A 115159-nucleotide genomic window follows, 5' to 3' on the forward strand; every position below is an offset into this window, starting at 1 on the left:
AAAGTCAGCCTGGGTGGATACTTAATATCAAGAAGAGTAGCCCTGATCACTTGCTTAAAAGCATGAGGTGGTAAGGGAGACCTATATCCTCGTTGTATTTGTTTGGAACAAATAAATGTCATTTTTGTCAACAGTTCGATGACTTACAAGTGCCTCGTTTTGTCCCCTGAACAGAACCTGAACTAAGAGAGTGTGACCATTAGACCCTCGAATCCTACATTAAAAAAAAAATCGGGAGACGAGGGTTAGGAAATCTAAGGGCTCCCTTGTCTGCAAGTTGCTTCATCAGCTTCGCCAAGGCCACCCGTCACACTGTTTGATTGCCCTGACTCTTAGCAGTTTTTCCCTTATGTCAAGCCTTGTTGCTGCCTCATAGAATTTACTTCCTTTGAGACTCTGTTTAAATACCACCTTCCACCTGAAACTTTTCCTGATCTCCTGAACAGTTTGTTTTTCCTCCCGAACTTGTATTTAACTACAATATATTTGTTTAACTACTATATATTTATTTTATATTTACTTTGTATAAACATATATTTACATAGTCTTCCATTCTGACCTGTCAGTTGTATTTCCAGTAGCTAGTGGTGTGTCTGACCCTTAACAAGTACTTAACAAATTTGTATTAATTGATTAATTGATTCACTTTTCTTTGCCTCCGTTTAATTATCTGTAAAATCAGATGGTTTCTAGATAGCCTCTGAGCCACTTTGCAACTGCAGAATCTCTTCTGTTCTCCTAATGGAAAAGTGGAAAAACTCAAATAGTTTATGAAAAATGGAGCAGTAAAGAGCTCTGCTAGTCGTAATATCTACAATTTGGGAATGGTAGGAGTCCCCTTAAAGAGAGCTATAAATTTTAGTGCCCAGGACAAATATCACAAAATTCTCCTGGGGCAAGCAGCAAGAAACATGTCTTCAAACCAACTTTTAAAAACAAAGCCAGTTGGGAGAGTAGGAGGAAAGATCCTTCAATTGGCCAGAGGCCACCCTCAGGAGGCTGCAAGGAATTAGGGGGGAGCCAAGAAACAACTGGTAGTCTCCCATTTTATGTATAGCCCCTCCCCCCAGGAGGGCTAGGAGTGTCCCCTGAAGAACAGTACTATGACAGTTATGAGCATACAGAGAAGATGGGAGTCCTGGTTGGCTGAGAGAGCAACAGAGATGAAGAAAAAGGGAAGGCATAGAAAAGTGTAAAAGTTGGGGTTGAAGCTACCTCCTTTGGCTCTGGTGCCTTGACTAGGTGCAAACATTTTTTTTATTAAATCAGTCAAAACTGACTGTGAACTGGGCCTGTCTGAATTACTCAAAAAGTATTTGTACCAGAGCCAAATGGGGTGGTTTCCATCCCACCCTTACAAAAGACATAGACTTTGAAGACCCCAGAGGCATAGGCGTGTAGGGAGGAGCCAACACAACCCCTGATTCCCAGCATCTGCATCCCCAGAGACTGCTAGGAATGGACTTCTCAGGTGAGACCATTCTCTCCCCTGTGAAGGTGAGATTTCATTTTGCTTCTGGGTCACAGGATCCCTGCCCCATATTCTTGTATTCTGTTGTATTGCTTCCCTGAGTATTGTTTTATTGTTTGATTTGGTAAATATATTTCTCAATTTTCATGATTGTCTTTTGAGTAATAAGCATGTGTTGGTAAGATTATGGTTTATGAAAAATGGAGTAGTAAAGAATTCTGCTAGTCATAATATCTACAATTTGGGGATGGTAGGAGTCCCCTTAAAGGGAGCTATAAATTTTGGTGCCCAGGACAAATATCACAAAATGCTCCTGGGGCAAGCAGCAAAAAACATGTCTTCAAATAAACTATTAAAAATAAAGCCAGCTGTGAGAGTAGGAGGAGAGATCCTTTAATTGGCCAGAGGCCACTCTCAGGAGGCTGCAAGGAGTTGGGGAGAGCCGAGATTAAGCTTGTTACCCTCTAGGTTACCCTACCACCTACTCTGAGACACCAGGGAAAGTGGCTTTTATCCTGAACTCTCCCAAAAGAAACATATCCTTATACTTTAAACATCTGAGGCTGTAATAGACAGATGTAATTCCAAGGTCCACAATCCTCCTTGAAGACAGCAGACCAAGGGTGTGATCTCTCGGCTATGGCTATCTTAATCTCCAGGAAGTTAGAACTCCGAGTACAGTCTAGCACTGCAGACCTCTCCATATGGCTCCATTACATAGTGCCCCAGGATCTCTGTAACAAAAGTAATCATTTTTACTAAGTGGGTACTAACCTCAGTGGTTTTAAAGCTCCTGAAGTGGTGTCGTTGTCAGTGCCTTCTAAATCATGGTGCTCTGAGGCAGAGGATTTTGCTCTTTTACTGTGATTTGAAATTACTGAAAGTATGAAATTCTCCAGTTTGTTCCCTGCTTTCTTCAAGTAAGTTCCTACTGAACAGAACCCTGGACCTAAAGACAAATCCTGCCACTTCCCTTCTCTCAGGCTCAGTTTCCTCCACTGTAAAATTAGGATAATGAAAGCATCTACTTTAAAAGGTTGTCATTAGGATCAAATGTGATAATGTATGTAAAACACTCTGCAAACCTTGAAGCTGTATATAAACAAGAGTTACTCTTTTTTTAAATGTCATCAAGATTTCTTTTAGAAATTTTAAATTCCATTCCTCACCAATTTCAAGATACCCTTAGCTCCCTCCAGCTGTTGCTAATAATCTCTACAAGAAATTTTTCTCATTCCTTTCTTACACATGCTGCCCTGTCGTAAAATCATTTCAGAATAGGCAGCAAGTCAGCACAATATGTGACAATATTATAGGAATAAAAAAGCTCATAAAGCAAGGAACAAATCAGAATATCTTCAAAAAGAGAGATTCTGTATTGCTTGAAGTGTTGGGAGGGAAAGGCCCAAATGTGTTAGTCTCTAATATTCCCCATACTCTAAAACCTGAAACTATTTTCTTCTTAAAAAAAATCAAAAAGGTGTCAAAAAATAATGTTGCCACCTATAAGAAACACTTCAGTCACCCAGGGGATCTGAAAATGGAGCTGGCAAAAGTATAACTTCTTATATTTGTCTAGCACTTTAAGTATTGCAATGAACTTTCCAAATATGATCTCACCAAAAAGAACTCTGTGAGGCAAGTATCATTTATTCCCATTTTTCAGATGAGGAAACTTAAGTTTCAAGAATTGAAGAGACTTGCTCATGGTCACAGTAAGTGTCATCAGTGAGATGTGAATCCAGGTATTATTGATTCCCAGGCTAGCATTTTATGTACTATTGCAGATAGATGCTGCCAGAAGTAGAATGGCTGGTTATTCACCAGAAATTAAAAATGGGTACATTCTTAAATTTTGATTTTCAAGAAAACTGTATATTAGAAAATTAAAATATGTTGTTAATGTGGCATAAGAATCAAGTTGCAGATATCATAAAAGTATGTTACATGCAATTGCAAACTACATAGCAAAAGGTTAAAATAATCTATCAAATTGGGGTTTCAGATGAGAAATTTCTCCACTAAAATAGAGAATATCATATGCTGGCACCTACTAGTGAAATGTGGTACTACAATTAAGTACTAATTTATACAATGAAAATTCCTAAGCAAAGGAAATGAGTTGTTTTCACAGATTCACAAAGTTGGGAAAGAAGTTATCTAATCCAATCCCCGTGTTTTATAGATGAGAAAACCAAGACTCAGAATGATAAAGTGACTTCCCCAAGATCGCACATGTGATAAGTAGCTGAATAATGATTATGAACCCAGGTTCCCTGACTATAAAGCAGTCTTTATCTCTCTGCACTATGTATGGGTGGAGAGAACTCTTTCTAGTCAAATTCAACCACCATGGCTAATTCTAGCTATTAATTAATCAAATACAAACATCAAATCTACATCAAGTAGAAATCAAAACTAGAGTCTCTCCTTGTCTTCATAATTCTATGGGTTCCTCTGACAGACTCAAGTCAACTTTCTTTTACACTTGGTTATTAGAATTCAATACTTGGGACCGAAGGCCACTACAAAACTTTCAGAACAAAGGTTAGAGAGAGCGTGTTCTTCTGAAGAGGTTCCAAAGTTGAGATCAGAAAAAAAGGAGTCTGTAAAGGTATATGTAGAATCTATATTGGATTACTTGCCATCTTGGGTGGGAGGAGGGAAAAGAAGGAGGGGGAGAAAATTTGGAACTCAAAAACTTGTGGAACTAAGTGTTGTAAACTAAAAATAAATTTAAAAGAAAAAGAAAAAAAGGAGTCTGAATAAAGTATGAAAATATGGAGCATTTAAGAGTTGATTTAATGAGAATAGTGAAACCAATGCAACACTTTGTCAAATTTAACTCCTGAATCTTTTTTTTTAAAAGAAAGAAAAAAGAACAACTTTCCACTCTGATTTCTGAAGTGCCCAGTACTAAAGCTGACATTTTAAAAATTAAAAAGTTTCAGTAATTTACCTTTTCTAGAATTTTTTTTGAACATATATGCACATCAGAACTATACCAGTCAATGTCTAGCATGGTTATTGATACAAAATGAAAAATGAAAAACAAATGTGTAACCCTGCTCCACTCAAACCTGGGGTAGTTTCCTGAAGAAATATCCTGTAGTACTTAGTAGTGGACCAAGGCCATTGGGCTGCCCCTCAGGAACGGCCCCAGGCTTGGAGAGAGTGGTACAACTTTTAACTTGAGAAGAGATCCAAGACAGCATTTATTAAGTGCCTACTATGAGAAAGGCGCCAGGGATACAAAGATGAAAAACAATAGTAAGTTTCTGCCCTGTATCACCCAACAATTTACAGATGCTCAACATATACTAGAGATAGCATCTTTAATCATAGCAGTGGATGGGTACAGTCTGAAAGCAGTTAGCTAGCACCCTTTATAATTAAAAACAAAACAAAATCACAACTTCTCCCCAAATAGCTAATGAGGTAATCTTTCTTTCCTTTCTTTCTTCCTCTTTCTTGCTTTCCTTCCTTCCTCCCTCTCCCCTTCCTTCCTTCCTTCTTTCTTTCTTTCTTTCTTTCTTTCTTTCTTTCTTTCTTTCTTCTTTCCTTCCTTCTGTAGCCATAATGGCTTTTGTTTTCTTTGAATGGCTCAGCTTGCCTCATTGAGCCTCTGGACACTGTGGCTTGCTCTTCCGGGGCAGGAGGCCCGGGGAGCATGCCGGGAGGCAGACGGCTTCCTGTGTGGGGAGTCATGGGGCTGGCTGAGGGGAGGTGTTAGCTCCAGAACCTGGTCTACCCTAGGGGGAGGAGCCAACTCAGGAACCAATCGGCCCTGGTCATTTGGGCGGAGCTTGATGATGTCAGAGACCCTATAAGAGGGGAGAGGACAGCTCGGAGAGTTCTCTTCCTCTCTTTCCTTTTCCGGTTGGAGCCAGAGGCAGTTACAACGACCGTTACAGAGGCAGTTACGACCGTTACATCGTCAGTTTCAGTTGCAGCTTCAGTTTCAGAAACAGACACAGCTGAGGCAGGAGCTGCCAGCAGCAGAGCTGATCTACGGGAGGAAGCTGAACAAAGACTTCAGTCCAGTGGGTAATCTTATTACCATCAAGGGGGAAACATGATTTTGCTTTACGCAATCATGTTTCTCTGTAGCCTCCTGGTTACTCTTTCAAGGCGTACCTATTGGGCCTGGAAGATTATGACCAACATATCAAAATGGGGTTGCTGGTTCATGGGTTGGTTACTGTTGAGCCTAAATAAATGTTTTGATTCTTCTGCCTTCTACTTTGAGAGTTTCTTATATCCGGCGGTTCCGAACCTTTCAGACATGTTTATGATCTTCTTTGAGATTATAAACTCTGCCCTCCTGATACATTTGGCGTCACGAACAGGATCGCTAGGTATAAGATCTCTATTTAGAAGCAGAACAATTCCAGAGGAAGAGATAAATATCCCAGGATGGGAGGATCCATTTTATTCCTCCCTAGCAAAAGAATTGGCTAAAAAAGCTGGACCCTGTGAAAACTGGGAACCAAGGCTACGGAGAGGAGATCCTAGGGATTTAGAAAAGTGTTTACGAGAAGTTGGGATTCAGTCAGGGGCATCACTATCTAGGCAAAGCTGGATAGTGTTATCAGCCTACCGGCTAGTATACGAAAGATTGAGATTAAGTGAAAGACATGGGGGCACTCCTACCCCACAGGAAGAAGGGAAATCTCAGATAGCAGAAGACCAAACTGACTCAAATGAGAACTTTTCTATTAATGTGGCTAAGAGCAACAGGAGACCAAAAAGGCCCAGAGTGCATTTCAACCCAGCCCAGAAAGAGCCGGCTGAGGCACAAAACACTACTGGGGTTCAGGATGTGCCTCACACAGAGAATAGGAGATGGTTAAATGATCAGACAAGGGCTCGACCCATACAAAGGAGGAAGACAGAAACCCGAGGTGAAGATTCAGTTACAAGGGAAATTCAGGAAGATTTCTCACCGCAAGAGGTCACAGATATTTTGAGTAGATTCAGCCAAAGAATAGGAGAACCATTGATATCTTGGATGGTAAGACTCAGTGATCAAGGGGCCGGTGGAATATCAGTAGATGGGACAGACTGCATGAGATTCATAGGTATCAGCCATGATCCTCTAGTTCAACAAGCTTTTAGGGAACATCATCAGCAAGGAGATGGTGATAGCAAGACTACTCTGTTGGCATTAGCCGCTGTGGGATGCAATAAGAGATATGATACTGATTCTATGTGGCCCACTGAGCACAGACCCTGGTATTCACTTAGAGATTGTATCATGAGACTAAAGGAGGAGGTAATGAAGACTGCCATTATGGTAGGAACTGCAGACAAATATTACAATGATTCAATGGAACTGCCTCATAGGAATTTAATAATTAGGACAGCTCCCCCTGCTTATAAACAACTAATTTTGAATTTATTACTTGGAGAAGTAGGGAGCCGTCTTACAACAGTGATAAATAAGATTTTACAGTTATATGACTTAGGTGACTGGGGAAGGGATAGATCTCCTCGAGAGAGAAGGGTGAATAACCAGCAAACTTGGCGCCAAAGGAGAGTAACAAGGAAAGAAATGTTTACTGCTTTATTGAGAGCAGGAGTAGGTTTTGAAATGATAGATGGAATTCCAACCAATGAATTATACAGAATGTATAGAGGACTTGATAACACGAGAAATAGGGAAATAAGAACTGCTCCTGCAAGCCTACAAGCCACTCAGACTGAAGGTGACCTTGTGTGATTAACGGATGAAAACTTGTACATTTGGGGAAAGGCTGGGAGGACAATCTTAGTCTATATCTAGGGTGGGATCCTCTTGGCTTCCTCATTATGTTCCTTTTGAAAAGAAACATTTCCCACCTGAGTTTGGCTCTGATGTTGGATCTTTGCATAACTGAAATCTCAACCAAACTTGAGATGATTTTATTTGAAGAATTATAGTCCATACTTGTCTATTCTTTTTGTCCTTTGTTTTGGCTAACCTTGTTGCTAGTTTTGTTTCCTTCAGGCTTAAGCACCCTGCACTTTCCGGTGACTGCCTAAGCATGTAGCATTCTTGGAATTCCTGCCAGCTTGTTAAAGAAATGACCTCTGGAATGGGACTTTTTGGGGGCAGGGCCATCTCTACATCCAATTTCAGCATGAAGAAGCTATGGAAAATGAGACCTTCACCCCTCACCCCAAGATTTTGAGCCCCAATCGTTCAAGGGGGGGGGGGGAAATGATGATAGTGTTCTGTTTACTTATTTTGTATTATCCTTGCTGTGTTGTTTTATTGTTATGATATTATTGATCCTATGTAATGGATACAAGGATTTAGGGGTGGACATTTGAATTATTAATAATTATTTTGGGGATGATTGATTGAAGAGATTATCTTGCTGGGACCTAGGGGTGGATCGCATTTGAATCGTTAAACCAATGTTTAGGAATGTCACCAAATGATATGTTTTGCTTTATAATGAATGATATGTTTTAGTTTCCTTTGTAATTGAATCACAATGTATGTTCTAGGATACATGGCTGATTAGATTATGTATCCTATAACAAGGGGTGGAATGTAGCCATAATGGCTTTTGTTTTCTTTGAATGGCTCAGCTTGCCTCATTGAGCCTCTGGACACTGTGGCTTGCTCTTCCGGGGCAGGAGGCCCGGGGAGCATGCCGGGAGGCAGACGGCTTCCTGTGTGGGGAGTCATGGGGCTGGCTGAGGGGAGGTGTTAGCTCCAGAACCTGGTCTACCCTAGGGGGAGGAGCCAACTCAGGAACCAATCGGCCCTGGTCATTTGGGCGGAGCTTGATGATGTCAGAGACCCTATAAGAGGGGAGAGGACAGCTCGGAGAGTTCTCTTCCTCTCTTTCCTTTTCCGGTTGGAGCCAGAGGCAGTTACAACGACCGTTACAGAGGCAGTTACGACCGTTACATCGTCAGTTTCAGTTGCAGCTTCAGTTTCAGAAACAGACACAGCTGAGGCAGGAGCTGCCAGCAGCAGAGCTGATCTACGGGAGGAAGCTGAACAAAGACTTCAGTCCAGTGGGTAATCTTATTACCATCAAGGGGGAAACATGATTTTGCTTTACGCAATCATGTTTCTCTGTAGCCTCCTGGTTACTCTTTCAAGGCGTACCTATTGGGCCTGGAAGATTATGACCAACATATCAAAATGGGGTTGCTGGTTCATGGGTTGGTTACTGTTGAGCCTAAATAAATGTTTTGATTCTTCTGCCTTCTACTTTGAGAGTTTCTTATATCCGGCGGTTCCGAACCTTTCAGACATGTTTATGATCTTCTTTGAGATTATAAACTCTGCCCTCCTGATACACCTTCCTTTCTTTTTAGGGGTGAGGAGAGTGGGTATTCTAGCAATAAATTAAAACTAGCAAGAACTAGCTTGAATTCTTTGATGTCTTTTTTATTTTCTGGTATGGAAGAAAACAAACTTCTCTGACACTTATCTCTTTGCTATGTTGTAATTTAGATCTCTTTCCTGAAGCATACCTATGACATTATATTCTCATCGCTATGTTGGCTAAAATCACAAATCCTCCTAATTTAGAAAATCTATTTATACCTGCAAAAAAAAGCATTAAAATATATGTCCATTCTTACATGGCAGAGGAAATATATAAAGTACAAAATAATCCTCAGCCAATTTTCTATCTCATTTCCTGGGAGATTACTTTGTATACAATGACTATTGCTTAAAATGCAAATTTCCTGACATCTATTATCCTCTAATATATTCCTCTATAGTGTTGTATTGATGCTTATAATATTCTTTAGCTGGTTTTTTGAAAAGACTTGCCTTCCAGATTGATCCAACTATCAGATATCTAAAATTAAAGACCCAATGACCTATAAAAAATTATTTTCTGAATTCACTTAAGAATTAGATGCACCCTGCCCAATTTTAACAAATGAACCAGTCAATCTCTAATTTATCATGATGTAACTTATCATAAGAGTTAACTACAGAAGGATTGTGCAATCGTTGCTATGCTTGTAGTATTTCCCGTAGTGTTGATGTCTTGGCATTTAATATTTAACCCTTGGGTGTGTTGAAATCACTCTTTTGTGAGACTGATTCTGATGATTAAAATACATTTGAAAAACATAACCTAGTTCTCTGAACTGTAGTTTTGAATTTGGTACTTTGAATTGCTCCTTCTTCATAAATAATTATACACACTAGGATGTTAGGTGCCCAGAAATGAACAATTGCTACTATTAATATAGTCATGTTGAAATTTTCACCTTTAAAGTTTCATTTATCTTATTTGCTATTAATAATCCATGTTACTTATTCATATAAATATCTTAACTTTATTGATGCAATGAAAATCTTTCTGAATATTGTATTTCAAAGATTATGCATAGGGCTAACCTTAGACAAAAAGGTAAGTAGGCAAAGTTTCTCTTTGGGACCTACCCTCTCCTTTAATTCACTATTCTCCTGACACCTAGAGTTTTCTCTCTGGCCTGGCTTATCCTCCCCTTCATTTAATGACTCATACTTCTACTTCTGAATGTAATGGGGGTTTGTAAAACACATGCATGGATATTTTCTGCCTGCCTTCAGTCCACCCTGTGAAAGCTTGAGGGAAGGGGTGGGAGTGCCACTTCTGGCCCTGAATATGGTCTTGCAAGAATTCCCTAATGGGCTGCTAAGCCAGAAATCAGTTTAAAAAAAAGAGGTGGCATGTCCCTCTACCTCTCTCATTTCCTTTCTGGATTCAAAACATGAGGACTATTTTGAACTGCATCCAGAGAATCTAGTGGAGGAAGGACAGCTGCCCTACCTCCCATCTGGCCCCATCTGACAGTATACACATCTCCTGCTTAGGCAAGCCTATGTCTAGGATAGGGTGGGATTCTCTTTTTCCTTTCCTTAAGTAGATAGCCTTGTGAATTTCAAAAAATCTGAAAAATAGTAGTTGCAGCTATAGTACTGTCTTCCCCTGGTATGATAACGGAAGCACACAGACACAATGGCAAGCCATAGTGTCCACCAGAGTGGTAGTGACTGATAGTAGGGGAAATATCTGCTTTGCCAGCAGTCTTCATCACTGGAATATTAGGACATTTCAAGGGAAAAGTGAAATATAAAAATATCTAATTAGCAGTCCTGGATATTTTATTATCTTCCAGTGAGGCTTAAATATTAGCCTCCTAGGAGGGGTTCTAATTACTGAATTCTAGCCTAGGGGTGGTGGCTCAAACCTACAGTCCCTGCTGCTGGGGAGGCTGAGGCTAATGGATCTCCTGGGCTCAGGGGTTCTGAGTTACAGGAGGGTGAGCTGATTGGAGACCTATTAAGCTCTGCATTAACATGGGGCGGCCCTCTGGGAGCAGGGGAGGAGAGGCAAGACAGTCCAGGAGAGACGTAGAGCAAGTCAGAGCTCTCCTGCTGATCACAGTGGAACTGGGCAGTGAATGGCCCCTGCACTTCTATCCTGGGCAAGATAGGAAGACCCAATCTTTTAAATAGAAAAAAAGTTACTGCATTTTATAAAATGGTTCTGTTCATACATGTTATTTTTTTTAATGGTTATCAATTCTTTCCACATAGGAATAAATTCTTTTGCCCAATTCTTATCGTGCACTGAGCACCTCTTTTCCTAGTCTTCTTTTTGGGGAGTCCCTAGAAATGAGACAAAAAAGTAACATGATTTCCTGGATGCTGGGATGGGACTTTATTCAGCCAATGAGTGTGAGAATAGAAAGTTGAATCCCCCTAATTAGAGGTAAGGTTTCACCAGAGTTGAACCCCAGCAAACATCAATGACTAGATACAGAACAGGGAGTGGTGCAGGTCCCCAGTCCCTGTTCTCCCAGCTGCAGCAACTTCTCTATGCTAGATGAGGTTTCCTAGGCCTGCCTACCAGGGCTCTTTCTTTTGTTTCAAAATTATGCTTTGTCTTACCCACACCATCATTCAGTCAGTGGTTAGTACGGAAACATCAGTTGAACTTATATTCACATTAAAGTATGAATTATTGCAATTTAAGGTACTTAGATTGCAAAAAGGGTCCCTTATTATCCAAAAGAAATAACACTCTAATGCTGGAATTTCAGCAGAGATGTTTAAGGCATAAGAGGCCTCCCTGATGGCCTTCAAATTATACCAGGTGAGCCTTTTCACCCACAATGATGCCAATGGCAAAAAAGGAGGTGGTTGTCTCTCCAAGACAGAAGCCACATGTCAAAGGCCTCAAATGCCAAGAAGGTAGTGTTTTAGGATGTCCAAAACCTCAACAAAAGAAAAATCTACCTTTTGACGCTGTGGCTTCAAAGACAGCCCAAGACCCTTCAGAAAAGTCCCCCTTGGAGTAAAAAGCTTGACCACTATGAAGCTCCCTTGATCACTGAGTCTTCAATGGAGAAGAATGAGGACAATACTCCAATGTTCATTGCGGATATCAAGGCCAATAAACATCAGATCAAAGAGGCTGTCAAAGAGCTGAATGATATCGATTTGGCTAAGATCAAGAAAATGACCCAGTTTGATGGAGAAAAGAAGGCTCTCGTTGCCCAACTATGGTGCTCTGGATATTGCCAATAAAATTGGAATCATCTAAACCAGGCCTTCTTAAACTTTTTCTATCATGCCCCCTTTACGCCTGAGAAATTTTTATGTGACCCTAGGTATGTAGGTTCATAAAATAGGTATACAAATCAAACATTTACTGATAATAAATCATAAATCTATTTTAAAACAATTCTTTGGTACACATATAATTTTAGCATTTATTAAAGATGAAAGCAAATGTACATACTAATGAGATGATTGTGTTTGTTTATTTTTAGATAAAGAATTAAATCTTGGCAGAATATTTGATGCTGCAGGATGTAGAGCATCTTCAATATTTTTCATAGTTGACTGATATTTTCATTTTATAATCGTCAATGCTGAGAATGCTGCTTCAAATAAATATGTAGTACAAAATGGCGGAAGTATGTTTGGCAGAAGTATGTTTAGGGCTATTTCAGAAATTATTGGGAATTCTGTCCTAATTCCAGGCCAAAATTCATTTAATGATTTTTTAGGAAACTCAAGTTTTAAACCCTGTGTTGCTTGATAACTTGGCAAATTCTTCTTGAACTTTTAATGGCAGATGACTGACATTTTTTATCTCAATTGAGCATACTTTATGAAGCCAACTTGGTTTTTTAGAATCAAAATTCGAAGGGAAGAATTTCTGAGACTGAGTCTCCAAACACTTCAGATGATCAATTATAACTCTTACAATTAAATCTCTGGGAAGGTTATTTTTAATTATGAAATCATCTGTGCTGTAAACGTTTCTAAAGAAATATTTTCCACCCTATACTTCCATATGTTAACTTTTTAAGCAAAACTTTCAATTTTATCTTTTAATATAAATATGTTACAATTCTTTCCTTGAAGCAACATGTTTAAATCATTGAGTTTTTAAAAATATCTGATAAATAACACAGTTTTGAAAGCTATAACTCATTATGAAAAAAATTAACAAAATAGGATTTCTGCTCAATCAAAAATATAACAAAGTCTATCTTTCAATTCAATAATCTGTTTAAACTTCACCCTCTTGAGAGCCGCCTCACCTCTGCACGTAGTAATAAACTTTTGTAATTGGAGTCCATGTCTTTTCAAAGGTTTGAAAACAAATGACTATTATAGGTGTAACATCTAATGAAGTTAATGATTTTAATAGTATCTGCAAAGCACATCTAACTCTGGTGGTATTTTTTTGGCTACAAGTGCATCCCAATGGATCATGCAGTGAGTAAAAGTGATATGTTCATTGCAAGCAGCTTTAATTTTTGCTACAACTCCAACATTCTTGCCCATCATTTCTCTAGCACTGTCTGTACAGACTCTAATGCAATTTTTCCACTGTAAATCTTCATTTGTGGGGGTGGAGCCAAGATGGCGGCTGGGAAGCAGGAACTCATGTGAGCTCCGTACCGAGTCCCTCCAAAAACCTATAAAAAATGGCTCTGAACCAATTCTAGAATGGCAGAACCCACAAAACAGCAGAGGGAAGCAGGGCTCCAGCTCAGGACAGCCTGGATGGTCTCTGGGTGAGGTCTATCCCACACGGAGCTGGGAGCTGGGAGCTGGGAACAGAGTGGAGCAGAACCCAGCCTGAACTGCATGGACCATCCAGACCAGAAGCCGGGCGGAGGGGGCCCTAGCGCCCGGAATCAGTGAGCTGCGGCAGTTACCAGACTCCTTAGCCCACAAACACCAAAGACTGCGGAGAAGGTTAGTGGGAAAAGCTGCGGGAGTAGAAGGAGTTTGCGGTTCGGCTTCCAGCCCCGGGGGCATCGGAGGTGGGGCAGCTACAGCTGTTGTTACTTCCGGCTCCAGGCCCACCTGGTGGGAGGAATTAAGTGGCGGATCAGAGCAGGAGTGCACAGCCTGCTGAAGATCTAAGCCCAGGCCGGGTTGGGGGTTGGGGAAGGAGCAGTGCTGGTGTGGCAGAGCTGGCACCTCCCCCCCCCCCCAAACGTGGAACATAGAACTCTCTAGTCTACAAGCAGTCATACCCCACTGAAAAACTCAAAGGTCAAGTTAGTTGTCTGGGAATATGGCCAGGCAGCGAAAACGCACCGAGATTCAGTCTCAGACTTTGCATTCTTTCTTTGCTGACAAGGAAGACCAAAACATACAGCCTAAAGAAGTCAATAAAGTGCAAGAGCCTACACCAAAAGCCTCCAAGAAAAACATGAACTGGTCCCAGGCCATGGAAGAGCTCAAAAAGGATTTGGAAAAGCAAGTTAGAGAAGTAGAGGAAAAATTGGGAAGAGAAATGAGAAGGATGCGAGAAAACCATGAAAAACAAGTCAAGGACTTGCTAAAGGAGACCCAAAAAAATACTGAAAAATACACTGAAGAAAACAACACCTTAAAAAACAGACTAACTCAAATGGCAAAAGAGCTCCAAAAAGCCAATGAGGAGAAGAATGCCTTGAAAGGCAGAATTAGCCAAATGGAAAAGGAGGTCCAAAAGACCACTGAAGAAAATACTAATTTAAAAATTAGATTGGAGCAAGTGGAAGCTAGTGATTTTATGAGAAATCAAGATATTATAAATCTTCATTTGTGAAAAATTCATCGACTTTAAGATATATATCTTCCCCTCCTATGTGCCCTTCCAAAGGGTAACAAAACAGTAATTCTTCATGTATGTTTCCTTCATAAACATATCTTACATAAAGTAACAACTGTGCCATGTTAGAAATTATCAGTTGTTTCATCTAACTGAATTGCAAACTTTGGGCTGCCCTTAAGCCTGGTAACAAGATGCTGGAATTGGTCATTACTAATTTCAGAAATTCTTTTGAAAACAGTATCTTTCAATAAAGGAATTTTACAAATTTCATTCCCATAATTTTTCCCATGAACTATTTCTGACATTTTAATAGCAGCAGGTAACACAAGATCTTCTCCTATTGTGTAGGGCTTTTTAGTTTTTGCAATGAAATAAGTTTTGTAAGATGCAAGTCAATACTTTTTATTGACAATAACAAATTTCTCAAAACATCGTTTTTCTTTACTTAAAGATTTTAAATTGCTCAAAATATTCCTTTGGTTTATTGAAATATGCTGCATGCCTACTATTAAGATGTCATTTTAGTTTGGCTGGTTTCATGCTCCCAGCAGCCAAAACTTCATTACAAATTAAGCAAAGAGGTTTTGCCATACCATTATCATTAATAGAAGTAAATCTATATTGCAAAAATGATTCAACACATTTTCTTTTTCTTCTCAATTTAGGTGTGCTACAACTTGGTAGTGAAGAGTCTGCTGCATTGTCATCAGTATTTTTATCTCTTCTGTCTAAATTTTGCCACTTATCCATAATCAAAAAATATTTTTGTCCCAAAATATAAATAATTTCTCAAATAAAAACTAGCTTTAGTGAATGAAATTACATTTGTTTGTGCTTAATTTAAAAATTTGATGTTCACCCTTACATACTACAGTGGTGATGGTAGAGAAATATTATTAAAGGGCTTTTGTCTTTACTTACTACAATTAAACACTTATGTTTCTGTAAAAGAAGGAGATAACAGCAATTTTTTTAAATCAAACATTCTAAAACAATGCAATCCAAAGGTATATTAATTTGATACTTATATGCTGAGGAATGCTAGTAAGAAAATATTAAAGTCTTTATTTTCCATAATTAAACTATTATGTTTTTGTAATTGCAGAAAACTTTGTATGTACAGTAAAAACACTGCAATTCATAACATACAATAGTCCAAATCTGAGCTGAGGTATTCTTGGCAGCATTTGTTGGCATTGTGTGGCGTGATGGCATGCAGCAGATTAAAGTGCACATGTTGTATGTTCAGAACAAAGGCTTCAGTGAAGTTGCACAATGCAACACATGGGCAAACACTGCTGGAAACACCTCAAATTCATTACATGTTTGATTTTGAATTAATATTTGGTTGTTGTGCATTCAGAAACCTTTTACTGTTGCCAAATTTTTCATGATCCCCACACTCAGTTATACAACCTCATATGTGGTCATGACCTACAGTTTAAGAAGCACTGATCTAAACTATAACCAATTAACCTGGTTTGTAAATAATAAAGGTTTCCAGTATATGTATTAAAAATAAATAAACCAGGGCAGTCACCTTCTCCACTTGGATATAAGACCCATCCTTCGACATATATGGTTGATTTACTGTTTCCTTACAAATGTGAGGTATTATTCTGATCACCACCGATTTTCATGCTACCTTATTTTGCACATTCTAATTCAAACTCTTGGGCAGCTAGGTGGCTCAATAGATACAGCAAAGGGCCTAGAGTCAGTAAGACCTGAGTTCAAAGCTAGTCATATACTTGCTAGCTGTGTGACCCTAGGCAAGTCACTTAACCCTTTTTGCCTCAGTTTTCTTATCTGTAAAATGAGTATCTTTGCCAAGAAAACCTCAAATGGGGTCACAAAGAATTGGACACAACTGAAACAATCTAAAATATGGGCTATTTAAAAGTTCCCATTTTTGTGTCATGTTGCTTTATGTTTTATTTTTAACTGTATATAGCTCTTTGATAATTTTTTAGAAATGGATGAAAACAAATACATTGAAACAGAAAGACTAGGTGTCTCAAGCCATGCCCCCTTTATGGACACTGAACACTCAAAGCATCATAGTTTCCATGCTCGAATTCAAACCCCTCATTCCTGCAGCTCCAAGGAATAGAAGGCTTCAGCCACTAACATAGTCCTTCTGCTATGCTAGAGGTTCTTACTTGATTGTGCAGAACTGTTATTACTTAACTGTCTTCACTTGGGTACCCTACCTATACTCTCCACTCTGTTAGCTGTAATGGCTGCTGATTGCCCAGATCTGGACATGCCTCTCACTTCTCACTGGGCTCACTAGGCATTCACTCCTGGGCCAATGGATGCCACTAACATCAAGGTTAAGTAATGTCTGGCCTCAAATTCCTCTTTCTGTGATTATTGCCATTTTGTCTATTAACCTTAACTAAAGTTAGTACCTACTGACATCCAGGTCATTTTCTTGGCACCTCTCCACCTAGATGACTATCCTACTGGCCCCATTTTTCACTCATCACCTGCTCCAGGTCTGGAACATATGAATGTATATGTAACTCAGGGTCATACTTGGCATATTTGCATAAGACTGTCATCATTAGTAGAGAGAATCATTAATCCATTGGTCAGAAATCCATGTCTATGTTGAGTGACAGAGTTGGTAGAGCTTGGGAGAGGAGAGATTTATTTCTTTTTAAAAAATGTTTATGATATCTTTTGTTTTAATATCAATTATATTTCTTCCAGTATCTTTTCCCTTTACCCCTCTTCCAGACAGCTACCCTTTATAAAATTATTTTAAAGGAAAAAAAAAAAGAAAAAGAGGAAGAAAAAAATAAGCAAAACTAATCAATGCATTAAAGAGGTCTGAAAATCTATGCAATGATCCATACTCATGGACCTGTTACCTCTTCAAAGAAGAGGAAGGAGATATCTTCTATCTCTTCCTTGGGGCCATGCTTATTCTTTGTAATTTTCTAACATACTTTTGCTTTTTCTGTGGTCATCCTTCTTTCAATTTACATTGTTGTAGGAGAGATGTCTTCTGGCTTCTAGCTTCAAGTGAAGAAACAAGGCCTCTTCAAGGAAAGATCCCTGAAAGGAAAGAAAAACTGGGAAGAAGCAAACATGTAGAAGAGATGATGCCTCAACATGTCCCTGATTTACAGCTTGCTACATTAGAGATTTTAGGAAATGTTGCATAGGGTAGATTGAGGTATCTCTGTTACTCCCCAAAAGAGAACTCACTTACTTTCTATACTGTCTATTACATTCTAATCTTTGTAACTTCTGTGATTTGTTGCTCTCAGCTTGGATAAAGGAATTTATTTGATATTCACTAGTTGTGATGGTCTCTATGTAACTGGGATTTGATGGGAAGGGAATCAAATCTTTGAATTTGGAGTACTTGGAGTACTACTCCCCCATTAAGGGCTGGTGACCAGGAAAGTGCCTTGAACTTAAAAATCATTTCCTGTCATAATACTGGGTGGGGGAGGCAAGAAGATAAAATTCTAGTTTGACATCCCTTCTTTCAGGAAGGAAGGAAGGAAAGAAGGAAAGAAGGAAGGAAACAAGCATTTATTAAGAGCTTACAATGTGCCAGGCATTGTAGTACGTGCTTTACAAATATTATCTCATTTGATCCTCACAACAAACCTATGAAGTAGACCCTATTATTATCCTTATTTGCAGTTGAGGTAAATGAGGTAAAAGTTAAATGACTTGCCCAGCAACACACAGCTAGTAAGTGTTAGAGGTCAAATATGAACTCAGGTTCTAAGTTTTCTATAAGTAATTAATCTATAATGGTGGCATTTAAGACATCAGAAAAGGGCTGTGAGACATTTGGGATAATAAAAATAATAGCTGGCATTTACACAGTACTTTAAAGTTTGCTATACACTTTACAAATATTAACTCATTTTATCCTCCAACAAACCTGAGAAGTAGGTGCTATTTTCATCCTCATTTTACAAGTGAGGAAAATGAGGCAAACAAGTTAAAGGACTTGGCCAAAGTCACATAGCTATAAAGTGTCTGTGGCAAGTTTGGTTTTAACTCAAGCCTGACTCCGGGTCCAGCACTTATCCATTGCCTCACCTCACTGCCTCCAATTTTAGGTTAGAAAGGCCTTTCCTGTGATCCTCAAATCACACACACAATCAATTTAGATCTGGAAGAGGTCCTACTGGTCTAGGGTCATTCTTATTAGTGAATATGTCCTTAGAGGCCATCTAGTTCAAGGCCTTCATTATACAGATATGGAAGGTTAGCCCCAGATAACTTACTGTGACTTTTCCAATGTCACACAGGTGGTAAAGCGGCAGAACTAGGTTTCAGGCCATCTGGCTCCAAATCCAGCACCCTTTCTTCATGCCAGGTTCAGCTCAGATGCCATCTTTGCTGGGAAGACTTGATTCCCCTGCTGCCACCCAGTTAAATATAAGTTTGTTGAAGGAAAGAATTGTTTAATTTTGTCTGCCTATCTACACCACCTGCTTACACAGTGCTTTTGGCTTAAGGAACATTTCTTAAATGAAAAATGATAGCTTCTATATAGAGAGCGTTAAGGCTTGCAAATCATTTTACATATATTATCTCATATATTACTCCCATTTTACAGATAAGGAAACTGAAAGAGGTTAAGTAACTCACTAGGAATCATACAATTACAAAGTGTCTGAGGTCTTCTAGAGTTCTACCCACTCAGCCACTTAGCAACTGAACTCTGTTAAAAGTTTAATTTAAAAAAAAAAAAAGACAAAAAAACCAGCTCTTCCCCTGTCCCTCCCCAGCAACCTAATAGAATAGAAGCCGGCTTCAGGATTGGTTTTCCTCTGAGAGCTGGAAAAGGATCTCTACGCCGCCACATGTAAGTGAAGATAATCGGGTCCAGTCTCCAAAAACACTACAAGGAGCCCCAGACCACTCTGCGCCAACTGCATGGGTGGAAGGCATTCCTCATCTTAAAGCTCCCTAATAAATTCTAGATTCTGTCCTTATCCCTATAGAACCTTCAGACTCGAGGCCACAAGTGGCCCTTTTAGGTCCTCAAATGCGGGCCTTTGACCCAATCCAATTTGTTCTGTGAAGTTTGGATTCAGTCAAAAAGGCCGATCCCAAGGAGCACAAGTGGCCTCGAGGCCGCAGGCTCCCCACCCCTGCTATAGGCAGACTTGGAGCGCAAAAAAAAAAACAAACTAGGGAAAGATCACAGAGCCGCGGCGCAGGCGGTGAGAACAGGGGCGAAGGCTGAGGCGCGCTAAGCGAGGCGAAGCTCCCATCAGTTACTTTGCCCAGTTTCGGCCCGTCGCTCTCCTCCACGCGGGAGCGCTGAGCCGCTTAGATCTCGGCGTTCGTCCAGGGGGCGGGGCCGATGAGCGCCTCGCCCCTCCCTCCTCCCGCCCCCTCAGGATCCCGCGGCCCCGCAGGGTGGTCTCTCGAGGCCCCGCCCCCTCCCCACCTGGGCGCCGATGTCCCGGGGCGGGGACCACTCCCTCAGCTCTCTCGGGACCGTAGGATCGCACCCCCCACCCGCCTCTTCCGCGCCAACTCAGCGTGCTGACGTTCTACGCTCCAGGTACTTTCCCGGCCGCAAGCAGCTGGTGTTCGGCGTTGTCGCTGGGGGTTGAAAGAGGGGGGAGCGGGAAGGAGGAGAAAGCAGGGAAAGCGGATCGCGCATGCGTTAGGCGGCCGCCGCCGGGGAGACGAGTGCGACTCGCACTCGGCTGTTACAGCGCGGACGGGGCATGTGCCTCTCCGGCCGCGGTGGCTATACTCGCCCCAGGTCTCGCCCGCCACCATGTCCGTCACCATCGAGCGGGAGTTTGAGGAGGTGGATGCTGAGAACCGGTGGCAGCCCATGTACTTGGTGAGTCTTAGGGGTTAATGTGGCGGCCGACGCCGCCTACTCTGAAGGGTCAGGGCTCGGGCTGTCCCTCAAGCCTCCCGTTCCCTCCCTCTTTTCTCCCCTCGCTAGGCGGAAGTGACCGAGCCGAGGCGCGCGGGCGGTCCGGGCACTGGTGTTCAGGTGCGCGCTCCGAGTGCGGGGCGGCGGCGAAGCGCGCCTGCGCCCACGATTTCTTTTCTCTCAATAAATAAATAAATTTAAAGTAGTATACTCTCTTGTGCGCAGGCGCAGAGGTGGTTCGTGAGGCCGAGGCGGGGCCTACAGCGGCCCCTAGTGGTGGGTTGGAACTAGCTTGCTTTGGTTCGGCCTGGCACTAAACCCTTGGGAGGCGCTTTGGGGCGGGAAGGCTGGCATTGCCCGTGCCAGAGCTACGCCGCATGCACATGGTCACAGAGGTCCAAATGATGTAGCTTCTCGCTCTTGCCCCCCGCATACTATTAAATTACATCTCTCCACACCCTGCCTTCTGAGTGGGAGCAGCAAAGAGGGCCTGTGGAATCGGACTTTATTCCATAGCCCCGTAGTTTAGCAGAACAAGTCAGGAGATGAAGTTGGGTGGTTTTTTGGCTTTGTTTTTATGTCGCATCCCGTGTGGGTATCAGGTGGGTGAGATGTGACCTCCATATGGCACTTGAAAAGGTTATGAAAAACCAAGTTAGTCGCAGTGCTTCCTTCACTTGTGAGTGTATCTGCAGTGTGTATGATTCCCAGAGAGGCCACTTGACCCTCAGGCTGTAAACACGGTAGCCATTTCTAAAATGAACTCTGGTCCAAATGGAATTGACTTCACTTCCGTTTGTTTTGCATTAACTATAATGCATTTAGTGTAGTTACAGTTTTCCAAACTTGGAGCGATTGGTGGATGTTGCTGGAGGGACGAAACAAACTTTATCTGAGTTCGAGGGGGGCGGGGTGTGTGTGTATGTTTGTGTTTTAATGCAATGAATGAATGAAGAAGCATTTTTCATTCAGTAAGCACTGGGCTAAGCATTAGGGATACCAGTAGAAAAGTGCACATATTCTAATGTGGGAGAGGACATATATAGGAAGTTGTAGCTGGTAAGTAAGGTGGAGAGGTACCATAGTCCTTAGGGTTCAGTGGCAAAGTAGATAATGTTTTATTTTGAATGTCATTTTCACTAACAAATACCAGCTTATGATATTGAACCATTCCATAGTTTCAGGGACTATGGTGGTAAGAACTGTCTTTTCAGAGTCTTTGGTAGCTGTGGCTGCAGTACCCACCAAAGCAATTGACAGGCCACGTCTCTGAAGGGGGGGGAGATGGGGTTGCTTCTCAGAAAGATGTCTTAGGGCCTGGACTGGAAACAGGACCTATGATCTGGGAGCTGTTTTTGAGGCATTTTGTATATATGGGGGGTTAACTTAAATGATGCACAGTACCTCTTAAGTAAAACTACAGTTCATCTTTATCCAAGTTTCTATTCTCAACTGAACAAAGATTTGTAATATACTTAGTATATGCAAGGCTCTGAGGAATACAAAGATAAGAAATAAAGCAGTTCCTGCCCTCCCTGCAGTGACTGATGGAGGGATGCACACAAATCATATACATTAGAAAATAACTAAGTACTCCAAAGGGTGAACAATGGCCAAAAGATTCAAGGTAGAGAGGAGAGATCTTTTAAAATGTTTAGTTTTAACCCAACATATGACTTAATCAGACATGAGACAAGGAACATGAGACAAATTTTATGAATTTACTCTCTGCCATAATATATCATCATCATAGATTTATAGAACTTGTATAGGAGAATTCCATTTTAAAAAATTTCCTGTGTGACTAGTTGATTTTTCTTCATTCCTATTCTGTTAGAAGTAATGATACATAATAGCTCATTTCCATATGTCGCTGTAAGATTTACAGGCGTGTTATAGTAGTAGGAAGGCAGCTAGGTGGCACAGTGGATGAGTCCCTGGTCTGGAGTCAGGAAGACTCATCTGGCCTCAAGCATCTAGTAGGTATGTGACCCTGGGCAAATCACTTAATCCTGTTTACCTCAGTTTTCTCTTCTGTAAAATGAGGCAAAGAAGGAAATGGCAAACTGTTTGCTCCACTATCTTTACCAAGAAAACCCCAGATTCAGTCACATGGAGTCAGACAATTGAAAAAACAATAGAACATAGTAGTAAGTGCCGGTTTGGAGTCAGAGGACTTGCATTCAGATTCTGTCTGTATTACTGGCTACCTCTGTAACCTTAGGCAAATCACTTTACCTCTGGGTCTCATTTTTTCATCCACAAAATGAGATTGGTCTAGATGACTTCTGAGGTCCCTTTCAGTACTAAATCCATGAGCTTAAATGAAAGCAAGACTCAGAAGAAAGACTTGCCGGTAGTCAGGCCAGAGCTAGAACTTGAACCCTTCTTTCCACTATACCGATTTTTAACGCCCTACTTCACATAAGTGTAGTGTGTTTGATTGGAAATAATGACTTTTAAAAAATGCTTCTGATGATAAGAAATTCTTTAATGATGGAAAGCCTTAAGTAAACTTAGGTGGATTCCACTGAGAATTCTAGTATGAGTTGCCTGCTGATTTTGTTTTCTTAAGTTATGTTCAGTTCAGCAGAGGTAACTGTTTCCAATATGCTTCTTGACACCAGCATGCAAATTTGAGATAGTTATGTATGGGTAATGCTCAAGAGTTTATCTAATTCTATTGAGAATTAACTTGGTTGATACAAAACAGTAGATAGTCTTTAATTTTATGAATTTACTCTTAATGTATCATCGTCATAGACCTATAGAAAAAGCATATAAGAACTTAGGATTTAGTAGGGGAAGATAAAACATGTTCATGAGTATAATCCAAGTTGTAATATAACTCATGAGAGAGGTCCATGACCCCAGAATGTCATGAGAATTTTGGTGATTGAGGTAAATGTTTTAGCTGAGGTGAAACTAGGGTTCATGGAGGAGTTGGTACCTGAATTGGTTCTTGAAGGAGGGAAAGAATTTTAACAGGTAGAAATTGGAAGTAAGTGGGATACATTGTAGGAATGTAAAAGGAGGTGGTGAGTTTAGATTTTCTAAATCAGTTTGTCCTTGAAATACGTTTGGGCTTCTACTGTATTGATGGTATGGATACATGACTGGTTTGAGGAGCTTAATTAATTAATACCTCCAGAATTAAGGGAGTTGAAAAAATATTGAAACTCAGTAGAGGAATCTTGGTCTACTGTCATGCTGAAAAAGTATGATTTTGGGGGGCATAATTTCACATTTTTGAAGGAATCAAGGAATTGAATCAGCAGAATTGAAGTTTCTCAATATCTATTAGCATAATTTGCATTAACAGGGTTATAAAGAGTACAGTTTAAAAACATTGGACATTAGCTTTAAGGCTTCTTTTAGGTCTGAGTTTATGACTTTGCTCTGAATCTTTTAACCTTTTGTGTGTCATGCACCCGTTTGTCAGTCTAGTAAACCTGTTGGTTCCCTCCTCAGAGTGATGTTTTTAAGTAATCGAAGGGAGTGCTAAATTTCAGTTACAGAGTGCTGAAAATAAAGATTTTTTTTTTTTACCATCCAAGTTCATGGACCCCTTGAGTTAATAACTTTTTTCATCAATCCCATTTCAATTCCTTTTCTTCTTCCATTCCATGTTAGGTAACAGTTCAATAGCTTGTTGATTCTGGTTTAGTTAGCTTGACAAACATTTGGTTGAAAGTACTACCATTAGTCTTTTGAAGGCATCAGAAGAGTACTTTTGAAACAGTATTCAGAGTCATTTCCTCTCTAACCCTTTCCAGAAACAGCTAACTGTACTATGTTAGGCTGGGGTATTAGAAGGAATAAGAATACATATGAGGTTTTGTGAGACTGGAGAAGAGAAGCGAGAAAAGGGAAATGAGAAAAACTCGGTGATTTAAGGTATAGAAAAATGAGTAGCTTTATCTAAAAAAACCCATTCAACTATTAATTGATTAAGTCTAGTCAGCAGGTGTTAAGGGTTTACCGTATGCCAGGCATGGGCATACAAAGAAGGTCAAAAACAGTTCCTGCCCTCAAAGAGGTCATATTTTAATGGGGAAGACAACATGTAAATAATTATGTACATGTAAGATATATACAGTGCAAATTGGAGGTAATCTCCAAGGAAAAGCTCTATCATTGAGAGAGAACAGAGGGGTTTCTTGAAGAAGGTAGGGTTTTATCTGAAACTTGAAGGAAGCTAGGGAAACCTGGGTGGAGATTAGAGAGTGTTTCCCACAGGGGGAATGGCCAATGAAAGTGCCCAGAAACAGGAGATTAGAGTGTTATATGCAAAGAACAGCAAGGAGGCTAGTGTCACTGGATGGAAGAGGAGGTAGGGTGAGTAGTGCAGAGGGCAGAGATGAAGGCCTTTATATTAGATCCTGGAAGTAACAGGGAACAAGTGAAATTGAATCACTTGGGAAAGGGAGTGTGTGTAGCGGGTGAGAGAGAGAAATGGAAACATAAACTTGTGCTTTAGGAATATCATTCTGACAGCAGAGTGGAGGATGGATTGGAGAGACTTGAGGGCAGGGAGACCAGACAGCAGACCACTGCAACAGTCAAGATGTGAGGTGATTAGGGTCTGTTTCAGTATCACAAGATAGAATTGCTGGGATTTGGTAACAGATTGATTAGGTGGGATTAAGAAGAGTAAAGACTACAGAATGAGGTTGTGAGCCTGGGTGACCAGGAGGATGGTGGTGTCCTCCACAGTAATGGGGAAGTTAGTAAAAGGAGAGGGTTTGGGGGGAGGAGAAAGATGAATTCAGTGATTATACACATTTTTATTCAATAGTATATCTTAGTATTTGTCCCCACAGGTCCATAAAGATTTGTTGAATTAATATGAAAGTAGAGTTGACAAGTTCTTCCTTCCCTGCCAAAAGCATCTTCTGCACACATTATGACAATTAGAGATACATTTAAAGATATAACAAATTCTGTGTTTAAATATACCACTACCCTCCCCTGTCCCCATTCCTCTCCCCGCCTCCCCAATTAAGCCTATTAATTATTCTCAGTTTAGGGTCAATTACTTTTGTAAGATTGCTTTCCTTCTATAAATAACTACTCATTGAGGTCAGTAGCACTGAAGGGATTGGAATTTTGATTGGGAGGCATAGTTTTGGAGTTTGGGGTGGCCTAGTCAGAAATTTGCCTTTGCCTTGTGTTTTCTAGGTTGCTGTGGTACACAGGTACAAATCTTAATTCTAGTGTAAGGAAGAGAGTGGGGGTGCAGGTGACATGGTTTGCATGCAGATAATCTGAAAGTGCTTGTTTTCTATTAGACACTATCGTCTTTAGTTCCTCCTATGTCCATTTAGCTCTCCTCTCAGCCCTAGCCTCCCCAGTGGAATCCCTGACAATAATAATGATAGCTGACTTTTGTATAAGTGCTTTAAATTTTGCAAAGTATTTTGCATACATTAACTTACTTAAAAAAGTAAACATGTTAAGTGACTTCTATGTGCCTGGTTCCTCGCTAGCAACTGAGGATACAGATACAAAGAATGAAACAGTTCTCCCTTACAATAAGCTTATATCTAATGTGGGAAAAAAGTACACATAAAAATATACAGTGTAAATAGAAAGTTAACAAATACAAATATATACAAAGTAGTTAAATGCAAGGTAGTTTGGGAGGGAGGACACTAGCATTTGGAGGTATGGGGAGTGGCTTCATGCAGAAAATGGTATCTGAGCTTCATCCTAAAGCAGGAGAGCATCTCTGAAACTGAGAGGAGGAGGAGGACGGCATTCCCAGCTTGGGGGTTGGCTAGTGCAAGGCCCAGAGACAGATGGAGTGAGAGCAACAGAGAGGCCAGATCAGTGAGAGTGCAGTGTGGGAAGGGGAAGTAATGTTGACTGGGGTGGGAAACACAGGTTGGGGTCAGTTTGTAAAAGGTTTTAAAAGCTAAATAAGAGAGTTTATATTTTGTCTTAGAGGCAATAGGAAGCCAGTGGAGTTGGTTGAGTTAGAGGAGTCATACATATATCGTATCTGCACTTAAAAAAATGGTGTTGGCTGTCTTTGGAGGGTGACTTGGAGGGGATAGAGACTTGAGGCAGGGAGTCCAATTAGGAGGCTTGTTGGAAGAATCTAGGCGAGAGATAAGGAAGGCTTCAATGGTAGCTGTGTGAGTGGAGAAAAAAGGGGCTGGATGCTAGAAATGTTATTTAAACTTTACAACAACCTATTGAAGTAAATGCTACAGATATGACTTAGTCACATAGCAAGTAAGTGTCAACAGCAGGAAGCAAGCCTAGGTCCATACCCACACTGTGATCACTAGATACCACCACTTAATCTAACTTTTTTATTACCTCAGTGGAATCCCCATTTTTCTTTGATTTGAATGAAGCAGTAGTTAAAATGTTTAGGCATAATATACCTTTGGGGTCAAAATAATCTAGTCCTCAGATTTTTAGGTTCAGAAATTTATTTTCTCAATAACCCTAGGAAATTGATTCACACTCAACAAATACAGCATACTACTCATAGTCGTTTTATTAATTTAAGTGCTTAAAAGATCTGATTTTTGTGGGATTTCATTGATAAAGATTTAAACCCCTCTACAACTTAGATTAGATGGCCTTGTTCACAGCTACTATGATCAAAAAAATTTAGCACCTTGCATCCTTGTACTAAGACTTGTAATTTTTTAAGAGAAGTATTGCAAAGAGAACCAGACATTTGTATAGTATGAACTAGTGGGTGCATCCTTTTCTTTATAGGGAACCTAATTGGTGAACTAAATCAATATCAGAAGACTGCTTGGCAAATGTAGAATCAGAGCAAAGGGAATTGAAAAGTGTAAAGAATACTTTCATCAAGAAATGGTAACTGGATTGAGTGGCTCTTCTTCCTGGCATCCTTGCTGTTTTTGTAGACTGGTCAGGACGCTCGTTAGCCCAGGCAGTGCTGGGGGAACACTGACTTATTTAATCCAACTTTTTCTTTTTTACAATCCATCACAATTATCATTCTTGTTTTTGTTGTCATTGCAACATCTCTTTACTTTTCATTTGTGCATACAGATAATATATTTCTCCCAAATTAATAGGTAGTTTTTTACTGGCAGCATTTTAATTTAGTTGTTTCTTGGTGACACCTAGATTGTTAGCTCAATTTTATCAGAAATGAGAATCTCCAAATCATCCACATTACTTCTTGATATATCCCCTGAAAATAGCCAGGCTTCTTGAATTTTTGACATGGGTTTGGGAAGATGTGAACTTGAATCCTGCCTTTGACAGGACAAGTTACTAAACCTCTAGAAAGCCCAGTTTTCTCATCGGTAAAATGAGGATAATGATACCTGTGGTCCTTGCCTCATAGGGTTGTGAATTTCAAATGAGATAGGGTATGTAAAGCTATTTGCAAACTTTCTACTGTCATGTCACCTGCCATTGTTGTTGAGTCATGTCTAACTCTTCCGGACCCCATATGGATTTTTCTTGGCAAAAGTAAATTATTTTTACTGCCATAGTAAATTATTATTATTGGAAGTTGAACTTCAGGAAATATTGATTAAGTATGTGTGCGAGCCACCATTCAGGATGTTGGAATAGATAAAAGATTAAATTAGAAATGGTCCCTGCCCTTACGGAGCAAATGGTATTTCTTGAGAACATTTTGTCCTTTTGTTAAACTTGAGCCCTGATTTCAGAGTCCATCTTAGGGAATTGTAATCTTCTGCCTATTGACTGAATGAAAGCAAGGAAGGGAAAACTTTTCTACTTACTGCAGAAATTACCTGAATAGTGAAGTCATGCATGACCAGCACCTGGAAGACTTGGGAAATTTGTAGACATGAGAAGAAAGAGCGTGTCAAAGAGAAGAGAGTAGAAATTAGCAGAGTATGACGATCTAGGAGAGGTATCAAAGGTACTGCTATTCTTCTAGTCTCCCAGGTTTGTAACCTTAGCATTATCCTTGACTCCTCACTCTACCCTACCCCATATTTCAACTCAGATGACTTGACATTTCTACCTTTACAATGTCTCATATACAGTTTGGGCTACCACCTTAGTTCAGATCTTCCTCACTTGCCTAGTCTATTGCAGTATTATCTGGATAGCTCTCCCTGCATCGAATCTCTGTACTCCAATCCATCTTCCACATTGCTGCTAAAGTGATTTTTCTTAAGTACAGTTCTAACAATACCACTTCCCTACTCAGTAAACTAGAGTGCAATATCCCCATTCAAAAAAGAAGTCACATTCAAAATAATTAGAAAATGTATAAAAACAATTAAGAGTTAATCAGTGAAGGCACACTTAAGACATACACACATATAAAATATTCTTTCAGGAAATTAAGATTGATTTAATGGGGCAGCTAGGTGGCACAGTGAGTAGAGCATCGGCCCTGGAGTCAGGAGGACCTGAGTTCAAATTTGATCTCAGACACTTGACACACTTACTAGCTGTGTGACCTTGGGCAAGTCACTTAACCCCCATTGCCCTGGCCAAAACAAACAAAAAAAAGATTGATTTAAATAATTGGAGGGATTTTCATTGCTCATAATTGGGCCACATCAGTATAATACAAATGCAGCCTATATTGTTACAGTTTTAGTACCATACTATTCATGTTGCCAAGGGGTTACTTTAAAGTTCAAGTTAGAACAATAGAATTCATTTGAAAGAATAAAAGTTTTAGAGCCAAGGGTTCTTAACCTGTGGCCTATAAACTGTCTTTAAAAAAATGGTAACTGATAATTTGATAAGCAGAAGGCAAGAGCCTTCACCAGTTTTAAAGGGGTCCATAACAAAAATAAATTTCTGGTTTAGAATCTCAAGGTAAATAATTTTTAAAAGTAGGACTGAAGGGAAAACAGCTTTTCTAGACTTCAAATTATACTATAAAGTCATGGTCATCAAAGCTTTTTGCAATGCATTAAAAACCAGTTTAAATTAGGATGAATCAGAAAAGAATTCAGTAATCCCTTGTTCAATAATCACGAGAAGATATATTAACTTGGAAGAAATCTGTATTTGGTAAAAACTCCTAGGAATTGGATAGTTTGTTGGAAATGAGATTTAGAAAAACATCCTGTTACAGTTTAATATTTAACAATCAATAAGCACTTACTACTACTACTGCTACTACCACTACCACCACTACACACTAAACACGCTTGTGTTAGCTGCTTTGAATCCAAAGTCAAAACCGAAATCGTCCCTGCCCTCAAGGATCATACATTTTATAGGGAGAGACATACACACATGTAAATATTTGTATCTATATCTGTCTATCTAATAAGGTAATTTTTAAGAGGAGAGGCATTAGCTGGGTGAATCACGACATGCCTCGTGTAGGTGATACTTGAGCAAATCTTTGAAGGAAGTTAGAGATCCTGAGGTAGAGGTGAAAGAATGTGGGACAGCCTTTGCAAAGTCATGAAGATAGGAAATGGAATGTCATATGTGCTAGATAGCATGGGTGGTTCATAAAGTATATAAAGAGAAATAATGTATAATAAACCTGAAAACATAGGTTAGAGCCATATTGTGAAAGACTTTAAATGTTAAACAGGAGTTTCTACTTGATTTTAGAAGCAATGGGGAGCCATTGGATCTTTTTGAGTAGGAGAATAACATGAGCAAACCTTTGTTTTAGAATTAGCAACTTCTTGATGGTACTCAGGATAGATTACAGGAGGAAGTGACTGAAGGCAATGGATAGGACTTGAGTCTATTAGAGTAGCCCAGGTGAGAGATAAAGGCCTAAACTAGGGTGGTGGAGGTGTAATCAGGGTAGTTAACGTGGGCCATGGATAACACGAAGATTGCACAACTGGTTGATTGGAAAAGGCGTAGATTTTGAGGGAAAATAATGATTTCTGATTTGTTGAATTTGAGGTGCCAATGGCGCATCCAGTAAGGAAGGGTCCAGTAGGCAGTTAATGATTCAGAACTGGAGCTCAGGAAAGGCCTGGGTATATGGATTGTAGATGTGAGAGTCATCTGCATAGAGATGATAATTGAATCCATTGATGAGGTCACCAAGAGATAGTGTTATAGACTGGATCCATTACACATTTGTTACATAACCTTAACTGGGTCCTCACTGCTGCAAGGCCATCCTTTTAAATCTCCCTAATTATCTCACTCTCCCACTCAGCACAGCACCTCTTCAAAACTCCCTCAAACCTCTCATGGCTCACCCTCTCCCCACACTCTCAGCCGGGAACCTTGCCTTACATTTTACTGAAAAAGTTGAGGAAATTTGCCAAGAGCTCCTCTTCTCCATTCTTCATCTTACATCACTCAGATGCCTTCTGCCAGTCTCCTCGTTCACCCCTTCTCAGATGAAGAGGTGGCCCTTGTCAAAGCTAATCCTCCTCCTTTACTTATACAAGTGATCCCATTCCATCCCTTCTTCTCCATGAGATTGCCTCCTCTACTATCCTCATTCCCTCACTTATCTTCAGTCTCTTCCTGTCCACTGACTGTTTCCTTACTGCCTATATGTCAGTGTCACCCTCCATCTTCAAAAAATTCTGACTTGATCCATCCATCCCTATTAACTTCCTATAACTCTTCCTACATTTTGTGGCTAAACTCTTTAAGAAGGCTATCTACAATAGGTGCCCCTGCTACCTCTCTTCACTCTCTTAACTTTACTGCCCTGCTTCCAACCTCATTCAACCAAAACTGATCTCTTAAGGCCTTTTCTCAGTCCTCAGCCTTTTTGACCTTACTGTATAGCCTTTGACACTGTGAATCACCCTTTTCTCATCTTTATAGGTTTTCCAAACACTACTCTTTCCTGGTTTTCCTCCTCAGCTTTCTTTGCTTTTTGTCCAGATTGTGCCTGCTAACCTGGGTGTCCCCCAGGGCTCTGTCCTGAACCCTCTTTCTTCTCCTTCTATACTGTTTTACTTAGTGGTCTCATCAGCCATCATGATTCTCAAACCTATTTCTCCACCCTAAACTTTCTGCTGACCTCCAGTCTCACATCTCCAAATGCCTATTAAACATTATAAATTGGTTGTCTCATAAGCTCCTTAAACTCATTATGTCCACAGTTGAACTCAATATCTTGACTGTCAAGCCCTCCCCAAACGTCACTATTATGTTGAGGGTACCACCAGTCTCCTGGGCTTGACACCTAGGTGTCACCTTCAGTTCTTCACTCTCTCCCTCCCCATAATCTAAACTGTTAACAAGGCCTGTCAATTTTACTTAAATGACATTTCTCAAATATGCTCCCCTTCTCTCCTCTGACATTGTCATCACCCTGGTACAGGTTTTCATCACCTCATGCCTGGACAATTGCAGTAGCCTTCTGGTTGGTCTGCCTGCCACAAGTCTCCTCCCCACTCCACTCATGCTACACTTGGCTGTCAGATTGATCATCCTAAAGTGCCTCTCCTGTTACCAGGAGCTGTTCAGTGAACTCAGTGGCTCCTGTCACCTCCAGGACCAAATGCAAAATCCTTTGGCCTTCAAAGCCTGCCCCTTCCCTGCCTCCCCTCCACCTTTCCAGTCTTCTTATACCCTATACCGTACCATATTCTTTGCAATCCAGTGACACTGGCCTTCTTGCTGTTCTTGAAAAAGACACTGCATGTACTGACAGGAGGTATTTTCACTGGCTGTACCTCATGCCTGGAACTCTGCCTCCTGCTTCCCTCACTTTCCTTCAAATCCCAGCTAAAATCTTACCTTCTATAGGAAGCTGTTCCTGATCCCTCTTTAAAATTCTAGTGCCTTTTCTCTGTTCATTATTTCCAATTTATTCTGTATATAGTTGTCTGTATGTTATTAGAATGTGAACTCCTTGAGGGTAGGGACTATCCTTTGCTTTTTCTTTGTATCCCCAGTGCTTAGCACAGTGCCCAGCACATAGTAGATGCTTAATGTTTATTGGCTGATTGAGAAGAGAGCCTAGAACAGAGCTTTGGGAGTACACTCATAGTTGGGGGGTGCAGTGTAGATAATAATCCAGCAAAGGAGGCTGAAAACAGCTTTATAGGTAGGAGGGAAACAAGAAAAAATAATGTCATAAAAACTCAGAGGAGAGTGTAGCAAGGGAAAGTGTCACATGCTGCAGGGAGGTCAAGAAGGATGAGGTTTGAGAAAAGATCTTCAGGTTCAGCAATTAAAAGATCATGGGTAACTTTGGAGAGAATGATTTCTCTTGAGTAATCAACCAGATTGTAAGATTAAAGAAATGAGTGAGAGAAGTGGAGGAAGTCAGTATACAGCTTTTTTTTTCTACCAGGGTTCCTACATTCTTGTGTTGGTAATTTTTTTTTTTTGAGCTGACTCTACATTTATCCCCATTTAATTTCTTATTGTTAATTTCCAAGCCTATCATTTCATCTTGCTGATTTTCTGAATCCCAATTCTCATACAGTATTTGCCTCTTCCCAGTCACGTGACAACCCAGAAGTATAAACATGTCATCCATCTCTCTGTCTAAGCTGTAGATAAAAATATTGGAAAAAAACAAGGCCGGTGACAACCTGGTAGTTCTGTACTTGTTGAAATCTTTATTGAATTAAGGTAAGCAGAGTCTCTTTTTCCAGATGAGGAAATTGAGATTCAAGTGAAGTGATTTGTCCAAGGTCACACAGCTGCTGTTTGGTCAGTGCTTTTCTGAGAGCAGATCTAGGGGTATTTTCATTGACCTCAAAGATTTACAGTGAGAAGCAGCATGGAGTGGTAAATAGCTGGCTTAGAATTAGAAAGACCTGAGTTCAAATCAGCCGTGTGACTCTAAGCAAATCATATAACCTATTGTTTTTCAGATTCCTCATACCTAAAATTAGGGGCTTGGACTTGATGGGCTTTGTGGTTCTTTTTAGCTCAAAATCTCTTTCCTCTGGGCTTTCTATAGGTGGAAAGGACCTTAGAGGTAATCTAATCCAATCTTTCAATTTGCAGATAAGGAACCTGGGAAACAGATTAAATGATTTGCCCAACTGAGCAGGTGTTTAAATACTGGGCCTTAACTCCATATCCAATATTCTTTCCACTGTATTATGCTGCCTTTCACCACACTCCACGTATGTTTATGGTGTCCGTAAACATTTTTTTGGTCTACTAGTTTAATAAATGTTGGACTGGTTAAAATAATAAATGAGACCACATTTATTCAAGCAAGCTCAAAGGACATTTATTTGAATCAAAACTGAAACAAATTGATAGATGACTCACCAATAAGAGCCAAGGACATGAATAAATAAGTAAAATATTTTAAAATTACATTGTATACAGTTTGGTGCAGTGATCTTTTTGGTAGGAATAAGTCTTAAGAGGCCTTTGAAAGAAGGAAATTTTGGCCAGATTGCTAATACAGTTAATCTTTGAATGTAGGACTGGTTGATTCTTGAAAAGATGCTGTTAAGTTGAAAAATGATTTTCTCCTTGGGACAATGACATCATAGGGAGTTATATTGCTGATTTGGGGTCTGATCAACTTTTAGTAGAAATAATTATAAATATATTTGATCAGCTCTGAATTATAGTATTGCATCATATAAATCTGTCTGAAGTACACACAGTTTAGGGCAGCACTGTAACCAATTATAAAAAAACAGTCAAATGTTATGATTCAGTACAATTAACAGAATATGCTATAGTAGTATAACATAGTAAGTTCTTATTTTAATTCCTGCTTAATTTTTCTTGAAACCTATCAAGTTTAGAGAAGTGAGTGAAATAAGCATTAAAGGCAATTGATATAGAAAGCTTTTTTTTTTCAAGTGGTTTTCCATATTCTATACTTGATGCAGCATGCTCTGGTGGAAATAACATTAGACTAATAGTCAGAAGACCTGGATTCATAGCCCAGCTTGGAGACTTAATAGATTTGTAGCTTGGGCATTAGTTCTGTGATTTTGAGCCAGTTTGCTCCTTTGTAAAATGGAATTTGAAAATGGATGATGACACTTGCACTACCCACCTCATTAGATGGTTGTAAGAATGAAATAACATAAGAAAATGCTTCATGTATATTCAGTTATACCATATTAAATATTTCCTGGATGCCAGGCACTGTGCTAGGTCCTGGGAATACAAAGATTTTTTTAAAAAATACACCCTATTCCAACAAAGGAGAAATATACATCTATGAGAATATGTGAGATATATATATAAATAAAGCCAAATGATTGAAGGAGCTCTAGGATCTGAGGAGATTAGAAAAACATATAAGAGGTGAAACTTGAGCTAAGCTTTGATTTTTTTTTTTTTCCCCTTCCAAGATTTAGAGATGAAGAGGGAGTGTATTCCAGGCATAGGGGACAGTCTGGAGACAGGAAAGGGAAATGAAATGTCAGGAAGGCCATTTTGGCTCATTTTGTAAGTGCAATAAGGGGGGTAATGTGAGGCAGCTAGGTGGCATGGTAGTTAGAGAGCTGGAGCTGGAGTCAGGAAGAACTGAGTTCAGATGCTATCTCAGACTTCTTAGATATGGGACCCTGAGCAAGTTTAATAATTTTCTAATAACCTTCGCCTTCCTCAGTTTACTCGTTTATAAAATGGAGATTACAATAACACCTATCCTCCAAGGTTATTGTGAGGATTAAAATGAAATATTCATGAAGAGCATTGCAAACTTAAAAGTGCTATATAATAAGACTGGAAAGGTAGGTAAATGGGGGGATTATCTATTTTGTTGCTTTTTTATTAATGAAATTTCTCTGTAGCCATCATAAGCATTAGAAATCAAAGTATTTTTTTCTTGTTAAGTCAAACAATACTCTGTGCCAGTCACTGTGCTGGGTGTTGAGCATAAATAAACAAAAATATGAAGCATTCTCTGTCCCTGAAGAACTTAAACTCCTTTGGGATGAAACAACATGTACACAGATAAGTAAATTGAAAACAAGTCTACATTGACCATTTATTGTTTGCCTGATTCATTTCTTGCTGTAGGGTGGTGGGATACTAAATATGCTTGATCATAGTTAGGTTGGGCTACAGCTGAGACTTTGCTTATAACATGACATCCAGGTGTTGGAGGTTCCTGAAAGATACAGTAAAAGTTAAGATCTAGCAAGGATCACATCTTAACTAAAACTATTTCCCCCAGTGCCTAGCACAGTATTGTGTGTATAACTAGTAAGGCAACTAGGTAGTACGGTGGATAGAGTGCTGGATCTGGAGTCAGGAAGACTAGAGTTCAAATGCTGTCTCAGGCATGTGACCTTGGGCAAATCTCTTAACTTTTGTCTGCCTCAGTTTCCTCATCTGGAAAATGGGGAAGATAAGGGGACCTATATCCCAGGGTTGACGTGAAATGAAATTTTGTAAAGAACTTTGCAAACCTTAAAGCACTATATAAATAACTAGTACTGAATATATAATTGCTTAATTGTTGAAATATACAATCCTTATTTCTGTACAGAGCATGCTGTTCTCCCAGAAGAAAATAAGAAACTCCTTTTTTCCTTCTTTTGAGCCTAGAATGATCCCTAAGCTTCATCATTTCTAGGTGCTCAAGCAAAAGGCAACTTTCCAGCAAAGACCTAAAAACCTCCGTTCCTTTCCCCTTTTTCCAATTCCACTGCCCTTGCTTATTCATTGTTTGACCTTTTCATCCTCAAATCTCAATTTAACTACCCTTTTCTTAATTTTACAGTCACTTCATTCTTCCTACCAGAGTCGCATTCGTCGGGCTTGTTGTTCATCCTTCCTCTTCCAGAAGGACCAGTGACATTACAGGGTATTGTCTTGACTTGCGTGTGAATTGGAGTTAAGTGAGGCAGAGTTGTACAAAATAGTCAGCTTCACTCTCTCTTCTGGTCACAAGACAAAGTCAAGATGACTGGCAATGGCCTGGGATGCAATGGATGACCTTGGTGTCTTCTTCAGTGTCTGACCAAGCTCTAAGCACTCCTTAGAGCCTACGCCAGTTGCCTTCATGGCCATGGCCATTTGAACAAATTGTTCTCATAACCCATTCTGCCTGGGAATTCTTCATATGCTTGGGGTAGTCATTCACCTGCCTCACTGATGGGTTTAAGGCCTGTTGGTTTGTTACCCTCAACCTGGTTCAGTCTGTCTGTTGAGATGGTTTTACCAGGGTGTGGCCACTGGGCAAGCTGCAGCTTCTTGGAGCCCCAGCTGAGAGTTGGGCAAAGTTGGACACTAAAAGTGGATGAGCAGCCCTGAAGAGGGCTCAGCAAGCCCTCACACTAGGTGTTCTAGTTGTGTGTGTGTCTGTGTCTGTGTATTTGTAAGTAAAAATAAACCCTGCTTGGGGTTGGTATGGATTCATATGACTGACTACCTAAGGAAGGAGGAAGGAAGAAAAGTCTGTTTCTGTGAGCTAATCTTTTTTTTTCCCTAATGGGCTTATCTTTTTGGCCAGTTTTCATTCTGATAGAATTTCTGGTTTTTTTTTTTAATTACTCAACAAACATTAGGCTTTACTTTGTGACTTCTTGTCCCAAGATAGGGATGATAATAATAATAGTCTACATTTATGTAACTTACATTTAGAAATGCTTTGCTCACACCAACTCCAGGTTAGGTAGTACAAGTATTATGTTCATTTTAGAGGTGAGGGAACTGAGGGTCTAAATTTCTCTTAAGTTTAGTATTTACCCAAAATTAATAAGTGACAAAGCTGGGACTTAAGTCAATCAGCAGGCATTTATTAGCTATCAGCTACATTCCAGGGGCTATGCTAGGTGATAGGGGCACAAATACGCAAGTAAGACATCTCCTGTCCTCAAGCAGCTTAAATTATACTAACAGGGAGTTAGTTGTGATCAGGGAAAAGGACTTTGATCTAAGCAATTAAAGGGATTGTGAGTGCTACAGTAGTGGCAGTAAATTGTCAAAATCTTTCCAGTAGCATTGAAAATATTTTATTATTGTCCTTGAACAAAAAGAGAGGTCAAGGTTTTGGCATTGTGGCAGAGCTTGTTCTGGCTAGGTCCTGGTGGATGACTGGAAGAGATAAAGCATGGTCCTCAGGTCTGAGGCTGGCTGTAAATATAGGAATGAGGTGAATATTGACTCAGTGACTATCATCTGGGCAGCTCTATTCCAAGGCTGTTCAAAATGAGTGGTTTAACTTTCCTGGTGTATAGAGAGGAGAAGGCAGAGAGGAGGCCTAGAATTTGAACCTATATATGTGTTCTCTAAACTTTAAAAAAACAAAGCAGGCAGCATAGAATAAGGTAAAGAACACTAGATTTGAAATCAAAGGATGTCAGTTCATATTCCAGTGTTCCACATACTGCCTGTGTAACCATAGGCAAGTAACCTCACTGGGTCTTAGTTTCTTCACCGCACCCTTTTACCTGAATTTGTAGCTGAAAGTCCCAATTATGATACCTGACTACTTTCAAGTCTCAGCTAAAATCACATCTGCAAGAAGCCTTTCCTCTATGACTGTCTCATTTTTCATATAGATATCTATATGGATGTAGATAGATATATACATCTTGTTTGTACATAGTTTGCCTGTTGTCTTTCCCATTAGACCATGACCATTAGTTCCTTGAGAGTGGGGACTGCTTTTTGCTTTTCTTTCTATCCCCAGCACTTAGTACAGTACCTATAGTTGGTGCTTAATAAATGCTTGTTGATTCACTATGTAGCCTTCCATGAAGTCTCTCTACCCCTAGACTTTTTCCCCCTTGGATTTCACATAGCACTGAGGAGAAGGAAAAAATGCAAATTATTCAGGGAATGATTAGTAGTCAGTCTACATGGAGTACAGAATATGAGAATAAGGAAGTAGTATGAAATAAGGTAGAAATGTAGGTTGGTGCCATGTTGTTAGATACCTTCCTTCTCAAATGAAGTTTCAGTGGAGGGTCACTAATGTCAAACTGAGGACTCAAGGACTTCAGATTTTATCCTGTAGATATTGGGGCCAATGAAGGTTTTAGTGCTCTGGGATTATGGTTGGTCATGGATGAGAATTCTTAAGTCTTACAATAGAATATTGATATTCTTATAGTTCTGCTCACTTTACTCTGCATACAGACAAGTTCATACTTGGCGTCATACATGTCTATATCCCCAAGGCAATATTCACAGTGGTTGCTATTATTATGAACATGCTGGCATGGTTCTGAATCGCAGAATATAACGGACTCTCCTTATAAAAGTCAGAAGCAAAATTCAAGTACCAGAAAGCCAAATCCCAACACCAGTAAGCTGAATCCATCATAGTAACAAAGAAGTTAATATACATTATCACTACAGAGATCAACATCATTAGCCATCCCCTCCCCCCTCACAAACACTCACAGCAAGCTGCCTGCTCTCCCTCAGTTCTAACTGCTCTGAGCATTTCCTGCTCCACCCTTCCCTGTTCCACTTGTTCAGCAAGCTCCTCCCACCATATGTGACTTGGGCTTCCTGTGACATAAGCAGGTCAAATGGGCCTATTAATGAATGGGGAGGATCTTTGAGTTTACATTACCATTGCAAAATCTTCCTAGGTTTCCCTGAATTAGTCCATTTCTACAAATAGTAGAGATACCAATCTATTAATAGTCCATTATGTTCATATACCATAATTTGTCTTGTTTAGTGATTTCAGCCTCAAATAGAAGCAGGGACCACAGTCCATACATCAGGATCCCTGATGGCCATATATTGACTTATTTTTAAAAATATAATATTATCTATGTTTTATCATGTTTATTTTTATTAAATGTTTCCTAATTACATTTTAATCTGGTTTGGACCACACTAGAGTATTGTGGGCCACGTGCCCTGCAGGCCATGTGTTTGACATTAGCCTGCATTCCCTTAATTTCTAGTCTCTAATAAAGAGAGCAACATTTTGTACCTATGTGTCTTTTTCCTTTTTCTTTTATCTCTTTGGGGGTATTGATTTTGCCTGATTCATGCCTGTGTTCTTCCAAAGATCCTCCACAGAGGAACCATTCGATCTGCTGGAGGCCTTCCTCTAAATCTTTTTTTATGTCACAGGTACAAGTGGAGTACCCAGGGTGTCCATCTGTTAATCCTTGTTCTTGTCACCTGATTAGGCCACCTTCTTTTCTTACCATATGTTTTTTCATAGTATTTCTTATGTGACTTCTTGCATCTAGATCATTCTTAGAAATAGCTCTGGCCTATTTCTACCCATCTTGCATTTCCACGTTGCCCTTTGGGTCACCCTCAACTTTGATTTCTTGTATTTTATATAGCTGCAGGATTTACAGTCATAAAGAATCACCAGGGATGATTTTAAAGGTGTTTTTAAAGTTGAGTCATTGTCTTAGGAAGCAGTTTTATTAAAAGCCCTACTCTCTTTGCCCCATTCAATTCTAGGACCAATATAATGTCCATTTCCAGTGTCCACATCAGATTGTACTGATACACTAATTTAAAAGACTATCCATCTGTGTATCAGAGTCCAGATCGGTGGTCTTCAAACTTTTTGATGCATCATCAGGTTAAAAAATTAGGCATAGGGCCTGGACCTGTGATTTTACTGGTTAAGAGGAACTCCTTAGTAAGGAAACTCCCTTTTGGCACCTTCTCTGCATTTTAAGAGTCTTAGAGTATCTGAGATTGAGCACTTGGAGATTAAATGACTTGCCCAGGGTCACTCAGCCACACTTGAACTCGAGGGTCTTCCTGACTCTGAGGCCAGCATTCTCTTTACTGTGCTATGTTTCGTTTGTTTCCCATAAACATACATAAATAAGCAAATGAAGTTCTAACATGTATGTCATAAAACGTACAAAATAGAAATGAAAAAGGGTGAGATGCAGATAAATAATATAAGCATTTTATTTTATATCTTAATGTTATAAAAAATCATATTTTTAGTGAAAGAAATGTGATCAAATCTTTCATTACTTGGGGAAAATACCTTTATATGTCCTAGGAGATAAGGCAGATTTATACATGTTTGATAGTAATTAATTATTCTGTTAATTTGATTGGTATAACTAGCCAAATAGGTGAATTTCTTTATATGCTTCTTATTGAAATATGCAATACAATAATCAAATAGTATATCAGAGCAGTCATTGAACTTGACAGTTTTTCAGCAAGAGTCATGTTTTTTCTGTGTGTAGTAGTAATTAATCATACAAAATGCAAAACCGAACAAAAATTGTTTCTAATTTGAACTCAGCATAAAGTTTACACTATCAATTCATTCTTCATTCTTTATGTGGTTTTGCTTATTCACGTTTGAATATTTTTTGCTCTATTTTTGTGTGATGTGAGGAACCCCTAGAAGGCCTGCTTGTGAAGGAGATCATGTCTGATCCTCATGTCAGTGGGAAGTTGCTGGAGTTTATTGAGTTGGGATATGTCGTGGTCAGATTTGTATTTTTAAAAAATCAAGTTTAGTTGCTCTCTGGAAGAATAAGTGGATTGGGCAGAGATTTGAGACAGGCTAGGAAACAATTTCAATAGTGCAAGTGAGACACTATGAAGGCCTGTATTATGCAAGAACTTGTACAAGTGCAAAGAATGGGGCCATAAGAGAGATGATATGAAGGCAGAAATGATACAGTTTGGCAGTTAATTGACTATATGGGATGAGAGTGAGGCATTGAGGAAGATATTCAAGTTGGAATCTTAAAGTGGTGATGATGTCATACAAATAATATACATATAATAATAAGGAAATTAGGAAGAGAGGCTGATTTTCAGGGAAAGATGAGTTCTGCTTTGGACACGTTGAGTTTGAGATGCTACACATAAATCCAGTGTGGAAATCCAGATCATGCCCTCTAACTGTAGGTGTTCCACAAGGTTCTGTCCAGGGACCTCATCTCTTCTCCCTCTATACTACCTCACTTAGTGATCTTATCAGCTCCTGTGGATTCAGTTACCATCTTTATATTGAAAATTCTCGAATTTTAACTATCCTCCCTAACCTGTCGCCTGACCTCCAGTCCCACATCTCTTGTCTGCCTTTCAGCATCTTGAGCTGGATGCCCAGTAGACATCTTAAACTCAACATGTCCAAAATGGAACTCATTTTCTTCCCTCCTAATCTCTGCCTTCCACCCCTAATTTCCTGTTGCTGTACTCCTCCCAGTCCCTCAGGGTTACAACCTAGTTGTCATCCTTTTTATCCTTGACTACTCACTTTTTCACTCTCCCTGTCCAAAATACGACCTTTCTCTTCTCTGACTTTGTCACCACTCTGGTGCAAGGTCCACCTACTTCAAGTGTTTCTCCGCTCCAGTCTATCCTCCGTTCAGACACCAAAGGGAGCAGATCCAATCATGTCGCCACTACTAAGTAATCTCCAGTGATTCCCTGTCTTTTCTAGAATCAAATAGAGTCCTCTGTTTGGTGTTCAGAGTCCTTCAGAAACTAGCCTTCTCCTGCCTTTCCTGTCTTCTTGGGCCTTACACTCCCCTCCTCCCATACTCTTTGATCCAGTGACATTGGCCTCTTTGCTCCTCCTGTAACACTATATCTCTTGGCTCTGGGCATTTTCTCTGGCTGTCCCCCATCCCTTGATGGATTGCTCCTTTTCCTCATCTTTCTTGTCTTCCCTCAAGTCCCAACAAAAATCCCATCTTCTACAGGAAGTCTTTCCCAACCTCTTGATTCTAGTGCTTTCCTTCTTTATTTTCTGTTTATCCTGTATAGAGCTTGCTAAGTGGTGAAGTAGATAGAGTGCCAGGCCTGGAGGCAAGATTTATCTTCCTGAGTTCAGATCTGGCTTTAGATACTAGCTGTGCACCCCTAAACAAGTCACTTAACCCTATTTGCCTCAGTTTCCTCATCTGTAAAATGAGCTGGATAAGGAAATAGCAAACCACTCCAGTATCTTTGCATTGAAAACCCAAATGGGGTCACAAAGAGTTGGACACAACTGAAATGACTGAACAACAACCCCATTAGATTGTAAGCTTCTTGAGGGCAGGGACTGTCTTTTGTCTCTTTATATCTCCAGCACGTAGTTAAATGCCTGGCACATTGTAGTCACTTAATAAATGTTTATTGACTGAGTAGAGACCATTGGTCTAGACAATAAGAATTTTTATCCACTTTATCTTATGTGGATTTTTAGGCTAATTTCTTTTGAATAGTCTTGAAGAAATTCTGTATTGTATCTCAGCTTTGGAATTACCGAATTTTTTTATCTGGAAGGGACCTTAGAAATTGTCTAGTCCAACTCCCTCATTTTACAGATTAAATTAGTGACAGATGACAGAGTTTAAGCAATTTGCCAAATAAGAAATTGTGGATGGCAGAGCTGAGATTGAGATCCTGAGATCCAGGTCCTGTGACTCCATATCCAGCATTCTTTCCATTGTGTTAACTGCCTTCATTCAGCTCAGTATCATACGTAAAGAGGGGAAATTGGACAAGCATCAAGCAGCCATACTGCTCAACCATAGTACAGGGCATTCCCTGAGATTTTGGAAAATGCTTTTGGTGAACTTCTCTTCCTTTTTTTATGCTTCTCTTAAGCATTAAATAATGAGGATCTTTGAACAGATTTGTATTTGCAGTTACAGGGAATTTTGTATAATTGTTCTTCTAGTGAGCTTTTTTGTCTTTTTGTAATCAGCAAATGGTAAACACAATGAGGTGTGGTAGTTTCTCCCTCTTTCAGTCAGTTCGGTGACACTAAAATTGTAATGTGCTGTGGAGAATATCTGAGAGCCTACCTGTTCCCTTCTCATTTTCATCAACGATAGCCTCATTGCACATGTCCATCATTTCACAAAATTTTTGTAAAGATGAAAAAGGTGGCATGAGTTTAGGTAGCATAATATTCTCTTTATTATCTTTGAGGATATTAATATTTGTGATTTTTTTACATTTCTTTTTTTTATCTTTATTTCCCTGAGATCTTATAAAGTAATCCTTTAGTGCTTTCAAAATTGTGTTGCCTCCAGCATTGTTTACCTTGCTGTATACTTGGTTCAACTGTTTTTCTCAATTTCTTAAGTATTATTTCTACTGCTTTGTATAGCATATTAGATACTGTTTCTTCTCTCTGTAACTTAAATTCCAGTAGGCCTATAATTTCATCAGTATGGTTATTATATCAATCAAATTGTAACTTTTTTATGTATTCCTTCATATTTTTCCTTGTTCATGCTTATGTTGAAGATAGTTTATTTAATGACTGGGAAAGTATTTTGTTGTATACAATGTGAGAAGTTTGATTATTAAATTATATTTTTATTATTTTAAGGAAATTCGAAATCAGTCCCATGACTACCCTCATAAAGTGGCGAAATCTCTAGAAAATAGAAATCGAAACAGATACAGAGATGTCAGCCCATGTAAGTATTTAGGGATTTGGTGGGGGGAGGGGTCTAAAAGGTATAATTGGACTTGGAGTGGTGGTTGGGGAGTGGAGTTAGGACTTCTAATAGTTAATGTAATGTAAATTTAAATATAAAACTAAAACAAGTGTTAACTGTGTGTATGATTGGAAAAACTACCTGAAGTGGATCAGTGGAATAGATTGGGTACATGATATACAGGTAATGATCATAAACGTAAAGATCCCAACTTTTGGTACAAGAACTCACCATTTGAAAAAACTGCTGGGAAAATTGGAAAGTAGTTGACAAAAACTAGGTATAAACCAACATCTTATACTATATACCAAGATATGGTCGAAACGTGTATGTGATTTAGACAGTAAGGGTGATACCATAAGCAAATTATGGGAACATGGAATATTTTACTTGTCAGATCTATGGATAAGGGAAGAATTTATGACCAAACAAGAGATAGAGAGCATTACAGGATGTAGAATGTATAATTTTGATTGCATGAAATTAAAAAGGTTTTGTACAAATAAGACCAGTATATCCAAGATTAGAAGGAAAGCAGAAAAATGGGAGGAAATTTTTTACAGCAACTCTTACTGATAAAGGCCTAATTTGTCGAATATTTAGAGAGCCTTGAGTCAATTTTATAAGAATACAATCCATTCCCCAATTGATAAATGGTCAAAGGATATGAACAGTCAGTTTTCAGATGAAGAAATCAAAGCTATTTATAATCATGTGAAAAAATGCTCTAAATCACTGTTGATTAGAGAAATGCACATTAAAACAACTCTGAGGTAGTACCTCATACCTGTCAGATTGGCTAATATGACAGAAAAGGAAAATGATAAATGTTGGAGGGGATGTAGAAAAATTTGGACAGTAATACATTGTTGAGGAAGTTGTGAACTGATCCAATCATTGTGGAGAGCAGTTTGGAGCTATGCCACAGGGCTGTAAAACCATGCACATTCTTTGATCCAGCAATGTCACTACTAGGTCTGTATGCCAGAAAAACAAAAAAGGAAAAGGACCTATTTATACAAAATATTTATAGCAGCTCTTTGTGTGCGACAAAGAATTGAATATTGAAGGGATGTCCATAAATTGGGGAATGGCTGAACAAGTTGTGGTATATGATTGTAATGGAATACTGTTATGCTGTAAGAACTGATGAGCATGATACTTTCAGAAAAAACTAGAAATACATACAAACTGATAAAAAGTGAAGTGAGCAGAACCAGAAGAACATTGTACAAAGTGATAAGAATGTTGTTCTATGATCAACTGTGAATGACTTGGTTATTCTCAGCAATACGGTGATGCAAGATATATGGAAATGTTTTGCATGTTGAACATGTATAACCTATACATGTATGACCATAACATATACATATTGAATGACTGCAGATGTATAACCTATATCAAATTGTTGGTCTTCTCGATGAGAGTAGCAGGGAGGGAGGGAAGGAGAGAATTTGGAACTCAAAAATTTTAAAAATTAAAGTAAAATTGTTTTTACATGTAATTGGGAAAAATTTTAAAAGAGAAGAAAAAGAAAAACTACCTGAAGTAACAGCCAGGTAATTTTGAAGTGATTTTGGCAGATATCCAGTCCACTTGTTCCTGAAACACACAGTGTAGTTTAGTCTGATTGAGACTGCTTCTTTTAATAGATATATTAGGGCTTGTTATCTGCTCCTGATTGTTGTTTAAAGTTTGCAGGGATGAATCTGGTCACATTTTCAAATTAGTTTGTTTATAGTAGCATTTTTGTTTTTTATTTCTCTGTGTCATTGTGAGCATTGTGCTTGTGAACATGAGCCAGTCAGTTTACATACTGTTCCATGACCACAGACAATATATAAAAAGAACAGACTGAGAAGAATGTGTTATGAAACCGTGAATATTTAATATGTACGTCTTGCTTTTTTGTTTCAGTTATCAAGCATTTCTCTCCCCTCCCCCAAAAGAAAAAAAATGTTGTAACAAGTATGAGTAATCAAGCAAAACAAACTCCTCCCCATTGATCCTTTCCAAAACTGAATGTCATCTATCATCTCTCCTAGGATATCAGGTAGCATTTTTAATCATTGGTCCTTTGGAATCATGGTAGTTAGTTATTTTGATCAGACTTAAGTCTTTCAAAATTGTTTATTTTTAAAGTAGAAATTGTTTTCCTGGTTCTGCTCCTTCATTTTGCATTAGTCCATTAAGTCTTCCCAGGTTTCTCTGAAACCATCTCTTTCATTATTTCTTTCAGCAGAATAGAATTGCATTATAGTTTGATAGCATGATTTTTTCAAACACTTCCCGAATTGATCAACTGCCCCATAGTTTCCAGTTCTTTGATACTATAAAAAGATTTGCGATAAATATTTTGTACCTACAAGAACTTTTAATAAAATCTATTTGGGACTATAGGCTACTATGGTTATCCCTAGGTCAAAGGCTATGCGTGGTTTAGTGACTTTGGGAGGTTAGTTTCAAATTACTTCATAGCATAACCCACAGCACTTTCCTTCCAACATGTCATTTTCTTTTTTTGCCAACTTTGCCTCTCTCTTTGGTATAAGGTTGAACTTCAGAGTTACTATATTTTGCATTTCTATAATTACTAATCATTGGGAGCATTTTTCTTTTTAAAAATATATTTTATTATCTTTTTTTACATCATCAAAATTTCCTCCAGTATCCCTCTTCTTCCCAGTCATCCAATAAAACAGTAATATTTTGAAGAGGAAAAAGAAGAAAAAAATCAGCAGAACTTATCAGTACCTCAAATCTGAAAATATGTGTAGTATGTCATTAGATACCTTTGTAAAAGGGTGAGAGTATCTTCTTACATCTTTTCTTTGAAGCCATGCTTTTTCATTGTAATGTTTCAACATTGATTTTTGATTGTGTTAAACTTCTTTCAATTTACATTGTTGTAGTCATTGCGCATATTATTTTCTTGACTCTGCTTACTTTACTCTGCATCAGTTTGTGTTAATCTTTCCATGCTTATATGTATTGATGATATTCATCATCTCCTATAGCACAATAATATGGGAGTGTTTTTTCCTGTGTCAAGAGAGAACTTCCTGTTCATATCCTTTCACCACCTATCAATTGGTAAATGGCTCTTTTTCTTATAAATTTGAATCAGTTCCTTATGTATCTTGGAAATGAGACTTTTATCAAAGAAAATTGCTGAAAAGATTTTTTCGCTTCTAATATTAGCTGCATTGTATTTGCAGTTTTCCTTTTAAAAAAATTCATAATGCATTCAGCATATTAATGCAAAGCTATTTTGCTTGTCTTTTCCCTCTCAATATCCTTTTCTTTTGTGCATTTTTTACATTCTCTAATGACAGCTTTTTCTTTCTTGCTTCTTTTTTGAGGGACATCACTGTATTTCCACCCATTCTCCCCCCTTGCCCACCTTAACCTTCCTTCCTTTAAAAAAAAAAAAACCAAGAACAAAAATCTTCCTCTGTAGCAAATAAGCAGTCAAGCAAAACAAATTAGCACATTGGCCATGTCAGAAAACATATCTTATTCTGCATCTTTAGGTCACTATCAGGAAGTGGATAATATGCTTCATCATAGGTTCTCTGGAGTTGTGATTGGTCCCTTGCATCTATCACAGTTCTTTCAAAGTTATTTTTCTTCACAGTGTTAGAGTCATTGTATAAATTGTTCTGGTTCTGCTTGCTTCACTCTGCATCAATTTGTTAAGTTTTTTCACAGGATTCTCTAAACTTGTCTAGTTTAACATATCTTATGGCTCATTAGTCTTTATTACATTTATATATGATTTTAAATTTTGGTACACAGTGACTTTTAGATATAGTTCCATATTATTTTCCAGAATGGCTGACCGATTCCTACATAGCTCCAGCAACAATGCATTCAGGTGCCCGTCCTGCCATGTCTCCCTCCAACCATAGTCATTTTCCTTTTTGTCATCTTTGCCAATCTGGTGGGTGTGATATAGAACCTTAAAGTGATGTCATTTTGAATTTTTGTTACTATTAGTGATTTGCAGCATTTTTTCTTATGATCATTGATATCTTAGATATCTTCTCTTGAACACTGTCAGTTAATATCTTTTGACCATTTAGCTATTGGATAATGGCTCTTATTTCTAATATATTAAATCAGTTCCCTATATGTCTTGTATATTATCAGAGAAAACTGCTGTAGCCGTTTCCTTCTTTGGATAACTTACCCTTTTATTTTAACTGCATTTATTTTGTTTGTGCAAAAAAGCTCTTCAATTTCATGCAGTCACATTGTCCATTTTTTTTCTCCTGTTGTTCTCTGTATCCTTATATTTTGTCAGGAACTCTTCCCATGAAGGTATATACTGTCTTAGTCTTCTAATGTTTATTTGGAGCTTATTGTGATGTATGTAGGGTGAAATGTTAGTCAAACCTCAGTTTCTGTCACACTTCTTTTTAGTTTTCCCAGCCATTTTTGTCACATGAGTCCTTACCCCGGTAGTTGGGAATCCTGGAGTTTTCAGATTCTGTGCTGGTACTGTGTTCATTTACTTCAGCATTTATTAAGTGCTTATTATTTGCCAAGCACTGTGGTAAGCTCTGGAGACACCAAAATCGAAAAACACTCCTTACCCTCAAAGAGCTTACATTCTGGTGGAGGAGATCACTGTAAATAACCAGATATGCAAAAGATAGATGGAAAGTGGAAGGTATTAGTAGCTGGGTGGATCAGGAAAGGCCATTCTAAGGATGAGGGACAGCTAGTGCAGAGGTTAAGAGATAGAGACAGAGAGGCCTGTTCAAGGAATAATATGTAGACCACAATAGCTGGGTTGCAGATTTGTGGGCGCAAGTAAGGTAAAAGAAACCCAGAAAGTTAGGAAGGGACTAGGTTATAAAGAGCTTTAAATGCCAGGTAAAGAACTTTAAATTTGATCATGGAGATAATAGGGAACCACACTGGACATCATTGGCCCATTATGTAAGGTGAGGTTTGAGGACGTAGTCAAATCTAAGCTTTAGAAATATCACCTTGGCCACTGGGTGGAGAATGTATTAGAGTGTGGAGAGACTTCAGTTAGGGAGATGTATTGTTAATGTTTTGAATGTATTGTTACTGCCATGGGAAGATCTTTCCCTTCCATTAATAGGCCCATGTGGCCTGCTTAGTTACATGGAAGCCTAAGTCACATGAGTTTGAGTCACATGAAGCCTGTGGTGGGAGGAGCTTGTTGAACTGGGATGGAACAGGAAGAGGTGGAGCAGTGCTGAGAGGAGGCAGTCGAAGCAGTTGTCATGAGTGAGAGCCAGGGAGTGATTTTGCCTGAGGATGTTTGTGGGAAGGCCCTAACAGAGGGAAAGCTTGGGGATGGTGGTGTCCACTGCATTGTTCATGTGTAGAGATCTCTTTATTGCTGTGATGGATTTGGCTTTCTGGTGTTGCAATTCGGCTTTCAAGTGTTCTAATAAATGTTTTGGTTCTGTCTTCCATGTACAGAGTCTGTTAGATTTTGCTATTCATAACTACACCAGCATATTCTTAGCCGCCATAGGTGCTGTGAGTATTGCATTGGCGCTAAAGGAGATCAGTTAGGAAGTTATTCCATTAGACCAGGTGAAAGGTGAGGATTCGAACTAAGGTGGGGACATATATAGAGATGTGGTTGTAGGAACAAGATTTGGTAATAGTTTTGGACATGGGGTGAGTGAGTGATGAACTGTGGTGATAGGGAGATTACCACATAGGGTGATTGGGAGGATGGTGGTTTCCTTGATAGTAATAGAGAAGATCAAAAAGGAAATTTTTTGCTTGGGGAGGTAGAAAAGAATGAATTCTTTTTTTGTACACATTGAATTTAAGATATCTTTAGGACATCCAGTTTGAGATGTCCAGGAAGCAGTTGGAGATGCATAACTGTAGCTCAGGAGAGAGATTAGGGCCTCATATATAGATTTGGAAATTATCTGCATAGAAATGATTGAACTGATAAGCAGGTGGATTTCAGAAAAACTCAGACATGAATTGATACTGAGCGAAGTGAGTGGAACCAGGAGAATATGTGTACAGTAACAGCAACATTGTGAGATGACCAACTTTGATAGACTTAACTCTTCTCAGCAAGGCAATGATCAAAAGACAATTCCAAGGAACTTGTGATGGAAAATACTGCCCGCATACAGAGAAAGAACTGTGGAGTCTGAATGCAGATGGAAACATACTATTTTTTCTCTTTTTTTTCCTTTCTCATGGTTGTTTCCCTTTGTTCTGATTCTTCCCTCACAAAATGACTAATGTGGAAATATGTTTAATATAATTGCACATGTATAGTCTATATTAGATTGCGTGCCATCTTGGGGAGGAGGGAGAAAATTTAGAACTCAAAATCTTATAAAAGTGAATGTTGAAAACCAAAAATAAATAAGTAAATGAAAGAAAAATAATAAGTACATGAAAAAAGACAGAGAGAAAGAGGAGAGAGCCAGGACAGCACCTGAAGGAGCATCCACTATTATTGGGTGTGATCTGGATGAAGAACCAGGAAAGGAAGACTGAGTCGGAATGGTTGGATAGATGGGAGTAGAACCAAGAGAGAGCAGTGTCCCAGAAGCCTAGAAAGGAGAGAGTATCCAGCGATTTGCCTTATAGTTCTAAATTCAATTTATTTCAAAATTTAGTTTTAATGGTTGTCCTAGCTGAAAAAGATGCCTCAGCAAAGGTATTGTAAGTGTTAGCATTTTTATATTCTTAATTAAAGTGTTCAGGCCCACTGAACATTTTGAGGATTTTAAACAGGTTAGAAAATTGTTTCCAAGTTTAAAGTGTATGGATAAAAGAGTTATATAGGTGATACATAAATTTTGGCAATGAAAATTTAGTTTTTAAATATCTTCCCTTTTTTCGTTGTAACGTTTTATTTATTTTCAGTTTTCAACATTCATTTCCATAAGTTTTAAATTTTCCCCCCCCTTTCCTCTCCCTCTCCCTCCATGAGATGGCATGCAATCTGCTATGTGCTCTTCACATACATTCCTATTAAACACATTTAAACACATTTATAACAAATGGGAGAAACCATGAGAAAATAAAACAAAAGAGAAAAAAGAGTGTGCTTCACTCTGCATTCTGACTCCTAAATATCTTCTAATAAGCATGTCTTTATAATATCATTAGCTAATATCTCATATCACAATATACACAAGTTAAGGTTCTTTATTAATTGTAGTAAATGTAAATTTGTATTTCAAAAAAATCTTTACTATTTCAATTTGGGGAGCCAAGTTCCTGTCAGATCTTAATTAGATTGCCATTGTTTTAATCTTTTAATATGGCAGGTACTACTGGGAACAGAAATGTCAGCTCTGCAACATTTTTTTCTTGGAATGACATTATTTATGCTATCTCCAAACTTCATTTTCTTTACAGGAGCCCTTTTAAGCCACTTTCCTTTTTTGTGGGTTAGTTTAGTTTAAAAGTAAATAGTATAATCCATAATTCCTCCTAAGAAGGCATACATAAATAAGTAGCAGTAGAAATTTGATTTATTTTGTCATGAATCTTAGTGCATAAAATGATGCATTCTTTTGTACACCCTATTTTGGAGACTACTGACCTAGACCAGCAGACCCAAATTCTTGTATCACAGGCCTCAGGTAGACCCTGCTTCCTCCTGTACATTGCTACATGAACATTTCCTCAATTTCTAATCTCAGTACTTTTTATGTATTGGTTCCTGTCCCTGCTGCCTACAGACATCCCCAGGACTCCCCTCAGTTTGGGCCACTTCCTACAGCAATTAGAATGAAGGCTGTTTGAGTTTTTAAAACAAGGAGACCTAACTATTTCCCCCTGTTTCACTTCCTTACATTTGACTGCAAAGACCTCTCCAAAATAATTGATTTTTTGGCAATTCAGCACCTACATTAGGTATAGAAAACCAGTTAATCAACAAGCATTATTAAGTACTTGCTGTATGCCAGGTATTGTGCTAAGTGCCGGAGATACACAGTTTCAAGCAGTCCCTGACCTCTAGGACCTGAAATTGTATCAAGGAGACAAAGCGTGGCTGGGGGGGCGGGGGGAAGCCCAAGCACTAGATTTATATGTCCAAATGAGATTAAAGTATTATCTAGCAGTGGCCTTAGGAGGTCTTGGGAAAGAAGGGTTGTTGCCATCTTCAGTCTGTGTCCGTGTTAGAGTAGTGGTGTGGCAGCTCCTTGAATGGCTTCTTAGCTTTTTTCCTTTGCATAGGAGTCATCCCATATCTGTGTTATGGATGGTCCTCACGTTACAGGTTCCAGGATAGCGATTGTTGAAGAAGTAAGTTGTTTTCAGTGATCTAGGCTTTAGGGTCTTTGAGGATTTTAATCAGTTGAAGGGTAGGAGTAATTGGAGTTTCCAGTTCCAAGTAATTGGAATCATTCCCATCCCTCCTCTTTTGCCTCTCAGATCCTGTGGGGCTGTTTGGGCCCAGGTGTACACTTAACTGTGATGTTATAATTTGGAAGAGAGGAGGAAACCTTCTTGTTTGGCTTTCGAAGGAAAAGCAAAAAAAGAACATTCATCATTACAAACTACATGTGTCTATAGCAGGAGATTTCTGAATTTAGGTGGGCGAAAAAATTACATCTTATTTCAATATAAGATATACATCTTAATTTCATTTCTAATACATATGTGTATATATAGCTTTATGCTTTTAAAAACATACTGAAATGGGGTCTATGACACAAAAAAAAAGTTAAGAGCCTTAGTCTTTCCAGGAAGTTCTTTCTCCAAACTGCTTGACCATGTCTTTGGGCTATTTTTCTGAAGTGAGTCATGAAATGGCCTTTAATGGAGGTGCTGTATAACTTTTTTCTTTTTTAAATAAGAACTTAATCAAGAAATAAAAATATTCTAAGTACACCAAAGGAGAAAGAATATGAAACAAAGACTAGCAACATTTGTTTTTCCAATACAAAAAGATCCCAATATGGAGGGTGAAAGAATTCCTATTCTTAATATAACAGTAAATGTACATATGCCTGTATTTATTCTCTAGCAAACACATAGCAATGCCTTTTGCATTGCTCAGAGGAAGGAGGCACAATTTTTTAAACATTCTAAGAAGCAGCTATATATATAATTGTATTACAAGAAGGGTCGTGGCAACGATAGACAATGCACTATGAAATGAATCATGGAAGCCATAGTTTAAAAAAAACTTACAATGTCCCATTCCTTTTTTTTTTTTTTTTTTTTTAAGCCTTTCCTGAACGTCTCATTCTCTATACTCTTGCCCTCTATCTTGAATAAGCATTTATTTTGGGGCTTGAGCTAGAAACCTAGCTGAAGATAAAAGGGGAAAAAATAGTCCTTGCCCTTGAGGAGCTGTAGATTTTATTGGGGGAAACACTTGTACACTTGTAAGTAAACACAAAATGCCAGAGTAATGCCCAGGAGATGAAGCCATCTGTTAACAGTCCAAACAGGGGCTCTAGAAATACAATGAAAAAAGTAGAGAAGGAATAGGAAAGTAGCAGTGGGTGGGAAGGAACTGATACAGATTTGACATTGAAAAAAGTGGTCCAAAACCAGATTGGACAGCATTTTATCTTTGTACTGACAGACATTGAAAGTAAAGATTTGGATTCTGGCATTTAACATCAGGAAGCAAATTTGCTTGTGCATCCTTAGCTCTTTTTTGTGATCCTGGTGCTCCTCGGCTGCTGCTGCTACTACTACTCATCACCAAAAGAATTTATTAAAGCACAGTGTGCCAGGCACTGAGCTTATCACTATGGATACAAAGAAAGGAAAAATACAATATTTGTCCTCATTCTAATTGGGGAGGTAACATGTGAACAAGTATCTATAATACAAGGTATATGCAGTATAAATAGGAGATGATTTAAAAGGCCTCCTGTAGAAGGTAGGATTGAGTCACTATAACAACAGTGTTGCCAGCAGCTGTTGTGGGGTGAACGACCGATAATACCAGCATTCAGAAGTGCTGCTAGCACAGGTCCTTTGATCTGCTTTTCTAAGGAAAGCAACTTTAAGGGTTAACAGTCTTACTATAATTAAACATACATATACCGTTCACTTAGTTCAGGGGGAAAGTCAGCACCCTGAACTTCAGAGCAAATACAAACAGAATCAACAGACAGGCTTTTATCTGTCTGACCAAATCACAATACATACATAGTTACCACAGGGAAGAACCAACATCTTGCGTTTTTTTTCAAAGCGGGGGGGGCGGGGGGGGGGCGGCAGAGAGCTGCTTCCAATGGCTACCCGGAGTCGTCGTGCACTCACACTCTTTTCAGTGAGTGTGCCCCAAAAGGCAAAACACTAAACCTCTGAGTTTATAATACACTTCTTCAGGCCAAAGGACATCACAGCCATTCGATTTGAAATCCCTGTGACTAGGCTGATCATCAAAGACTCCCCATTCAATCAAAGATTCCTTAGTGCCTGAGAAGCACTCTAAAACAAAGACAACAAAAAGTCCACTTGCTTTGAAAGGCAAAACCTCATCAAAAGGTACTCTATTATCTCAGCATTCCAAAGAGAAAACAGGTAAAAAAAAAGTCCCACCCTAATTACTATAACAGTCAGGAAGGAAATTAGAGAAGGCAGGAGATACAGATGAAGAGGGAAGGCATGTAAGCTATAGGGAGTAGCCAGTGCACAGACATAGAGTCAAGAGGTGGGCCCGAGTTACCAGAGAATAGAATGTATAAAGGACAGTCAAGTGTACAAGACTAGAAAAATAGGAAGAAGAAAGTAATACTGGGGAGCCAGTGCAGTGTATTGAATAAGAGGGGGTGACGTGGTCAGGCCTCCCCTTTAGGAAAAATCACTTCGACAGCTGAGTGGAGGATGAATTGAAATGAGGAGAGACTTGAGGCAGGAAGAGCACCTATCAGCCTGTTGTATTAGTGGAAGCATGAGGTCATGAGGGTCTTTATCAGGGTTGTGGCTGTATGAGCAGAAGGTAGAGAGAAGGGGACATATATAAGAGAAGTTGTGAAGGTAGAAATGAAGGGTATTATGTGGAGTGAATGTGAGAAGAGTTGAGGGTGGCACCAAGGTTGTGAGTATGGGTGACTGGGAGAATATGGGTGCCCTTACTGTAATAGGAAGTCAGAAGAGGGAAGGGTTTGAGGAGAAAGATAATGTGTTCTGTGTTTGACATATCTAAGGACATACACTTTCATATGCTCAAAAGGTGATTGGTGAGAAAGATTGGAGCTCAGGAGAGAAGTTACATCTGGATATTCACATCTGTAAATCAGCTGTGTAGAAATAATTTAATCCTTGAGAACTAATGAGATCACCAAGTCAGATAGTATGGAGGGAGAAGAGAAAAGGGCCTAGCCTCGAGGAACACCTGCCATGAGTGAGTGTATTCCACATGAAGAGCTAGCAAAGGAAACCTGAGGAGTGGTCAGATAGGTATAAGGAGAGCAATGTCAAAAACCCTAGGGAGAAGAGAATGTCCAGAAAATGGTGTTCAGCAGTGCTAAAGACTGCAGAGATCAAGAGGTATGAGGATTTCGAAAAAGCTGCTAGATTTGACAAATAAGAGATTATTGACTTTAAGCAGTTGAATGAAGAAGTCAGTAGCCAGATTGCTAAATGTTTAGAAGCAAGTCAGAGAAGAGTGAAGGTACCAATTTTAGACAACTTTTTCAAGGAATTTAGCTGAGAAGGTAAGAAGGGAAAGATTGAAGACTAGAGAGAGAGAGCAGTGTGACCTTGGGAAGTCACAAATTTGGGCCTCAGTTTCACCTGTTTGTAAAACAAGGTGCTTGAATTGGATTACTTTTAAGGCCTAATGTAGCTCTAATACTTTTTGATTGTGTCAGAGGTGTTTGATGTAAGGACAAATAGTTGTACTTGGTAACAAGAGAAGGATAGCAGTGAAATGAAGTGGGCAGCAGAGGATTTAGTAGAAGACCCAGGAGGGAAAGCTACTTAGCAATGTCTGGGCAGGTCACTGAAAAATTCATTTGTAAAAAGAGAACATTTTAACTAGTTATTTCATAGGGTTGTATACTCCAGAGGAGTACAGCCAGGTTGAAAATAAAGAGATGGCTGTCCTAATTATGCTAAAAGTGACTAAAATGACCAAACCCTTGATCCAGAGATTCCCCTGATGGATACATCCAAAGTAGTCATAGTAGCCTAAGCAAAAATGTCTGTCAGTTGGGAGATGGCAAGATAACTTGTGGTTGTATGTTATATAATATTAATTATTGATGTAATTGTATATAATTATATACAACTGGGCTGTCCAACCTTAGGTTTTTATTGAAACGATAGACAATATGTTTTGATTTGCCATTTTAGTGAGAGCTCTGTGGTAGCTAGGCTTTCATTTACTAAAGTATTTATGTAAATTTCTATGCTTGTAGGAGGGCCTGCATAAATCACACTGTAGGCCACATGCAGCCTGCAGCCACATTTTGGACAGCCCTGATATACAATATAAAATAAATATATTAAATATTTATTAATATTACACTATGACTGCAATGTAAAAATATTTAAATATAAAGAATTCAATAAAGCATAGGAAGACTTATACAGACTGATGCACAATTAATTAGGCACAACAAGTAACTGCTGTGTGATTGTAGACATGAATGAAAAGACTAGAAAATTACACTGGTTGCTGTGTAATTATAAATGCCAAGCTAGAACAGCTGAAAAAATGCACCTTCTTGCTCTTTGTAGATTTACATAACTGGATGTAGAAAACTTGGATGATGTGCTAGTTAGTTTTGCTATATTTTTTTTTTCCCCTTTGTTATAAGAAATGGTTCACTGTATAGGGAAGCAGGGACAGATGTATTCAGAAATGAAGGTGTTATTAAAACAAAAGATTAGAATGTCTTTTAAAAAATAATATGTATATAGCACTTTAAGGTTTACAAAGTACTTTACATACACTGTCTCATTTGATCTTCATAACATCCCTGTGAGGTAGGTGTTTTCATCTCCATTTGCAAATGATCCCTTCCAGCTCTAAATCTATGATCCTATGAGGAAACTGAGCTACGGAGAGATAAGATGACTTGTCCATGGAAACACAGCTAGTTGAGTTTGAACCCATGTCTTCTTGACTTACATCAAATATCCTTCTCCTTCCTCTCCACATTATGTACTTAAATTCTTTAAAGATCAAGACTTATTTCAGTTTTGTCTTTGTACCCTAGGTTATACAGTGAAGGCACTTAATAAATGCTTGTTGAATGATTCATTTATGTATGTTTATGTGCTGTCTCTCCACTGTAGAATATAAGGTCCTGGAGGGAGGGACTGTTCTTTATCTTGGACTCTTCTGAGTTTAGCATAGTTGCTTAGTACATGCTTGATGGGTTGTATTACATTGGGTGAGAGGAAAGAGAAAAACTAATTCTAAGGTTATTAACCTGGTGACAAGCACGATGGTAGCAGCCTTGAAAGAAGCAGGTAAGTTTGGAAGATGGGCAGATTTAGACTTAAATGATTTAGGAGAGATTGACTATAGGCACACAGATTTAGGAATCAACCACAAAGATGATAACTGAAACCTCAAGAGCAAATTAGGAGAAAGTATATATAGAGATGAACTTCTCAGGACAGAGTCTTGGGAAACATCTACATTAAAGGGTGGGCAGTGGACAGTAATCCATCCATGGAGATTGAGAAGAAACAGACAGGTAGGAAGAGAACTTGAAGAAAGTAATCAAACAATAAGCATTTAATGTGAGTAATGTCATAGGAACCAAGAGAAGCTTCCAGAAGTATCCAGATAGAGAAGGTAGTATATGGTATATATTTTATCATTATTGGGTCTTGAGGTAAAATGAAATTTCTTTAAAATACTTTGAATTCCTTAGAGGAAATATCTTGCACAGTCATTTAGAATAGTTGAATCAAAAAAAGAAAAAAAATAGATTCAAAAGCTATATCAAAAACTCAACTTTTTTGGCCCGGTGAAACAACCGTAAAATGAGTATTTATTTGATCTTTATTTCTAGTTATGAGTATAAATCCTATTTTCAACTTCTAAAAGTAGGTAGAAGAATAATGGGATCAAACTGAGTAAAATTGTCAAAGGAAGCAAAGACTTGAATTATGACAATATTGAAAGAGGAAACTAATCTGTCTTGTCAGCTGAGTTCAGGTCTAAAACTAGTCATTTCTTGACAGAAGAAACCATTTCTCAGAAAACACTGCTGTGGGGGAGGGGCTTCAGAAGTTTGTTTTATTTTTAAATAATCTTTGACTTGAAAGTTAGTAATATGTTTCCTTATGATATTTATTATTAGTATGTTTAAAAACCTCAGTGATAAGAGTTTAAAGCAGATGTCATTTAGAAAAACTGTTACTTCTGTGACTGATGTTACTCGATGTTGAAATGAGACTTCCTGTGGAAGTGTGGTTTTCGTTGTTTTTGTGATATGTCAAGCAATAGAGTTTGAACCACCATTTCTATTGATTGCATTTTTTGCTGTTCACAATATCTTTTTTAAAAAGAGAATTAGAGACGCTTATAAATAATGATAAGCAAGTATGTTATAGATACAAAAGTCTATTCATTTATAACACAGAATTGCAAAATATGTCATGTTAATTCACTGTTGAGTTACAAAAGCCTGAATAAAGTGTGGAGCAGAGAAAGCATTTTCTGGTTACTCTCTTTTGGAAATTAAAACTTAACTTAACTTGAAATTTATTGATGGGACAGTTGATACATTGTGGATAGGTTATTAGGAGATGAATTGGTGCAGGAGAAGTTGTAAGAGTCTGGACAGAAGGAAAGGAGTTGGCACTTTGGAAATAGAATTTTAGATACTTAAGTGTTGTGATTCTATAATTGGAGAAGTGGCAGTGCCCTACTTTTATTAAGTCTGTACTGGAAATCATGAATCACACAGTCATTTTTTCAATGTTCATTTAAAAGACTTTGATAGTTTCACTTCTTTTGAAAATGTCTAATTTTTTTTGTTTAAATAAGCCAGTCATTTTTAAGGTAGAATGAATTGTAGTTAATGCCAAAAAAAAAAAACCCCTTCTTCCCACTTCTACTATGAATAGGTCCATTTTGATTCCTCAACCTTTTGTGATTTTCTTTTTTAAAGGTGTTTTAAAATATCATAATATATACACACTTTAATCTTTTTTAAATGAAAGAAAAAAATTCACTTTGATCTTTGATCATCATATATGAAGCTCACTCTATCCATCTTCTCAGCTCCAAATGTTCTTCAGCTAGCTAGAGATGTTTTGGGGACAGATTTGCTATAAGGGGCTAGATCCTATTAGATCATTTTTTATTGATTTAGTTTCTTCTTAAAAAATTTTATCATATGTGAAATCTGAAAGACTGTGTTCTAGAAGCTCTAGTAAGAGCACCTTTGCTGGTTTTATGACCCTGATAAAATAAATTTAATAGAGAAATAGTTGCAAGAAGTGAGATTAAGTTGAAATGTGAACATTTCATTTTTAAAGTATTGAGGTGATACTAGTTGAGGTGCTTTAAAATTGGGGAGGAAAGCATGGAAGTTCCCCCCACCCCATCTCCATTTCTGAAATATAGGGAGGTTCAATTGTTGACTTATTTCATTGCTAGCTATGTAATGTAGCTATAGCAGAACCGTACTGAATTTTTCATATTTGGAGGCTTTGTTTTGCACCAACTGAAATACTGTCACAGCTGTGTAGTTGATAGTGCTTTGATTTTTGTGTTTATGGCCTTTTCTATGCTTTACACAAGGAAACAAAGTCTTTTGGTGTTGATTTTAGCAGTACTTTGAAATTAGAGTTTATTTGGCATTATAAAAAGGCATTTTCATATATTTCCTGTTACAGTGAGCTAACTTTCTGGGATATGTGGTTTTTATTCTGTTAATTGTGTAGCTGGCTTTCTCTTCTCCAACATAATAAAGCAGTTAAAGGGTGATTAAACTGTTAAAAAAACAATGCTTGCTGACCTCATCTTTCCGAGAACACTAGTATGTGTGATTTACTATAACAAGATCTTAGTTTTTCCTGTTGGCAAATGACATGTAATATTTACAAAGGTCTTGGGTTCAATCCAGCAGAAACATCTCAGATAAATTGATATGTGAAAGTAAAACCCGTTAGCATTTTCTTTTCTTTGGAGATCATGTAACTAGAAGATTTTTAGCTTAAAAATATTTTTTAAACTGCAATATAGATTTGAGGGCAGCAAATTGTAAACTAGATTGTAAAATTATTGTATAGATGGTTTTCTATAGAATTAAGCACCAAACCTCCATTCATTTTCGCATTCCCGATTTAATTATACATATCTGAAAATATACTTTTAGGATTGCAGGTCAACAACTCTGTTCTTTGTACAGATATCAACAGTCTGTTTTTAAATTATCTTGAAGTGAAGACGTATATGGAATAATGAATGTGTGTCTTTTAGAAGCTGGTCTTCTTAAAGTTGTCCCTCTTAAATCTTTCTCCCTTTTGTACTTATAAATTATATGAAGTATTATAAATTATATGAAGTATTTTTTTTTGCCCAGTCTATATCTAAATCATCCTAAACTTGTAATTAGTGAAATTTGATTTTAAGGAATATAAAAGGAACAGCAGTTTATACCTAAATTGTAAAACGTATTCATTTAAAAAATATTTTGTTTTTAATATCCCTAAACATCCCCTTGTTTTCCTCTTCTTGTCCTCCTCCAAACCATCTCCTGTAACAAATAATTTAAAAAAATGTGGGTGAGGAAGGAGCAAATCAAAACCAATCAGTGCAAAAAAACCTAATAATATATGAAATGTTTATATCCACGGATCCCCCCACCTCTGCAGAGGAGTGAAGGGAACTGCCTTCACTTCTCTTATTTAAGGCCATATTTGTACTGAACTATATTTTACAAATTATGAAACTTCTTTTTAAGCCTGGTGAACCAAAAGTAGGAATAATCTACATTCTACCTTTGGGGATTTCTTTATGAGCAGTTATTAAAGCATTTCAAAACAAAAATACATCTTAAGTATGCCATAAGTAAGGACAGTGAAATATGCTTCTACAAATTTAGTCCTAATCCTTTTGTAGCTTTTTTTCCTAAGCAAACCAGTCACCACTTAAGCAAAGAATTCATTGCCCTGAAGTAAGCATTTTGTTTTCAACAAGGAAAGTATTTTATTTTATTGTATTGTAGGATTTCTCATTTAAGTCATCATTAATGATTTACACAGCAAAAAATACTGACTTGATTCTTGTTACCTTTCTAATTATTAAATAATTAACAAGATAATTTCATGATGTTTAATAAAAGCTATAACTGTTTCTGAGAAAATATAAAATGTTCTGGAGTAATTTATGGTTTGTCATTTTGTTTTTATTTTTAGATGATCATAGTCGTGTTAAACTGCAAAATACTGAAAATGATTATATCAATGCCAGCTTTGTTGCCATAGAAGAGGCACAAAGAAATTACATCTTAACACAGGCAAGTGATATGATGCTGAGTAGTTTCATAAAAATGGAATTTTATAGGTTCTGAGTTCCCTCTCTCTCTAGGAAAAAGTGTTGTACTTTGAATTTAAATACAATCAATTCCATTAAATAAAAGTAGATTGTGTTATATTTTATCTCAATAAAATCTTGCTTTGTGGCTTGCCAAGCATGTATTCTACTAATAATTACTTGCTCAGTTGATAATTTCCATGCCTGTTTGTTATTGTTTTCATATTGTCTGAAGTACAACAAGGAAGTCCTTTGAAATTCTTGTTCCAAGGAAGGGTTGAAAAGAGAGTACAGTAATACTTTGGTTCATGTTCTGTATTACTCAGAGAAAAGGAACTTCTTGTCCCTTGCAAAAATTGAGTTGCTAGGAAGAATTGAAGTGAAAGGGGCAGGTAGAAGGGGAAATTGGTTGGTGCCTTGCATTATTTTTTGTAAAGTGAATTTTCTGTGTATCTGTCATGCCCATTCACATACAAATGCACTTTCATTTTAAGCCCAGTATAAATTGCATTGCATTACACATCTCAGTTATTCTTTGTTAGAAGAAATGTGGGGAATTAAACTTATAGTACTTTTTGTTATTTAAATGGTTAGCTGTATATCTGGGATAAGAAATCCAAAGTACTGATATTTAGAATATAAATAATTCTTCTCAAGTTGTCAGTATGTTGGATTAAAATTGCTGTAGTTTTAGAAATTGGTCATCATTTTGTAGGAAAACTTATTTTCTTGTTCTGTATTTCTGCTCACCTTCCTTTCTTCTTAATAACCTAAATTAAAGTTTTTAGATTACTGAATGTTGACAGTACATAGGTAGGTGATGTAACGGATCAAGTGCTGGGTTTGGATTCCGAAAGATTTGAGTTCAAATATGGTCCCAAGCACTTATTTGTTGGGTGAACCTGGCCAGGTCTTTAACGTTCAGCTTCAATTTCCTAATCTTCACAATGAAGATAATTGCACCTATCTATATCATTGTGTGTGGTGAGGACAAAATGAGTTAGCATATAAAGAACTTTTCAAACCTTTGAGTGCTATATAAATGCTAGTTATTGTTATTATTTATGTTTAGTGTTTTTTATATGGTCATCTGTTTGCTATAAAGATCGTCTTTGTAGCAACTTAGAAACGGATTCATATACTTAAGGCAAATTGCAGCAGAAAAGTTACTAAAACATTAATTATTCACTTCAAACAGCTAGTAATACGATTTATAAATTTGTGTCATGGGTAGGATAGATTTGTTTGTGAATTAAAATTTAATTTGACAATTTGAGCTTTTATCATTATTTTTAAAGAACATGTTGTAAGTTTTAAAGCTATGATTCTTATATTATCTAGTAGAACAACCATACTATTATCTCAAGTCAGACTCTTCAAAACTGTATACATTATGAAAGTGTTGGAAATAATGACATTGGTTATGTTAGTGACCTTTATTTGTAAATATATTTCTACTCAAAGCTACTATTAATCACACACTATCTATCTATCGGGACATATGTATGTATGACTTGAAATAAAAGTATGGTGTTTATATAAGAAATTATTTTAATAATTTTTATATAGATGAAAAGATTGAAGTTGAACGTACCAAAAATATTTTGAAACAAATTTGTTCCTTCCTTTGTGTACTTCCTTTGAGTTCTCTCACTATTACTTCCACCCATTGCTCCTGGTTATGCCCTCTGTGGCTACATAGAACAAGTATAATCCTTCCTCCTCGTGACATTCTTCAGATACTTGATGGCATCTTTCAGCCCCTAAACCTCCAGTCTTCTTTTCACCAGACTAAACATGACTAGAGACCCTTCACCATCCTGGTTGTTGTCCCTTGGACACTCTCTAGCCTATCAATCCTCTTAGACTATGGTGTCCAGAATAATGGGATTGTAAATCTGCCTTCCTGTAAGCTTTGCCCTTTGGGGGGAGGGGGGATTTCTTTTACTTAAAAAATATTTATTACTGATCTTTATTTCCAAATCCCCCCCCACACACACATAAACACTAAGTAATTTCTTGTAATGAAAAATATGAGAAAAAGCAATTCAGCAAAACCAACCAACATATCAAATGAGTTTGAGAGTATATGTAACATTTCACATCCATAGTCCCCTCCTCTACAAAGAAGGAAAGGAAGTGCAGTTTTTTCCAACACTTTTCCAGACTATAGCGTAGTCGTTTTAATTACATGTGGTTCATTTTCTCATTTTGTTCTTTCCATTTGCATTGCTGTAATTATGTATGTGTGTCTGTCTGTCTTTCCCCTGCCCTCCCTAGGACATCAATGTCATATAATAAAGAGCTCTGAATTTGGAGTATTCAATTTCTGACTTCACAACTCGCCACCTATGTGAATCTGGGCAAATCAGTTGATTTCTTTGGGCCTCATTTTCCAAACAACATAAACTTGGCAGTCCTTTTCAGCTCTAGATGTCCTGAGTATTTTGTCTTTTGAAAGAGGACCCCAAGTGCAGGACGGTGCTGAAAACAAAGATATAAACCACTAATGATGAAATTTCAAGGAGGGACATGGAGTCCAGCTTTGCCTTTCTCACCAACCTGAGGTCACATTAACTTTTTTGACTGCCACATCACACTGCTGACTCATTGAGCTTGCATTCTGCTAAATGCTCCAGTTTCTTTCAGTTCAACTGCTCTGCCTTCATGCCTCCTCTGTTTTATACATGGAAGTTGCTTTTTTGTACCCAGGTGCAAGACTTGATGTTTTTCACTATTGAATTTCATCTTACTAGATTTAGCTCAGTGCTTTAGCCTGTCAGATCTTTTTGGATCCTGACTCCATCTTCCATTATATTAGCTATCCCTCCCAGCTTTGTATCATCTGCAGATATGATCACCATACTACCACTATGCCTTTATCCATCCACATCATTGATGAAAATGTTAAACAACACAGGGCCATCTATGTTCACATCCCTAGAGTACTACATACTGGAGACTTCCTGCTATGCTGACATTGGACCATTAACAACTACTCTTTCAAGATGGTGATTCCACTAGTTCTGAAACTTATTCTCAGTGTCTAAAACAGCTTTGCTAGAATCTGGGTAAACTATTCACAGCATTTTTCCTATTTTAATAATCCTTACCAAAAAATGATTACAAGTTCTTTCTAAATTTTTTTTAAATTTAATAAGTACCAAATAAAATGATCATTTATACATACAAAGTAAGAATCAAGAAAGTTGTACATGAAACTTAATAAATGCGTCTTGCTTTTCCTTTTAATGGTATAATTAATTCAGCACATAACTTTCAAAGCTGTCTATGTTGACTTCTGGCCTTCCATGTTCTATGATTTTAAACTTTTCTTTTTATATTTTTTTGTAAACAACTGTATCGCTGCCTTCTTCCCCTTACCCCATGGTGGGAGTGGGGGGAGTGGGGTAGAAAAAACTTGTGGAGCAAATTTATAGAGTTAAGCAAAACAAATTCTCTGGAGCTCTGTCTGAAAATGTCAGGATGAATAGAATGCTTCATCATCCCATGACCTGTTCTTGATGAAGCCATACTAGCTTTTGTAAATCACAATTTCCATCTAGATAATTTACAACCATTAAAAAAATCTATTCTAAAATTTTCTTAGGAATCAATCATAGATTCACTAACCTCTGGTTTGTAGAATTTATTCCCTTCCCTTTTTGAAAATAAAGACTTTTGTCCAGTCTTGCTGTTCCTCCCATTCTCCATGGTTTTCTAACATTGACAGTGGCTTATCAATCACAACTACAAATTTTCAGCACCCAAAGATGTGGTTTAAATGTACCAGGTGACTTGAGTTCATCAAGAACAGTTAGGTAATCTCTTTGTCATTTTGCCATTTTGGTATCTACTACTGCTAGTTATTTTTTTTCCTACCATTCCAAAGTAAAGGCCTTTTATCTTTTGCAGAGAAAATAGAAACAAATCAAAGATGTCATTAGCCTATCCACTACAAGCAAAGATCCTCTCTCTTCTTGGATCTTCCTTTTTCTCTTCACATGACTAAAATCCCACCCTTTTTGTTTTTCCTTAGCTTTCCTCACCAGCCACAGATAATGCCGAGTGTTTCTGACAACACTATTTTTGCAGGATTGTGCCATATTCTTAGAGTCACCTTAATGGCTTTACTTTCATTCTCTATACATTTCTTTTTAAAATCTAAGTTTTTTGGTGAGTTTCCCATGCATCCACATATGTGTTTTCAGATAAATCACACTTTTCCTCTTCATTAAAGTTGTTTCCTTTTGTGTCTTCAGAATTTTGTTCTTGAGCATCTTCCATCCATTCTGGGTTGAACTCTGCCAAAGCATTTTTAGTCCATGGGATCTTACCTTTCTTTCTTCTGAACCTTTTTTAAATCTGTTTCTACAAATCTAAGTTACATGTCAGACTATGCTCTAGATTTTATTACCTCTGTCTGAAACTCTAGAATGGAGTGGTTACTTTCCTTTCAAAGATGTCTTCATTTCCTCCCAGCAACACAAGTTCCTCGCTGTTAGTGAGATCTGTGTAGAATATCCTCCTTTTGATAGTGTCACTTAGGCTGTTCAAGAAGTTATTCTTTGGGGCAGTTACGTGGTGCAGTGAGTAAAAGCACCGACCCTGGAGTCAGGAGGACCTGAGTTCAATTTGGCCTCAGACACTTGACACACTTACTAGCTGTGGGACATTGGGCAAGTCACTTAACCCCAATTGCTCCTGCCTTCCCCTCCAAAAAACAAAGTTATTTGGCTCTACTTTTGGATGAGGAAGCTGCAGAAGATGTCTGAATAATTGAGGTCCCTCATCACTACTATGACATGCCTCTGTGCCAGACTCTGTTACCCACTCTCACTATTGCCTTTTTTCTCTTAAGACTTCTGTAGTATATTCCCATGACAGAATAACTTCTGTTTCTCCTTCTTTTGACCTTTACCCAAATGCTCTCCATCTTGTTTTCTTCTCACTCAGGTTCCTGGACTTCTTCATGTGCATATACCGTCTTACTATACTGTACTGTCCTCCCTATTTCTTTTACCTATGCTATTTCTTTTAATAAGATAGATCCATGATATAGTCATAGTTTATTTGTACGATTAGCAGAAAATCTGAAGCACACCAGATTTTTACACAGGTATTGACTGAAAGTTTTAAGTAGGCTATAAACCTGTGTCCAGAATAAATGTGTTGTAGTGTCATCTTATGTAGATTTCCGTTCAGTGTGTAAATAATAGTTGCGGAAAGCTTAGATTAAAAATCTGATGGTAAAATTTAAAGAAATTGTCGGGGCAGCTAGGTGGCACAGTGAGTAGAGCACCGGCCCTGGAGTCAGGAGGACCTAAGTTCAAATGTGGCCTGAGACACTTGACACACTTACTAGCTGTGTGACCTTGGGCAAGTCACTTAACCCCAATTTCCCTGCCTTCCCCCCTCAAAAAAAAAAAGAAAAAGAAATTGTCTAGTTTTTTCAGGACTTGCACTAAAGTAGGGGTGTCTTGACATGTTCTTTTTAATATTTGATAACTATATTCAGCATAATGGATTTCCATTTTAATCATATATTTTATTTTGTGCATTTAAAAATATTTTCTGAAAAAAGGGTCCGTAGTTTAACTAGACTGTCAAGGAGTCCCATGATGCAAATAAGATTAAAAACCCCTACACTAGAATCAGAAGACTTTGAGGCTTGGAATATAGGACCATTAGAGAGCATTAAATTCCACATCCATATTTTATAGAAGATTGTGGCATAAGGAGATTATGATTTATCAAAAATGTCACAGCTAGTTTGTTGGTAAAGATCTGGTACTAGTAGAACCCAGGGTTTTTTCCCCATCCGGTTTCCACTATAGCACAATCCCTATAGTTGAAAGCATCTGTAGTTACAGTTAAGTCTCACTTATTTAGAATTTTTGGCTTTTGCCCATTTACATTGTCATCAAGGTAGAAGAGAACAGGAGCATAAGGAGTTACTATGTGATTCCTACCTCAACTCTTCTTCCCCAGTTTGAATAAATTAATGTTTAGGAAAGTCAAATCAGAGCATGTATAAGAACCTGCTATGTGCCAGGCCCTGTCCTAAATGCTGAGTATACAAAGAAATGCAAAAATAGGTCATACCCCTCAAGGAGCTCACCGTTTAACGCAGGAGACCACGTCCTACAAACAACCTTGTATGAGCAAGATATATCCAGATCATTTGGAGTTAATCTCAGACAGAAGACATTGACATTAAGGAGGAATGGCGAAAGCTTCTTGCAGAGGGGATTCTGTCTGACAATTGAAGGAAGCCAGGGAAACAAAGGAGGGAGGGAATGCCAGGCTTGGAAGAGACAGTGGTGAAAAAGTCTGGAGATGGAGATTTTATGGGGGTCAGAGCCAGTACATTGTAGAATTTGTGGAGGAAGAGTAAGCTGTAAGAAGACAGAAGGGAGGAGGGGGCAGATTACAAAAGAACTTTAAAAGCCAAACAGGATTTTATATTTGATCCTGGAGACATTAGGGAGCCATTGGAGTTTATTGCCCTGGGGAGTGACATGACCAGATCTTCATCTGAAGAAAATCACTTTGACAACTGAATGGAAGATGGATAGAGGGAGAGATTCAAAGCCAAGGAGACCAACCAGCTATCTGTTGCAGTAGTCCACCTGTAAGATAATAAGGCCTCACGCTGGGGCAAGGGTGGGGGGTGGGGTGGGAGGGGTGTCACAGTATAAGAGAAGAGAAAGGGACATATGTGAGATGTTCTGAAGTTTCTTTCACACTGTCAGCTGAATTAAATCCAAACATACTCTTTGGATTGTAATTGACTTATCACTTTATCTTCTGTTTGAAGGTTTTCCCTGTGTTCATTTTAAAAGTTTTACTATTAATGTGTTTCAGTCATTGGAACATGCTTTCTCACACCCCAATTGCCCTGCCTTCCCCACTCCCCAAAAAAAAACCAGTTATTCTGCTCCACTTTTGGCTGAGGAAGCTCCAGAAGATGGCTGAATACTTGAAAAAAAGTTTAAAAGTTTCTGAAAGTTTCTATCAGCTAGTTTCTGTTATGTGTTACAGATAAATGTTTTTATTATAAAACTGAGAAGCATAGAGGTATAATCTCTAGTTGTTCTGAATATCATTTGTCTTTCAATCCAAGTAGATTAATGTCTGAATTTGTTATTATCTGTATAATCATGTCTTTCTTTTTATACCAGTAATATACTTTCAGTAATTAAGCTGAGCATGTTTCAAAACTTATTGTACTTGTCTCACTGCCTCACTTTTTATACAGTTTCTTTTTGTGTTTTCACAGGGTCCACTTCCTAATACTTGTTGTCATTTTGGCTAATGGTATGGCAGCAAAAGTCCAAAGCAGTTGTTATGCTAACCGAATTGTGGAGAAAGACTCGGTAAGTATATTCACAGCTTAGTATAGCTTAATTGTAAGTGCTTTCCCAAGTTGATTTTGATGGATCTGCTTGAGGATAGTGGTTAGGATCTTTCCAACAGGAAGAACTAATATATCCTTTTCTTTTGACACTCTAAATTCTTAAGTAACAAATGCAGGTCATTAATTAACCTCATAGGTTTAAATATAATACACTAAGTAAATAATTAGCAGTGATACATACTTAGCTTATAGCTTTAGAGGTCTTAAAATCCCTAGGCTGGATCATAGTCCTTTGTTGTCTAAGTGTTGGGAAATCTCTGATTTATTTACAAAAAATGACTGCTGCATCTATATAAATTATTAATTGCTCTTGGCTGATGGCTTTAAAAAGTTAGGCTTTAGATAAGCAACAAATGGCTAAATTAAATTTAGAAATATAATCTATTCACTACTATCAAATACATACTCAGAGCTAATATAAAAAACCACTTTTCTATGTTCTTGGGTATGGGATATAATATGTAATTTGTCTCTTTGTTGTCAATCCACTTGGCATCATTTTTGGACAGTCTGAAATGTATTTCAAAGACTTTTGGGCTTTGCTATTTTTTAGTATAAGGTAATAAAGGACAATGTCCATTTGTTGAACTTGATGAAATTTACATAGATTCAAGGCTTTTGTTAAAAAACTTAAATTTTAAATAGCATTAACAGTTTAGTTATTGAGGTTATGATTAGAAAACATTGCATTGAACAAAACATAAAAGAAAACAAGTTACTGAATCATGATGAAAGGCTTTTCAACATAACTGTCAATGGATAGAAATAAGTTAACACACTTTTCAGCATTTTATTACATTGGACTATGAGCTTATAGGACTTTCTTTGGGTATTATTATACCCCAAGCCACCTGACTTTAAGAACCAATAGTAGCACTATCCTAAGGTTCCAGTTTATGTAAGTGTTATTACCTTATAAAAGAAGATTTTCTTAGTCCAGAAAGTGTAATGTGATGTTGCCTACTTTCCAGAGCAAAAGTTAGAGCAAGGGGTTTTCTTCTTTGGAAAATGCCACAAAACATTTGTTCTTGAAGCTTTAGGTAAGAAATAGAGCTCTTCTGGCAGTATTTAGCCATGTTTCTAATCTAGAAGGCTGACATTATTCATTAAAAAATTAGTAAAATAACCAAATTGTTGTTTCTCAGGACTTATGGAAATAAAAACATTTTGATTGCCAAGTCAGAAACTTAAGTGAAGTCATATATTTGCCGAAATCTTTGGTCTGTTTGCATGAAAATAAATAGTTGTATTTTTAGGGCCTTTGTGTTCTGTATTGTCGTACTACAGTTGCTGTTATCTCACTTTCTTACATCTCCTTTATGCTTGTTGCAGTTAAAGACACACTTATAATTCAAAAATGCCATTTAAGCCAGACCAAGCATAGATTTTTAAAAATTCTAAAAGATTTCTCATGAGTATAAAAATCCATAAGGGTTACAGAATATATTCAGGAACAAGTTTTTAGACCTGTATATAGGTATTTTAAAAATAAAACCTTTTCAGTCCACTATTGTATGTACCTTCCCCTCCTAGAATCTGTTAGATTTATAAACGTAAAATAAAAACCTATATGATAGTAAAAATGTCAGCCATGCTTTCATGGATCACAAATACAATTTAACTATTTATCAATATGTGAGGGTCCTCATTAGAAAGAATTTCATTACCTTCAAAAGCAGTATATTTTAATAGCAATAGTACTTTTTCAGCCTGCAGTTTTCAAGTGACTCCTTAAATGTGGTAGTAACATTGATTTCGTTTGGATCCATGTTTTGAAAAGAGGTTCTTTTCTTTGTATTGGAATATATGTCTTCAAGCTCTTAAATGTTTGTTTTTTATATTTTTCACCTTAGGTAAAATGTGCACAATATTGGCCAACCAAAGAAGAGCAAGTGATGATGTTTGAAGAGACAGGATTCTGTGTGAGGCTAGTGTCAGAAGATGTCAAATCATATTATACAGTTCATCTACTAAAATTAGAAAACACTCATGTAAGACTCTTCACCCCTCCCCCATAATATTTTCATTATATCATTGTAAATTTTTATTGCAGTATTTTTGAATTATAATTGGATGTCATCTTATACCATGTGTTGCAATCCATTTTGCTTTTTGCATTTGTTCCTATGTATAGTATATCCAGATTGCACAGAAATACAAGCTAATCTTTGAGAGTGTTAAGTGGATTTTTTATGAGCTGAAAGTTTTCAAATTTGAGGTATTTTTGGCAATAATAGTAACACACTACTCAGAAATGTAACAGAACATATTCATTTATAAATACAGGTATACTCCACTATATAATTCTTCATCATACTTACACATTAACTATGATGGAATTATAAAAATAGTGAGATTATTCAGCATATATTTGGGCAAGACCATAATAATGAAATTCCTACCAAAATACATAAAATTTGTTTCCATGTTGCTTCACTATTGTGAATATTTAGTGCATTGAGTATTTGCTTTTTATAATTGGCCAAAAATAGGTACTCCAAATAAAAGAAAATCAGTCAACAATCATTTATTAAGCACTTCCTATGTGTCAGGCACTGTGCTAACTACTGAAGAGACAAAAAATAGAGTCTCACATTCGAATGGGGGAGAAAACATGCAAATAACTATGTATGTATAATGCATATATATGTAGGATAAATGGGAAAACTAAGAGGGAATCCACTAGGCAGGGATATTGGGGGAGGTTTGGGGAGATGGATGGACTCAGAAAGGCCTCCTGTAGAAGATGAAATTTGAAAGCATGTGTTTTAAATTTTACCCTTATTTCCCAAATATGGAAATGTAATATTTCTGTTGTTCCACTCATCCGCCCATCTCTGTATACAAATTTCAACTGCATATCCAATTGAGAATTGTTCTCAGAAGCTTTAATAGTTATATATACGCCACATTTGATGCATACATAATTGATCTCCACCTAAATTCCTGAAGCCCTGAGATATGGTGCCTAGCTTTATACACCCATAATACCAGTGCTTTCCATACTTCAGCATTTTGGTCCCTTGGATCTCCCAGTAGCTTAATGGTCTGGGGGCTCCATTAATGGCCTTATGACCCCCAAAGTTGAAATATTTGAGGTTTTTAATTCTTGTTCATTATTTCAGAATTATAGGTAATTACATAAACTAGCATTTATTTCCTAGGCACTGTTCACACATCTTAATTATAGTTCTTCTGTGTCCATAAGTCATTTCTAAGAGTAGCATTGAATTGGATAGTACAGTATTGTTGCCAGAAATACATTTTACAATTTTCTAATGCATCTTTGTAGGTTCTTTCATTATTGTTGTTGTTTCATGCTTAATTTTAATTTATTACAACTGTACATCAGACTTTTATTCTTACATCTTCCTAATGGTTTCTTCTTTATATTTGCCCTTCTCCTTTCCAACTTGTCTCTTTTTGGCTTTATGCTCAAGAACCTTTTTGCAGTCTTTGTCCAGGTTTAGCCTGGTAATTACTACCTTACTAGGGTGAATGTTCACATAGGCAGTTGTGCCATTAGCTTTTCTCACTGAACACGCTCACTGTAGATGATGTATTTCTTTCTGTAAACCTGGACTATCTTGCCAATTTGCTGATCTTCGTAGTGTCCACAAACCACCTGGATCTCATCATCCTTCCAGGTGGGCATGGAGCAGACATTGTATTTCTGTCTCAGCTCCTTGGGAAGCGAGGAGGACGTGATCTTCCAGTGAATGTGGGAGGGCACGTTGAAGTGTCTCTTGTGGTTCTTGCTTGGGTTGGAGGTCACACAGGGTTGAATTTCATTTTGGCTAACCAAGGAGGGGAGGGAGGAGAAGGAAGGTAAATCACAACTCATGTCTATGGCTCTTTAAGGCTTATGGTGCTTGCCTTCCACCCACCCTGAAAGTAGTACAGGTATTCCTCTCTCTCTTTTACAAAAGAGGAAACTGAGGCTCAGAGGATAAGGAGCTGACTACAAGGCAAGGTTGCTTTGGAGCCTTCTAGGCCAGATCTTTTTTCCTGTTCACCAAACAGTGCCGTGGGCAGAGTAGGCAGCTCCAGAAGGAGGAGACAAAGGGAAAACACAGACACACTGGTTGTTTTGTGTTACGTCTCACTTATCTGCTAGCTAGAGTAATGTTTTTTGGATTGTTAGTTTAGCAGGAGGTAGTTGTAAATGTGTTGCTTTATTTTTCTGAACCTTGTTTTTAATTTCTAAAAGAATAAAATAATTAAACTGTCTATGCCTCATTTAGTTGAACACAAGTGAAAATTGTATAGTGGTTATAGTAGTTATTTGTTATTCTGAATTCACACCTTATATATGTGCCGATGACCACAAATAACTTCTATACTAGTTCTATACTACACTATACCGTACTGTACTGTGCTGTGCCAGGCCATACTGTACCATACCACTATACTAGTTTTACTTACATTACTAATATCCAAGAAATCTTATTGGTTTTTATGGCAGTGAATCATAGAGGTTATATGTGTAATCAGTATATTTATTGTATTTCAACATCTTAGTTCTTTTTGTACAGGTCAACTTCAGAGCAGAATGTTTTTCTTTAGACTTTCTCATTTTCAGTTGTCCTTTTTCCCCCTTGTTTTTCATAATCCTGTTGGCTAGCTTTAATATATTAAGTTCCAGGAATTCCATTTTAATAATGACAGCATTGTAATTTCCCGGGCTAGTTGACTTATTGAAAAGAGGGAGGGTTACTAATTTGTATGACATTTCAGATTTTGATCCAGAAATGTTCTGGCTGTTCCACTCCCCAACAATGCCTTTTACTCCTTACCTGTTCTTCTACGCATCCTTCAGTGCCTAGCTTAGCTCTCACTTTACTACCAGCACATATTGACATCTGTAATTTTTTAGTCCCACTGTACTTTCTGATAATTTGGCATTTATCACATACCTTCTTCCAGTTTCATGTGTCTTAGCTCTATGCTTTATCTATGCTATGTCTACTGCAGTAGTCACTTTATGAAATGAACAGTAGGTGTTTAGTAAGTACTTGTTGGTTAAAATGGAATGTGAAAGAGCTTTTGGTACAAGCACAGTCAAGCATTTTTTAAGTGTAGCCTTGAAGATAATTCACAGAAAGTATGAATTAAAATAATGTCAGCAGATCCTAGGACCTGTTCAATTCACTTCAGCAAACAATTTTTAAGTACCTATTTTGCTCAAGATACTTGGGGATACAAAGCCAAAAAAGTAAAGAATAGCTTTAAGTAGCTTCTATTCAGCTGGGCTAATTTGAGAAGGTGGCACCAGAGCTGAGACCTGAAGGAAGAAGGCATTTCAGACAGAAGGGGCAGGGCAGCCTCACCTTTGCTAATCTCCACTATCCAAGGCAAGGCCTTTGTCTTTATCCTTTTTAATCACATTTCACACATCCTGCCTTTTATCATAGTTATTTATATGTAACTCATTCCCCCACTAGAAAATATAAGCTAAAAAGAAAAAGAAAAAAGAAAATATAAGCTCCTAGAGAGTAATGTCACTCTTTATGTCCTTCACAGTTCAAAACTCACTGCTTTGCCCTTTATGGGATCTGAATAAATGCTGATGGACTTTTAAGTTCCTATGTTGGTATATTATTCTTTACTTGAAAATTTGAACATGAGAGTCAAATGGATATCTATTTGAAGTATTTTAACTTGTATCAAAATTAGAAAATCACAAATGTTCCTCTTATTATTACTACCCCTCAATTCAGTATTCATTCTCTACTTCAAAAATGTAAGATGATCTTTTTTGGAATTTTGCCTTAATAAAACTTTATTTAATTGGAATGTTAAGATGGCAATGTTAGGGTATATTGAATTTTCTGGTAAACTGGAGTTACTGAGATTGGTATAGTCATCATGTTGTGATAGAGAAAAGTGCCAGACTTCAAGTTAGCCAAGGCCTACCCGGGGATCAAAAGACATAAAATATGTAAAATACTTATTAAACCTTGAAGTTCTATATAAATGGTAGTTGTCATCAATTAATTCTATATTATAATACAGATGATAATTACCAGAAGTAGGGCTAAACTTAAACCATAATCCTTATTTTGGGGTTAGTAACACATAAACCATTCTCTTTCCTCCTGCCCCAATAAATCCCTTAAATGAATTGTTTTCTTGTCATTAGCCTTCTCTTATTTAAGTAAAGACAAGTAGGTGGCACAGTGGATAGAATGCCCAAACTTGGAGTCAGGAAGAGCAAATTCTGCCTTAAACACTTAATGATTGAGTGACCCTGGGCAAGTCACTAAATCTCTCCAGCCCATTTTCCTCATCTGTAAAATGGGAATAATCAGCGGATCAAATGAGACAACCTATATAAAGTACTAAAAAAACTGTAAAATACTATGTAAATGCTAGTTGTTACCATTATTATTCCAACTAATTGAAGGTTTGCTATGCTTCTTAAATATGTGTACTTGTAGAAACACTAATTATATTTTAGAAACACTGTATGCTTATTTCTTTTTTTTTCCTTTCAGAGGCCCGGAATATAAAAGTAATTTGTGTTTACATTCTGCTTTTTTTTTTAAATAATCTGTCAATAAGCCAGAAGTTTTGATTTGGGCAAGTAATTGCCTTGCTTAGAAATAAGTCAAAACAGGGTTCCCATTCTTAGTATTTCCTTTAATAATTGAGTAGATCTGTGACCTGAATAATGTGGGTATGCTGTCTTAAGAGTTCAAGATTGCACCCTTATTTACCTTCTCATCCATGTGAGTCTTGTTCTTCTGTCCATAAATTATTCCTGGAGGATCCTACCTAGTGACCTGCAGACTTTTGTCTAGGTCTTAACATTTTGGGGGTACCAGCGCAGCCCTGACTGCTGGTTTGTTGTCCCATCTTTTCATTACATGAGCTGCCCAGTTCCTATGCTGCTCCTTCCATTTCCTGGGTGTTATCTCTTATACCTGTTCTTGCACATAAGCCATTATTGGCCTATCTCTGACCAATGTATGTGTCCATTGGCCTCAAGTAAAGCTGAACTTTCCATCAGCAGAGATATGGTGTTACATTACTCACAGAATTGACCATTACCTTTGTGACATTGGGCATTCACCTAACATCTTTGTTTCATTTTCTTCATCTTTAAAATGAGACTGAACTAAGTGGTATCTAGACCCTATCTAGTTCTGAATCTGTAATCCTAGAATATTGCTGATAAAAAATGGGTTTATTATCATAGCAGTTTGGGGTCTTTGAAAGTATGGTGCATTTTCTCCAGTGCAGTCCTGTTCACTTATGGGCCCAGTTTGTCTCTCTGCAGTACCTGTCCTCTATGTTTTTGTTATTTCATTATAAAAATTGTATTTGACTCCTTGGAACAAAAGAGCAAAGTCTCTTTTCCAATAAGTCGTCTTCACTATAATGTTAAGATTAAAAAAAAATCATACAAGATTTCTTAAAAGATCCAACTACAGAGAGACTCAGTTCAACTATCCTTTGACAATTGTCAAACGATATAAAACAACAACATGTATATTCAACAGAAGTGTACATTGTCAAATGAAAGACAGAGTTCCTATAGATGGTGGAGGTCCTCCAGGTGATTCTGTTTACAGATTTCATGGTGATTGTGCTTCCTCTAAAGACCCACAGATAAGGTTTTTCTGGCAGTAGGGAAGCTGTGGGCAGGATGTTACAAGGCTGGTAAATACTGACTAGTTAAAGTATAGAATACTTGGAAGGGAGTGTTGTAAGTTAAATCTAAAATGGTAATGTGGTTTTCAGTAGAATGATGAGAACAGAAGCCAAGTTACAAGGATTTAGGGTGTTGGGGAAGTAAAGTAGTGATATTAAGTAAAGACTTTTTCAAGAAGTTATTGTTGAGGAGAAGAGAAGGGATTGGGGTGGTAGCTCAGAGTGATATAACAGTTGAAGTAGAATTTTATGTTTTAGGAAATGGAAGATATGAACATATTTGTAGGGAAGGAGCCAGTGAGGTAGAGATTGAAGGTCTAAGGAGAAACAAATAATTGGCAGAGCAGTTACTGGAAGAGATAGAAATAGATGAATAGCGTACAGAAATGGAGTTTTACTTGAGCCTTAGAAGGAAGATTGTTTTTTTTTCCTTCACAGGCAGGAAGAAAAGGAAGAGATTCTTCCTCTAGAGATAGCAGAATAATTTTTTTTATTAATAAATTTCTTTATTTATTTTTAGTTTTACCACGCACGGTTCTACATAGTTTTTGAGTTCCAGTTTTTCTCCCCTCCCTTCCCCCTCCCCCCCAAGACGGCATGAAGTCTCATATAACTGTCATGTATAACTTCACATTGAAATAATTTATGCACTAGTCAAGTCGTGGAGAAGAATTTGATCAATAGAATGAATCATGAGAAAGAAGAAACAGAACCAAAAAAAAAAAACCAAAAAAAAACCCCAAAAACAAAAACAAAAGAGAAGCAGAAAAGGCGAGCATGTAGTGTGCCTCAGTCTGTATTCAAACTTCGCAGTTCTTTGTCTCGATGAAGATAGCATTCTCCATCGTGAGTCCCCTGGAGTTGTCCTTGCCCCTTAGGTTGCTGAGAAAAGCACAGTTTGTCAGGGTTGGTCCTCATGGAATCCATATATCTGTGGCTGTGCACAACGTTCTCCTGGCTCTGCTCCGCTCACTCAGCATTATGTCGTGTAGGTGTTTCCAGGTTGTTATGAAGTCTGCATCATCCCCATTTCTTATGGCACAATAGTATTCCATTACCTTCATGTACCACAGTTTGTTCAGCCATTCCCCAATTATGGGACATCCTTTGATTTCCAATTCTTGGCTACCACAAAGAGAGCCGCTATAAATATTCTTGTACATATGGGTCCTTTTCCCACTTGCGTGATTCTTGGGATACAACCCTTAGAAGTGGTATTGCTGGGTCAAAGGGTATGAACATTTCTATAGCCTTTGGGCGTAGTTCCCAAACCGCCCTCCAAAATGGCTGGATCAGCTCGCAACTCCACCAGCAATGCAACAATGTTCCAATTTCCCCACATCCTTTTCCAGCATTTATCATTCTCCTGATATGTTATTTTAGCCAATCTGACAGGAGAGATGTGGTATCTAAGAGTTGTTTTGATTTGCATTTCTCTAATCAGTAGCGATCCAGAGCATTTTCCATATGCCTGTAGATAGCTTTAATTTCTTCCTCTGAAAACTGCCTGTTCATATCCTTTGACCATTCTCAATTGGGGAATGGCTTGTATTCCTATATATTTGGCTCAGCTCCCTGTATATTTTAGAGATGAGGCCTTTATCAGAGATACTAGTTGCGAAGATTTTCTCCCAATTTTCTAGCAGAATAATTTTTGAAGTTAATAGGAGGAAAATTGAAGGACCTCATAAACATGAAAACTTCCAGGTTATTTCATTTATTGAGAGAAAGCATGATAAGGGTTAGGTGGTTTCAGCTGGGTTTTTTTGTTGCTGTAGAGCATCATTAAGAACTGTTCTTAAAGCTCTGAAGTGAGATCATACGGCTTTATTGTATTGAATGATGACCATGAAACGACAAGTCAGAAATTCTGCCTACTAATTCTGTGTGAATTAATTTGTTATGTAACTAGGATTCACGTATTTTATTTTCCTTATAGATAAAATGTGCATTGCGGTGTCAGTATAGGAGCAACATAAAGATTAGTTCTTTATGGGAGTGGGGGAGGGTAGTTCTGAGAAGTTTGTATTTTGTTGGCCAAAATAATAAAATATTAGAACTTGTAAAATCTGATATCTAAACTTTTAAAATCTGGTACTGAGAGAAGGCCGTCATCTAGAGATGACTCATTTTATGAATCCCAGGACCACAGGTTCTGTTTTATGCTTTTAAAGACTTGAGCCTTAAAAATGTATAATGTATGGTATGTAATGTATAATGAATGGTGTCATTCTTTCCCATCCCTACTCCCTGGATTTTCCGAAACAATTTGAAATAGTATACAGTGATGACCATATATAGATCTAAAATTAGTCATATAATGCTATCTTAGATTAGTTTAAGAAGTACACTGAACCATTCAATACCAAAGTTGTTTTCATATTAAAAGTGTTGGTTCCTTTTTATTTTTATTAATTTATTAATTTTCTGATCTGCATTTTTTTCTTTCCTCTTTACCCCTTCCCCAGTAGAGAAAGCAAAAAATGTACAAACATATATAGTCAAGGAAAACAGTCCCTCATTTGCCATTTGACCCAAAAGGCGTCTTAGTCTGTACTCTGTATCTATCCGTTCTCTATCAGGAGGTGGGTAGTGTATTTCGTTTGCATCCTCTGAAATTTTAGTTTATTATTATAGTAATCAGAGGTCTTAGGGCTTTCAAAGTCATTTGTCTTCACAGTATTGCTGCTAATTGTTTAAATTGTTCTTCTGGCTCTCACTTCACTCTGCATCAGTTCTTACAAGTCTTCCCATGTTTCTCTAAAGCATATCTTCATTATTTCTTACAGTACCAGAATTCCATCATATATATGCACCTTAACTTACTCATCCATTTCCCTACTGATGAGTACTCCCTTAATTTCCAATTCTTTGCCACCACAAAAAAATAGCTGCAATAAATATTTTTCTACATAATAGGTCCTTTTCCTCTTTCTTTGTTCTCTTGGAGTAGAGACCTAATAATGGTACTTCTGGGTCAAAGGATATATGTAGATTAATAGCCTTGGTTTCTAACCACAGAATTATGGGCTCCCTTTAAAAAAATAAGAAAGAAAAACAGTTTTCTGCTGGGAAGATTTCAGGAATAAAGATCTTAGTTAAAACAAAAATCATTTATGTTTCTCAGAGGTAATATAGCACAGATCAAAGAATTCTGAACTTAGAGTCAAAAGATTTTTAGATCATATCTGTCTTCACTACTAATTGTGTGACCTTGGGTAAGTATTTAACCTCTGATCCTCAATGTCCTTGGTAAATTAGGAATTATACTTGAACTTACTTTTCTCTCAGAACTCTAAGAGGTAAATGTTTTAAATCGTTTTTTTAAAATTTATTATCTGTTTAAACACTTTTCTTTTTAATTTTTAGTTCCAAATTCTCTTCCTGTCAAACAGAAGCAAGCCAAATCATAATAATTATACATGTGAAATCATGCAGAAAATTTCCATATTAGCATATCACATACAAAAAACAAAAAATTAAAGTGAGAAAATAATACTTAATTTGTACTATGAGTTCATCACCTCTCTCTCTCTGCAGGTGGTTAGCAATTTTTTTTGTGATAAGTCCTTTGGAATTATCTTAGATCATTGTGATCAGAATAGCAAAGTCTTTCACAGTTGATTATCATTAAAACATTGCTGTTTCTGTGCTCAGTGATCTCCCAGTTCTTCTCTCTTAACTTTGTATCAGTTTATATAGGTCTTCTCGTGTTTTTTCTGAAACCACCCCCTTGTCACTTCTTATGGTACAATAGTACTCCGTCACAATCATATGCCACGATTTATTCAACCATTCCCCAATTGATGAGCATCCCCTCAATTTCCAATTCTTTGCCACACAAAAAGAGTCATAAATGTTTTTGTACATATATGTCCTTTCCCTTTTTCTCTTATCTCTTTGGGGTATAGACCCAGTAGTGGTATTGCTGTGTCAAAAGGTACGCACATTTTTATAGTCCTTTGGTTCTCCAGAATTCCAGATTGTTCCAAATTGTTCTCCAGAATTATTGGATCATTTCACAACTCTACCAACAATTTATTAGTGTACCTATTTTCCCTCATCCGCTGCAACATTTTGTTCTCATAGGTGTGAGGTGCTGTCTCAGAGTTGTTTTAATTTACATTTCTCTAGTCAGTAGTAATGTAGGTTTCATGACTACAGATAGCTTTGATTTCTTATTCTGAAGACTGCTTGTTCATGTCCTTTGACCTTTTGTTGTTTTTTATCTTTCATTCTCAGAAAGGACCATGACATCAGAAAGGTGATGCCATGACTTGTAGGTGAATTGGATTTAAGTGAGGCAAGGTATGCAAAGTCACCAGCCTCACTCTCTCCCCCAGAGCCATCTGGGTCCAGTAGCAAAATATAGATCAAGATGACTGGATATGGCCCCCTTTGATCATTAACAATTGGTGAATGGCTCTTATTTTATAAATTTGATTCAGTTCCCATGTATTTGAGGAATGAAGCCTTTATCAGAGAAATTTGCTATAAAAATTTTTGATATTGTCTATGGTTCCTTTTATCAAAATGTGGTTTCCCTATGTATCTCTTTTAATTGTCTATTTTTCCTGTTGCTTTGTCTGAGATCATAATTTCTACTCCTGCTTTTTTTTTTAACTTTAGTTGAAACAATAGATTCCCCTCTAGAACTTTGTCTTAAGAGAGTGTGTGTGTGTGTGTGTGGTGTGTGTGTGTGTGTGTGTTTCAAGTATGTCCTCCTGCAAACAAAATATGATTGGTTTTGGTTTCTGGTTTCTAATCCATTCTGCTACCCACTATCATTTCTTTTTTTTTATTTTAATTTATTTAATATATTTAGTTTTCAGCATTGATTTTCACAAGAGTTTGAATTACAAATTTTCTCCCCATTTTCTGCCCTCCCACCGACTCCAAGATGGTATATATTCTGGTTGCCCCATTCCCCAGTCAGCCCTCCCTTCTGTCACCCCACTCCTCTCCCATCCCCTTTTCCCTTCCTTTCTTGTAGGGCAAGATAAATTCTATGGCCCACTGCCTATGTATCTTATTTCCTAGTTGCATGCAAAACTTTTTGTTTTTTTTGTTTTTGAACATCTGTTTTTTAAAACTTGACCTGGGAGTTTTTCATTTTGGGATCTCTTTAAGTGGCGATCAGTGGATTATGTCATTCTCATTTCTTTTCCCAAATTTTCCTCTGCCACTCTTATCTCTTTAACTCTTCTGGAAATTCTTGTTGGCTTGGTTCAATTAGAACTTTCTCTGAGGCTTTGCTTGTAGCTGTTTTCATATTCTTGGCTCTCAATTTATGCCTGGTAGCTCACTTACGTTCTTTTTTTGTTGTGTTGTTTCCCTCATTTTTTCCAGCCTCTTTCTTCACTGTGAACTTAGTGTTAAAGTTGGGCTCTGCTCATATGAGGATGGGGAGGCACTGTGCCATGCTTCAGGCTCTTTTGTGCTATTGTTTTCAGAAGTTTGTGTAGGAATCTGCAAATTTGTGGTACTTCCTAGGGGTGTTATCCATGGTAAGGTGTGGTCACTGCTCTCCTGGTCTGAGCTCTGGTTTTTACCAACAGGGCCTCTTCTCCCCTGTACCCACAAGCGCCAGCTCTCCTTTTAGCTCTGGAACTATGACTAGGGCCCCTGCTCCTTGTGACTGACCAGAAACACTTCCCTCCACCCTGGAATTGTGAACTAGAACCAGTATAGGAATAGAGTTCTCAGTGCCAACTGCACCCAGGGCCAACAAAGATCACCTGTAATATCTTTTTGACCAGTTGTCTGACCCCAGTTACTATCCTAGGCTGAGAGCTTCTGAAGCTGCTGCTGCTGCCACTGTCTCAGTCACCTCCGAGGCTCATCACTAGTATACTGCCACATTCCAAGCCAGCTTCCACCCAAGTGTCTCAGAACCCTAATGCCAAATTATTAAGTTGTCTTAGACTGGAAAAATGTCTTAGATGGAAGTTTTTTGTTGACTCTGCTGCTCCAGAATTTGATTTGATTTATTTTAAAGTTGTTTGGAGAGGAATGTTGCGAGAATAAAGCTGAGTTGTCGCCTATACCCCACCATCTCAGCTCTGCCTTGCACAACATGTTTTTAATCTTAAAAGACTAGAAGTATAAGCTATTATGATTATTTCCTTTATTCCTTCTCATTACCTGCTAACATTTATTGAGTACCTACTGTATGCAGGCTATATTTTGGGCTTCAAATTGATTCGAGACAACATCCCTGTGTTCAGAGGGCTTATCCTATATGTACATAAATAAGAAAAGATAATACAATATTGCATTGTTAAGTAATATATAGTAATGCTAAAGCATTTCAGAGAAAAGAGTAGTCACTAAGGGTAAGCATAGTCAGGTAAATCCTTGGGCATCAAGTATTTGAATTGGGCAGGAGCTTATTCCATATAGAGAAATTTGCTTGAGCAAGGGCATAGAACTGGAATGTTCAGAAAACAGTGACTGAAACAAATGGATTTTTGGAAGGTAGCATGGCATGGTAGATTAAGTACTAGACTTGAGTCAGGAAGACGTGAGTTTGAATTTCTGCCTGAGTAACCCTGGGGAAGTTGTTTAACTTCCCTCATTCCAAGTTTCCTTGTCTTAAAATGGGAATAGAAAGTTGTCAGTATTAAATGAGACATTATATAGAGAACACTTTACATAGTAATGAGTTCTACATTATTATTCCTGTAGTGGGAAGTGAAGTTAGAGAGAGAATACCTTGAATGCCATTCTAAAGAGTTTGAACTTTATTCTGTGAATATGGGAAAAGCATTGAAGGTTATTTTGATTTGTTTTTGATAGGGAGAGGGGTGATATTTTTAGGCAGTAGTGTATAGAATGAATTGGAGGCATGAGAAAGTAGGCGCATAGAGAATCTACTGAGAAGCCTTTTATTATATTCTCACTTTTGGCAACAGTTTATTCTAAGGGTTATGAAGATGGCTGAAGCAGGCATTGTGGAGCGCTTAGAGCTTGATTAGACATTTCAAGATGCCAAGGTCATCTATTGCATCACAGGCCATTGCCAGTCATTTTGACTTTCGTCCTGACACTGGATTTCAGTGACTCTGGAAGAGAGAGTGAGACTGACAACTTTGCACAACTCTGTCTCAGTTAAATCCAGTTCACTCACAAGTTAAGACATCACCCCATGATATCATCGGTTGTCTTTGAAAATGAAGGCCAAACAACAATATTATAGTCTAAGCTTGATTTTAAGTCTTGATAGAAATAATGAAGGCCCAAAATGGATCTGGTTTTGAGGGGAAACTATGAGCTAATCAGTCATCAAACATTTATTAAGCACCTACAATGTGACAGGCATTGTGCTAGGTGCTAGATATGCAAAGAGAAGTAAACAAAAAAACATACCTGTTCTCAAATAGTTCACAGTCTATGTTGACTTATATTGTACCTTTGCATTGTATTTCCATCACCTCCTCTTGCAAATATCAGTGAAAATATCAGGAAAGAAAGGGTGAAATTTATTCAAGTAAATATTTCTTTTAAATAATCATAACAAACATATGGCTTTTATTACCTAGTGAACTCTCTTTTAGCTCCAGGCTATATCATTCTGTGAGCTTTGTTTTTAGCATATTATTTCAATAGGATAGGGATAAATCAATCAAAATTAAATTTCTTGGTTGGGGGTGGGGGACAAAACTTCAGTTTTTCCCCCAGGGGGAGAAATGACTGTTTTCAGAAAACTGTTAGTGAGGTGGACCAGATTATATAAACAAACACGAGGGTTTCTGGGAACTGTCTTTGTATGTCTATGATAGCCTGACCTGAATTTGAAAAAAGTCAAGAAACAGTGGTTGTGAGCCAAAATTATTCAGACAGAGAAAATAAAACAGCCACCCAAGACAAGAGGAACAGAAGGTTGCAAGCCAGGATGTGATGCAATTGCAGGGCACATAAACAATTCGTGAAATATTGGGCCATAGGAGAAGATGCTACAAACTAATAAATTTCAGACTGGACCTAGGAGACCACCCTGTGACTTTTGAAGACCTGTAGAAAATGAGCCTACCTGCACACCACTCTAAAAGTATTAACCTGAGTTAGTCCTAAATACTGTTATTAAAAAGAGGTTTCTAGGAGAAACATTCTGAATTTGCAGTAGGTATTTTATCATTTAAGATTTACTAAATAACAAGGCTAAAAAAAGAGCCGGGAACATACATCCAGAATGGACCTTTCTGATGATGTTTTGAATTAAATCAATTAGTAGTGTAGCATAACACTTCTTCTGATGCAAAAAATAGGATTTTTGGTCATTCTGTGTTTGGTTGCAAAATACCTCTTAAGGTAGTATCAGTTCTACAAAGAGAAATTGCCTTCTTGCTTTCTTGCACTTGAATGGAAAAATGAGTGTAGAAGAACTCTAGTACTTTTCAGTTTTATTTGTTGAGGTAACTGGGTAACAGTTTGGAATCTTCCAACCAGTAAAGGAAATAGATCTTTCCTATATCTGTCAAATTAATATTCCTTATACACAGATCTAGTAAGACTGCTAAGAGATTTTAAATTCTGCCTGTTGATTAACAAGTGAATTTCCAATTCCTTTACCTGGCAGTCAAAGCTTTTCCTAACCTGATACCATTCTCCTATTATCTCCTACTATTCCTTGTCATGTATGCTACATTTTAACTTGATTGGACCGTCCTTTGACTCTTGAATATGTCCTATTTTTTCCAACGTCTGTGTCTTTGCTTAGACTCTTATTATTGTTGGAATTTATTCCCTCTTACTCTTTGCTTCTTGAATTCCTGCCCATCCTTTAAAGCCCGGCTCAGGTGCCATATTCTCCATGACTAATCAGCTAGTCATTAGTAATTGAAACTGTGTGCATGTCTTTGATGGACTCATATTTGTATTCTTTACGTAACATGACAGGTAGATAACTCAGGAAACTTGAAGGATATTCTAATACAATATTTGGAGAATGCCTGAACAAATTTTGGTATACAAATATAATGTATTATATTATTATTATTATAATGTAATATTATTGTACTTTAGGAAATGACTAATAGGAAAGAATTCAGTGTGGTAAAAGCATAGACTGGTCAGAGAAACAGGTTGAAACTTTCAAGGAATTGTTTTTTAATTATTTTGACAAAGGGAGCTAGTTATCCTGATACCATCTTATCACTTATTAAGGAGAATCTTACTTGTTATTTTTTAATTAGTGATAGCTATTTCCAAGGATATTTCTCAAAAGTTCTGCCTTCCCCCCCTCACCCCTATTTTAGAAAAAACAATTAGTCAATTACATCTTGAATGGGAAAATTAGAGTTCAAAGGATTTAGTTATAAAAATTAAAACCAGTGTTAAGCATGAAAATCAGGATTTTTAGAGTTGTAGTGATCTTGAATTACCTATTGTAGCCTCACTTTACATATGAGGAAATCAGGCCTAAAGATTAATTGATTTGTCCTACATCACAGCATCTGTGACATACTTGATCTTTGTTAAATAACAAGTTTTAATAGACAAATCAGACAAAACTACATTTCCCCCCTTTAATTTTTATATTGTAGAGTGGTGAGACCAGGATAATATCTCACTTTCATTATACAACGTGGCCAGATTTTGGAGTCCCTGAATCACCAGCTTCATTCCTCAACTTCTTATTTAAAGTTCGAGAATCTGGTTCCCTGAATGCGGAACATGGACCTGCAATAATTCACTGTAGTGCAGGCATTGGCCGGTCTGGCACATTTTCATTGGTTGATACCTGTCTTGTCTTGGTAAGTGCTTTTTTAATATACTGTTTTGTTTCATTTGATTTGGGTTTTCTTTCTATGTTTAGGTCCAAGTTTAGATTTTATTTTTGAAGAACAAAGTATCCACTGCTGTTGAATATAGGGGAGAAAAGATCTTTTGTAATAATTTTTCAGTCTGTCCCTCTCCATTCCTTCCCTTTTCTATTTTAAAGAATAATTCTATTGATTTTTATTTTTACATCAACATCATTTTCCCTTCTCTTTTAAGCATACTGTAATCTTCTGTCCTTGGAAAAATGTGTCTCTTGATCCTTTATGTTTCATCAGATAATGTTCTTCTGATCTTTTCTTCCTTTCAACAGTAAATTCACCATTTATGTAAAAGTGTAGGCAATATCTCTTTTTTCTCACTTCCTCCTTAACTACTGTAGTATAGTTTCTGTCTTCTACAAACAACTTTTAAGTTTACCAGTAAACAGTGATTGGGGAGGGCAGAGTCAAGATGGCAGAGTAAAAGCTTACTGAAGAAAATAATTCCTTAAAAATTAGAATGGAGCAAATGGAAGCTAATGACTTTAAGAGAAATCAAGAAATTATAAAACAACCAAAAGAATGAAGAAATAAAAGACAACCTGAAATATCTCTTGGGAAAAACCACTGACCTGGAAAATAGCTCCAGAAGAGATAATTTTAAAATTACAGGACTACCTGAAAGCCATGATGAAAAAAAGAGCCTAGCATCGTCTTTCAAGAAATTATCAAGGAAAACTGCTCTGATATTCTAGAACCAGAGGATAAAAAAGAAATTGAAATAATCCACTGTTCACCTCTTGAAAGAGATCTCAAAATGAAAACTACCAGGAATAATATAGCCAAATTCAGAGTTCCCAAATCAAGGAGAAAATATTGCAGGCAGCCAGAAAGAAACAATTCAAGTATCATGGAGCCATAGTTAGGATAACACAGGATTTAACAGCTTCTACATTAAAGAATTGGAGGGCTTGGAATATGATATTCCAGAGGGCAAAGGAGCTGGGATTACAACCAAGAGTCACCTACCCAGCAACACTGAGTATAATCCTTCAGGGCAAAAAATGGATATTCAATGAGATAGAGGACTTTCAAGCATTCTTAATGAAAAGACCAGAGCTGAAGAGAAAATTTGACTTTTCAGATACAAGATTCAAGAGAAGCATAAAAAGGTAAACAAGAAAGGGAAATCATAAGTAACTTAATGAGGTTAAGCTGTTTACATTCCTACATGGGAATATTTGTAACTCATAAGATCATTCTCATTATTATTGTTCTTAGAAGGAGTATATATAGATGAATATGAAGGGATGATAGCTAAAAAGTAAAATTAAGGGGTAAGAGAGGAATGTATCAGGAGAAAGAAAGTGAGAGGTAGAATGAGGTAAATTACCTCACATAAAAGAGGTAAGAAAAAGTTTTTACAGTGGAGGGCAAGAAAGAGGAGGTAAGGGGAAGTGAGTGAACCATACTCTCATCATTAGATACAGAAATCACTACAAGAAATCACTACAAGAAAGTAGGAGAGGATAGGAATAAGAAAAGGGTGGGGGAAGGTGATAGAAAGGAGGGCAGATTGTAAGAGGGGGGCAATCAGAAACAAAACACTTTTGAGAAGAAACAGGGTAAAAGAAGAGAGAGTAGAACAAAGGGGTGGGAGAATAGGAGGGAAGGATATACAGTTAGCATAGTAACTGAAAAAAATTTTGAATCAGGTTTCTCTAATAAAGGCCTCATTTCTCAGACATATAGAGAACTGAGTCAAATTTGTAAAAATAAGAGCCATTCCCCAATTGATAAATGATAAAAGATATAATCAGTTTTCAGATGAAGTAATTCAAGCTATCTATAACCATAAGAAAAAATATTCTCACTATTGATTGGAGAAATGCAAATTAAAACAATTCTGAGGTGCTACCTCATATCATTAGATTGGTTAATAGAACAGAAAAGGTAAATGACAAATGGTGGAGGGGATGTGGGAAAAATGAGATATTAATGTGTTGTTGATGGAGTTGTGAACTGATTCACAGAGCCATTCTGTAGAGCAATTAGGAACTATGCCCAAAAGGCTATAAATCCATGCATACCCTTTGATCTCAAAATACCACTGCTAGGTCTGTGTCACAAAAGAGATAAAATATATGTACAAAAATATATGTATTTGTACAAATATGTACATATTACAAAAATATTTTTACAAAATATATGTACAAAAATATATCAGGTGTTTTCTGGGGGATGCCCATCAATTGGGGAATGGCTGAACAGGTTGTGGTGCATGATTATGATGGAATACTATTGTATTGTAATGATGAGCAGCATGCTCGCAGAAAAACCAGTAAAGATTTGCATGGGCTGTTGCAAAGTAAAATGTGTGTACAAAGTAACAGCAATATGGTAAGATGATCAGCTGTGAATGATGACGTAGCTATTCTCAGCAATATGACAATCCAAGACTCTGAAGAACTTACGATTAAGGCTGCTCTCCATCCCTAGAGAAAGAACTGATGGTGTCTGAATACATTTTGAAGCATGCTTTTTTTTTTCTAGAATTTTTTTTGTCTATGTCTTCTTTCACAACATGACTATTATGGAAATGTTTTGCCTGACTACGCAGATATAACCTGTGTTGAATTGCTTTCCTTTTCATTGAGGGGGTGGAGTGAGGAGGAATGGAGAGAATTTGAACTCAAAGTTTTTAAAATGAATGTTAACAAAAAAACATTGATTGAATAAATTTCATTCTTTCTTTTGTTGACCTTCTTCACTTGTCCAGGGCCCTGTCCCCATCCTTGCCTTCATGAAGTAGCATCTTATAATATAACCATAGCTTCTTCACCTTTCCACGGGTCAAAATTTACCATATCCCATTTACTAAAGGTCCTCATCTTCTTTTCATCATAACAGTTGCTTCCCAAATTATTTTGAGATGTTATTACCATCTTAAGTAACATTCATTAATTCATTCCATCGATTCTATTGGTTTGATACTGATAATCTTTTTTTTAAGTTTCATTTGTGTGTTTTGTTTTTATATTACATTTACAGATTATATCGGCTCCCTGAGAGCTCTCTTTGTAAGAAAAGTAAAATAGTTAAGTAAATATTATAAGGAAGTTAAGTAATACTATTAGGAAATCATCGGAAAATGCATGTAACTTGACATATCTGTAGCACCTCCTACTTCTATTTTAACATGTTTTAATTGACATAAATCTCCCCATGCCCCTTTACCCTCACTCTACTGGAGGAAAAAAAGAGAAAAGAAAAACTAGTTCCTTGTCATAAATAAGCATAGTCAAGCAAGACAGATTCTCTCAGTGACTACACACAATAATACATGTTTCATTCCACATCCTAAATCTGTCCCCTGTCTGTTACGAATAACGTGTTTCTTCAATGGCCCTCTGGAATAATGGATGGTCATTGTATTGATTATAGTTCTTACAACTTTCAAAGTTGTTTGACTTTACAGTGTTGTTGTTAGTCTGTAAATTGCTCTCCAGGTTCAATTCACTGTTCATTAGTTCACAGAAGTCCTCAGAATTGTTTATTGTTATGTTTTGTATGACTTCACGTATATAATGGGTATCATACTGCTTGGCTTCTCAATGAAAGAGAGCAGAGGAGAAGGGAGGGAGAGAATTTGAAACTCTAAAATTTTAAAAATGTCAAAAAAATAAAATGATGTTATAGTATAAATAATTGCTCTGGTTCTCACTTCAGTATGAATCGATTCATATGAATCTATTTTCTCCTTGATAATTCTCTGGTTTCTCATAACAGTACGGTAGTATTTCATCCCACTCATAAATCGTGACTTACTCAGCCCTTTCTCAATTGATAGGTATCCTGTAATTTCCAGGGTTTTTAATTTTTTTAAATTTTTTTTGCTACTATTGAAAAAGAGCTGCTCTAAGTATTTTTATACACATAGGACCTTTTCTTCTCTTTGATCTCATTTTTTGTGGACTCCTAACAGTAGTATAACTGGGTCAAAGGGCAAGCATTGTTTAGTAACTTTTTGTGTGTAATTCCAAATTGTTTTCTGGAATAATTGTACTCATTCACAGGCCCACCAACAATGTATCAGCTGCTTTTACTAGCTCTTCCAATATCTGTCATTTTTCTTTTTTGTCATCTTTATCACTCTGATGCTTGGCATCTCAAAAATGTTTTAATTTGCATTTCTCTAGTAGTGACTTGTAGCATTTTTTAATATATCTGTAGATAATCCTGGGTTTCTTTTTCTTGCGAGGTACCTGTTCATATCCTTACAATCTTAGACCAATTGATGAATGGCTCTTATTTTTATGAATTTGAATCAACTCCTCTTGGAAATTAGATCTTTTCCAGAGAAAATTATTACAAGTATTTTCCACAGTTAGTTTTACATCTTATAATATTAGTTTTATTATATTTGTTTGTATAAAACCTTTCGAATTTTATATAATCAAAATTATCTATTTTATCTTGTTCTATAAAGTAACTGCTTAGTTGTTTCATTTATCACCCTAAATCTATAAATCAGTCTCTGTCACGTAAGTACATTTGTATCTCAGCAGTTATTTTGAGTAGAATCTCCCTTTTGATCACTTCTCATTATTTCTTAGCACTGTATAAAAATGCTGAGCATTTTTGTGGATTTATTTTGTCTCCTCCCTGACTGAAGCTATTTTAGTCAGCCTGGTAATTTTCTGCATGTGTGGGGGCTGGGAGTGGCATACCATGCATAGAATTAGTAGAACTATCAACACCAGCATGAAAATTTACTTAAACACTAATAACCAGTGACTTTTATAAAAGAAAAACTGCTTTAGTTTTTCATCTTGAGAAATCCTTTCCAGCACTGATGCTGATTATGATTCACAAAACTACCCAGAGGAGCTTGAAATCTAAAAAAATTCAGTAAGAGATAATCTGAACTATGTGACCCTGTTCGTGTTACTTAAACTCCTGATTGCTATCAATAGTAACAACCTCAAAAATATTTTAATTTTTTTTTGCAGATGGAAAAAAGAGATGATCCTTTTTCTGTTGATATTAAGCAAGTATTACTGAATATGAGAAAATATCGAATGGGACTTATTCAGACTCCAGATCAACTAAGATTTTCATATATGGCTGTAATAGAAGGAGCAAAATTTATAATGGGAGATTCAAATATACAGGTAAATTTTATAGGCAAAAGTAATATATACATCCATGTAAATAGGAACATGTAAGATAGTTACGCCTTATAGCACTAATATATAGTAATGCAAGAAGTATAATTGCTATTCTCCCCCCCCCCCCGCCAAGCATATATCTACGTGTTTGATATGACAGCCTTATTTATTAAAACCAAAAACCTCAAATCTTATGATGCCATTATATCCTAATGGGGAACTCAGCTTCATATTCCTTCCTCTGTAATACTGGTATCCTTGATTTCTTTTGGGTTTTAGTTTCAGAGTTAAATTAATTCGGGAGGTTGTTAGTTGTGTGCCATTTTTTAAAGCGAACTTTACAAAATAATTGTTCAGACTATGCATTTCATTATTTTGTTGTAAAATTATTTTAATATGACTAGTCACAGATACTTAATGAAACTTAATTGAATGCTGATTTAATTTCAAGATTTTTTTTTGAAGGGAGGGCAGTACTTCCTTTGATCATTAGTCATGTTGGTAATAACAATGGCTTCACCTGCGTAACATTTACAACTCAATTGGATAACTGATTCGATAGATATTTTTGTGCTGTGTATTAGGATACACATAATAATAATAACAAGGAAACAGAATCACTCAATGAAACCTTTTATTTTTTGCCTTGAATCCTGACCTTGGATGTGTTAGATGTCAGACTCTAATCTAGTAAATTTCCTACACTGTGAAGCCATAAACTGGCTAATTGATTTTCATGATTACCAGACATATGCGAAATACTTATGTAAACCCTCTTTAGAGTTTACCACCAGACTATCTGTTAACATGGACTGTCATAGTATCTAGTAACTCAAATTATATGTATCATAGGAATCATAGAAGTTAGAGCTGCAAGGGACTTAAATCAACCAATCCAACTTCCTCATATTACACACAAATGAGGAAAAAAGACTTAAGTGATTTGCCCAAGGCCACTCAATTATTTAGTGACCAATTAAAGCTAAACTCAGGTCTCAAAGGCCTGTGATATTTCACTATGCTTCCTTTTAGTCAGGATTAGTAAAATTAAATACTGCCGTGGTTAGTGGGGATCTGAAAAGATACATCAAATTCACAATGTACTCTGATCCAATAAGTTAAATACTTTGAGGAGAAGTGTAGTAATTTTCTCCACTTTGTGATAACAACTCTCAGCTATAATAGAGTAACTTACATCATCTCCGTTTGAAATGCACCTAATCCTGGGACATGATCCTCCTCTCCTTACTCATTGCCCTCCCTGTTCTCCCTTATTTCCTTTTCATTTGTAGTTTAGAAATATGTATACGATCTTATGACTGGTTTGCCCACAAAATTAGCTTTTCTGGAAACTCATTCTTCCCCCCCCTATTTTAATCCCAGTTTTGGAGATGCCAGAGACATCCTTGGTCTTTCTAAATTTTTTCTTGAAGTCTTTATCGTGACATGAAATAATAGTTCCATTAGTAATTCCCATTCTGAGATAATTGTTTTCCCTTTTCTCACAAACATCAGCTTGGAAAAGTGGACATTTCTATTATTGTGTGTAGTTTTATTTGGTTCTATCTGGGGGGGAAATAGAGATATATGTTGGGTCTGAAGGATCTGAGAACTCTCAGAAAATGTATCCTTTTTTTGTTGCACACATACTAATTTAACTTCTCAAATGTGTATGAGGGAGGAGGGTTAAAATAGGGACATTTCCTTTAGGGAAGTCTCTGTGATGATGACCTTGGCCTACCTGGATAAATCTAGGTAATTCTCAGTTGTGATCTGAACTGGTAGTCGGTATCACCAATTCCCTATAGTCCGTGATTTTCAATATTCTCAGGCAAATTATGTAGATCAGCAGTTCTCAGAACTTTTTTATCTCAGGACTGGAGGACTTCCCTATAGAGCTTTTGTTTATGTGGGTTACATCTACTGATATTTACCATATCAGAAATTAAAACAATTTGATATTATGAAAATAGTTTTGACTTCATGGGACTCCCTTGAGGGTCTCAGGGACCCCTTCAATCAGTCATGTCAGTCAATAAACATTTATTAAGCTTCTCTTTTGTGCCAGGTACTGTGTTAAGCACTAGGATGCTTAAGAAAGGCAAAAGTCCCTCCCCGCAAGGAACTCACTGTCTACTGGGGAAGACAAAAGAAACTTCAAGGCTAGGGGAAAGGTATGTGGTGTGGGGACCAGATGAAGTTTTACAGCTGGATAGGAGCTACTAAAGTGAATGTTCCTTAAATGGAAGATATGGGAGAGTTCTCAGATGTCTACTTTCTGCAGTCAGAGGGAGGGAAGAGCCCCAAGGACAGAGTCCCCAGACCAAACTTTGAGAACCGCAGGTCTAGGACTTTCAGTTGCATTGCAAAGCTTTAGTATCTTAGCTTCATAAACAAGCAATGTCAAAATCAAGCAAGTTTCTTTTTGGCTTAGTTGTATTCTATAGCTGCTTTTTCTTCAAATAAATAGCAGGTCTTGAATTCCAGATTTTTACAAATTCTTTACTAAGATTAAGTGTTCTAGTTCATCGTTTTCTTATTCGGTACTCCTTTTCTTGATGACAGATTTAGAATTTGTTCTGTATTCTGGGAATTTGTCCAGTAAGATTTTATTTCTGGCATAAATTGTCTCTTACTGGCATTTTTTACTTTTGTCCAAGCAGAAAGCAAAGCTTCAGTGAAGGGTAAAATAATACCTCAGATTTACCCATGTAAATTCTGGGAACTATTTAGCATTCTTATTTGATACCTTACTTTAGCCAAATGTAAATAGCCATTTGTTTTCTTGTTCTCTTATCTCCCTGTTTTCACTGCTTTTTCACCAGTGTGGCTGAGTGATGTCAGTGAGCTCTTACTAAATGCCAGACACTGCAGAGCACTGGGAACACAAAGGCAAAACTGGTTTTTAATAAATTTCAGTTTTACAAGATATGGTTATGGATAGTTAATTGTATAATGACTTACACAGCAGATATTATGTTGTTAGAATTTCCTGTAAGTGGGACTCACTGAAATAAATACATAGCAATTCTTTCATCTAATGACATAAATCTTAATTGTGCAGTATTCACTGTTAGTTTAAAAAAAATGATGCAGAGGAAACAGACTATATTCCTGTTTTTAAAAAAAAATGTTGTTTATGTTACTTAGATATCATTTTATGTTAACAGACTATGACCTAGTTTAAAATTTTAAAATATGACTCTTATCCTTGTACTATCAAAAAAGACAAACTCTTGACTAACAGAATTATTTTCCTTTCCAAAGCAAACCTGAAAAACCATAAATTATAAGAGTAACTAGCAACTTCCTCAGTTTAAACTAAAACATAATCCTGTTAAAAATCAACCTGTGAGCATTTATTAAACAACTGCAGTGTGCCCTGCACTATTTTAGCCTTTGAGGATACATATTAAAAAAAGAAAGAGTCCCTTCAAGGAACTTACATTCTATTGGGGGAGAAAACATGGCATAAATAAGTATATATAGACTATGTATAAAACAATCATGTTAAATCAGGGGATGGCATTAGCAGCTAGAGAGATTAGGAAAGACTTTGTGCAGAAAGGACTACTTGAGGGCAGCTTTGAAGGAAGTGGAATTCTAAGATGTGGGAGTGAAGTGAGAATGCATTCTAGACATTGAGGGACACCCCCAATGCAAAGATACAGAGACTGGAGCAGCAAGAATGTCTGTTTGGCTGGAACGTAGGGTGGAAAGGGCAGTAATGTATACTGAAATTAGCAAGTTGGATTGGACTAGGTTATGAAGAGCTTGTTTGATCTTGAGGTAATAGTGAGCCATTGGAGCTTCTTAAGTAGGGAGAGTGACATGATTGGATATGCACCTTAGGAAAATCACTTGGAGAAGGGAGAGGCTGACAGAGATGACAAATTAGGAGGCAGGTGAGAGGCGATGAACTTAGATTGTTATGTAGAGAGAGGTTGTGAAGATTGTAATGGTACAGTGAGTAGAGCACCAGCCCTGGAGTCAGGAGGACCTGAGTTCAAATCCAGCCTCAGACACTTGACACATGTACTAGCTGTGTGACCTTGGGCAAGTCACTTAACCCCAATTGCCCTGCCAAAAAACAACAACAACAACAAAAAAGATTGTAATGGCTACCTTAGTCCTACTGTGTTTTTAATGTTGATAGTCTACCACTGGACATTAGTAATTGTATTTCATATAGACTTCTGGAGAGCTACAGATGGTTCAGATATTATTTTAGGTTAAATCAGAGTGGGCGAACCCTCTTTAATGTTAGGGATACCCAAATTTGGGCCAGGCCTTTAATTTTATTTTGCAAATTGATCACATCCTGACTTATCCACATAGTTTTGGAATTGTAGTGCGTGACAGAATTTGTTGACATTAGAAGACATTGGAATGTTATCCTTTTTGTTCATCAGTAATTATACTAGGGTAGCTGAGTAGCACAATGGATAGAGCCCCAGGCCTCGAGTCAAGAAGAGTCATCTTCCTGAGTTCAAATCTGGCTTCAGATACTTACTAGCTGTGTGACCCTGGGCAAGTCACTTAACTTAGTTTTCTCATTTGTAAAATGAGCTGGAGAAGGAAATGGCAAACTACTCCAGTATCTTTGCCAAGAAAACCCCAAATGGGGTCACAAAGAGTCTGAAACAACTGAACAACAGAAAAACCAAGCTTCAATCTTATAATGATATCTCATATTCAATGCGAAGTTATTCGTGGTAGTTATATGAGATTCCATGCTGTCTTGGGGAGGGAGGGGAGAAAATCTGGAACTCAAAATTATGTAGAACCGTCTATTGTAAACTAAAAATAAAAATAAATATTAAAAAAAATAATGATATCTCATTTTTGTGTACTGTTTTAAGGTTTAGATATAGACTTGGGAAATTTGAGATTCAGAGTGGTGAAATGACTTGTACTAGATTCTGAGGCACAATTTGAGCCTATAGCTTCCTGGCCCAAGTTCAGTTGTCTGTCCACTGTGCCAGGCTGCCTGTCACAAACAAGCACTTTATATATGTTATTCCATTTAAGTTTCACAACAACTCTGTGAGAGGCATACTTGCCAGGTATTATGAACCCCATTTTAGAGATGAGGAAACAGACTTATCAGTTAAACTAACAAACTATAGAATATTAGGTAATGGTCCTCTTTTTTCAGCTAGCAGAACTGACTATCTGCCAGAAGCATGACTGCATCTCAGAATCTTTCCCAGGTCTTGTGCTCTGTTTCACAAACTTGTTTGGTGACGCATACCTTTGGCTGGTACATGTCACTCTGTTTTTACTTCTTCATATTGATAATCATAGGATTGTTGAACAAAGTTATCTTTCTTGTCATAGCTATATAGCAGTCTTGTATGAACTTTGTTGATGAAAGACTCTAATTGCCAAGTCACATGTTTTTTATACCAACAAAAAAGTTACTTCAGTGGACTTGTGGTAGAGCTTACAACGTATCTAGGCTTTCTTCTCCTGTGTGATTCATTTTCTTCCATAGATCTACCACAAAGGAACCTTCTAGATCTTTTTGAGTTTTGGTGGTTTATCACTGGAACATTTGGACCTTCAGTATGTCATTCTTCTTACCACCTAATTTAGTACACCACTTCTTCTAATCGCACATTTAATTCATGATTTCTCTTAAAAGATTTTATAAATAGTCTATAATCTAAACAGAAGCGTTGCCCTTGACTACCATATTGCCCCACTTAACAAATAAGTCCGTTTGTTGACTAAACCAGTTTTATAGCTCTTTTAATTTTGTTATTATTGATTTACATTGAACTTATATATAAATTATTGTAATCAATGTCATTATCCTTTTCTCCATCCCTTTTCCATTTGTCAGGATTAATCACTTGTTAAGGAAGTCAGGTATGATTGTGTCGTATACCAACTTTTTTCCTCATTTTTCCTTTTGCTATTACTAATTTTGATCTTTGTTTAATAAGTTGTCAGTCTTGACTGTACACAGGCAGCTGATTTGGGAATGGATAAACATGAGTTTTATTTGGGGGAGTACCATTCAATGCTCACTATACCCAGTGCCTTCTGATTTTTTTCTCAAAGAAGGTATTCATGCTATATACAAGCAGAAGCTGTGTAGCCTACAAATCTTTGGTCTTTCTCATGTCTTACTCCAAAACCATTTCCAACATATTCTTTACTATCTTTGTACAGTTCTACCTTTTTCCACTGAAGTCAATGAGCATCAGTGTACTTGTCCATTTAAGTTTGAGGTCTTAACAGGTTCTTTATAGAATTTCTCTTTCTTTTCACTATGTACTACAGATGTTAACATATAGTTGAAGTAATTTTCGTAGTAGTGTCTGGAGAAATTTAACATTGGCAATAGTAGATAACCAAATATTCCATGAAATCTTTTTGCCTTTGGATGCACGATAAAACCAACTCCACTAGTTCTTTTAATTGTCTCTCTTTGCGGAGAACCTGTGAGACATTCTTTCAGATAGCTGCAACTTCCAAGATTGATATACTTCAGGTCCTCTGGCAATATGTCTATTTCTTGGTCACTGAATAAGGCTGTCATGATAGCCTAAAACTTGTATAATTATTAGAAGCTATCTATAGAAGCAGAAAAAGGTCACACAGGGCTAAAGGGCATTTTGTATTTTTCTTTGTTACATGCATGGCCATGACCAAAAAATTTATTACTAAATAGCCAGCTTGTTAATGATGAACCTTTTCATACTTAGCTAGCCTCCTTGGAAAGCAAACTTAAATATGTTGCTAAGGCTATATTCAAAGGCTTCCCAATGTAGTAGAAATTGTCAGAACTTGCATTCTTATATCATGGCCTTCAAGAATTTTTCACTTCCACACCATAAGATGAGACAAAAAACTTCATTTTTAATGAATAATTTGTGATATTTTAAACACACACTGAGCTGAAATTTCTTTAAGGAAAAAATGGATTGGTAAGCAAATAGTAAATGAAATTTCAAGAGAACAGTTTCAAACTATGAAAACTTTTTTTTTTAATCTAGATTTGTGATTTTGTGGTTATGGGAAACATTTGGCATGGAAACCCCCTCTTACTGATGGATGTCAGCTGATTGTATTTCTTAGAGTTTCTTGAGCTACTGAGATATGTGGTTACTTGCTCAGAATCACAGAGCTAGTTTGTGTCAGAGGTAGGACTTGATTTCAGGTGTTCTTGTTTCAAAGGCCATATACCATAGTTTTTTCAGCCATTTTCCATTTGGTGAGCAGGCCTTTGGTTTCCATTTCTTTGTCACCACAAAAAAAAGAGTTACTTTGAACATATTTATACATACGTGATCTTTTCTCTCTTTGAACTCTCAGGGATATTGCATGGTCAGAGGGTAGCTACTCATTAGTGACTTTGGGGTCATATTTCCCTCTTGTTTTCCAGCTTGCTTAGACCAATTCTTAAGTTATCAACTATCTAGGTCCTATTTTGAAGAATTACAATGGCCTTCTGGCTGCAGGATATACCTGCATACGCATATCTTTAAGCCATTCCTAGAAACACGGGTTTCTATTTCTCTGCGTGCCTATACTTGTTCTCATATTCTTTTCCTGTTGCTTATCACTGTGGTAGTGGTGATAATGAAGAATTGCAGTGATGGATGCTGCTCCCTATTGTCAGCTGTTGGGGTCCAGGAATATTAAGGGAGTTTTTCCCAATCCAATGAAAGGCCAGTTCTCAGGTCTTTGAGTTCTAGTGCACTGTAAGACAGTTCAGGCAGAAGCACACTTAGATAAAAAGCTGGCAGATGACCTAGCATCAGGCTGTCCTCTGTAGTATGATCAGGAACTCTAGATCATGCCAAATATTCTGTTTGTTACCACTAGAAAGTGGGAGATTGCTTTAGTACTTCAGTAACAAAATTCTCTTGGACAAGGGCATGATAGATAAATAGATAGATTGATTGATTGATTGATTTACTCTAAATTCTTCTCTAAGCGCTACCATGACATTCTAGTATAATTTTTTTAGATAAATGGCTTTAGAAGAAAGGAAGTGTTGCCAACCCTTCATTATTATAATTGGTGAGGCATTTTAAATGAATAAAGTGGCTAATATTGTACTTTATGAAACATTGAACTGAGGGGTTTTTTTAGGTTCCATGTTGCACTTTTCTTCCCTTTTAGAAATGGTGGAAAGAACTTTGTAATGAAGATGAGGTATTTTATTAACCATCATGTTGTACTTTTCTCCCAATTTAGAAGCGGTGGAAAGAACTTTCCAATGAAGACGAGGCACCTAACTATGAGCATTCACCACCTCATCCAACTACAATAATTACTGGAAAGTACAATGGGAATAAGGTGGGATTCGAAGGAGATGAAAAAAGTGACAAAATAAACATTACAGAACTCTCCACCAAGATGCAAGATACAGTAGAAGAGAGCACTGAAAGGTAAGTTTCATTGAGTTAATATGCTAGCAAAAAGCAAGCTTTATTTTGCATGTTTAGACAGATTGATTGGACAGTGACTTGTTTTGAATAATCTTGCTTTGTAGGATCATAGGAGTCAAAGTTTAAAGGTCATCTCCAAATTATTCTGCTCACTTCCAAATTGATTTATTGAGCATCTTCTGTATGCCTAGTATTATAGAGAATGTAAAAGAACTATAAGAGACAATTTCTTCATCTGTACCATGTGGATAATTTTATTTGCACTACCTACTTTAGAAGGTTTTTGTGAGCAAAGTCCTTTGTAAACCTTAAAGTTCTATACATATGTACATACAAATGTGAGGAAGTGTTATTTATTCCTAGTCCTTCTTAGCATTTTAATTCTTCATTTCCACAAGCTTTTATATGTGCTTATAATTTTCCTTCCCACTATTAATTCTTGCTTCAATTATTCAAATATATCCTTTGTCCATTTGAAAATATCTTGCATTATTTGTCTTATTTTTTTCCATCTATACTATTTCTGGTACTTATGCTATTTCATTTTTATTATTATTATTATTATTATTATTATTATTATTATCGTGTTCTCATCTTTTTCAGTAGGGTTCAGCTAGAAATAGTCCTGGTCTAGGTCATGATGGTTGTATTGGTACTCTGCTTTGTTTCTTTTTCTGTTCTGGCTAGTGTTTATCATCCTAATTTTTTGTGGATTTTTTTTAATTGTTCAATTTGTTTGTCACCATTCCTAATCTCCTTGAGAGCCATGAATGTCCTGTTTTTTTCTTTTTACACACAGTGCTGTCCTTAGTAGGCACTTGAAGTTCAGTTTTCACTTTGAAGTGAATTAAGTGGAACTATAGTATTATGGTTTTTCTCCTACTTCTTGGGCTTTTTCTTCTCAACCCAGATTTCTAACTGCCTACTAAACATCTCCATTTGAATATCTCTTTAGCTTTTTAAGTTTGCCATATCTATACTGAACTGTTCTTCTTTGCCCTTCCCCCTATAAACTTACCTATTTCTATGTTTTTTCCTGCCATTCTTAGATTCACTCAGCCTTAAAACCAACATCTATGACTGTTTTTCTTCCCTCTGTATCATATCCAGTTAAGCACAAGCCCTGTTATTTCTCTACAATGTTTCTTGCCTATGTCCTGTCCTTTTCATATACACTGCTACCATCCTAGACCTTGCCACCTAATTCCCAAATCAGTAGTCTCTCAACTTGTTTCATGTATTCATTCTTCTCAGATCCATCCTATTTAGATGCTAATTTCTTCTTCCTATAATAGAACTTAGTATTTGTCACCTTTCTGGATGGAATGAGATAAGGTTTGAAAGATGCAACCTTAAAGGACTATAAATGTTAGCTATTATCGTTATGTCAAAATACTTTGATTGATTACCTATTACCTATAGGGTAAAGGACAGTTAATGAGAAGAGGTGTCACGGTATAGTGAAAGGAGGGCTGAATTTAGGAGCAGAAGACTTGTGTTCAAGTGCCAGGGCTGATACTTAATTAAATATGTAACCATGGACAAGTAATTTCACTTCTGAGCCTGTTTTCTCATTTGTAAAGTGGGATATTGATATTTGTATTGCCTATCTCACAGGACCATTTCAAGGAAAGTGCTTTATAAATCTTAAGATGCTATATAAATGTGAATTATGGACACCACCACCACCACCACCACCACCACCACCACCACCTCACACAAAAATACAACAAGGGGTGGAGCTTGGCCATTGGCCCAAAGCCCCAATTCAGGAACTAAATGCATGCTGGAGACACAAGTAAATCCAAAAAAAGACCAACTAGTATAAAAAAATACTGCAAATCATAACTCCATAACAACCGTAGGCAGAGATGCAAAGGGAAAATAAGTTTTCCACTATGTAAATAACTAGAAATAATGAAGCATGAGATAAGAAGTGGGGGGAAAGTTCTAAAGGAAAGAATTTGAAGGAGAATAAGTAGCTTGGAAGAAAAAATAGTGAATCTTACCAAGAAAAGGTATCCCTGAAAACTAGAATGGACGCAAGATAAATCGGTGCCTCTATGAATCAGCAAGAAATATTAGAACAAAATCAAGATTGACAGAGTATTTTTTAAAATGTAAGCTATCTAATCACAAACACTTGACCTAGAATCATTAAAGAATCATTAGACTTCCTGGACATCAAGATTTTTTTTAAAGCTTAGACACTGTATATCAAAAAATCATAAATGAAAACTTCCCAGATGTGTTAAAACTAAAGAGCGAAGTAAAGACTGAAAATCACCCCCTGAAGGAACCCCAAAAGAAGAAATCCCAGAAATGTCAGTCACAATCCAGATCTCCCACAACAAACTGAAAAAAAGTTAAAATACATACAGAAAGAAAGCATTCCGGTTCTAAGAAACTATAGTTAGGTTCACATAAGACTTGGTAGGTTCCATTACAAATGAGAAGCATTTTGGAATACAGTATTCCAAAAGGCTAAAGACAACTAACAATAACTTACCCTGCTGAGTTGAATATAGTTGTATGGGGGAAATGGATTTGTAATGAAATGAAAGATTTTGAAGCATTCCTAAAGAAAGAACCAAAAGTGAACAGGAACTTTGAAATAAAAACACAAGATTCCAGAGGAACTTAGAAAGGTAAATGGATTTGAGCATTTGGAAGGAGCTGTAGGATGATGGGTGGTACAAACATTCGAATGGAGGAGAAGAAACATTCGGAACCATGTCTTAAAAGGGTTTTGAGGGAGTTAAATAAGAAAAACTGGTCTTAGGAGTGGATTGGTTGTATTCTGAGGGATTTAAGAGGTGAAAGAGAAGGGAGAGTGAAAGGGGGGATACACTAGGTTAGAAATAAGGAAATGGATCAAAGCCACATCTCCCAAAACTCAGCATTCTTTTCAAACTACCAAAGAGTCACATCATGTATTCATAAGCTTATATACGATATCTTGTCGTATGAGTTAGATGTCTGCATGTCCCCTTCTTCACAAGGTCTTTTATGGAGGATCTAGAGAATTCAGCCATGTCACTTTCATGCTGAGATGTTATATTCATTATATACATGTTATACTTTGTATTTCTCTTTAGAGAGAAGCTGAGAAAGTTCTAGTTCACAAATTAGGTTGTGCAATCAAATTATTCTTCCATTTTAAGATTTATAAACTATTTGCCTTACTGTTGTATTCTTTGGTGTAAATTAAGTATTATTATCTCTATGAGAAAACAGGCTTAGAGAAATTAAGTTGATTTGAAATTCATTGAATTTGTATATATCAGAGCCAGTGTTTGAATCCAGGCTTCTTAACTACCAAATTCAGTGGTCTTTGCATTAATCCTTCTTCCTTTGTAAATTAAATGGCCAAGATTTACCTGTTCTTGGTATCTCAGACTGGCAATAGTCCTTATATACCCAGAATCCTTAAGCTATGTTATTCAGATTTGTAATGAATTTAAGGAAAGAAAAACTTTTCTTGCAGCTTCTCTCATAGAATGTCTTAGAACTGAAGGGTTTTCATTAAAACAAGGTTAGGAAGGAACAGGGAAATGTCAACTAAATGTAAACTTCAGAAAGTCAGAGCTTCAAAAAGATGATGAAAATCCTAAAAAGATAAACCTGAACATTAAAGAGTGCTTTCGGTTCTTTTTGTTATACTTAAACTCCTGTTCCTTAGTCTAGATTTAAAAAAAAAAACCACCACCAGACAAAAAACCAAAACAAAACACACACTCTACAAAAGTCTCCTCCTTTGCAAAGCTTTGGCTTCAGTTTAGAGATCACAGTGAGTTATAAAACTATTCTAGAAGTTGATTGCATTTTTCACGTTAAGTATAAAGGTAATTTGGAGTCTCAAGGGTTTTTTGTTTTCTTCAAGTGCTTTATATAAAGCATGGAATTATGGAATTATCTATGGAATTAGTATATTGTGGGAGGCATTTTTCTTTGCTCTGTTTCTTTTGTCTTGAGTTGACAGTAAATTTCAACTAACTAGTTTGCTTATGTATTTCTTTATAGTGCTGTTCGCAAACGATACCGAGAGGACAGAAAAGCTAACACAGCTCAAAAGGTGCAGCAGATGAAACAGAGGCTAAGTGAGACTGAACGAAAAAGAAAAAGGTGGTTATATTGGAAACCTATTCTCGCTAAGATGGGGTTTGGTACAATCATTTTGGTTGGCGCTTTTGCTTGCTGGACATTGTATTCTCAGCAGCATTCCTTACAAGTAAAGCCTTAATTTGCACAGCAAGCTTCTGCACTAGTAATTGATTGAGTTGCTGCTGCAGTTAATTGCTAGGGCTTTGTCTCTTAGCAGCAAGCTCCCTACTCGTACCTGAAAATGGCGTAGTAGAATAGACACCAACCAGATAAGTGATGGAAATCAGTCACAAGTCAACATCTCAGGACTTTGACCTGCAGGTACTTCTGAAAACCAAACTGTAAACTGCTATATAAAATAAAGATGTTAATGTTTGTTTTCAAGAAAAGTTTATAATTTTTTTTTTGCAAATGTGTTGATACAGGTAAAAAGTTACATTTCACCAAATTAAGCTGGGGGAAAAAAAAAAAAAACCTTGGCCAGAGGGCATACCTATGTAGATTGTCTAGGTTTTAATTCACATGCCTGATACAAGCAATAAACATTGTGGTTTTATCTACATTGAAACAAATGATCCTTAAAGATGTGCATAATGTGTAATGTATTCTCAACATGGGCATCAACATTTTATATTCTTAGGATAAATAATATTTTATAACTGCCTATTTGATCCTTTTGTAGTTAACTGTACTTTTGAAAAAAAGCCCAGTTTGAAAAGATCTGTTACACCCCAAAAATTTTATTTTGGAACTGAATGTTCTGATTTGTGCATTGAATTAGATGTACCATGTGAATTTTCATTATTAGTAGAGATTTGGTATTAGTAACTGAAAGTTTGACAAAGCAATTTTTACTGTATAGCTTGCATTCCATTATGTTTTGCTATTTCCCACACTGAAGAATAAACCAAAAGCAATGCCCCAAAAAACATTTAAAGAAAAATGCTGCTTACAGGGACACTGTCAGGTAACTCTCAATCCAAAATGTAAACCTGTATAAAATTTATTTTTCTATAGTTCATTATAAAAATATTTTCATAAGAATTTCAGTGATAATACACTAAAACTATAATTGAGGGTAATGCATGACATTGAAGAAGTAAAATATTAGCCACAAGTTAACTCCAGTCCTTAGTCTCATTTTCCTAAACTGAATGAAATGTGAACATTTGGCTTAATCTTTTATGTTCCCAAGTGAATTTTAAAGTTCTCTGAAATATTTGGTTAAAAGATTAATTTTACAGCCTGACCGTGTCCCTTTAAATTCTTAATGAGATTGTTGGGAGAAAAAAAAATACCTTTGCCTTTTAAAAGCACATTGTTTTACTAGAAGCTATGTTCAGAGTTTAGAATGCTCTTAAGAGTGCTAGCTTTATTAAAGTTCCAACATTCCATTCAACTTTTAGCTTGTCTGTATTTTGTTAACTTTCAATTTACATCGCAAATATTTGGAATTTTCTGAGAAATATAGATAGTATAGATAAGCATCTTAAAATGTTTCAGTTGAAATTGTTGAAAGTGTTCAATTACATTGAAAGTACTTAATATAGATTGTAGGTGATACAGCTACTTATTAAATTAGTATTTTTTAACTTGTGCCTGTGTCCTAATTCAGTATTGTTTTCTTTAAACTTTTTAGTCAAGAGGGAGTAGCCAGGAGGCATTTCGTATGCATTTTTACATTACATCTGTTCTGGTGCCAAGACCATACATTTTGAGGCATTATCCAAAACTAATTTATTCCCTGCAGTATCCTTGCTTTTCAACCTGGTTTATTTTTCTCCTTTTGATTCAATGTTTGCAGAGTATATTTGGATCTCAGGTTACATGTTATTAGATTTAGTTAATCAACCAACTGGAGTTGGATCTCTTGAAGGAAAATTTTTATAACACTTCCATGAAGTAATGGGAAAAGCACTGCATTTGTAGTCAGTGCTCTGGATCTTGGGCAAGTCATACCCCTCTAAGTGCCTCAGTTTCCTCATCTATAAAGTAAAGGGTTTAGACTAGATGGTCTCAGAGCTCTCTTGTAACTCTCAATCTATAAGAACCTGTATATATGTAGGTAGTCAGTGCTAAAAAGACAGTATCCCTTGGTGTATTTAGAGTGGTTTATAATCCATTCATGTCTTCACTATTTACACTGCTGTCCCATTTTGGAGCAATTCACAGTTCTCTGCTTTTTATTCTTCCTTGTGTTTACTTTGTGTAACATGTCCTTTGTGAGAACTAGTATATTAGAAACTCACTAGTGGGCCCTTACAAGGAGTAAAGTCCTGGAGTAAGTTCATTTTTTCTTGTGGAAGTCCTGGAAAATGGTATTGACTAAGCAATACCCCAAAACTTTAAACATTATTGAAAGATTTTACATGAACAACATTTACCAATTTTGTAGGGCAGCTAGGTGGTGCAGTAGATAGAGTGCTGGGCATGAAGCCGGGAAAGTCCTCTTCCTGGGTTCAAATCCAGCCTCAGACACTTGATAGCTGTGTGACCTTGGGCAAGTTACTTAACTCTGTTTGTCTCAGTTTCCTCATCTGTAAAATGAGTTGGAGAAGGAAGTGGCAGTCCACTCCAGTATCTTTGCCAAGAAAATCCCAAATGGGGTCACACACAGAGTTGGACACAACTGAAAATGACTGAACAAAACACAAATTCATAACAGTTTGTGGTAATATTTTAATATTCTTAGAAATTTGTCCATCATCAACACAGAAGCATTTATTAGATGAAGAATTGTATATATATAACCAGCATATCGTAGTAGAAAGAATATTAGATTTAAAATTCAAGGACCTAGGTTCGAATTCTAGCTCAGATATTTTCTACCTCTTTGACCTTCAGACCTTTAGTTTTCCTGTCTGGGAAAATGAGGATGTTGGATTTCATGAGATCCAAAGTTCCTTATAGTTCTAAATCTATGAACCATTATCATCTAGAAGTTTATATTCTGAGCTAGGCGTTTACAATTGAAGATAGACATTTCATTTTTTAAAATTAATATTCCTGAGACTTATTTTTATTTTCATGAGATATTACAGAGTTATAGTAAATTAACCCTATAGTTCAATTTTGATTAACTAGAATCGGTTCCTTAGGTTCAAGAAGTAAGGAGAATAAACAATGGTTTGATTTGTTTCTCAGAGTGGCTCTTCACTCCATTTTCCATTTTGTATCTGGGTACTTTTCTATCGACTCTTGGTCATAGTGTTTGGCCTAATGCAAGAAGTGGTCAGATGGATCCATGATTTTATCAATGTGACTACTTCCTTTTTTGGTGCAGATCTCTCCCCAGTCGTGCCTTATCTTGGGCAGTTGTCATCAACACATTCCTACAAATCTGCCATAAAGGTCAATCCAATATAATGGAAACTTTCCTCTTGCTCTCTTAAGGTTTTTATGAATCCCAGTACAATGCTCAGGCTGTGTGTTATCCTGTATTCTTACTGTTATAATCAGCCCACCTCCTTTTCTGATCCCTTCTATGCCACGTCTCTAATGCAAGTCAATGTTGTTTTCTTTTGGCTAAGAAAACAAATGAAGTGATAATAAATTTTATCAAAGGCCACTTTTTGCCTAATGACTATTAATTCTTTCTACATTTCTTTATGGAATTTGCAACTGGTATAGAATGCACTTCTTTCTGTTTTGAACTGCTTGATCTACTTAGGTTAGTAGCCATGTTCCAATTCTAATGAGTTATTGAGAGGGTAAAGAAAGTGATTTGTCAAAGAATTCTGATTACACAAATTAGTTAACATTCATTACACGTTCAGAAGGTTTGGGGAATAATCCAAATGCTTTGCCTCTTGCTTTTCTTTGTGTGTACCCTAGTTCATCCCATGCTCTTTTAGCATCTCTACCAAAGGATGGTCAGGAGAAAGGAAAGGAGGTGACAATGATTAGTGAAGTCCAGTCAACAAGTTTTCTTAAGTACTTATTTACTATGTCCCAGGCCCTATGCTCGTCAAGTTACCCATTTAATGATAGCTCTAATAAAAGTTCTGTCATGCAGTGGTCATAACTTGCTTTACATAATAATATGGGGCCATTTCACTTATTTATCTGTGCTATTCTTGTCCTCTTTTGTCCTGAATAACATCTGTATAAATCTGCACTGACTTTTAAAAAAAACTACATTATAAAAGTAGTTAGTTTGTATAATAGAGTACTTCACTTTTTGCAGTAATTACTTATTTGCTTTCAGCATCAATTGACTCCGCTCCACTGAGCTCTTGCTGTTAATTCCTAAAATGACATTCAAGGATTAGAGTCAAACCATTCTCAGAAAACTGAGAAGCATTTTTGCATGTGTAAATGTATGCTTTATGATTATGATGGATCCAAACCTGAAGTTTTGATGGGATTTACAAGTATCTTATTTACTGTCCACTATACATTTTAAATTCACATCGGTGAATTCATTTCCAGAATATTCCTCATTTTATAGGAGGCTACAAAGGACACATGAACAGCTATGCTATGTTATTGTACACTGAACACCAGAAATTAATATTTTCCCTTGAATTTTATTTTTGACCTTAAGAGAAATCTGTGAACATCTTTTCTTTTTTAAGCCATATAAACCAACTATCGTGATATTTTAGGACTAATACCTCAAATAGGAATTGGAGTTCTATATACCCAAGTTCACCCCTTCTACACTTTCTATAAAGTCCAAGCCTGGGTAGAGACAGTTGAGTGGAGAATAAGATGGGCATAATTAAGTGGAAGATAATAGCCATGTATTATGGCTCCATTCAGGGCCATACAAGATTAGCCACATCCTTCAATTCAATCTAGGGCAGAATGAGCAGTCAATAAAACCTCATAGATTGTATCTAACTGGTTGGTGGATTCTGCTTTTTGTTCCTGACCCCAGGTGTTGCAAGTACTGCCAGTTTGGACTTAACAGAGGTGTGTATTCACAAAAACCAGATCTATATCTTAAACATATAGCAATCATGGTGGTATTTCATGCCTTTAGTAGTCTGTATTTTAGGGTGGGTTTGTTTTTGGGGTTTTGGGGGGGGTTCATTTTTGTTTCGCATTTAAATGATAACCAAATGAAAATAGCTGTTTTACCTTTAGACAAAATTTTAGATTAATGTGCATGCAACAGGACATTTTTTTATTTCTAGCTTGTGAACTTAGACAGTAGTAGAAAACCAAGTCTTAATGACTTTAAATTCAAATGTCTGGATATCTATTGGACCATCTCTTATTGTGGGGCTAAAGAAAACTTTCATTCGTGTTTTTCTACAGTTTTGTTGCTTGAGTTTGCTATTTGTTATGTGTATCTTTTGGGGGGAAATAATATTTAGGGATGACTTCACAAGTTGCTTCCTTGCTAAAGACAAAGTGGAAAATCATCAGGGCTATTTCATTGAAGTGCAAAAATATTTTAATGTTTATTTTGTGTACTATCTCATCAATCTGGTTTAACGGGGCAACTGGACTCATCAAGTTATTTATTGAATGCCTACTATGTGTTTAGCACTGGCCCAGTGAATTAGTGGATAATCCAGGAAATTTAAGTTCTTTTACTTTCATTGTTCTTTCTTAGAATGAGATTTACTTAAAATTCTGTGTGTTTTGAGCCCTGATACTTCCTCCTCAGCAACAAGACTTTTCTGTCTTTAAGAGTTACACTGCTCTAAGAACTCCTCAAGAGTGACTCTCCACAGGATTTTTCTTCCCCTAGTCTCCAGATAAATGCTGTCCTCTTTGCCACTTGGATCCTTGAAAGATTTTTATTTTCCTTTGGGGAGCATTCTATTTTTTACAGTCATTTCTGATCCTTTTTCCTGTAGTCTCTTTTATTTTCCCCAGTCAGTAGCATTTTTCAGTGTAGTCACTGATTCACATAATAAACTTTGTCCAAGGGGCTTTGGTATTATCACTGACAACTCAAATAAGAAAAATTTTGAAATGCCCCTGTCCATCATCAGACTTGGAACACACAGTACCATTAAGGACAAATAGTTGAAAAATGCTGCCTTTCAATTCAGTTCTCCTACTCAGGCAATTGGTTTTACATTTGGTATGGAATAGAAGATTGGTCATTACAGCTGCATACATTACATAGTCATCTCTGATTGGTCCTAGTTACTTAATAAGTATATTATTTGAGGTTTTTAATTTAGGACAACATTGACGTTTTTTTAACTTAACATTCTATTTCAAGAAAATGATGAATATATTTTTCCTCATCACATCTCAAACGTCTAACTTGACAATAATATTTATACAAAATATGCAGTCATAATTCTGTTCAATTCTTCACACTACCATAAAATAAACCTTAGGATACTTTGTCTTTGACTTAGGAAAGAGTCAGGGCAGGTTTTCCTATATAAAACAATGCTTAGGGATTTTTGTGCTTTGTCATCATTCTAGTGAGGGCTTTGCATAAATAACCAGGGACGAAAATTCCCCCTGTGTAAGATTTGACTCTTTCTTGTTTCAGATTTAAACCAGAGAGTAGGATTTTCCATTAGTATATTATGTTGCTATGGTATTCCAGATTAAGGAAAATGTATGGTTTAATGCAGTAAGTGTCTTGCATAAACACTTTATCCAAATACAAGAATCACTAACCACATTTAGTTTAGTTTGATTTAATTCAACTTGCTATTTTATTTTCCCTTGTGAGAAATAAAGTAGTAACTTAAAATAAAAAATTAACAAGTAGTATGCTTTGTCTTTCTTGCAAATAAAATATTTTAAAAACTTGACTAACCCATCTAACTTTTATTTAATCTTACAGACCTCTCCCTACAACATACCAATAGAGAAAAATTAATGGGGCTGTAGTTTTTTTAATGACCTCTATCTTTGCCACAATGTATCTGCCAGACTCTTTTAAATGTAGTAGATAGATGCATGAAATATTTAAACTTAAAGATCTGAACTGGATCAAGAGTGAAGCAAAGGCCATTACAAATAGCACCATTTGTTGAAACTCAAACTGGCCCAAATAGTAATTTTTTATAGAACCATAGTTCTACACACTTAAAAGAGAAACAGTTCCACCAGAATAAAACTTGCCCACCATTACAGTGGTCTCTGAATCAAAAAGAGTTTGTTTAATGTTATTCCTTTATACACTTTTTGTATTTAGTGGCTACCTGGGAAATGAATACAAGTTACTCTTTACGACTATTTGGCCTTGTCTTATTATAAGTGCCATTTTAGACACTGAGGATTCTTGGGAGATTCATCTGTTAATCATCCAAAGTGTGTGTTACTTGAATCAACAGTTTAAAGATGAGAGTTTCCATTAAAGATTTGCCTGGCCATGTTCAAATAGCAGAGCAAAGGAAGTTTTCTAAGCATGTCAAAGCTGGAGATGCCTAGTTCAGAAAAAGAGAGGGGTGGGGTAGGCAGAATGAAGTAGGTCTTAATCTTTAGGGGGCTTGATTGTTCAAATTGTGAGTGTGATATCTTCATTTTTTTAAAGATACTGTAGTGGGGGATATTTGCATTTTTGCAGGGGTAGGCAGTAGCATTAACCTGAATAAAATTGGGTGGTTTGCAAATCTTCAGGAAAGTAGTAGAGTTTCTCTTAAAGTGAGCAGCAGCATGGCGTACTGGATAGAGAGCCAACCTTGAAATCAGGAAGATTTAGTTTCATCCTGCCCTCTGACAGACATTGGCTGTGTAATGCAAGGCAATTCACATCTCCATACTCAAGATGGCTTTTTGTATCCTTGGGGCTCAACACAGTACCTGGCACATACTAGGCACTTAATAAATGTTGACTGACCGACTAATTTAAGTTGCAGAGAAAATGTCATCCTGCAGAGCAGAGGAAATTTCCTCAGAGTTACCTTTGCCATTGAAATCACAGGTCTAGTCTCTGTCTATACCTATCTTGAAAGTCATTTCAGCTATCAATACTAGTTTGGGCTCTCTTGCTTATTTGTTTTAGCTTTGACTTTGAGTATAATAAATATCTTGATTATTTTTGTCTTTGTCTATTTTTTACACTAATCATTTGTAATATAAATACAATCTGTGACATTAGAAACCTAAATTCTCTGATTATCATTAGTATTATTTGCCAAAAAGAAGCAAGACTGCTAGTAAAAAACAATACATTTTTAAGAATATAAACATCTTACACTCACATTGATAACACTGCTATTGCATTAACATTATATGTTAAGCCCCCAAATATTAGGAAATTGGGCAAACACTAATCTTGATAAACTACTGCAGGGGCCTAGTTTTACAAAGCCCACCTGGCAATATGTCACATGAGGACTATTATGTGATTTTGAGAGGAACTGGAAAAGGTAGGCTTCTCTAAGATTTTTGGTGGTAATTTGCAAAGAGGAATCTAAATTACAGTGCTTTGATATAAGCTCACCTCATAGCACCACCATTTTCTAGCCAAGAGAAAGATGAACAATTTTACCACAGACAACTGAAACAATTAGTCCTATGATTGAATGTGGAATGTTGGAACACTTTTTGGTTGCCTTTTTTTTTTAAGTTCTTGTAAGTCATGTGTTTGTATGTATCCATGTCGGGGGGAGGGGGTTAAATTTGTACCAGATTGGTGACTTTGTTTTGTATTATATGTTGTAGGCCGAGATTGACTGACACCTAAATCTCCATGATCTGTGAATGTTCTGAAGCTATAAATTTTGAACCATTGACATGCAAAGCAAGACCTGAAGCCCTCTCCGGGAATCAAAGTGAGGTTTGATAAATCTCTAGAGTGCCTCACAGTTATCTGTTTACAACGTAAACTATACATCCAGGGGACGAAGAACACCCACCAGCAAGAAGACTTTGCAAAACTTATAAATTTGATGTATTAAGTGTTTTTTAAATGCTTGGAAGAACTGTAGAAAGATGTAAAAGGAACAAATTAGGAGAGACTACTTTGTAATGTACTGCCATTCTTACTGTATTTTTATACGTTTTGGGCAGCATTAAATATTTTTTTTAAACTGATGTGTTGCCTTCTGTGCGTTTTGTTAAAAGATTGCTCATCTTCATTTTTTTTAAATTAGTTTGTCTATGAGCTTTTACAAATAGTGACTGACATTAAGATGGCATTTTAATAGAGATGGAGGCAGCTTTTGTTATTTTATTCTAGCTGCTGTTTGCATTTTGATGAATAGAGGAACCTGTCAGGGACCAGTAGTTCTAATCCTGTTTGTGAGGAGAGAAGAAATGAAGCAATATAGATTACAGTGGTGCTGACACTATTTTTAGGTCAGTGATTTCTGTGACAACATAAATAGCATGTTTTAATAAACATGCGAAATTTGCAGATGACGCAAAGCTGGGAGGCATTACCATCAAGACAGAGATCTGGACAGACTGGACAACAAGCTAATGAAGTGAACTTAAGTAAAGATGACTGAAATAGAGAAGGCATGGCTAGAAAACAGTTCATGTGAAAAAGACTTTAGGTTTTAGTCGGTCATACACTCAACAGAAGTCAAGAGGTAAAATGATCTTAGGCTGATTAAGAGACAAGTAGTGTCCAGAGTAAGGGAGCTTATGTCACTATACTCTGCAAAAATCTCAAGTATTGTGTTGAGTTCTAGGCACCACATTTTCTAGGGGTATTGACAAGCTAGGGGTTGACTGTGATGGTAAGAGGACTAGGGACTGGCATTCAAGGACTGATGGGAGAAACACGGGCTGTCTAACCTTGAGGAGTAGACAGGAGATACATAAAGTACTTACAAGGCTGATGTGGAAGAGTAAGGATTGGATTTGTTCTGCTTGGCTCCTGAAGGCAGAATTAAACCATAGTTGGAAATTATATGAAGACAAATTTAGGCTCAATTTAAGGGTAAACTTATTTTTGGAACTAAGAATGGTATGCACTGACTGGGAATAATGAGTTCCTAATCACCATTTCACAACTGCACAAGAACAGACCTCAAATGCCATCTGGCCCAACTCATGCCTGAGGAAAAATCACCTCTACATCATAGATGACAAATAGTCATCCAGCCTTGAACATCTTCAGTAAGAAGAATCCACCTCTAGAGGGCCATCTCTTTTGAATAGCTCCACTTGTTAGAAAGTTGTTCTTTGCAGTTCATCTTTGTTCCCTATTTAATCCTCTGGAGTCATTCAGAATAAATCTTACTAAATGTTCTCTTCTACATAATAATCCTTTAAATACATGAAGATAGTTTTCCACCTGCTCCCCTGAGTCTCCCTGCCAAACATGTTTCACCTGATTCTCACATGACCCCAAATCGAGAGAGATTTATAGCCTTTCACCTTTCCTTATATCCCCAGCACTTAGCATGTACCTGGCACCACGTTGTGCTTAAGAAATGTCCGTTGACTGACTAACCATCTTTATGACACTTTGGGTAGCCTCCAGCTTATCAGTGTCCTTCCTAAAATATGGTGCCCTGAACTGAACACACTATTCTAGATGTAGTGTACCAGGAAAGGACATACTGGGACTAAGTTGGCTCTGAACAATGACTATACGATAATCAAAGATTGCATCAGCTGGCTTTGCTGACATTGCACAGTTGACTTCCATTGAGCTTGGAAAGTGCACTAAAACCTGCAGGTCTCTTCCAGGTGAACTGCTGTCTTGCCATGCCTCTCCCATCTTGTATTTGTGAAGATGATTTTTATAACAAAGTAAAAGACTTTACATTTACCCTATTTCATTTCATCTTATTAGACTGAGCTCAATCCTCCAAGATCTTTTTCGATCCTGTCATTTGTTGTATTGGATAACCCTCTCAGCTTTGTTATCATAGGCAAATGTGATGAGCATGCCTTTATTTAGAGGCAGGTAGGTGGTGCAGTGCATAGAATGCTAAATTTACAGTAAGGAGCCTTAGTTGAAATCCTAGACACTAGTTCTATGACCTTGAGCAAGAGGTTAAATACTTCTTAGCTTCAGTTTCATCTGTAAAATGGGAATAATAGTAGCACTTGGCAGGATTGTATGGATCAAATGAAATTTTACATATGCACGTATGTATTATAAAGCGATCACCTTGTAAAATTCCAAACACTATGTAAATATCAACTTCAAGTTATTGGTGAAATATATTAAACAGCACAAGTCTAAACATCGATCCTTAGGGCACTACACCGGAGACCTTCTATGATAGAGCCACTAATGAATGGCTGCTCTTTGGGTCTGGCCATCTGAGCAGGTCCAAATCCACTTATTTCCTAGTCTATATCTTTCCATCTTTTTCTAAACAATAGCATGAGATTCTTTATCAAACCTAAAATCTAGGGAAGCTCAACATCACCCGATCTCCTAGGCTGGTAACTAGAAATGAGGGTTAGTCTGGCGTAACTCTGCTGAAACTATGCCTGTTTTTATGATCACTTCCTTTTCTAGTTTTTCACAAAACATCTACTCACTATCCTTTTGATAATATAATCTAGAATGTTTAAGTCAGGCTCACAGACATAGTTTGTAGATTCCATTCTCTTCTCTTTTTTGAAGATCAGTTTTCCCCCCATTCTTCAGCACCAATTCCATTCTCCAC

The 115159-nt window shown here is 37.1% G+C and overlaps 1 protein-coding gene across 1 annotated transcript; it reads left to right on the plus strand.

Moving 5' to 3' along the window:
* Positions 1 to 20194: 20194 nt before the first annotated feature.
* PTPN2 (protein tyrosine phosphatase non-receptor type 2) lies at positions 20195 to 112552 on the plus strand. The gene is given in 12 exon segments (XM_036735962.1): positions 20195 to 20398; positions 43563 to 43653; positions 61012 to 61112; positions 68412 to 68436; positions 68439 to 68480; positions 68483 to 68508; positions 70403 to 70540; positions 85751 to 85960; positions 90979 to 91140; positions 99352 to 99545; positions 103569 to 103670; positions 112245 to 112552. Coding segments are annotated over 12 exon segments (1182 nt in total). The 5' UTR covers positions 20195 to 20329; the 3' UTR covers positions 112267 to 112552.
* Positions 112553 to 115159: the final 2607 nt, after the last annotated feature.

Source organism: Trichosurus vulpecula, chromosome 1 (genome assembly GCF_011100635.1).
Source record: "Trichosurus vulpecula isolate mTriVul1 chromosome 1, mTriVul1.pri, whole genome shotgun sequence".
Classification (NCBI taxonomy): Eukaryota; Metazoa; Chordata; class Mammalia; order Diprotodontia; family Phalangeridae; genus Trichosurus; species Trichosurus vulpecula.